This window comes from Musca vetustissima, unplaced genomic scaffold, assembly GCF_032173495.1.
Source record: "Musca vetustissima isolate MV318-11 ecotype Yass unplaced genomic scaffold, APGP_CSIRO_Mvet_v1 utg1185, whole genome shotgun sequence".
Lineage (NCBI taxonomy): Eukaryota > Metazoa > Arthropoda > Insecta > Diptera > Muscidae > Musca > Musca vetustissima.
In genome coordinates, this window is record NW_026875695.1 from 3,720 (window position 1) to 147,898 (window position 144,179).

Here is a 144,179-nt window from a genome sequence, read left to right on the forward strand (position 1 = left end):
TTATTCTTTGGCCCGATCCCCTTCTCCATGCAAAAATTCGCGGTGTTTGGGCCATAATTGCGACTTCTGGAGCGACAGAAAAACCGACAAAAATAAAGTTTTTGGTTTTCATCCCCTAAATATTAACCGATCTTTCCAAAAACAATAGGGGTGTTCATTGGCCGGAAACCATGCTACATGCAAAATTTCCTGAAGATTGGTCCATAACTGTGGCCTGTATCGTGTTTACAAATTATAGTGGACAGACGGACGGACGGACACACATGTCTAGATCGACTCAGCTAGTCGAGATATTACGATCGGTATACTTAAGTGGGTCTAGGACCAATATTTCGCGGCGTTACAAACTTTTGGGGCTGCACAAAGCTATAATACCCTGACAACACAGTTGTGTAGGGTATAAAAATTCGTACTTATTAGAAATACTTACTAAATCTAGTACAATTTGATTTTTTAGTACACATTAGAACGAATTTTGGAAATTATGTACTTCAAGAGTACAAATGGTAATAAATAGTACCAAAGTTTGATTTGGGTGAACCGATAAAATTGGAATCTTGAAATTTGGAATTAAGATTACTATTGGAGTATGTTGGACGCTTTGGAAATTCGTACTAATATTTTCTAAATGGTACAAAATTTGGTGCAATTAAATTTGGGTGAAGCGATCTGGCTGGAATCCTAAATTAGAAAATATGATTTCTATTGGATTTATATTAATGTGTAATATATTGGATTATAGAGCTCGAATCATGAAATTTGGAATTAGTTTTGAAAATAAGTACTAAAAGAGCACGAATGGTAATAAATAGTACCAATATTAGTATGGAGATAGATTTCTGTCACTTGTAAGCAATGAAACGCAATGATATACGATTTTGCTGGTGTAAAGCTCAAAATTTCAGATTTGAAATACTAAATAAGGACTTTTCCTCTAAACCTGAAATAGACTCTTTGTCTAAAAATTGGATTCCTTGCCCATAGTGCATCGGTAAAAATCTTCAAAAACTGACAAAAGGGCTTTACCCTTATATGTGCGCTATGTCAAATCTTGACATAGCGCACATATAAGGTGCATCCAATTCGGTTAATCCCAAAAATGCCGAATAACGAGACAATAATTCCCAAAAATACCGAAAATTCGGAGGTGAAAAAATTTGGAAAATATGGAAAAATTTACCAAAAGTCTACAAAATACCGAGTAGTTGAAGATACTCTTATATGGGGTCTATACTAATACGTAGGAGTAATATCAATATGTGGCCAAATTTTAAAAGCTCTATCTTAAACATTGGGATATTTATCGTGACTTTTTTATTTTTTATCGTAGTTCAATTTTTTTTTAATTATCTCAACTCAATCAATCATATTTATTATTTTCCATAATGTATCCTTTTCCATAATGTATCCTTTTTCCATTCTTACCACTTTTATAATATCTAAGATACTTATTATTAAAAACCTTATGAGCATGTGATTATATTTATAATCCTGTACTGCCACTTATAAGACTTTTGTCTTGTTGTACAGGAAAAACATTATTTAACTTAATAAATAATAAATAAAAATTAACAGATGCATAAGTCGACCCTTTATGTCGTCTCCCTTAATTTTGACGTGTTGCAAACGGAATACTTACCTACTTAGCTGGCTTATGACAGAAGGTTGTTCCATAAGCCGAGCTTAAAAAAGATTACTAAGCGCGTCCATCTTTTGCGTATCTCATCCAATTCGAAAGACCACTTTCCGAGATGTTGTCTTCCACTTGATCTTTCCACAGGAATTTTGAGCTGGGGCATCCTCATCAATTCTCAGAACATGACCTAGCTAACGTAGCGGCCGCAGATCGATACGTTTGACTAAGTCGATGTCAGAGAATAGATTGTAAAGCTCATGGTTCATTCGTCGGCGATATTCCCAGTCGACGCATATCGGCCCGTAGATCTTTCGGATAATTTTCTCTCAAACACTCCAAGAGCTGTATCTTATGCTTGCGCAAGTACCCATGCTTCAGCTCCATACAACAGCACGGGTAATATCTGCGTCTTGAAGAGTGTGAGTTTGGTCTGGCGAGAGATGGTCCGGCTTTTGAGTTGCTTACTCAGACCATATTATTATTTGTTGGCCAACACTATTCTCCTACGGATTTCAAAGCTGATGTTATTAGTTCTGTTTATGATGGTCCGAGGTATATAAATTCGTTCACTACCTCGAAGCTGTATTTTTCAAGTTCCACAGTTGGTCCAAGTCTTGCGCGTTGATACCATCAGCCTGGTCTTTTTGTCATTTACTGTCAGTCCTACTTTGGCAGTTCAAAGGTGGGTGTTATCGATCAAATGTATGATCCATTATGCCGATGTTATCGGCCTAGGTAAGTAACATATGCTGTTTGGTGTATAGAGTGCCATTTCTGTTCACATTTGCATCTCGTATGACCCTTTCGAGCAGGGTGCTAAATAGTTCACACGAAAAATTTCTGTTCCTTTAGATTTTAACTACTGACCCTGTGCAGGGAATGTTATCCTGCATAGCCCTATCAATTTTGCAGGAATTCCAAACGCAGACATAACTGTAAACACATCCGGAATCGAATGCTGCTTTATAGTCAAAGAATAGGTGGAAGGTGTCGATGTGTTTTTCGCGGGTTATTTTCAGCATCTGGCGCAGAGTGAAAATCTGATCAATGGTGGATTTGCCAGGCCGGAAGCCGCATTGGTATGGTCCAATAATTTCATTGTCCATTGGCTTCAGTCGTTCATACAGCACACTGGATAGCTCCTTATATACGGTGGGATGGAGACTTATTCCTCTATATTTGGCATATTTTGTGCACGGAATACAGGATGCTAAGGTTCCAATCATTGGGAATGCATTCCCCTAGCCAAATTGTACTAATCATCTGGTGCATGTTCCTTACCAGCATTTGACCAGTTACCAGTTTTCTTTCTGTATGTCTATAGGAGGATTTGCCTGCACCAAAGCCTTCGGTTTGGTGGTTTATTCGTTGGTAAATTTTCCGGACTTCATTCTGACTCCTGTAGCTCTTGATTTGCTCACGTTTTTCTTGTTCTTTCTTCTTTTTCCTGAAAATACGTTTCTCATATCTCCATTTCTTGCGATAATTTTCTATGACATTACGTTTTGCTACTGTCTGCAGTGTTGCCCTATACGCAGCGTTTTTCGCCTCATTAGCATTACGACACACCTGATAGTACCACGGGTTTCTTGATGGCAAACGGAATGAGAAATTTAGCTTATGGTACACAATTTATATTCGATTCTATTGACAAACGTGACCATAATTCCCAGATACCGTACATTGGGGGTGCAGTTTCATGGGGGTATAACAAAACGTGGAGCGATATATCCCATTTGCATTACCACCATTTCAGAGCTATATCTTAAAAATTGCGATCTCTATCGTGAATTCTAGGATATACATACTTTATGGGGGTTCGGACGTTTAATTTTATTTCAAATCTACATTAAATTTATTTATCTGAAAAAATAAACAACATTTAATATTCATGTTATTCATTGGAATCTGTTAAATTTAGTAATACTGCAAGACATGAGGCTGATGGTCTCATCAGGCAGTTAGTTTGCGGTGAATACGAACGTTTTTTCCAGGAAAGTTCAGATACAACACATAGTTGGGTAGATGATACTTTCCATTGTTGTTTTATCTATAAAGTAAAAAAAAAATCCAGAAAGAAAACTGTAGCAGAGCAGAGGTAAAAGTTTTTCTCGACATATCCTGTTAAAAAACATGTTGTTAATTAGGGATTAATGAAGCGATAATGAGAATGCCAAAGTGTGTGCGTGTGTTTTTGTGTGTGAAAATTTGAGAGACTTGTTAAAGAATTTTTTTCGTTGTGGCCTAATTTCGATATAGACAAAGATAAAAACGGTAAAAATTTAATATGGATTTTTTTTATAGGAATATAAGTTGAAGACTAATGACGTATATCTGGGGCAACAGTAATTCTGTTTTATTAAGGAAGTTGTTGTATAGAGGTTTGATATTTTTATGTTGATACTTTTTATAGCCTCCACCATATTATGGAGGGTATATTAACTCGTTTTTCGTTTCGTCATTTCAGACCCTATAAAGTATATATATTCTTGATCTATGACGATTTAAGCATGTCCATCCGTCTGTCTGTTGTAATCACTTCAGCGTCTAAACGAATTGAGATAGATCGCCAAAATTTTGCATAGGGTCGTCTTTTGTCTGCAGGCAGGTCAAGTTCGAAAATGGGCTATATCGGTCCACATTTAGTCTCCCATATAAAGGTACCCCTCAAAATTTTTGGTATTTTGGGGTTTTGAGCGCGTTTTTCAACCGAATTCGCTGAAAATTGGTACATTATATTTTTATTGGTTAGTAAATCTCTCCTTAAAATAGTATAAATATAGGACCATTTTTTCTGCTAGCCCCCAAATTTTCGGTATTTTGGGTTCTTAACACAAGAAAGACTGAAGTTTTTATACCCTTCACCATACTGTGGTACAGGCTATTATGTCTTTGTGCATATGTTTGTAACAGGCAAAAGGAAACGAGATAGACACATGGTTCCTTTTGAGAATATGCATAGAATCACTTTCTGAGTCGATTTACGCACGTCCGTCTGTCCATGTTAAGTTGTAAACAAATACAGATCGCATTTATGATCCGAATTGGATGCAATTTGCCATAGGTCACTTATTTGGCCCAAGGACGCACCCTATTGCAAGAAATTTGACACAACGTACTGAATTAGGTCTAGAATGATGTGTGTTAAGTTTCCTGAAAATCGGTTCAGATTTAGATATAGCTCATATTTTCGTCCGATTTAATGTAAATGGTGTACCAAAGACCCTATATATATTTCAATTTGCTCGAAATTTGGTGTGTGTTGAGTTTCCTGAATATCGGTCCGGATTTAGATATAGCTCCCATATATATTTTCGTCCGATTTAACGTAAATGGTGTATCAAAGTCCCTATATATATATTTCGATTTGCATGAAATTTGGCATAGAGTAATGATTTAGATTTAGATATAGCTCCCATATATATTTTATGTAAATGGTGCACCAAATTCCCAATATTGATCTGAATGAACCAAGATTTTGTATTGCGTACTGAATTAACTGAATTAATTAACTGAACCAGGTTGATGTCCGTTGTTGAAATCGGTTCAGATTTACATATAGCTCCCATACATAGTTTTGCTGTATTTCATACAAATGTTACACAAAAAGATAACATAGATTTCAGAATGGTATATATAGTTTTTTAATTGGTTCAAATATTTATGTGGATCACACATTTTTTCGTCCGATTCCATTTCAATGGTCTTCTAAAGATGCTTTATATCTTTTATCTACAGGATATTCTACACATTATCATCTCTTGTATGTACTTAAAGAGGTGGAAAGTGTCATATAGTCGGCTCCGTTCGAATTTTCCTTACTTGTTTGGTATGTCAGGGATGTCATATCATCAGTTTTTTCCTGCGAGTGGCCATTTATTTAAAACATTTTTAAATGTCAACCTAATGGTGTAGGATATAAAAAATTTGGTCCGGCCGAACCTAACATCGTTTTTATACCCTCCACCATAGTATGGAGGGTATATTAATTTAGTCATTCCGTTTGTAACTCATCGAAATATTCATTTCCGAGTATATATATTCGATATATTCTTGATCAGAGTAAAATTCTAAAACGATCTAGCCATGTCCGTCCGTCTGTCCGATTTCGGTATTTTGGGGTTCTTGAGCGCGTTTTTTAACCGAATACCCTGAAAATTGGTACATTGAGTTCTTATTGGGTACTTAATGTCTCCACAAAAAATTATAAATATAGGACCACTTTTTCTGGTGGCTCCCATATAACGGTACCTCCTAATTTTCAGTATTTTGGAGGTTTTGATTGTATTTTTCCACCGAATTGGCTGTAATTTAGTATTTTGAGTTCTTAATAGGTACCAAATCTCTCCATAAAAAATTATGAATATAGGTCCATCTTTTCGGATAGCCCCCATATAAGGGTACACCCCAATTTTCGGTATTTTGGGGTTCTTGAGCGCGTTTTTCTACCGAATTTGGTATTTTGTAGTCGTATATGGTAGCAAATCTCCTCATCAAAAAATATTAATATTTGCCCCCTTTTTGGGGTAGTCCCCATATAACCCGCTTTTTATATTAAAATAGATATCTAATTTGTTCCGCTTTTAGGGTTTGGTTCTAAGACTCTGTTGTAATCATTTCACCTGCGGAGGATATCGAGATAAAAAACTAGAAAATAGGGTTCGATAATGAACTATGTGTGAACTATAACACGCATTTAGGCCTAGCCCCTGTGTGGGAGTTACCAGAAGGAGTGGACCGATATTCTCCATCTTCGAACTTGAAATAAGTTTGGAAGAAATAATAATATGTGCAAAGTTTGGACGATACCAAATTTTTCTGAAACAAATTGGTCCAAAGAAACAAGGGGTCTAGAACCAATATTTCGATGAGGCACATTTTCAGAGTGAAGGTTTAATTATCCATCAAAAATTTCTGAAATTTATGTTATGGTTTCATTATGGTTTACATAATCCGTTTTTAGAAATGTTGGTATAGGTCCAATTCTTGGTATGTTCCCTATATTTTCATTTCTAGTACCTATCAGAATATCTATGGTGGAGAGTATCCAAAGTTCAGCCCGGCCGAACTTAATGCTTTTTCACTTGTTCTAGACTTAATTCAGTACGCTATGCCAAATTTCGTGCAAATCGATGGATATAAAGGGACGTTGATGCATCATTTACATAAAATCGGACGAACATATATATAGGAGCTTTATCGAAATCTTGACCGATTTTCCAGAAACTCACCACTCATCATTCTAGACTCAATTTAGTACGCTAAACGAAATTTTGTGCAAATCGAAGCATATAAAAGGACTTTGGTGCACTATTTACCTCGAAGTATATATAGAGACTTTGGTACATCATTTACCTTAAATCGGAGGAAAATATATATGGGAGCTATATCCAAATCTGAATCGATTTTCAGGAAACTTGGCACCAAATTTATTAGGCTGTGCCAAATTTCGTTCAAATCGAAAGATATATAGGGACTTTGGTGCACCATTTACCTTAAATCGGACGAAATTTTATATATCTAAATCTGAACCGATTTTTTCCCAATAGGTTTCGTCCTTGGGCCAAATAAATGAGCTGTGCAAAATTTCATCCAATTCGGATTATAAATGCGACCTGTACTTTGTTTACAATTTAACATGGACAGACGGACATGCATAAATCGACTCAGAAAGTGATTCTATGCATATTCTCAAAAGAAACTATGTGTCTATCTCACAAAGACATAATACCCTGTACCACAGAGTGGTGAAGGGTATAAAAACGGTAAAAATTTAATATAGATTTTTTTTCAATTCTGTTTTATCAAGGAAGTTGTTGTCAGATTTAGGTTTGGTATTTTTAGGTTAATAATTTTAAATTCTGATTTAGGAGAATACATTGAAACCTTTAAAATAGGCTTACAGTCTCGTTGAAGTGTTCTATACTTTCGATACATCCATATTTGAACATAGTTAGGCCCTACCTGATTAAAATAGAACTACAATGTTCTGATGAACGGAGGTGGCCTTAAAATATTACACAGATCAAAAATATATCATTTATTGTGTCTTATATAAATAAATACAACGGATCTGATTGGCTTTAACATGGCAAAGCTCAGGCTTATATTGGCCCCGCTTTTATCTCACTGACCTGGACACTGACCTCCCCGCAGAATCACCTGGGGTGGCTACATTCATCATTCGTTGAAGTAGTGAGCTCATATGTGCCGCGATTTCATCCATAAGAACTATTAAAAATGGTTTGAGGCGTTGGGTTAGTTGCCCACAGACGGAAAACACCTCCTACTATGAAAAAGCAACGAGAAAGACAACCAAACCCACCCAATGTTGACGCCCCGAAAACGTGTACAGACGCTGGTACTACCCGTGTATGGATCTCCAGAAGATCTATGGGCCGACCTGCATCGAACGAACCATGAGCTATACCATATATTCTCCGACATCGCCATAGTCAGACGGATCGAGCTGCAGCAACTACGTTGGCTCGGCCATGTTGTGAGAATGTATGAAGATGGTCCAGCCCAAAAGACATATAAAAGCGAGCCAAGTGATGATTCACGTGTATGCCATGAATCCGATGAAAATATCAAGTAGAAGGTAGATGGCTCCTGGACGTCTTTTTTAAACTCGTCTTATGAAACAACCGTTCTCTCTCTCATAAGTGGCTGAAATTGGGCTCTTCTGGCTCTCTGAGAATAAATGAATTCATTTATGGTAAATGTATATAACGTTGAAAATTCTTCATCCTTACACTTTCCAAAATTTATTTTTTCTGAAGTTTTAATTTAGATGGTTAATTTTTACATTTTTATTTAATGTTCAATTCAAAAATGTCATTAAATCTCAAAGAATTTATCATGGCCTCAATTCAGTAATAAATACATGCTATGATGAACCAATTACTAATCAACAATTATAGTTCCAACATCAAATTAGAATATTAATGACTAGAAAACATATCTCCCAAAAAACCTCTAATTTCCAAAAACAAAAAAAAATCAAAATCAAAATAGTTCCATTTTGAAATTTGTGTTTAATAATTGGCAGCTTAATTTCAACTCTGGGCAATAAATCAATTTGTGGCGATAGCAATCAAGTGTTGTAACTCGATACTACAAAACATCAGTTCAGTTATAAAATTTTGTTTTACTACAACCAATGCCGCATAAAAATGGTAGCTGGTTATTCCATAACTGCTGATTAAAAAATAAAATTTGAATATCTATTGTTAGCTGTCCATAAAAAGTGAGTGTGTGTGTACGTTGCCAGCAGGAGCTGTTTGTTTGACAGTGACACAACTCTAAATTCTGTTGTGTCATTCGATATGTTTTGTGTTGGAAAAAGGCATAAAAAATTTTGACATATTTTAATAACTCCTCCTGGCAATGTTTTCCACTCTACTGCTAGTTTGGTGCTGGTTACTGCAGGTTTCTGATGTCGAGAGGACAAGCACCGCTTGCCTGATTAAGTTGTTTATTGAAAATCAATCTCGATTGTCGCAGTTGTCTACAACAGGTGCCATCCCCGTCAAAATCATCATCATCATCCGTGAAATATTTAAAAAACAAAACAGCCACACCAGCTGTGCCAGACTTTGATGAAATTTGATACTTTTTCTACGTTAATGTCTCCTCAGTTCGTTTGGCATGAATTGTTGGCTGGCTGATGATTTTTCTAACAGAATTTCGTTCCAAATGTAAATGACAGTTAGTACCAACAGCAACAACAAAAAATGCGCAAAAAATCACAACTAACCAGTATTTGAATATTCTGTGGCAAGGCAATCGCTGCGGAATTCTATATTTTTTGCAACCGGTCATACTCCATGTTGGGTTGCGTAAATTGCACTAAAACATGCCTGTCACAACCGCAAAATTATGTGACAATTGTCATTTCATACAACTGTTGTAAACATTACGTGCTGTTTATGATAAGCATAACATTACATTTATGGCGTATAACAACATCAACAACAGCAAATAACAACAAGAAATTTATTGCATATAAAGTGTCGGCAAATAATGTTGGCGTTTAAATGAAAATATTATTTGGAGTAATAAATGAAATGTCTCGTTTTATGATTAATTTTTTTTGTAAGTAATATACCACTGAGTATACTACCAGGGAGTTGTACATAAAAAAGTGGGATTTTTATACCCTACACCACACAATGGTGCGAGGTATTATGTCCATGTGCATTTCTTTGTAAACTTCTAAAGAAAGCACGTGAGACACATAATAACCTTTGACGACATGGTACGAATCGTATTCTGAGTCCGCTTTTTATGGTACCTCCCATTAAAAGTGAACTCAGAAGCTCTTTGTCAAATGGTGTACCAAATTCCCTATATATCTTTTGATTTGCCCGAAATTTGGCATAGCGAAATGAATTAGGTCTAAAATGATGTGTGTTAAGTTTCATGAAAATCGGTTCAGATTTAGATATAGCTCCCATATATATTTTAGACCGATTTAATGTAAATGGTGTACCAAAGTCCCTATTTAACTTTCGATTTGAACGAAATTTGGCATAGCGTACTTAATTAAAATCAGTTTAGATTTATATATAGCACCTATATATTGTTTCTTCCGATTTTATGTAAATTGTGCACTAAAGACCCAAAGTTTGTCCGATTGCCACACAATTTTGTACAATAAACGGTGGTTAATATAAGTTAACCTCTGCCATTCTCATTGAAATCGGTTCAGATTTTGATATAGCTTCTACATATATATTTTCATCCGATTTTACACAAATTTTGCACAACGAACTAAAGTTTTGAAATGTGGAAAGCTTTAAAATCGGTTCAGATTTGTATAGAGCTTCTATATAGATTTTCGCCCGATTTTAGGTAATTTTGTCCCATTGTGAGAAGCAACCCTATATCTGAACAAATTAAAGATTTAGTATAGGTTGCAGAATTCGACGTCTGTTAGCATTCATATGTTGAATATACCCAAAGTGGTGAAGGGTATCATATAGTCGGCCCCGCCCGACTTTACTACTTTCCTTACTGGTTTTCTAACGGAATTGGCTGTAACATGGAACTCTAGGTTGTTGGTGATAGACATGATTTTGAATATTATAAAAAAGAATATTCCACATTACCGAATTTTCCATTCAGATCGGATTTTCCAATCAGACCGAAATTCCCAATCAATCTCAATAATGGATTCGACTGATTATACCCTCAAAACCCTGGGTTGGTACAGGATATTATGTTTTTGTCCATATGTTCGTAATAGGCAAAAGGAAACAAGATAGACACATGGTTTCTTTTGAGAATATGCACTGAATCACTTTCTGAGTCGATTTATGCATGTCCGTCCGTCTGTCCATGTTACATTGTAAACAAAGTACAGGTCGCATTTATGATCCGAATAAAATGACAATTGAAACGGTTACTTTGGGAAAAATCTGATTTGGGAAAATCGATTCAGTTTTGGATATAGCTTCCATATATATTTTCGTCCGATTTATTTTATTTATTTAATGTAAATGGTGTCCCCAAGAATCTACATATCTTTCGATTTGCACGAAATTTAATGTAGCATACTGAATTGAGTCTAGAACGATGTGTGCAAAGTTTCGTGAAAATCGGTACATATTTATCGCATCGCTCCCATAAATATTTTCGTCCGATTTTATGTAAATGGTGCACCAAAGTCCCTATATATCTGTCGATTAAGTCTAGATTAAGTCTAGATTAAGTCTAGAATTATGTGCGCTAAGTTATGTGAAAATCGATTAAGATTTAGATATAGCTGCTACAAATATCTTCGTCCGATTTTATGTAGTGTACGAAAGCCCCTACATTTCTTTCGATTTGCGCGAAATAGGGTATGCATGTTTCGTTCAGATTTAAATATAAAAAATATTCGATTAAATATATTCGATTACAATAAGTTTGTCCGCCAACGACTCTAAATCTGCACAAAAGAAATTAAATTAAGCATCGGTTTCAAAATGGCATATGGGAAATTACAAAAATCTTTTAAATTCCTTGAAACTGAGGTTTGCAAGGTTATAACTCGCGAAATATGAACATGTTGCATATAATTTAAATTCATTTCAATAAAATGAAGTGTTCTTGTCAAAATCTTAAAATAGTGGTAATAAATAATAAGTTGCGTGGAAGCTGTAATGGTGGTAATGTAAAAAAATGGGTGAAAATGTGTTGAAGCCAACGAGTTTTTTTGTGTTCGTTCCGATTTGTGGCTAAACTACACAACGAACGCACATGTGATGTGGTTCTAATGTATGATTTTTTGATATAATCACTGCATCCACCCAAAACGGATGCTAACATTTTGAAGCCGGATTTTCGGTGTTTTTTTTGAATTTTTCTTATAATTATGACGCGCATCCAGATAATGGACTAAACTAATTATAGGATTGTAGAACTCGTGATTTTGCTTCGTTTGATGTATGTCTCATGAATGTGCTCACCGTAATTTCTTTGCAAATGGATTCCAAAGACGAAAATTTGGTGGGTAAATTTTTAGTTTTTTTACGTGCCGGATCTAATGAGCCCATCCATGTTCAATTCCGGCAATAAAACGGCGGATATAGGTACATTGAATGTGGGAAAAACGGCAAAAAACTTATTTTGACAAATTCGCGTATATAATCGCGTTTTTTTTCGAATTGATTTCACATACATTCGTTCTTGTGTTATCATATTCGCGAATCTGTGTGCAAATAGGTCAAAAATATATCGATACGCGAATAATATGCGTATTTTATCCAAAATCGATTGTGGAGGCATATCCGCGGTTCTTAACCGATCCTTTTAAAATAGGTGTCCTTTTGTGTATTTTCGTAGGAGATTACTGAAACCTGATGCGCATAAAAATCTTATGCACTTTGCGCCATTTATAGTCATTTTTAGGGTTTTTGCATAGTCAAGTGCATCGAGCGGCACACTTTGCCCGCGAAATGAAACATCGAAAAATGCATAATTATTGGAAGAGATTGATTCGGTTTATACGAAAACCTCATGCGCATCAACTGATTTCAAGGAATACGCGAACTGCATGCTTTCTAATGTTGATCATTTTCATATACTGTAACTGTAATATATTTGGTCATTTTTTAAGTCGAAACTCTTATCAGATAAATATACCGATATTTAACAATCACCTAAAGAAATTTGAAGAAGAAATCGTGGCAGATTTTAGAAGATTAAAGCAAGAAATTATTCCCTTAACCATACTAAAGTCAAAAATTCAACAAACGTTTTGTTTTAATTAAAAAAATAATTTATTTTATTTTCAGATATGTTCATGCTTTTGTTTGTTTTTTCGCGACTATTAAACCGTATTTCAATGTAATTTGATTAGTATACAAAGAAAACAAATGTGTTTAACCATTTGTGAAGAAATTCGCGAATTACAACAAATAGAAATTCATTTAATTTATATTAGAAATACAAGATTTAAAACCGCTATAACTTTTGTGCGCAGCATCCGAATTTGTGAACGCGTGCATATTTCGAATCAGCATATTTTTCTTAACCTATGTACCAAAAATCATAAATGTGCTCGCAAAAAAATGCTTCAAATTTTTTTTTAATGAAATTTTAAAAGAATTTTGTAATTTCCCATATGTACGAATGGCCTTTACATATGTAGAATATACCCAAAGTGGTGAAGGGTATCATATAGTCGGCCTAGTCCGACTTTCCTTACTGGTTTGTTTATATTAATGCCTGCCTCCACGAACTTTTTATTCTAAATTAAACCCGCATTGGTGGAAAAATGCAGTCGAAAATACCGAAAATGGGGTGGTACCGTTTCACACACCAAGAGAACCTGAAAAAAATATATATTAGACCCAATTCAGTTAAGAAGCCACAAAATATCAAATTATATCTAATTAGAAACGTGCTCGAGGTTTTTTTTATAGAAACATGAAGCAAGTCGAGAATGCTTAAAGAAAGAAAGTATTTAAAGAGACTTATCAAGAAATTGTTAAATTAGTTTAGGAATATTTTTATAGATACGTGAAGATAGTCGACGATTTTGTGAGGAACCATCATCAAAGTCAAGAATTTTTAAGAAAATTTTTTCAGGAACCCATAAATTTGTGTATTGGACTAAGTTATCACTCTATGAAGATTTCAAAGTGAATAACAGCGATTTTGTCGAAATTGAGTAATTTTAGTACAAAAATCCGCAACGAATAAAATCGTATTCTATCTGTAAAAAATATGTTTGAACTTGTTAGCGTACCTAATCTAAAATCGAACAAATGTCACGTGTTTCTTATCTTTTCAAATACAAAATTTCAAACATTTTCAAAAACTGTACCACAATTCCCAGACAAGTCTCTCCTTGAAAGTGTAACATATTTCCTTTATCCGGGCATTTGTTAATTAAAATATATAAAACTTGTTAGCAAATCCTTAAAACTAATGAAGTAACGACCCTCAGACAAAACAAAACGGAAGTATGTTTCAATTATTGACACTTATTTAGAGTCTCGAATAGCCAATCTTTTTTGGTTTCTTTGCCACCATAAAATACAATTACACAAAAAATACAATTTTCTACTAAAAAAGGAACGTAAAATATAACAAATCCGAAAAGCAAAAAATGTCTCAATTACAACGTCCAGTTCCAATTTGTGAAATAAGAAGAAAAATCGTAACATATGCGTGATTTGTTTTCACGCTCATTACATGAAATGCCATTGTTCAGCTAAAGTGAAGTGGATTGCACAGAAATGGATGTGGGATGGACAAACATGTCGCTGTGGATGAATTGTGTGGATAGATGGTTGGAGGGCTTTAGTCCTTCTTAATCTTTTGCATGGCAATTCATTACATTCGAACACAGTCGATGAGGAATAAAAAAAGGAATAAAAAAAGCGAAGACTAATTTGTTTGCAACCCCCCTTCAAACAAACATGAAAAAAACTGGAAATTGAAAAAAAAATAAATGATTACTCAGTCCGTGCTACATTTGCGGCAACTGAAGGCGACACTTACAACGAGTGTTGCCAGTTTTGTTTGAAAAACCCGCATATTTGCGTAACTTCGCATAATCACAAGAGGCAAATCTTTCTATACAGATGCTGCTGCTCTTTTCATGCTACTGCGGTGGCCTGAATGGAATGACCATTTTTTACCCTTATGGCAAACAAACTGAATGACTGAATAGATGACGGAGGTAAGGGTAGTCTAAGGTGTATAACGGTCATAAAAGAAACGAGGGTTGGTTTTCGTTTATTGTTGCTGCTTCTCTTTGATTTTACTTGGCCTCCAACCCAAAACCAAACATTAGATAATTGTATGTGAGTTTGAGAAAGCAAAGCTGAAAAAACGCCGAGTTTACTTAATGCTGAAAAGCTTTATTGTGTTCTCTAATTTTTCATTCACGTTTTTGTGTCTGTTCGTACTGGAAGATAGACTTTTCATAATATTTACGAATATTTTTTTTTTGTGGTTTACATTATTTCTTCTCTTTCCTTTCAGTTTTCAATAGAAATATATTTTATTTGAAAATGTTTTGAAATGACCTCCACCACGAGGAAACATTAATTAGTCGAATAGTCTAATGCATTATTGGCAATTGTCAGCATGTTGTTTATGCAAGTCTTACTTATATTTAATACCAAATAACAGACAATTTAAGCACTCTGGCTAAATTCCTAGTATACATAAAATCAGGCTATATATATAAACCTGGGCCATATTCTGTGTTAAAAGGACAGGCCAAAGAAGTTTTTTATTCGCCAGGAATTCGGAAAATCATTCTGGTAAATTTTTATCCATAAGGAATATAAAAACCAGCAATAAAAGTTCAAAAGTCTGACGGGCCGACTATATGATACCCTTCACCACTTTGGGTACATACACGCGATGCTAACACTATCGAGTACGCTTATAACGAAAGCCGGTTATAACGAACATTTCTTATAGCGAACACACTTCTTGGTCCCGAAGTTTTAAGATATATTTTTCATACAAATCTTTACATTTATAGCGAACTATCGTATACATCAATCTGGAACTAATTCAGTAGGCTGTGCAAAATTTTGACTCAATCGGACAAATATTGGAAATTTGGTGCATCATTAACCTAAAATCGGACGAAACTATATATGGAAGCTTTATTTAAATCTGAACCTATTTTCTCCAATTTCAATAGGGTTCGTTCTTAGAAAAAGTAATGACCGCGACAATTTTTATCCAATTCAGATCATAAATTCAACCTGTACTTTGTTTACAGTTTAACATGGACAGACAGTCGGACGGACATGCATAAATCGACTCAGAAAGTGATTCTATGCTTATTCTCAAAAGGCACCATGTGTTTATCTTATTTACTTTTGCCTCGTGAAGGGTCATCGTATGACCATAACGCTCCGAAATGACAGCCGTTCCATCGTCGTTCTCGAAGACGTAAGATAATGTCCTTTTTCTTCAATTACTTGAGGATCGTCAAACCCCAAATACGACAATTTTTGCTTTGACGGATGTCGAGTTCCAGTCCCTTACTTCTGAAACCCCGAAATGGATAACTCTTTACAGTTGGACCCGTCCGATTTTGAACTTGGTTTAAATGTTTTGGTTTAAATGTTTTAGCTTTATAAACTGTGCCCTTCATATGGGTCCGTTGTCTTATATTGGAGAGGACATATATTTCCCCTTTTCATTACCAAACGTCGTACGTGTACGTGCAATTTGTGGAAGACTAAAGGGATCGATTTCCTGAAAATCGGTTCAGATTTAATGCAAAAGGTGTGGCAAATTCCCTATATATCTTTCGATTTGCACGAGATTTAGCATATCGTAATGAAATAGGTCTACAATGATGTGTGTCAAGTTTCGTTAAAATCGGTTCATTTAGATAGGAGCTATATCTTTATATATTTTTTTCTTCCGATTTTATTTAAAATTTGCACTGAAGACCCAAATTTTGTCCGATTAGCACACAATTTTGTGCAATGAACTATAGTTAATATAAATTAATCTCTGGCATCTCCCGTTGAAATCGGTTCAGATTTTCGTCCGATTTTACACAAAATTGTCAGAAATTTTGCACAACGTTCTGAAGTTAGTATAACCTAGAAGTTGGATATAAATGCTAATGCTTTGCACAACGTACTGAAGTTACTATAAAATAACGTGTTGCAAGGTTTGTAGGAATCGGTTCAGATTTAGATATAGCTCCCCTATATAGTTTCGTCCGATTTTAAGTAATTGGTTCACCAAAGACCCAAAGTTATGCCGATTGACACAAAATTTTGCACATCGTACTTAGGTTAATATAACCCAGCGTGTGGAAAATTTTGAAATCGGTTCAGATTTGGATAGAGCTCTTATATATTTTCTCCAGATATCTCAAAATGTGGCCGATATGCACAAAACATACTGAAATTAGCATAACTTAACCTGTGACAAGTTTTATATATATTTTCGACCGATTGTTAGTAAATGGTGCACCAAACTACTCATGTTTATACAATCGGACACCTGGATTGATATTTGCTTTAAATTGATTTACATAATTTTGTCCCATTGTAAGAAGCAAGTCTATATCTGACCAAATAAAAAATTTAGGTTTATGGATCCATTTTCTTGTTAATGGCCCTTCAAAAATGCGACGTATGTTAGGATTCATCTGTTGAATATACCCAAAATGGTGAAGACTATCATATAGTCGGCCCCGTCCGACTTTACTTCTTTCCTTACTGGGTTGATTTAATTCGAATCTACACTAACTCAAGTGTCCCTATAACTTTTCAAGTAACAATCTCAACAACTCTTGAAAATATAGCCGATTTATTGTTCCACCATCAAGCGATGACAGAAGAGATTCTCAAACTTTAAACGCGTTTTTCTCAAAACAGTGTTTTTACAACTGGCGGCACACGATTACTCAAAAACTACTTATCCAATCGCTTCCAAATCCAATCATTGAAGATCTTCCTTAGTTATACCCTACACAACTATATTGTCAGGGTATTAGAGCTTTGTGCAGTCCCAAAAGTTTGTAACGCCGCGAAATATTGGTCCTAGACCCACCTTTAAGTATACCGATCGTCATATCCCGACTAGCTGAGTCGATCTAGACATGTGTGTCCGTCCGTCCGTCTGTCCACTATAATTTGTAAACACGATACAGGCCACAGTTATGGACCAATCTTCACGGAATTTTGCATGTGGGATGGGTTCTGGCCAATGAAGACCCCTATTGTTTTTGGGAAAGATCGATTAATATTTAGGGGATGAAATGGACCAAATACTAAATTTTTGTCGATTTTTCTGGTCGCTCCAGAGGCTGCAATAATGGCTCGAACTTCGTGAAATTTTGCATGGAGAAGGGGATCGGGCCAAAGAAAAAGCATGCCTGTTTTGATAAAGATTGGTCAATATTTAGCGGGTCAAATGGACCCCGACTTTTGTGTGAAAAATACAACATTTTTATATAATGGCGTATATATTTGATCCTGAAGGACATAGACCCGAGAAGTTAATATTATATCCAAGAGGAGTGGTTGACCTTTAAATTGATACCAATTATATGGTCGTATGTACTCGGATGTGGGAGTTACACGTACATATTTACAGGTGCTTACGTATTCAGATATTATTTAGTAACCCATTACCACACTGGAGGGCGTAAATATAGCGCTGATCGCATTGAAATTTTCCATGAGGATCAAGGTATGGTCAAGGACAACGCCTATAATTTTCGATGATAATCAGATAATAATTTTGGGATGAAGTGGACCGAAAACTTAATTTTTTGTGTTTTTCAAGTCGATCTTTAGCCACAATTGAAAGCTGAACGTCAAAAAAACAACCCACTGTGAAGGGAATCTGCACAAATAATTAGAAGGGCTGTACAGAATATTAGTAATATTTGTTGACCTCTAGACGGTCAGAAGATTTTCAAATTTAAATATTTCTCAGAATATAGAACCACAGAATGTTATATTTTCGTTTAAGTTGTCTAGGGTATCATATGGTCGGTACCGTCCGTCTATACTGCTCCGCTCACTGGTTTTTAACTTAGTTTGTGTCCGCCATTTGTCAGCGAAGAGTTATCATACCCGCCGTCCCTTCGATCCAGTCTAATTACTAGTTTTTACTGTTTCATTAATACAAGGCAAAATGAATTATCATTCTGTCGTTGCAAAAATAATGCTGGCTATATTTCAGTAATACATATATCCTTTTAATTTTTATTGTATTTCAATTATTTATCTAGGCCATAACACATAGGAGTAATTTAACAAACTCGATTTCTTTATTTTTTGTATTAATTGGCAAAGCTTTCCATTTATTTGATGACCAAATAGACCTTTTTCGAGAAGATTATTTGCACAACTTCGAATGCCATCGTCATTTTTTTTTCAATTTCCACTTTTCCGGTATCTAAAAGAACAAATAGAAGAAAAACGAACACAAAATGTCTGACATCCACATCAGCCACCAGCTGAGGTCCGTTGGTCGCTTTTGTTACAGAATTCCCCAAATACAATTTGGGAAATCAGGTCAAATTCTCTGACATGAATTAAACATTTTTTCTCGATTCAACGTGCATTCCGACTTTGTTTCGTTACAAAGGTATAATAATAATGGCTTAATGTTTAAAGTAACCACTTTTTACACTATTCAAAGAAGCGGCTAACATCCCCACAAATATCCTGGTTTGTTTTGTACAATAAAAAATGAAAATAAAATAAATGCCTGAATATTTGTGGATTGGATGAATGAATGAGGGGTGTTTTCTTTTGGTTTCGTTTTTTTCCCGACACCCATTGCAGTCTTCAGAAGGAAGAAAAAAACAGCCGTGTTGGGTGGTAAAGTAGACCCTTATGTTTGTTTAAGGTTTTTTATTTGGGTTATGTATGTGTGTGTGTGTGCTTTATTGAAAAATCTTTTGTGCACTTTTGTTAACATCTTCATTAGGGTTTTTTTTTTTGGTTTTCATTTCTCTGCTGTTCTGCCTTTGCTGCTACTAAGCAAATGTTTAAGTTTGGCATGTAAGAATGTTTGAATGTAATTTTATTCTATTCTGTACTTTTTCCACAAAATATCCTTCTCACAGGTTGCTGGTATTTGACTCATTGTAACAGTGTGTGTGTGTCAGTGTTCGTTGTGTTTATTTGTGCGCCTTAACATCTAAATCCCAACGCTTTTCCACTTTACCCATGGGATCATGTCCTTAACATCTGTGATGATTTTTCTGTCTCTTACTTCCTAGGAAAAGTAGCAATAGTCGAAAGGATATTTGGTATGCGTTTACTTTCTTCTAAGCATTTTGACCTGCAGGCTTTATGCTAGTCGGAAATTACATTTAGATTTGATGGTATAGAATTTTTATTACCGAGTATTTATTGAATTTGTGACAAATACGAAAATAATTTTCAATTAATTAGTTCGGATAATAATGGGTATCTAAGCTATGTAAAGCTAAGCTATGACAATAATGGTAGACATGTTTTAAGGGTATGAAACTTAAATGGATTTGAGACATTTAGCCTTAGGGAATTTATGGAGAAAACTTTTCAATTTGATGAACAACTTCATCAGGAAAACAGAATTCAAAAACTTTAAATAGAATACCATGAGATAAGGTATATATTTCTCCTAAAGGCTAAAATGTCTTGTAAAAGTAAGCACTAGGAAGCTTAGCATTATCGAAAATTTTTAGTAAATTAAAATATCTTGCATCCCATTAAATTCTGCACAGAATAGACTAAAGTCTGACAGACTATATATAACCCTAGAACTCTTTCATCCTAGACTTTTTTTCTATAACATATACGTAGATTACTATTAAATCCTTTAATTAATTCAAACTTATGTTATGAAATTGTTGTAGCTACAATTCGTTATCGGACAATTTTTGTTTATTAGAGCTCTGAAACAATATAACCATATGGTTTGTTACTGTAGATACATATTTAAAAATTTATGAAATCTCCGAATTATTTGTTTGCTATTCAATTTAAGTATACTTCATTAACAATATTGCATTCGTATGCTGCGACGTATGTAATATTATGGGATGCACCGGTCAACGTATTCAGTGCAATAAGTCCTTATTTTGGCATTGCCTCGCTCATTTTCAGTATTTTCAAATATTTAGGAGCAAAATAATCCCTTACGGGTTCTTGTGCTCACACCTATGCAGAAACTATTCAATATAGATCAAGTTTTGACATAGGCCTCAAATAATAAGTTCACACTTTTTCGGTATTTTCAAGGCGTTAACTTCGTTGTAGAATAGATGTGGCTGTAATGTGGTACGAGCTCTGTGAAGGAGGAATATTTTTCGGAAATATTCTATACAGATCAGAACCCGATCATTTTTGATAACTTGAAGGATTTCCCAAAGTTTAAATGTAATGTAGCATTCTGGATTTATTGTAAATAATCTATTTTTTCGGAAATTTCTAACATGGGTCCCATACATGTATGTAAAATGGCATTAACTATTTTTTCAACCTGAGTGTTTAAAACATGGTATATAGATTTCCAAGAGTAAAAACCAGTATGGAAAGTAATAAAGTCGGACGGGGCCGACTATATGATACCCTTCACCACTTTGGGTATATTCAACAGATGAATCCTAACATTGTAAATCAATTTAAAGCAAATATCAATCGGACACCCGTTGATTATTTAGACAAATATCAGATAAAAATGAGAAGTTTGTTGCACCATTTACTTAAAATCGGACGAATATATATATAAAAGCTATATCGAAATATTAATTGATTTGATCAAAACTTGTCACAGATTAGGTTATACAAATTTCAGTATGTTTTGTGCATATCGGCCACATTTCGAGTTTTTGCTGCATCATTTACTTAAAATCGGGTGAAAATAAATGCTAGGTTTTGGTGCATTTAACTAAAATCGGACGAAACTATATATGGGAGCTATATCTAAATCGGAAACGATTCCTACAAAATTTTGCAAACGTTAGGCTATATAAATTTCAGAACGTTGTGCAAAATTTTGTAGCAAACGGCCTTACTTTGGGTCATTGTGCACATTTTACTAAAAATCGGATGAAACTATATCTAGGAGCTATATCTAAATCTGAACCGATTTCAATAAAACTTGCCACACGTTATGTTATAGTATCTTCAGTACGTTGTGCAAAATTTTGTGCGAATCGGACGAACCTGGGGAGTTTGGTGTAGAATTTACATCTATCTTCTATGTTATACTCACATCAGTACGTTCTGCAAAATTTTGTGTAAAATCTGACGAAAATATATATGTACAAGCTTTATCTAAATCTGAACCGATTTCAACGAAACTTGCCAGAGATTAATTTGTATTAACTACAGTTCATTGTACAAAATTGTGTGGCAATCTGACAAACTTTGGGTCTTTATTGCACAATTTACATAAAATCGGAAGAAAATATATATGGGAGCTATATCTATATCTGAACTGATTTCACAAAACAAAACGCAAATCCTTCTAAACGTTATTCAGTACGCTATGCCAAATTTGGTGTAAATAGCAATGTATATGTGGATTTTGGTGCAGCATTTACATTAAATCGGACAAAAAATATATAGGAGCTATATCCAAATCTGAACCGATTGAACTTAACACACATCATTCTAGATTCTAACATTATAATTCATTACACCATGCAAAATTTCGTGCAAATCGAAAGATATCTAGGGACTTGGTATACCATTTACATTAAATCGGACGAAAATATATATGGGAACTATATCTAAATCTAAACCGATTTCCACGAAGACTTTATTCAGTACGCTATGCCAAATTTCGTGCAGATCGAAAGATATATAGGGGCTTTGATGCACCATTTACATTAAAACGGACACAAATATATATGGGAGCTATATCCAAATCTGAACCGATCTTCAAGAAACTTGACACACATCATACTAGACCTAATTCAGTACTCTATGTCAAATTTCTTGCAAATTGAAAGATATATAGGGACATTGGTGCACCATTTACCTTAAATCGGACGAAAATATATATGGGAGCTATATGTAAATCTGAACCGATTTTCAGGAAACTTAACACACATTATTCTAGCTGTACCAAATTTCGTGCAAATATATATATATATATATATATGGGACCTATATCTAAATCTGAGCCGATTTTTCCCAATTTCAATAGGGTTCGTCCTTGGGCCGAGTTTTCCAAATTTCATCCAATTCGGATAATAAATGCGACCTGTACTTTGTTAACAATTTAACATGAACAGACGGACTGACGGACATGTATAAATCGACTTAGAATGTGATTCTATGCATATTCTCAAAAGGAACTATGGGTCTATTTGGATTATTTTTGCCTGTTACAAACATATGCACAAAGACATAATACCCTGTACCACAGTTTGGTGAAGGGTATAAAAAGTAGATCGATGTTTGGGTGCCACGCCAATTAACAGAAGAAAGAGGATAGCTCGAATTTCCATCTCCGAAGCTTTGGCCAAACGGAATGAGATAGACCCATTTCTTAAACGGATGGTGACTGGAGATGAGAAATGGATCACATACGATAACCCTGTACGAAAACGATCGTGTTCACAGAGCGGTGAAGCACCTCAAACGCTGGCCAAACCAGGAAGGTTTTTCTATGCATTTGGAAGGCGATAATTAATTGTGAGTTGCTTCCATATGGCCAAACGCTAAGTTCTGATCTTACTGTAAACAACTGGACCGTTGGAAGTTAGCAATTGACGGCCAGAATTGGCTAGGGAGGATTGTGAAAATCGTCTACTATAGTTCTTTGTAAATAGAGAGCAGGACTTCTATGAGATACATTAAGAAGTTGAGTTTAAAATAGAAACAAATCATACAACAAAACAGTGCCTATTTGGCCATTCGGACATTCCGAGGCATGTTAAATAAAGTCCTATTGTTCATATAAAAATAATGGATTTCTATTTCCCCAACCTTATATTTAAATTCTTAAATTTTGACTTATTCGATTATCTGATTAAGTATATTTAAAAAGATGTAAGATCTAAGCTTGAAAGAGCCAATGCACCAATATTTGATCATTTATTTGGTATGGCAATCTTCAAATTTACTATTCTACTACTTTATTTTATTCAAAACTTATTAAAAGCTACAATCTTTATCTGAGATTTGTCTAAAAATTAAAATGTGTACATTTATTAATTTTAATTCAAAATTTTAAATTCAGAAGAAATCTACACAGGTGGCCCTTTTTAAAATTTATGAGAACATAAATTTCAAAATGCCGAAATTATTTGACATATCTATAACGGAAATAAAAATATTAAACTACCGGTAATTTCTTATCTCCATTATCTTTTATGTTTTGTTAATTGAAAATTCAAATTTCATGTAAAATTAAAATTAATTTTTTGGAAGTGATCACTTCTGGAAATTGTTGTTTAGTTTAATCCCATTATTTACAGCTGTAATTTTCGACCGGACAAGATTTACATACGCAGCAGGTTAAAATGATCGATTTCAAGAGATTAAAGTTAATTGGTTAATTTTATGTAAATATATACGGGTGTATAGTTATATTGTTTCATTTGTAACACAATCGCAGGTTCCCATTTCAGCGATGAACACCAAAAAAGTCACTAAAGCAGAAAATATGTTTCTTGTTTATTATTTGACAAAAAATTATGAATTGGTTGGTAGGTTGTTTGGTAAGTTTGGAGTTTTGTTTTTTTTTTAGCGAATACCTTTTCCAAGTCTCGACATGCCAAGTGTATAAGAAATGACAACGTTTGTTACAACGCCCCTGTGTGCCAATGATAAATACAAACATTCAAAATTCTAATTTCAAAACAAGCATAACGCAAAAGCCACCAAATATTTATGCTAAGTTGATGTTAGGCTACCCAAAGGGGAACGCACAGCGAAAAAATCTACAGATTAGAGATAAACCAAAATCCATTAATCATTTACATGGGGGGCCTCAAACCAAAAAATTGTTGAAGAGTTCCAAATAAAAACAAATCTACCTGCCACACATGTCTGACGAGCCTTATGTTAAATGTTATGCATTAATTTTTGTTTATTTCTAACTAAATAACAAAAAAGAGAGAAATATGCGGGTATTTTCCCCCCAATCAACATCTCCAGCTAGTGACAGGTATAACCAATAGCCATGCTTCTTCGATGGACATCAAAAACACCAAAACGGCACTCCACAAAAAGGCAAATATCCCCATCTGAAAACATATTGTTACTAATCACGATAGACCATTCATTACAAATTGACCACTCCAGGCACTAGCAGCACCATAACCACCATGGTCATCAGTTGCCCGCAATGTTGTCGCAACCCAACACTGTAATTATCGGCACCAACCCCCAAAAAAGAAACGAAAGGGAAATCATTCTTGGCTTGGCTAGTAGTAACATCAAATATGCATTAATGAAAATAATTAGTGAGATTCCAAAATAAATATTTTCAAATTATGATTTAGTGATAAACCAAACCAAAATGGGAAAAATAGGCCAGTGATTTAATGGCTGAATTTGTGGAAAGTCTATGTATTTCTATGGTGAATTTTTAGATTTATAATGGAATTCACATATTTACCATAATTATAAATGGGAATGGGATGGGAATATAAGTGCTTTACAAAATACGCCCATACACAATGCGTGACTACTGTTTGTCATGAAATGAAATTTAATATCACATTAAAATGTAAATATTTGAATTAGTCAGCAAAAACTTATTACGAAAGAAAAATTAATCAATTGTTGAGTTCAAAGGAATGTTTACGGTTGCTAAAGAGAGTAATTTGGGGGCATAGAAATTATAACTCAATATGTTATATAAACTTTACAAATGGGTCCCCATTTCGTCATGGAACATTGAAAATACCAAAATGTTGACGTGCCACTGCAGCCAGAGATCCCATTGCTTGGCCATAATTAGATCATGTATGAAATGTAATTAGTTGATCAAATATTCTCTTTTCGGGGATACTCATTACGATTCTGCAAACATTTTAAAATTTCAAATGGTGGTAAATATTTTTTTAATTCAATCAATTAATTATGGTCACTTATTACAGATATAAATTTGGATTTCGAAAGGTAAATAAAATAAACATAGAATAAATATATCGGTTTATTTAGTACGGACATATCCCATGCTTATATAGCTGGTACTAGACATAACGTTAGATCCATAAGCGAAGCATAAAACCAGTAAGGAAGGTAGTAAAGTCGGACGGGGCCGACTATATGATACCCTTCACAACTATGGGTATATTACATTATGTGATATTTATCTAAATGTGAATCGGACTCGATCTATCCATAAACATGTCATTCGTTTGGGACAAAAGTATGAAAATCGACTTCTAGAAAACGTAACTACGTTATTCTAGGCTTAATTTTTAACGTTTTGCAAAATTTGATGTCAATCTGACAAACATGAGGAGTTTGATGTACAATTTACTTAAAATCGGACGAAAATATATATGGAAACTATACCCAAATATGAAACGATTTCAACGAAACTTGTCACAGGTTAAGTTATACTAATTTCGGTACGTTTAGTTCCTATCAGTCATATATTGATTTCTTGGTGCATCAATTACTTCATATCAGCTATATCTAAATCTCAACCGATTTTTACGAAACTTGGCACACAAAAAAATAAGAACGTTGGCACATTATTTAAATTAAATCCGACGAAAAAATATATATCTAGATCTGAACCGATTTTCACGAAACTTGGCAGTTATCGCTCTAGGCTCAATTCAATACGTCATGCCAAATTTCGTGCAAATGGGAAGATATATAGGGACTTTGGTGCACCATTTACATGAAATCGGACGAAACTATATATGGGAGCTATATCTAAATCTGGGCCGATTTTCATGAAACTTGGCAGACACCATTCTAGGCTCAATTCAGTACGTTATGCCAAATTTCGTACAAATCCAAAGATATATAGGGACTTTGGTGGACCATTTACCTTAAATCGGACGAAACTATATATGGGAGCTATATCTAAATCTGGACCGAAACTTGGCACACATCATTCGGGACCTAATTCAGTACGCTATGCCAAAACTTGTACAAATCGAAAAATTTTCAGGGACTTTGGTGCACCATTTACCAAAAATTGGGCGAAATTATATATGGGAGCTATATAGAAATCTGAACCGATTTTCTCGAAACTTGGCACACATCATTCTGGACATAATTTAGTACGCTATGCCAAAATTCGTGCAAATCAAAAGATTTTCAGGGTCTTTGGTGCATCAATAGAGTTCGTCCTTGGGCCAAATAAATGAGCCGTACCAAATTTCAGCCAAATCGGAATAAAAATACGACCTGTACTTTGTTTACAATTTAACATCAACAGACAGACAGACGGACGGACGGACATGTATAAATCGACTTAGAAAGTGATTCTATGCATATTCTCTAAAGGAACCATGTGTCTATCTCGTTTATTTTTGCCTGTTACAAACATATGCACAAAGACATAATACCCTTTACCACAGTGTGGTAAAGGGTATACAAATTTCCAAGCACGTCGGTCTTATGTGCAGCTTTACCAATTCGAATTCGTGGACTTCCCTTTCTGCGTGAACCATTAGTTGGGTCGCTAAAAAAATGTCCAAGCGCGTCGGTCTTCTGTGCAGCTTTACCAATTCGAATTCGTGAACTTTCCTTTCAGCGTGAACCATTGTTGGGTCGCTTTAATGTGATCTAGTCACCGTAGTCGCTGCAGCTCGTTGGCCAACATTATCTTTCTCTGCATCTCATAACCGATATTATTTGTTTTGTTTATGGCGCTACCGAGGTAAATGCAATATTTTACTACATTAAATCTGTAGTTTTCAAGTTCTACAGTTGATCCGAGTCTAATGGACGTCTTGCGCGTCAGCTTGGTCTTCTCGTCATTTACTACCAGTCCCACTTTGACAGGCTCCTTCTAAATCCGTTCAAATGTGGATGTTACCGCTCGCAATGTTCGACTCATTATGTCGAGGAAATTGGTTAGTTATATGTGCTGTTTGGTGCAGAGAGTGCCATTTCTGTTCAGCTTCTCGATCTTTTCCAGCAGGATGTAAAAAAGGTCACCCAACAAGTGCCATCTAGTCTAAATCCTCATTCGGAATTGAAGGGCTCCGAGAGGCCCTTCCCGACTTTGACTGTTGATCTTGTTCCAGTTAAAGTTATCCTGCAAAGCCGTATTAATTTTGTAGGACAGCCGAAGGGGCTCCGAACGCAAACTGGCTTTAAAGACGTCTGAGCGGATTGGGCTGTGGACGAATAGGTGGACTGTGTCGATGTGTTTTTCGTGGGTCTTCTCTAGGATTTGGTGCAGTGTGAAAATCTGGTCTATGGTGGATTTGCCAGCATTGGTATGAAGCCGCATTGGTATGGTCCAATTATATCATTGACCATTGTCTTCCATTGTTCACACAGCAGGCTGGATAGCATTTTATATGTGATGGCAAGGAGGGCAATTTTTCTTTAGTTACAAATATCGTATTGTCTCCTTATTTATGCCCAGCACATGACACAGGATGCTGTGGTTCCAATCATTGGGCTAATCATTTCTCTAGCCAAATTGTACTAATCAGTTGGTGCCATCAGGGTTCCTTCTTCAAATCTACCGGGGGATGCACCTGAACTAAAGCCTTCGATTCTATGTTTAATTCAATGTAAAATTTCCGGACTTCTGTATATCTCGATTTGCTCACGTTTTTCTTCTTTTCTGATAATACGATTCTCCTCCCTCCCTTTTTTCGATAATTCCCCATCGCATTACGTGTTGCTACACTCTGATTGCCCTATACTATGGGTTTTTCACAGCAGTCGCATTACGACACTCCTGATCGTACCATGGGTTACTTGATGGTGGTTTTTGGTACCCAAGTGTTACTTTTGATGAAGTTTGTAGGGAGTGGGCAATTCTTTGCATTGTGCAGGTGGGTAAGTTGTGCGGAGTAGGCTTCTGCTATCTGTAGCGTTTGCAGCTTTTCGACCTCGAGTTTCCGTGTTGTATTAGATCGCACATTTGCATTAAGACCAGTGCGAACCTTGGCAGCCACAAGGTAATAGGCCGAATCGATATTCGCTCCTCGGATATATACAACGTCTAACACACTGGATGATTTGATTTCTCGTTGCTTGATCAGGAGAAATCCTGGTGACATTGCGTATATCGAGATGCTTGAATCTGGTGTTGCACTACCATGTTTTGCTGCCGCGAAGTCAATCAACTTCATGCCGTTGTCGGATGTTTCTTCATGGAGGCTGAATTTTCCGACGGTGGGGCCAAATATATTTTCCCTTCCGATTTTTGTATCAAAATGTTAATGTCATGGCTAGGGCAGCGGGCATATGCTGTTTCTAGGCGCTCTTAAAATATATCTTTGGTCTAGAGCTTGGGCCCGGCGAGTTTGAGCAACTAACCCGACGCCTCCACCCAGTTTCTATAGTTTTATGGGTGATCTCGCGCCACATATCAGCTCACTATTTCAACGGGTGAAGAAAATAGCTACCCCTGGTGACACCGCGGGGAGGTCAATGTCCACAATTGAGATGAAAGAGGGACCAAGATAAGCCTGGGCTTTGCCACGTTAAAGCCAATCAGAACCGTTGCTATCATCCCCTTCGCCATCCTCACTTTTTGTTATAGCCCCATAAAAGTCTGACGCCTCATTTTGGGTATTTGTATGTGGATTAAAAATCTTCCGTGTATACAATTTGCAGTATAGGTCCATAATTTAACATAATCCACCCATGACATCCTTAAAATATCATCCATTATATCAAAAGGGTATTATGTTGGAACAGCAGTTTCAAACTCCTTATATTTGTTTACTATCACTTTGATACAAATTTTAGTTCCATACATGCGAAAACTATATCGCAAATCCATTAATCAATATAAAATGCTTTCAATTTATCCCCAAATCGAAATGACACTTTCCATCAGAATTGCTGACAATACATTCAGTCAGCCAGTCAGACTTCACTTCAAAGCTCTTAAATTAAATGGATATTGATAAAAATCACTCTGTCGCATATAAGTCCGCTCACATATCGATTAAATTTGTTATTGTTGTCGTGGTTGTTGTTCGCTGTTGTTCGAATGCAAATACAAGTATGCATATTGATTGAGCCGGGGGGTGAATGGAGACAAGGATACTTTGAAGCTTACTATTTCGTTGTGAACAAATTGTTGTTATTTGCATATGTCCGAAATCAGATAAAACTATGATTAACGATATTGGAGCACCATTGCTATACCAATGATATCCCCTCATACCAAACAGTCCATTGGCCAAAGCAAATGTTGGACGGACAGACACTCTGAGAATAAACTAATGAAACTTTAACTATTTTTTGGTGTTATTGGAGTTGTCGTTTTTTTAGAGACAGCCAGAGAGAGAGGAAACAACTGAAATGTGTGTTGTGACATTTGTTGTCAGTTGGGGCTCTGTTTTGGGGGGAACGAGCATATTAATGCAGCATTGCATAGCCATCACTTGTGGGCCAATTGGATTGTATTGCATTGCATTTACGATTGTAGCAAGTGCATGTTGTTGTGATTCACTTGTCCGTTACCCGCTTCGACACTACCCAAAAGCGAATTGCATTCTGCATTCGTTTGTTGGTCAGTTTTTGTATTTGCGCTGATACTTTCGCTGCCGCTCCTGTCTTAACTGCATTTTTGTGAATTTTTAATCAAACAGAAACACAAAACCGAAATTCTATACCCCGTTCTCACTCCCGTTCCCGTTGCTGCAACAATGTTGCCATACATTTCAATTTCTAGGACAAAAGTGTCGTCGCATTGCTAGTGTTGTCGCAATTGCGACAGTTGTTTTTACTATTTTGTTGCTGTTGTTGCAGCTCCTGCTTGCGATGATGCCGTTGTTTGCAGAACATAAAAACGAGAGCAGCAACTACAACTGACAACGGATGTTATCATGATAGTGGTCATTTAATTTTTGTCCAAACTCGTTCCAATTGTTTTGTTATGTATGCTGATTTTTTAAAGATGGGGGATGATACCCTACACAGTTTAGTTCAAAATGTTTGGCATTATGGAATAAAGGTTGAACAAAAGTATGCGAAAAAATATAAGGATTTAAAGCTTGTAGGTCTAGGATTAACAGCTATAAGTATTAAAAGCTTATAGGTCAAGTTTTTGAATAAAGATTTTTACTGGTCACAGTATAAGTCATGCAAAAATCTGTTAAGATTAAAATATAGCTCCCATATATACTTTCATCCGATTCTATGTAAATGGTGCACCTTAGATCCTGTTAAATTTGCATAATATTTCGTTTGGCATATTGATATTTCGTTTGGCATATTAGATATAGCTCCCACATGTTTTTCCGCCTGATTTTATGCAAATGGTGCATCGATGAGGCTATGTTTGTTTGCCTAACATGAAATAGTGCATAGCGTATTGAATTGTATTCGGTTTAGATGCAACTTCTATATATATTTTCATCCGATTTCATCTAAATGGTGTACCTAATATCTAAAGTTTGTACGATTGGGATGAATTTGTGCATTGAACCTAGAATAATGTTTATTGGAATTTACAAAATATATTCAGATGTAGATTTGGCTGCTCCATATTTTCGTCTGAGTGCATGCAATTTGTGCGCCAAATAATAAACATTTCTCCGATCGAGATAAATTATGGGCAGCGTACTGTGCCGCAGTATACCAAATGGTAGATCATACGGTTGCTCAAATACGTCCAGATTAACATATAGCTTGCTAATATAATATTGCTCGATTTCATACAAGTGGTAGACCATAGAACCCAACTGACATACAATTTTCAATATATTTCAGAATGGTATGGTTTTTTTAATTAGTTCTGTGTAGTGTACAAATTTAATTTGGTCCCATTCCGATTCAATGATCCTAAAACATGCTATGTTTGTTCTATATACAGGATATTGTACTTATGAGCATCTATGTATGTACCGAAATTGGTGAATGGTATCATATAGTCGGCTCGTCCGACTTTTGAACTTTCCTTACTGGTTTATACGTGTTATAGGTCGAGAATCTGTATAATATGTCACAAAAATTTATGTTTTCTCTACCCACAGTTGTCAACATTGGACGCCACTATTCTGAAGCAGGGGCGTGGAAACATTTACCTGGCATCAGTATATATCCCGTTGGACTCGGCGATACCACCACTAAGGGCGGAGCTGCAGCGACTAGTGAAGAAAGCACAGGAAACAGGTAACGAAGTACTAATTGGTAGTGATGCTAACCAGTGTTGCCAAAAGTTTGTTGATAAAAATGCTAGATTTTGTGTAAAAAAATGCTGGAAATTTTCAAAAAGTGCCAGATAAAATGCTAAAAATGTATAGACGGAAATTTGATTATAGTTATTATGAGATCTGTATTTCTTAAAAATTCATTCTACAAAAGGTGGAGTGAGTGTATATTCAACCGAGACCCCATTTATTCTTTATCAGAATATATAAATTTTATGTCGATTTACTCATCCTAATTTGTTGGTATTGGAAATGGAACATATCTGTCCTTTTAGGGTGGCCCCATAGAAAATTTAGTATTTTAGGTTCCTCTCTGTGCAGAAATTGTCAATATTAGTCAACTTTTAAGTCCAGTTAAGTTTTACAACTTCTAACTATATATAATATTTTAGATTCTCGTAAATTTATCAAAAATGTTTCCGAATAACTCCCATAGAGCGGTACCTCCATTATTCGGTGTTATGGCGACTTTAGACCCGTTTTTCAACCGAAGTGGCTTTGAATTCTCATTGGACAAAAAATAGCTCTACGACGAGTTTTTATTATTGGTTTTTACTCGGTGTAGCTCCCCACATTTATTCAACACTTTGGGAACGTCAGAATTGACTATAATTTGATACTTTAGATTTTAATGGATTAATGCCGGTAGCTACCTTATAACAATTTTGAAGGTTATGACCACATTTTCCCACCAAAGTGGGGATGTGGAGGCTGGCATATATGCAGATAATTATCAAACTTGGTCAAGGTTTGCATATAAAAGTACCGCCAAATTTTCTGTATTTTGAAGGTTTTAGCGGCATGCTCTAGGTTATTTTAGGGTAGGTCCTATGCACACAATTTCCTACGTAGGTTATGTCTGGACATACGTCATATATAAAATTTAGTCCTATTTATGTACTTTTGAGGTTTTAAAATCAGACAATACCACAGACACCATATGAAACACCTGACAATTTTTTAAGAAAATGTTGATGCACACCACAAGGTGCAGGGTATAAAATGTTTGACCGGTCACATCGTGAAACATTTAGACATTTGGGATTAAATATATATTTCCCCCCTCTAGTGTGGTAATGGGTTACTAAATAATATACAAATACGTAAGCACCTGCAAATATTAAGTGTAACTCCCACATCCGAGTACATTCGACAATATAATTGGTATCAATTTAAAGGTCACCCACTCCTCTTCGATACACTATCAACTTCTCGGGTCTATATCCTTCAGGAGTAAATATATACGCCATACAATAAAAATTTTGTAATTTTTCACACAAAAGTCAGGGTCCATTTGACCCGCTAAATATTAACCGATTTTTATCAAAACAGGTATGCTTATTCTTTGGCCCAATCCCCTTCTCCATGCAAAACAATTCGCAGTGCTTGGGCCATAATTGCGGCCTCTGGAGCGACCAGAAAAACAGACAAAAATAAAGTTTTTGGTCCATTTCATTCCCTAAATATTAACCGACCGAACTCACATCATATTGCGTGGGGTAGTGCAAATACTAATAAAAGGGGTTTCAAAAATCTAGAAGTTTCTATCCAAGACCCACACCCAACTCGAAACTATGGTAGACGGCGAGGGTAACAGGATAGAAACAATCGAGGAAACACTAAGGTTCCTAATGAATGCTCACTTCCCATCGAACACATCGACAATGGACGATGTCATGGCAGATAGGGAAGAAGGATCAGAGACACCTATAATTGACAAGTCCATGATTTTAGACGCCTCAAAAAGCTTCTCACCATTGAAAGCGGCAGGACCGGATAACGTTTTCCCCGCGTTACTACAAAAAGAGACGGTATTTTTATCACCATACCTAGCCGCACTCTTTAATGCATGCTTAAGGTTGAAGTACACACCGAAAGCCTGGCAGGAAGCCTGGGTAGTCTTCATACCTATGCCTGACAAGGCAAATTACGCCACACCAAAATCATATCGGCCAATAAGCCTACCTTCATTCCTACTCAAAACCATGTAACGTACAATCGACACCATTAAAAAGAGCAGTATACCAAATAATACGCTAAAATATAAACAACATGCGTATGTAAAGGGGAGATCAGTGGTAACCGCTTTACATGAGGTTGTACACTATATTGAGGGCACCTTCGCTAAGAAGATGTATACCTTAGCGGTATGCATTGACATTGAAGGAACCTTTGGATTATGAGGATTAGCTGTAGCATATAGGACATAACAATCAGAGACAAAGATATTTTATGTTCAAAAGTTATAGCGGAACAAAATTATTGCAAGGGATTTTGTCATCGCTCCTGTGGGTTACTACCGTAAATGGATTCTTAAGAAACTTAACCAATTAAGGATTTGAAACAGTCTGTTATGCAGATGACGTTATAATACTTCTTAGGGGAAAGTTCCCATTCTGACCAGGAGTTACATTAAATAATTATATTCACGAATTTTGTACAGTTGCAGCATGTCTGATTTGATGGGATCGTAGCAGATCAAGTGAACCAACAGATATTTTATGTTCAAATGTTATAGCGTTAATTCAAAATTATTGCAATTTTGGGTTCCTTGTGATTCTTTGTACTTCGGTGTCGGTAAAGGCCCATTTTTACTGTTCAAATAATTGTAAGAGGTTTTCCAAAAATACCAATTTTTGAAGTTATTTTTTGACATCTAACAAGCCATAAATCGATATATAATGTTATTCTGATCAAGAAAATATATATTTTGTCTCCCGTAAATATTTCGATGTCTTGCAAACGGTATGTCAATTTTAATATACACTTCACCTTATGGTGGAGGGAGGGTATATTAAATTTATGGTGGGGTCTTCCTACCAAAATTATCAATGTCAGTTTCGGTTTGGTATAGTCCCATTAAACGCTACCATCCCATTTTCGGGATTTTATTCTTCACATCACCAACAAACCTAAACAGATGGATTGTGGTCCGGCAATATTTAAATTGGTGGAAAAAATCCATCTTTTTAGGTTTGTTAGTGATGTGAAGAATAAAATCCACAAACATCCTCGAAATCGAAATAGGACGAGGAAACCCCCACCATAAGCTGAAGTGTATATTAAAATTTTCATACCGTTTGCAACACATCGAAATATTTACGGGAGACAAAATATATATTTTCTCGATCAGAATAACATTATATGTCGATTTATGGCTGTCTGTCCGTCTGAATTGTCAGTATTTGTCCACTTTTAGGTAGGTATCCACTTTTCAACAGAATCAGCTGTAATTTGGTATTTTGGATTCACTTTGGTTATCAAATCTGCCTACGAAAAATTATCAATATTGGCTTATTTTTCGGGGACGCCTCTCTATAACGGTGCCCCCAATATTCGGTATTTTGATGGCTTTAGGTATATGTTTCTACTTAATTGGTTGTAATTTGTTATTGGTTATGGTAGTTAATTTTGCTACTAAAAATTATTAATATTGGTTCAACTTTAAAGCAAGCCCCCATACAATCCAACACCATAGTCATATTTTCCACCGAAGTCTCTCAAATTTGATTAATCTAATTCTTGTGGAGTGTCAAATCTTCCAACCAAAATGATCAATGTCAGTATACGGTTTGGTATAGCTCCCATTGAATGGTACCATCCCATTTTCGGTACTTTGGAGTCATTAGCCGCATTTTCCAACCGATGGAGCTGTAATTTGGTATAAAGGGTTCTGGAAGGCTAACTTAAAAGTTTCTGCTGAGCTCTATATTTCTGCCGATCTATATTCCGAGACTGGAAAATATTTCTTAAGCGGCATCTGTTCCGAATAATGTTTTCCCGCAGTAAAAATTTACTCTATAAGAAGCACATTTTGTTATTATAAACAAAAAAACGTTGGTTCATTTGACCGTTTATTATCGATACAGCCGAATTAGGTGGTCAGAAACCAAATAACGTTTTCGGGCCATATCATCCCCGAAATATTATCTAACTATCATAGAAAATTAAAGGGTTCGAAATTGACATATGTCGGTCATTAATTGGGTATAGCCCTCATATAGTTATAACCCTTAATATTCGCTAAGGTGATATTTAAAATTGAGATTTAAAAATTTAAACAGACATTATTATATTTGAAATTCCGAGTTCCTGGTGAATAATAAACGTCTGTGCAGAAAATATTTAATACAAAGATTTCGCTTAATTTCCTGTATAATAAAGTTTCTTAATATCAGATAATTTACATAGATCGATTTAAGTCCTCATAATAAATTATTAATATCCGCCCCTGTCAGATGTTATGTTTTATATCATATCATTACAATATTTTTGTGGCACTTGTACACATACATGGACATACATGTGGTAACTTCTTAGATCACTTCCTCTTTAATAAATGTCATGTAGGGTAATGGATTAATCATTGTCAACCTACAACCTACTTGAGTTGGATTTATTTTATTCCCACACCATCCGCATTGAATTGGACTGGATATGACTGCCAACAGCAGCAGCAACAACAACAACGACACCAGTAATGCTCTTCGCATAACAGCAAACTACTAAAAGTTTTATTGTTAAACATTTATTTAAAAAAATGTTATATTTTTGATTGTTGATGTTCTGCGTTGTTGTTTTTGTTGCTATTTTATGACAGTTGTCCGGCTGTTGTTACCATTGTTGGACACCATGGGTGGTTGGTCGGTCGTTTGGTTGGTTGTATGGTGCTGCTGCTGATGTTCTCAGTGTCCATCGAAAAAATGCCATCTATGGCTTATCTCTCTTTCTCGTCTGCATTATTGATTGCATTTCTTGTTTCGTTTCCCTTGTTGTCATTTTGTTGATATTATGTTTTGACTTTTTTCGTTGGTTAGTTGGTTGGTTAGTGAAACGACTTCACTGGCCTGGCCCCATTGGTATCTTCTTTACCACAGTGAAAATATATATCTCTTTGTTCCGAGATGCGGCGGATGATGGTGGTATGGCGGGGTGTCCGTAATGTTTGTTGTCCGATGTCTTTTATGGATTTCATAATGTGACATGTTATGATAGAAATTTAATTTATTGTTTTTACTAATTTATTTTAACTCTTATATTTTTCAACCATCAATAAATATACCAAGAAGGGGGGAAGTGATAACAATAAAGCTCATTTAGTTTTGTGGTTATTTGTATTGTTTATTATTAATATTGTGGGGAATTGAATGGCTGAGCAGTGATTTCTTTTTTTGAAGTTGGACATTTATGAAGATGACACAATTAAATTGATTGAATATTAAAATAATAAAACCAAGATGAGGCCCATATGAGTGTATGGGCTCGATGAAGTAATCTAAAACAAAATGGTTGTGCTTTATATGGAAATTAAACGGATGTTAATATCCGTTGTTTTGTTCTTCTTAAATTGGATAACTTTCGGTTATTTTAAAAGATTTCATAATTAAAATGTTTCCAAACACCAATGGAATTGTAAGCTGTATAGCTGAAGTTGATAATTTCGGTAAATGTCCACAATTCGTTGATGGTACACACACCAAACTGATACAAGGACGTACCTTCGCTGTAGCAGTCCTTATGCCGTCCCACCTGGCGATTTTCTACTTCTAACCCGGCAGATACTGTCCACAACTTCTATACGATCTAAACCCACTTCATCAATAAACGGAGGAAATGATGGAGTCTCCGAATCCGGAAAGAATGTTCACAACAAAAACCCTATGCTCTCCCCCACCGCGAGGTGGTTGCGGCAGAGCTGCTACGCAACACCTTTAGGTCAACCTGTATCTTAGACCTACCATACCGGCACACACGGTATACTATACCCCATGGATTATTTCCATTGTCCCGTACAAATCTCCTCTAATTGTCTTCTCGTCTTTGTACGTACTAAGAACAGCAAGGAACTCGGATTTACGCTGCGCTAAATCTTCCGCATTGGCACGCCTGGCTCTTTGGAAGCGCTGCCTAAGACGCCTGACTTGCCGCCGCATAGTAGTTAGCTCGCGGGTCCACCATTTGACCTTACTCGGTTTAGCCTGACGCCCTTAAAATCCACCGAGGAGTACGTTATTGACGCCGCTCATCCACTCGTCCAACAAGCTGACCTGGTCATTTATGGTCCGTGCTTTATGTCCACTAGTGGCAAAGCCAACTCCCTGACACTGTACGCATAATGGTCCCAGTTCACATCTCGTTCCTTCCAACCCCTGAAACGCTCAATTCCATGCGTACGTCCCCTCGGAGTGGCCAGAATCTCAATGAGGTTAGGGTCACTCACACCCCAGTCTTCGCCAAATACTCCAACTAAACTGGTAAGCTGTCATTGCTGCCCCATTTGCAGCCGTCACGTCTATGTCACTCACCCCGGGGGACCATCAAAGGTATACAGATCCGAGGGCTCAATTAAGATATCGATGCCCCTCGCTAACACCCACTAAGCGCTTCTCCTCGGATGCGGCTCCGATGACCAGATGTTGACCTGGTCATATTGGAGAACCACAGCGAGGAGGTTGCGTTCGCGTCTAGCCCTAGGATTAGCGGACAACTACTCTCGAGGAGTAGTACCGTATCCATATACCTTAAATATGGCTCCAGAGCTGAATTGGCAGTAGATGCTAGCCAGCAACATCTTCCCTCCCGCCCATTCAACGGACACACACACCCCCTCAGGATGGCTACTTCTAACTGTACAGTCGACGTCACTGTCAACAACTATTATAGCAGAGCCACGCCCCTCATCCACAGGAGCAGAAGCTAAAACGGACACAGCAGGCCCCGTAGCAGGGCGACCAGGAACCCCTGCACCCAACATGCACTCATACGCCTCCAATTTCCTTTTCAGCTTCTCATTCTCATCAGCAACTCCTCATACCGATTGGACAGCGAGATCACCTCTCTTGTAGTCTCCGAGGTGCAGTGACTCTCACTAAGCAAGTCAAGGAGACAATCAGTCACACTCTTAAGCTCACTCACGGTTACCCCGCCAACCGACTTAAGCGGCGATCTCTTCGGCCTAGGCCGACACTCTCTCTGCACATCTCTTGCAGTCTCACCACTAGAATCTGCGACGAAACATCAGCCACTCTCAGCACCATGGATTCAGTAACCAGAGGCCTCTCTCTCAGCCCAACAGGCACAACCGGCACTTTTTTCGGCGACTTCTTCTTCTCTGGAGTCTCTAATTTCACTCTCTCCGTCCGACTCCTTCTTCCTTGCCACTTTTGGAGGCATAACAACTCAAAATAAATGGAAAGTACCACTTACCTTAAACTCGTAGTCCAAATGAAGATCCGCATCAGAAACTAAGGAAACCACAATCTAATCACAACCAGAATCCAAAAGAAAAGCCAAAGACGTACCGAAATCACTATTGTCCAAATCACTCAACGGAATGGGTATGATGGATGCCAAGACACCTCTGGATTACCCCAAAGGATTCCCCAACAACACTATATCGTGACCGACAGAGTCAGAAAATTTGTATTTTCGCACAGAAAGAGACAAAAAATGTTGTATTTGTTTCACCGAATATTGTTCAACAATATTTACGCTAGGTTACTTTAAATACGTGTTGTCCGTTCAGCACTCAAACTCCGAATAAGACAGACCGACCAGAGGTAAGGAGCCACTTGTCCAGGATTCCCTGCTAGAAAACTTTACTCTGCTCCGGTAAGTTGAATCGACGGTGATCGCTGAACGCTGCTCATTTTAGCCAACAGTGTACACTTGTTGACCCCTTGCCACCATACAAGGCAACCATATGGGGAATACAACGAATGTATGATCTCGGATTTTAGCCCCAACTTTTACATAAGAGTTCTTGCAAGAGTAGAGTGCTATTAGACCTTTATTGGTGCGTTCCCCAACATTTCTTTTCCACGTTAGCCTGTGTCCAACGACTGTATGAAGGTATTTTGCTTCTAAGAAAAGGGTTAAGGTGACTCCACACAAAGATTGCAAATAGAAGTTTGCGACCTTTCGCTTTCTAGTGAAAGGTGTAATTTCATTCTTCGCGGTGTTTCCTCCAAGGCCATTGACCTGGGCCAAGTTTGACAAAGTTAATAAGGCACCCTGCTGATATCAGAATTAGTCGGCAGAAATTTCCCGTTGACTAGCAAGCCTACATCATCGACATAGGCTACAACATTTATCCTTAGATGATCGAATTTCCACAGTATCTCATATATCACCAGAAACCATAGTGGAGGTAGTACTCCTTCCTGTGATGTTCCTCTGTTGGCAGATTTCTTCACGGAACTAACCCCATTTGACGAATTTATAATTCTTCTATATACATCACAAACTTAATTTTGTCCGATTTCATGTCAGGGACCACAAAAATTTCCAACGTTTATTCTATTGATAGGTCATTGTATATGTACGACGAAAATTATTAGAGATGGACGTATGTTGTACTCGGAATATATAACGATAAGAAAATTAGGAACATCTATTGTATAAACCCAAAGTGCTGAAGGGTATCATATAGTGACAACGTATGTGCCCATTGTGTAGACTGATGTGTTCATATTTTCTCTGGGTATACTTATTGTGGTGTAGGATATATCGTCTGGCCTGGTGTATGAAGATCGCGCCTAATATGAAATAGTTTGAATTTCTCATGTAGAAAAAAAACTTCATCTTAGATTTTCAGAGGATACGTGGTATATTGACCAAAAATGTCCATGTTTCGATGTAGCCCGATTTTAGGTATTTTAATATTAACTCCACCCTATTATGAAGTTGGGAATAAAAACTGCAACGGAAACAAATTTGACTATGTACGAGATCATCATAGAGTTATTGCATACCCCTTAATTAAGGGGACCCCCCCCCATTCTCGGGGTCAAAAATTTTGTTGATATAATTCCAATCTACACTAATTAATGAATGTTCCTACAAAATTTCAAGTGAAAATCTCAAGAACTCTTGAAGATATAGCCCATTTATTGTGTCAGCATCAAGTGACGGCTGAAGGGCTTCTCAAACTTTAAACGCGTTTTTCTCTAAACATTTTTTTTGCGAATGGCGGGCACGATAACTCAAAAACTAATAACCCAATCGATTTCAAATTTTCACACGTTTCTCTGTGAGTGTATAGCTATCGTATGAACTAGGATAAAGCCAATCGGTGAAGATCTTCCTTATTTTTTAACTTGGTTTTTAGTAAAAAATCGGCGATTTTCCAAAAATATTTTTTCAAAGGTCCACCATTTTGTTAATTTTAGAGCGAATCCTAGTTCATACGAGAGCCAGACATGTATTTTTTCTAACACCGTTGGAATTTTCGGATTCCGATGTTCCAGTGAGGAGTTATCGTGCCCGCCATCAAAAATAAGGACTTTTCTTTAATTACAAAAAACAACAACAAAACAATAACAAAATTTTTTTGTAAATTATTTTTCTTCTCTTTTAAATCTTCAAATATATATGTGCAAAGTTACAAATCTTTACAAGCATTGGTATTGATTTACCAGCCCATTGACAATCTTGAAAAATTAAAATCGAGAATGGGTGGGGTTCCCTTAAATTTAAATTGTGAGACATGTCCATTCATAGAATATTTCCGAGAAATATTGGCAAAATTTGTGATTAGGTTTTGCTTTTTAAATTCTTGAATATTAAAGATATATTGTGGAGGGAACATTACAAAATGTTCAATTGTGAATTGTTTTAACGCTACCAGTTTAAAGCTGTCCACCTTAGGGTTGATATACATCAAAGAATCACCCTTCTACACATTAAAGTTATAAATAATATTTATTCGATTTTAAACCAGAACTTTATTAAAAACAATTGCATACCTATAAATATCAGCATTGCAGGTCAGAGATTAAGTGAAATATCATCAATTTCAATATCAACTAAAAATCTCCTTCGTCAACATCTCCATATTCTTCAATATTCTTCCGATTTATGGTTAAACACATAAACAGTTCGTATCTTTATTATTGCATAAAATTAATACACAAGACCATAACAATTATTAATCTAAAATTGAATTGTGCTTTGTCAAGAGTTAACAAACATCGCAGAGAGTAAATTGTGTCCAACTTGACCTAATTTTCATAGAACGTTTATTGCGAATTGCTGCTTGCACACACACACACGCAATCATATCAATCAAACACAATGTGGGTATGGGTGTATAAGTACACAATACACCATAATATCTTATCCTCAGATTCTCTTGATAGCATTTGCTTATTTTCCTCTGTCGCTATATGTATGTATTATATACATTCTAATTAAATTCTTATTTATATTTGTTCAGATAAAACAATCATATTTTGTCTTAAATAAATTATAGCAGATGAACTTCTACATACGTACATAAATAGTTCTTCGCATGTGCGACATTGAGCAACATAAACATCATACACACACACTCACACAAATATGTGTGTGTGTTTATAATTCACAAAGATCCCTGTAGGGAAATGAACCCATTTAAAACTAACTTAAAACTAATTTTAAAATAGTCACTACTAGTCCATTTATCGATTATTTTTCTTTGGGCCAACTGACTATTTTTACATGGCGATGATCGCGGTAGTAGTCAGTAACTTTTCAACTGGTTACAAACTAGTTATTTTTGACGCATTTATAGTTAGATTAAAAAAATGTAGATAGTCATCGGTCTAAAAGAGATTAATTTGTATGTAGAATTTTCGAAATGACTATTAGTTGGTATATGTTAAGATAACTATTTACTAACTTAACTTGGCTAATTTGTAATAATACCAATATTGCAGAGTTTGAATCTATGAAATAACGTTAGATGATATATATTTTCAGTTTAGAATTCAATATATTTTATTATACACAGTTGAAAAATTATATACATAGGTGGAACAACATAACATATGTTAAAAAAATAAAAAAAAAAAAAAATAATTAATCACAGAAAATTAATATAAATGACTGACTTATAGTTGTTTTTTATGCATATGTCGTGGAATTGGCGTTTTTTTTAATAATATGCAATGCTGTTCGGAGCTCTTTCTCTGGATCCACTGGAAGTGATCGCAGGGCGTCCATAAGACACTCGAAAACATTTTGGAAATCTTTTAGGCGTTTTTTCCATGGGTTCCATCCACGTTAAAATAAATTATTATTTCTATTGCAAATATTTTCATCAGCGTCTTTTCTAATTTGACTTTAATTAACCTCTTCATTGAATTTACCTGTAAATAAATTACAAATGAATTGAATTAAAAATTAATAAAAATAACAACGTTTAAAAAGGGGAAATTAATACTTACGTATGTAGTCGATTGTCTTCATCTATAAAGTTATTGAGGGCAGATAAATCTTCAACCGTTTTGACGGGGAAATATTTCCTTACATTTTTGTTCTCCGCATCTTGCCTAATTAAGTTTTCGGTCACGACATTTCAATTATATTATTAAAACACACACTTAAAGAGCACAATTACACTTAGTTACGATTTACACGTCTTCACTCTCCGAAGTTTCAAACAGAATGATTTTTCTTCATCTTTGCATTCGTTGTTGTTGTGTGGAATGCAATTCTAACGGTTTCTTGTTTTGCGTTTGTTATGTTTTTGATGACATGAACATATTTTTGATTTCAATGTGGTTGAGTCTTAGATGACTTTCTAGCTAATTTATAATCAGTTGATTAATAATTTCTTTATAACTAAACATTTTGTAAACTAGTTGATGAAAGTCCTACAGGGATATTTGACTCGCAATAAACTACAAATCTAAGTGCTGAGTGATGTGACATGGACATGTTTGGACAATAGACATTTATATTTCTCTATTTGCCAGTTTCAATAGGAAGTTTATTAGTTACGAGGATGGAAAGGAATTTAGTTGGCATTGTTGTTATTCGAATCATGGATGTATTCAACCAAGCCACATATTTTATTTTCCAATATTAGATTAGAGAGGTATTCAATCCCTCCAAAAACCATAACGAGAATTTACAATTATTTTTCTTATAAAATCATACTACATCGTACGTACTTTTCTGTTTTATGAGGCGCTGTCAAAAAATGGACCTACTCTAAATATTTTTCTCGCAGAAAAATAAATACCGATATTTTTTAGGAGGCTGGAAATTTATATGGGACCTATATTTATACCCTACACAACTATGTTGTCAGGATATTATAGCTTTGTGCAGCCCCAAAAGTTTGTAACGCCGCGAAATATTGGTCCTAGACCCACCTTTAAGTATACCGATCGTCCTATTTGTAAACACCCTACAGGCCACAGTTATGGACCAATCTTCACGAAATTTTGCGTGTAGGATGGGTTCTGGCCAATGAAGACCCCTATTGTTTTTGGAAAAGATCGGTTAATATTTAGGGGATGAAATGGACCAAAAACTTTATTTTTGTCGGTTTTTCTGGTCGCTCCAGAGGCCGCAATTATGGCCCAAACACCGCGAATTTTTGCATGGAGAAGGGGATCGGGCCAACGAATAAGCATGCCTGTTTTGATAAGGATCGGTCAATATTTAGCGGGTCAAATGGACCCTGACTTTTGTGTGAAAAATTACAAAATTTGTATTCAATAGCGTATTAATTTACTCCTGAAGGACATAGGCGCGAGGAGTTGATAGTATATCCAAGAGGAGTTGTTGACCTTTAAATTGATACCAATTATATTGCCGTATGTACTGAGATGTGGGAGTTACACGTAAATATTTACAGGTGCTTACTTATTCAGATATTATTTAGTAACTCATTTCCACACTGGAGGGCGCAAATATAGCGCTGAGGTTCCAGTTATGGTCAAGGTCAACGCCTATAATTTTCGGCGATGATCAGATAATAATTTTGGGATGAAGCGGACCGAAAACTTAATTTTTTGTGTGTTTTTATCTAGTCGATCAATTGTCAAAAGTCGAACATCACAACACAACCCACTGTGAAGGGAATCTGGATAAGTAATTAGAAGGGCTGTACTGAATATTGGAAATATTCGAAAAATATGTCAGTGTAAGGAAGAAATGCTGTTGACCTCTAATCGGGCAAGAGAGTGCAACTATCACGAAATATTACCCAGGCTCGGAATAAAACTACGCAGAAAGTTAGAGTTACGTGGTAGTTGTGTAGGGTATCGTATGGTCGGCCCCGTCCGACTATACTGCTCCGCTCACTGGTTATAACTTTTGGTAGGAAGATCTGCTAACAAATGATAACTCAAAGTATGAAAATTGAGATATTGGCAATTGCTGCCAGAAAGATATGATACCCACTGAAAACCAAAAATACAAAATTACAACCAATTCGCCCAAAGGGGGTTGCACTAAACATGGAACAATATTCATATTTTTTTTTAAGATTTTCTGTCTAATAAGAAAACAAAATGTAAGAAATGAAAAGGGGGTTAAGTGCGGCCGGGCCGAACTTTTGATACCCTCCACCATAGGTTAATGAAGATTTCAATACCACGAGGTAATATATTACAGCGTATGAGGTTGAAAAGCGTCCCTAACACCCCCGATGTAAGTAAAAACTGACGGTATCTTTATATATACAACTAAGTGTTTTCCAATATCAATCTTGGAAACAACTGATGAAGAAATATTGATGAAGTTTCTCACCCCACGAAAATGTCATAACCCCAAAAATGGACTGATATTGATAATGCATAATAGGGTAAACCAAGGGTCTAACATACTCAAAATACTTCAATTTAGAGGTATATGAGGCTATATCTAAAGGGGGACCAATATTGATTATTATGAAGGGGCTATGCCTAAAAGTGGAGAGATATATAGGGACAACCTCAACACGCGAAAGCAATAACCATGTGAATGACATTCTCCTAGGAGAAAAGTCATGTTATTATACGACCTTGAATATACCAAAAATTAGATGAGAGAAAATGATTACCTAAAAGAGGGGAGGGGTGTTTCATTTTATGGGGCTATACGAATACGGGGATTTATATTCATCATTTTGGGTAGTGACATTTGACAGCCAATAAGAATACAAATTACGGCTGATTCGGTTGAAAAAATGTCAAAAATTCTTAAAATACCGACTTTGATTAATATTAATAATTTAAGTACAGAGACGTAGGGGGCTGCACACAATATTAACATTTTTTAGCACGGGGATGTGCTATGAGAATCCAAAATACCAAATTGTATCGGTTGGAAAACCTGTCCATTTCTGGTACGGAGATGTGCTATATAATGGGAATCCATAACATTAAATAAAAGCAAATTGGGTTGGAAAACGTGTTGAAAATCCCCAAAATACCGAAAACTGGTGGGTACTGTTATATGGGGGACCCTTAAACATGGGTTAATATTAATAATTATACCCTACACAACTATGTTGCCAGGGTATTATAGCCCCAAAAGCTTGTAACGCCGCGAAATATTGGTGCTAGACCCATCTTTAAGTATACCGATCGTCATATCTCGACTAGCTGAGCAGATCTAGACATGTGTGTCCGGCCGTCCGTCTGTCCATTATAATTTGTAAACACTATACAGGCCACAGTTATGGGCCAATCTTCACCATTTTTACTCGGCCAAATTTCTCGAGTAAAAAGTTTACAAAGAGAACGCCATTTTCTTGTGTGCTCTCTTAAATTTGATTCAATGTTTTACCAGTTTTGTGGATTGAGAAATGGTTTTCGAGTAAAAAGTTGCAAAACATATAAAATGAGTAGATTCTTTTAGGTTCTGGAACGGAACTATTAATAATTTTTGATATGGATATGTAATATTTAAGGAGAATTTGGCTGGAAAACGTGTCCGAAATCCCAAAAATACCGAAAACTGGGGGTATCATTATATGGGACTAACCAAAAAGCTGGATTGATATGTCACTGATATATCACGATTGCAATACTGAACAGTAATAGCAATGACTGTGCAAAAGTTCAGAGCTCTATATTAAATACTGCGATCTCTATCGTGATTTCAACAGACGGACATGCGTAAATCGACATAGATTTTATTCTGATCAAGAATATGTATATACTTTGTGGGGTCTCCGGTGAATACTTCGAGGTGTTGCAAACGGAATGACAAATTGAATATACACTCCAATTTTTGGTGGATAGTATAAAAATAGGTTATATGCGGACTAATAATAGTAATTTTTCTTAAAACACCAAATTACATAGAAGTCGGTTGAAAACCATATTCAAACACCATAGTATGTGTCAACCTCAAAAATTTATAATTTCGGTGGGAGGATTTGGTACTACATAAGAATTCAACGTACCAAATTGCAGGCAATTCAATCGAAAAACTAATTAAAAATCTTCAAGATCAAGATATTTGGAAGTATTTTTTATGGGGGCTGCCACAAAAAAATTAACCAATATTGATAATTTTTAGTAGGCAGATTTTGTACTTGATGGGTATTCAAAATACCAAATTGCAACTATTTCCAAGCTCCCCAAAATACAGAAGTTCATGTGGTATCGTTATATGAAATAGTAGACCTAATTCGGTTAAAATATGTGTCCAGAATCCCATCTATACCGCAATTTTGGAGGTTCCGCCATATGACAGCTACACCAATAATCGGAACGATATAACCATGAACTTTTAATATATAATATATAATTTCAGTATAAATCTAGTTAAATGGATATCGTATTATTTGCGAAATAGAGAACAGGTAGTTTTGTTTGATGATTATCTCTCCAATGTTATTTCCAATACAAGTAAATTTAACATACAGCTATTCAAAAAATTATCAATATGGGTCAACGTTTTGACTTGGTAGTTGGGCATCATGGTTCTTGGATCGTAAAAAATTCTTTGCCAAAATTTTCAATATATAGAAAATTTACTTATTTTAGAAATTTTTAGAATTTATGGCTATATATTATTACATTTTCTATAAAGATGTACCACCTAATATTAAGGACAAGAAACCAAATCCGATATTATTTTCAATAGTTCCCGAAATTTCACATTTTATCCTCGTTCATACGTTAATCTGAGATGTTTTTTCCTTATTTCAAATAGGCTTACATACATATCTATTTCTAGTGCATGTCATATAAATTAATTTCCTACCACTTCAAATGTAACACATTTACATCATAAATACAATCCCCCACTTGGATTGTCTATCTGATTTTTCATATTTTCAGGCAAGTTGTGAATGAATATTCCTACTCACCCTCACTCTACTTGCTGGTATAAAATGTGTATTACAACAACATCGCAGTATTTTCTGTTCCTGTATCATCTTTTTGCATTAATAAATTGCGTCAAATCTACAACAACAAGCGGATGTCAGTATTTATCTGTCAAATGTCCTCGTATCCTCATATCATAGCATAAAATATTTGAAATTTTATTATTTTGTTTGGAAAAATATTTCACACAGCGAGGGCACTTCCGGATAGCATACAGTGTCAAGGATGATGATGAATCATCAAACTAAATTGATTTCAAATAAAAATCTTGTTAAGTTTAAAAGGACCAAACTTTTTACACCCTCCACTATGCTTTGACTCCAAAATATCAATTCAATAAATCGATCGGACCCATATATGGGAGCTATGTCAAAACAAGAACCTACATTTTAATTTTTTCTAAAATATTATTTTTTTTAGTTCCTAAAAATACAGACTAGAAATTTGTCTAGAACCATAAAAATAACTTAAAGCGGGTCAACGTTCACATAAGGGCTATAAAAAAACTCGGATCTATCTTGAAAATGTGGTAATAATACGTTGCAATGCACTTTAATTGAGGCGGTACCTTTATATGGGAACTTTATCAAAATATGAACCTCCATCCATTCGTCATGAGTCTCGTTGATTGGACATTGGAAATCTTAACAATTATTTCAATATCTAAGTCCACTTGCGTGAACACTGTGACTAAGATTGTGACTTTGACATGACACTGTGGTGTTGCGTTGCTATCCCTCTATAAATACGCTTGAATGACAAAGTGACAGTGATAGACGCTGGCATATGTGAATTGTTTGTTATATTTTTGTGCCATGGTATTTACTTAAATATATGAGATGAGAAAATATGTCTTATATGTACCTTCATATATATGTATATATATCTGCATGTGTTCAAGCGTGTGATTGTTGCAAACAATGCCAATTTTTCATTATTTATTAGTATGATATTAAATATTTTATTTTGCCACATACCAAGTGAACAAATTGTTTATGTCTTCATTCAATTTTTTACATATTTTGAGAAATGTATCTTTGTTGTTAACGTAAAGAGAAGATCTTTAAGTAATTCAAGTTATTAGGAGCAAATCGTATCGTATTAGGTTTAAAATTAAGTGCGTTACGTTTTGTTCAAATCTGTTCTGATTTAGATTTTGCTCCCGCTACTTTTCGAGACTATTTAGATAGGGTGCTGTTTGTAGATGGTCTATATGGATTCCATATAACGGTACAGCAAAATGTACAGTATTTTTAAGATTTTGGAGAGTTTTAACTGAATTTGCATTGACTACTCACCACGATAACGCATCAATTCACACCGATGAAAGGGCCGATGAAAACCGAAACAGGAGCAGCTAGCTATACTAAAAAGCGCATTTCAGAAGTGTTTCGAGGATTAGAATACACGCTGACATAAGTGTTTTATATCTGACGGGATTACTTTAAAGGGGTCAACTAAAAACGTCGTTAAGATACCTACTTTTTATATCCTACCTCCGCAATTACAGTTATTTTGGTGAAAAAGTATGCCAAGAGTGGAGGCATCACATAGGAGATCTATACCTAAAAATGGGCCAGTATAAAAATTTGTGGAACCGAATTCACTGTAATATCAAATTAACGATTTCAATTTCGGTTGAAAAACGAGCCCAAAGTCCCTAAAAACGGAATGTGGTGTACCGCTACGCCAAAACATGGACCAATATTGATACCATTTGCAAGGGAATAATTCTACCCAACGAAAATCCGAAATTAAAAATTGGAACTAATTTGGTTGAAAACCTATCCACGTTTTGGGTAGATTTTATACACTTAACCACACTGTGGTACAAGGTATTATGTCTTTGTGCAAATGTTTGTAACAGGCAAAAGTAAACGAGATGGACGAATGGTTCCATTCGAGAAAATGTATAGGATCACTTTCTGAGTCGATTTATGCCATGGTTCCCCAAATACGTCCAGATTAACATATAGCTCTCAAACAAACATAATTTTGCTCGATTTTATACAAATGGCACACCATAGGTTGTCATGCCCGGTCGATGTCCACATGGCTATTATAATATCTTAAGCCTCTTAACGAATTTCCCAAAATTTTACATAGAATTTTGGTTTGGTAAGTTTCCTAAACGGGTACCAAATATGTCATCAAAAAATTATAAATATCCGTCCACTTTTTCTGGTAGCCCCATATAATGGTATGTACCCCCAATTTACGGTACTTTGGGTGTTTTAAGCGCGTTTTTAAAACGAATTATAAGGGTACCCGCAAATTTTTGATATTTTGGGGTTATTGACGATAATGAAATATATCGGCCAGCATTTAGGCATCTCCGCTATATAATTATACCTCCTGAATAAAAGAAGTGAGATACAAATAAAAATATTGGGTTCGAAACCGACATATATCTGTCATTAATTAGACATAACCATCATATAACCATAACCCCAAACATTTGATAATTCCTGCACTATGTAATGGATATTGGTCCCTCTTTTGTCATAGCTTCATATAACTTCATAATCTAAATTACAGTAGTTTGAGGATTTTATACTCTACTCTACAGTATCGGTCCACGTTTTTGGTATGTTTCCTATATTTTAATTGCATGTATATGTCTGTATACCTATGAGGGATGGTATACGAAGTTCGCCCCGGCAGAACTTAACACTTTTTTCATACGTTTAACCTAATTGCGGATAATTTGATATATTGATTTGACATTGGGCGACGTATTTTTTCAACAACAGTAACAACCGATTTTTGTGTTTTGACGTTGACTAACTGAAGTAACAGTCATTTTATATTTAATTGGTCGATTGGTGGAAAATCTACCTACGAAATTTTTATTTGGCGGTCCAACTAACCCCCTTATTATCGATTATTTGAGGAAATGTTGGTCCACTTTTTGTTATCCCCCCTATATAAAGTTTCGGTATATTAGGGATCTTGGACACGACCTTGAACCGAATTAGTTGTAATTTTGTACTTAGGATTCTCACCAGATGGAAACCCATCCCTTTTAATCTTGTTGGCTGTAATTCTGAATTTGGTTTCTATTTGGGTCTTCTTTCAGTATTTTATGGATTTTGAACAAATTTTCAACCGAGATGATTACAATTCGATATTTTTCAGTAATCATAAAAAATCCATATCATTAAATGTCAATATTGGTACATAGTACGATATAGAGTTCAGATAAATAGGTGTTTTTGAAATTGTTGGAAATTTTGTCCCCGAAAATGACTGAAAGATAGTTCGAGGATTTGTTCAATTAGTCTAAAATATATCCAATAAAAATTGTTAACTGATATTCATATTGCGCTTTGGGGATACAATACCTTTTTGAAATATGCTGTCCACTTGTCTATAACTATCTCGCCTATGATTCATTACACCGAAAGTTACGACCCCACCTCTATTTTGGAAATTTTAAGAAATTTGCCATCAATAGTGGTTTCAATTTAGTATTTCCGGTTCCCCGTGAATTAAATGATATCCTTCGAAAAACATTGGTCTACTTATTTTCTATAACCTCTAGATAAAAAATTCCGTCCGTTCGAATTACATGTTTTCTTCAGCTCAACCGAACTTAAGGTCTTTTCCACTTGTTTAGTCTTAGTTGATTACTCCACAATGTGTTATTTTTTGGTTTAACCTAATTACTAATACCAAATTAGTTTAATGTTCTTGTAACGGTCGATTGTTCTAAAACGCCGTTTTAAATAATTTTTTTTAAGAACATCTTACTACAACATTTAATTTAAATAACATACGATTTTCATTCTTTTATAATTCTAAATTAAATCATTCCATGTTACTTCCTTGCTTTATGTGTGTGTGTGTCGAACAAACTGTTACAAATTCCTATTGCCAGTCAAGTAAGTCGACCATAAAAACAGTTACAAATTTCCCCACATATTCTCACAATTTAAATAACAAAATGGAAGGGCTAGTCAAGAACCCAGCATGAATTAGGGATTCTTATGATGACATTAACTAATTAATGAATAGAAACATGAATAATCATGAATACGGTGTTCAGGTGTATGAATATGTAAATGTCCATTTGGTATGACATGATACAAACGGGACTTTGGAGTATTGTTTGTTCCTGTGTCTGTCCAAGCAACCCAGCCAGCCAACCAACCATTCGTCCATCCATCTGTCCAATAAGCATTGCCGGCTTAGTAACCTCAATAACCATCCACAAAAATTAACACAAGGCACGCACAAGTGTTTGTATACTCCCCTTAACGTCTTTAGGGTTAGAGAAATTCATTGGAAATTATCGAATGACTGACTGTGGCCACTGGGCCAGTGTGTGTGTTTGTGAGTGAGTGAGTGTGTGAATGGGTTAAGCCGTTCACTTTCACTGTTTGCTTTGTTACCTTTTTGATGAAGGATGATGGCATGTACCTGCTAGCCAACTGGTGTGTTGGTCAGCGTAAACGTAAGGCATTAGAATATCCAAAAAAAAGTTGTGGAGCTTATATAATATTTAAATGTAAATATTTGTAGTTATAACTGACCGTTTGTATTTTGGATTTAGGTTTTGAAAATCCATTCACAAATGATCTGATCATACGATAAAGTGTCAATCATTTTCTGGGGCGTTTCTTGAGGGATGTTCTCCCCAAACAGTAGCATGAGATATTAGGAAATCTTAAATGCCTGCATTTTAATAACCGTACATGACAAGTGCCTATTTGTCGAAATGATTAGTCGAACATTGTTATTAATAACATTGTTATTAAACGAAAAAAGGTCAGACACTTTCACTTTTTTCTAAATTGAATGAACATCAAATCGAATGTAGGTATCATTTATGAATGGAATGTTTACTCCTTTTATGTACCTGTTTAAGGTAGCTCGTTTGGAACAGTTCATAGAAAAAGTTTTTAAAAGAAAATGTGAATGAATTAGTGTATTCATAATGTAATAATTGAAAATATTGCTGTCATTTTTGGCAATTTAAGGAAAGTGGTAAAGTCGGATTGGGTCAACTATATGATACCCCTTACCACTTTGGGTATATTCTACATATGTATCCTAACAGACATCGCCTTTTCGAAGGAACATTGTCATGAAATTGAACGAATTAAATATGTGATATTTATCTAATGTAATCCGACTTACATCAATCCATACATATGCCAAATTTTAGTTCATTTGGGCAGATTTAGAGTCGTTTGCGTAAATTTATTTATATCGATTTAAAGCTATTCGGTATGCCACACTGTTCAAAATTTAATCTTCATCAGACACTCATTCGAAATATAGATGGAATAATAAAAAAAACAGTAAGGAAAGATCAATAGTCGGAGGTGGCCTACTATTTGACACCCTTCACAACTTTAGATACAAACAAAAGATGATAATGTGTATAATATGCTGTAAACCATTGAAATGGAATCTGGCGGAATAAAATTTGTGATCTATTTGTGACCATTCTGAAATATATGAAAAATTTCATGTCAATCGGGAAGACTTGGATTTGATGGTGTAACATTTATTATAAATGCTGCAAAATTATGTATTGGAGTTATATGTTACATTAAATAGGACGAATATATGTTTGGGAGCTATATGTAAATCGGAATCGATTTTCACGAAACTTAACACTTCAGTACACTATGCCAAATTTTGTCCAAATCAAAAGATATATATTGACTTTGGTACACCATTTGCATTAAATCGGACGAAAATATATATGGGAGTTATATCTAAATCTGAACCGATTTTCACGAAATTTAACGCACATCATTCTAGACTCCATTTAGTAGCCTATGCCAAATTCCGTGCAAATTGAAAGATGTATAGGGGCACTGATGCACCATTTTCATTACTTCGTGCGAAAATATATATGGGAGCTATATCATAATCTGAACCGATTTTCAGGAAACTAAACACACAACGTTCTAGACTAAATTTAGTTCGCTGTGCCAGATTCCATACAAATCGAAAGATATGTAGGGACATTGTGTGCACCTTAAATGCACATTAAATCGGACAAAAACATATATGGGAGCTATATATAAATCTGAGCCGATTTAGTACCATTTACTACTTTTCATACTCATAAGTAAGTATTTCTAAAACTACATCAATCCTTCACTCCAACAGTAATCTAAAATCCACCAAAATCCAAATTGTACCAAATTTAATACTTTTCGTATTCATAAGTACGAATTTGCAAAGGTACCTCAGTAATGCTTTCAAATAGTACCCATATTCCAAACCTATATCAATCATACACTCCCACAGTAATCTAGTAATCTGCAACTTGTAGGATTCGAATTCTACCAGTTCACCAAGGTCCAAATTGTACCAAATTATGTCCTTTTCGTACCCATAAAGTACGAATTTCCAAACCTACTTCATTCATGCACTCCAATAATAACCTCAAGTCCACATTTAAAGATTCCAGCTCTATGCGTTCACCAACATCCAAATTGTATCAAATTTAGTACCATTTATTAGTTTTCGTGGATGTAAGCACGAGTTTCAGTTCCACAACCCACAACAATAGTTTAATCATAAATTTCAGGATCTCAGACCTATCCGTTCACAAAGATCCAAATTATACCATATTTAGTACGATTTAGTACTTTTCGTACTTATGAGTTTGAATTTCCAACAATGTCTCAATCCTGTACTTTAACAGTAATTTTATTTTCAAATATAAGTTTTCCATCCCTATCCTTCAACTAAAATTGTACTAAACTTAGTACCATTTAGTACGCGTAATTACGTATTTTCAAAACTACATCTATGTCTCAATCCTACACTCCAACTTTAATTTTAATTCCAAATTTTAGAATTCCCGTTCACACAAAGCAATTTGTAAACTATTTGGTACCATGTAATACTTTTTGTTTCTGTAATTAAAAATTTCCTAAACTATCTCAATCACACACTCCAACAGTAAGTTAAATTCCGAAATTGTGGAGTCCAGCTCTATCCGTTCACACATAATCAAGTTTGGTACAGTACTATGCTTTCATATCTCACTTCTATATTTCAACAGCAACCATTATTCCAAGTTTTAGGATTCCAGCTCTCTCCTTCACCCAAATTGTACCAAACCTAGTGCCGTTTAGCACTTTTCGTACACATAAATACGAATTTCCAAAGATGTCTCAATCTTCAACAGTAACCTTAATTCCAAATTTCAAGTTTTAAGCCCTATCTTTTCAAGTAAAATCCAAATTGTACTAAATTTAGTACTTTTCATAACAATAAGTACGAATTTCGTAAACTATCTCAATCCTATACTCCAACAGTAATTTTAATTCTCAATTTGAAGACTCCAGCTCTATCTATCACGTAAATTCAACTTGTACCAAATTTAGTACAAATTAGTACTTTTCGTACACATAAGTACCACTTCCAAACCGATACTCCATATAAAATTTCAAGATTCTAGCTACATAAGTTCAATATATATACAATTAGAACTAAATTTAGTAAAGTTTAGTACTTTTTGTACACTTATAGGTCGAATTTTCGAAACCGCTTTTGTACATCTTTCTATTTTTCTGTCAGTGACCCACATTCCAAATTTCAGAATTCTAGCTCTTCCCGTTCGCCTAATATAAAGGGTACCATATTTGCTATATTTTGGTACCCTTCTAGTTCGAATTTCCAAAACCCAGCCTTATCTCACGCCTACACACCAACAACAACACACACTCAAAATTTCAAGCTTCTAGCTTCAGTGGTATCGTCTGGGCGATGATCTGTCAGTCACTCACTCAATTAACACAAAGCCCTTTTATATATTAAGATATGGGGACTTTGGTGCACCATCTACATCTAAATGCACCATCTATCTAAATCTGAGCCGATTTTCACAAAAATTAAGACACATCATTCTAGCCTTTATTTAGTACGCTATGCCAAATTTCGTGCAAATCGAATGGAATGTTGGGGCTTTGTTGCACTATTTACATAAAATCGGAAGAAAATATATATGGGAGCTTTATCTAAATCTGCACTGATTTTTCCCAATTTCAATAGAATTCGACCTTGGGCCAAAAAAATAAGCTGTTCCAAATTTCATCCAAATCGGATGCTAAAAGCGGACTGCACTTTGTCTACAATTTAACAAAAACAGGCGGACGGAAGGACATGCATAAATCGAAAAATGAAAATGATTCTATGCATATTCTCCAAAGGAACCATATGCACAAAGACATAATACCCTGTACACAGTGTGGTGAAGGGTATAAGGACGTTAAGTTCGGCCGGGCTTGACATTAAAGCTCCAACCCCACGTGGCAAAAACCTCCGATGTCGTCAAAACTGGGTGGGATCTTTAGATAGGGAACATTTAATATAAGTGAATCAATGCAATCAATGTTTTCATAGACTCTATTGGAGACCAGAAATGCTAAATTTCAGCAATTTTTTATGGCAAATTTCGTAAAGTTTACACCCTATTTCACTGGAATTTATATTTTATAGGAATTTATTAGCAATGAAGTTTTTTGGGGTTGGGAATCCCAAAAAACTTCATTTCCAGCCATTTCCTAAAATTTCAAATTTAGCTATAGAAAAAAAATTTCCCGATTTTACTGCTTGGTTTAATGATTAATTTAAACATTCCTTAAAAGAATCCTGCGCCAAATAAACGTTTTCATTACAATTTAAATACCCAAAAATGTGTAATGGTCACATCCTCTAAACGCTGGGGATTCCAGTGGCCACAGATGAATTGTTTGACACCTGTTCCCATTAGTCAACCAGAAACCTTCTTTAGAATCGGGAAAACAAACAAAAAAATGTAACACCAAAAGAGAATTATTTTCTCCCTCCTCAATTTCACACTCATTATATGGCTAACCCTACAATTTGTTTTCACAATGTTTATAATTATGACTTGTACTTACGGTAAACGGCCCCCCGCCTACATATGTTTGCTTGGACTCCCTTGACAGGCACACACACACCCAAAGGTATTTCCATTCAAAACCAGTGAAATATTTAACCCGTTTAGAATATTTATGAACATAATTTGGTTAAAGCTGAAAAAAGGTCAACTGTGAAACTGAGAATCAGCCTAAAAAAATGTTTACAAAAACTGAAGCCCAGAAGAAAACAAAAGCAAAAAATTACCCAAAAAATATATTCTCTGTTGTTAGAACACAGGTGGAAGTTGATTTTCTCAGAACGATGCATAATTAAGATATTAAAGTAATTATTCAAATTAGCGTTAAACACGAAATGTTTGTACATTTTTTTGGGGGAATTATGAAAACAATTTTAATGGACAATCGTAAACATAAGCCCAAATAAACATATGTAATGAAGAAGCCCAACTGTGAAATCTAAAACACAGTTCTTTAAAATATTTTAATAAAATCATTTTAATAAAATATTTATACAATTTAAAACTGCAACAATTGGGCAAACAATGGGGCAGATTAGACCCACTTTAGTTGAAATACATGCATTAACCCCCTAAATGGTAATTTATATGCGGCTACCAGGAAGTCTGGACCAATATTGCCGAGAGGGATTTTTCTACTGAATGGGAGCCCAAAATATTAAATTACAGTCAATTGGTTAAAAAACAATAATGTACCGAAAAATTGTGGTGTGGTTATATGGGAGTCAATTGAAATCAGTGTGGAAAAACAAAATGCTGGGAAAAAAGGAAATATAAGACGGATACGCCATAACATTTGATCATGGTCGGAATGAAAACATATGTCGATGTCTAGCATCTATCTCTTAAAATGAAAAATTGTGGTATGGAATATATATAAAGATATAGTCAATTGAAATCAGCGAAGTGGGTGGAAAAACAAAATGTATCAGTAGCAGTGGACCAAGTTGTCCGATCTTCGGACTTCATCTACGCTTGGTAAAGATAATAGGTTTTACAAAGTTTGGTTCACATAAGACATTCCATTCGCCTGATATTGGATTTATAAATATTGACAATTTTGACCATTTATTAGAGAGGTACCAGAAGGAGTGGACCAATGGATCCCATCTATAGACTTGATCGAGGCTTGGTAAAACTAATTGGTTGTACAATGTTTGGTTCAACTCGCATTATTTTTGGCACAATTTTTAAAATTACAAAGTTTGGATGAAATCGTTTACTCCATTCAAGAGTTATCTTACGCACCAGCCGGCCTGACAGACGGACGAACTTGCGTAAATCGACTTCAAATTGTCTGAAACGGGTTTGGTCCAAAGAAACATGGGGGAGAAGAATGCTAAAGTATCTTCAAAACAGTCGATTTCTTCTGATATGCATCCTCCTAATCCTCATATAAATGGATCTGTCAGTTCATCGGATGAATGCGACACCTGGACCCTCTGGCTCGTCGCTGGTGTCAACTATAGAGGAATAAGTCTCCCTCCCATCGCATATAAAGTGCTATCCAGCGTGCTGTGTGAACGACTGAAGCCAATGGTCAATGACATTATTGGACCATACTAATGCGGCTTCAGACCTGGTAAGTCCACTATTGACCAGATTTTCACTCTGCGCCAAATCCTGGAAAACCCCCAAGAAAAACATATCTACACATTCCACCTATTCGTCGACTATAAAGCCGCATTCGATAGTCCTATCCGTTATATGTCTGCGTTCAGCATTCCTGCAAAATAAATACGGCTATGCAGAATAACTTTACCTGGCAGAAGGTCAGCAGTTAATGGAACGAGGATTCAGACAAGGTGACAGTTTTTCGTGTGGCATCCTGCTTGAAGAAGTTATACGAGTGGCAAAGGTGAACAGAAATGGCACGCTGTATACCAAACAACACATGTTAATTCGCCTACACCGATGACATCGATATAATTGGTCAAACATTGCGAGCGGCAACAGTCAACAAATTCAGAAGGAGTCTATCAAAGTGGGTCGGCATGAACGCGGAAGGCGTCCAATAGACTCGGACTAACTGTGGAACATGAAAAGTACAGCTTCAAGGTAGTCAAAGATTTTATATACCTTGGTACCGCCATAAATAAAACTAATGACATCAGTTTTGATTGTAGAAGGCCAACATATACTACTATGGTATAAGTATGCAGTTTAAAAGCAATGCCTCCTACCGCCAGACCAAACTCATACTTTACAAGACGCTAATACTACGCGTGCTGTTATATGGATCTGAAGGTTACACAAGCAGATGAGGCACCTCTTGGAGTGTTTGAGAGAAAAATTCTCCGAAAGATCTATGGGCCGATCTGCGTTGACGTTGAATATCACCGTCGAATGAACCATGAGTTGTACCATCTATTATCGGACATCGGCATTGACAGAAGTATCAACATGATTTAGCCCTGTGGTGAGTACGGATGAAGATGCCCCAGCTCACGCAGAAGGGGAATACCCATAATTAAATGAAAATATCAAAAGATCAAATGGAAGACAACATTCAAATTGGAAAAATGCGTAAAATAACGACGCGCCTGGAAATCTTTTTTAAGAGTTCTGTCACAAGTAAGTAAATAAGTAAGACAATTTGCTAACCAATAATAACTTAAAATAAAACCAGTGAGCGGAGCAGCACGCGATATTTGCGCTCTCTTGGCCGATTAAATTTCAGAAGCTTCTTTCCGGCATCATTAGACCCGCTAAATATTGATCTTCATTAGCAACCATTTACCTAGACTTATAGTTGTGGCGTCTAGAGAGAAAAAAGTTTTCAATTTATTTCGTCTCCGAAATATCATCTGATCATCATCTAAAATTATAGGCGTCGTCTTTGACCATAACCTGATCTCCATGCAAAATTTCATAGGCATCAGCGCTACAGTAGAGGGTCAGCCCTCTACTGTGGTCATGGTAATATTAAATAATGTAAGAATTAGACCCCGGTTAACGGATACGTACATCAAAACAAATCTAACTTTCTGTGGTACTATATTCTGGGCGTGTGCAATATCGATATTTGCACTCTCTTGACCGACTAGAGGTCAACAAATGTTACTTAACACAAAAAAAAAGTTTTCTGTCCCTTTCATACCAATATTTTTATCTGATCATCACTGAAAATTATAGGCGTTGTCCTTAAAAATACCTGGATCCTCATGGAAAATTTCAAAGCGATCAGAGCTATACATTTCCGCCTTCTAGTATGGTAATGGGTTACTAAATAATATATGAACGCGTAAGCACCTGTAAATATGTCCTTCATGGGTAAATTTTGTCATTTTTCACACAAAAGTCAGGGTCCATTTGGCCAGCTAAATATTCTCTGATATTTATCAAAACAGGCATGCCTATTCCTTGGCCAATCCCCTTCTCCATGTTTGGACCATAATTGCGACCTCTGGAGCTACCAGAAAAACCGACAAAAATTAAATATTTTGTCCATTCCATCCCCCAAATAGTAACCGATCTTGGAATTCATATAGGGTCAAAGTCATCAATTCCCCCCTTTCCTTTAAATAACTACATTACAATTTCCCCTTTATATACAAAAAATTCTCCCCTACCTCCAAAATTTGTATGTCTTTAATAGGCAGAACAATTTGTACAAGGTTACATTACATTTCATAATTTATAATTTACTGTGGCCACTACCGACGCCACCGCATTTAATAAAAAACCAATTTATATCCGAATGCACAAATGCTTGAGGATGCCACAACGCAAATTGTTTGTATTGCTGTATGCAAGCTGGGCAATTTCAATTCGGTTTTATGAAATGCCCCAAAACACCGATAAACCATTAAAATGTTCATTTGTTGTTCATGGCAGAGGGATAGATGTACGACATCGTCCCATTCGTATCCGAACATATGTTTTAACATTAACTGGCTTGGCCATACCAAAACTCAAACAGAAAACATTTATACTGACACACATCGGGATATAGGTGGTAGCGTAGTGTGTATGTTGTTAAAGGTACCAACATATGTGTATTTATGTTGCATGGCTGCTATGAAACATGTACAAAGTATTTTGCACCTGCCTGTTTGCCTACATTGCCACATTGTTAACGCTATTTAACCCACCAATCAAGTTCATATATATTTTGTTCTCCTTTGCAATCGAATAACATACATCCCGTCAAATGGGTGATACAGGCATACATATGTAAGTCGTTTACAGTGGAAGATTAATCGTACTTGATTTTATCGGTAACAGAGGTAAATTAAACCTGTAAGGCCCAGAGACCCTACGTATTAATACAAGTAATTACAGTTTCAATATTGCAATGGTCTACATGCTGAAGTAATTTCAGATTTCGGAATTGATTTGTGGTTAGCAGCTTTGTAGTTATTGCTTCTATTGAATGTAGTCATTGGCTCTGTTAGTTGCCGGCAGCTAAATTATGATCTTGTACAAAAGGAAGTGTGAAGAAGTGTGCAACTTTCTGAAGTTTTGCTTTGGTTTGATATGTAGGGAAATTTGAACTAGGGACCAACTTAGAGGTTGCTATGTGCATGCAACTTTGTGTAATTTATCTCCCACTGTTCGACAAATCGTACATATATTTTTGATTGGATTCGATGCATTCGTTATACAGACACACACCTTTTCGATATCGTAGTCCATTAATGAAAAAACTGTAATTTTTCTCCTTCATCTTCTCGTTGTTGTTGTATTTCGACCGCCACATTTTAACAAAATGTGGAATTGTAAGTCATTAATGTATACCGACATACATCCGTCCATTAAACGCATCGTCTGGATGTCCATATGTACACAGCATTCCCATACGATCAATAAAATAACAAACCCGCAAATAACAACAACAACGACAAGAGAGAAAAAAATCATAATCGTAATTCTGACAATATCCGTTATGGTTCATAATCAGGCGAAGGTTTAATCGTTACCAATAAATTCAATTGACCACCGAGAGTAAACGGTCATACCTGTGAATGTATGTTAACTGGTTTAACCGACATTATTACTGCAACCACATACATTTACAAACAATCAGTCACGAAGATGTGAATTTGAAAAAAAAAAACTCAAATTTGTTAAATCTATACATTTAGTTGGGAGTTAATTGAAATTGAATAATTGTTGCATTGAAATGAATTGTGATTTCAGATAATGACGTAGTTATGTTTTAATAATTTAACAGTTTGTTGTAAAAAGTAAACTCAGACTTCGACTCAAACAGGGACTAAATGGTTCTTATCATATACTGTGATAGGCTGGTGTAAAATACACCTGAACGCCGCAAATCCTACACACTCTCATAATTCGACACCATTTATGGAATTTATCTTTTTTTTTAATTTATTGAAAAAAAAAATGTAAAAATGCCCAATTTCAGCAACGTGGATACCGATTATATTGTACCAAAACGAAGTCAGTTTTGGTCAAGGAAATCGACATATTATTTTATACTGATCAATAATATTTATACTTTATAGGGTGTCCGACAAATATTTTTTAAAACACTATATTAATATCCTACACCACTATGAATATGTATGTAACCTGAAACAATATATACCACAAATATAACATCAGGGTATAATTAGAATCCCTTGCAGAATCGAGCTATGCATCTCCGTCCATTTTGATAGGTCTTTGCGCATGTGTTTGTAACATGCAAAAAGAAACTAGATCGATCCATAGTTAATTTTGACGATATGCATATGATATCTCTCCGAGTCGATTTATGCATTAAAGGTACCTAAAAATTTCAATATGTTGATCCTATATTTCAATATTTCTGTTTAAGTTTTCTTATTTCAGTTTAAGTTTAGGCATAGCCCCCATATAAGGGTACCACCCAATTTTCGATATTTTGGGTTCTTGGGCGTACTTTTAGACAGAATTCGCTGAAATTGGGTTCTTATTGGGTACCAAATATCTCCATCAAAAATTATAAATATCTGTCCACTTTTTCTGCTAGCCCCCATATAACGGTACCCCCAATTTACGGTATTTTGTGGTTCTTAAGCGCCTTTTTTAATAGAATTCACTTTAATTTGGTATTTTGCATTCACATATGGTAACAAATCTCCCTAAAAAATATTAATATTCGCCACCTTTTAGGGGTAGTTCCCATATAACCCCCTTTTTATACCCTTTAACATATCGAGCCATATTCGCCGAAAAAACGTAACCCTCAATTTTAAATTTTACAGGAGAAGGTTTTGTTTTAATAAATTCAGATTCAGATTATAGTTTAAAACAAAACTAGTTTGTAACAGAACTATAGTTCTATATTTCAAAATAATAGCTTCATTACTTCGTCACTTGATGCTGACACAATAAGTCGGCTATATCTTCAAGAGTTCTTAAGATTTTTGATTCGAATTAAATCAAAAAACTAAATTTATTTTGTTTATTTAATTCGAATCTACACTAAGTCAAGAATGTCCCTACAAATCTTCTAAATGTAAATTGTGCACTAAAGACCCAAAGTTTGGCCGATTGGTACACAATGTTGTACAATGTTCTTAAGTTCGTTTAACTTTACGTACGTCAGGTATTTTTGAAATGGATTCAGAGTTACATATAGCTCATGTATATATTTTCGTATAATTTTACGTAAAAGATGCACTAAAGACCCACAGCTAAGCCGATTGACACAACGTACTGAAATTAATTTCCATATATAATTTCTAAACATTAATGTTAATTGTACAGCAAATAATCAAAGGATGTCTGATTGAGATTACATTTTAAACATTTCAGCACACCGAACAGCGTCTATTAAGTTTGCTTTAAGTCGATTTATAAAATTTAGCATAGGAGACAGAATGGAATGTATAGGGATTGATGTTAGTTGGATTGCATATAGATTAAGATCCCATATTAATGTTCTTTCAATTTCTTGTCAATGTTCCTTTGAAAAGGCGACGTCTATTAGGATGCATATGTAGAACATACCCAAAGTGATGAAGGGTATAGTCGGCCCAGTCCGACTTTACTACTTTTTATACCCTTCACCACACTGTGCTACATGGTATCATTTATTTGTACATATGTCTGTAACAGACAAAAATAATCGAGATAGACCAATGGTTCCTTTTGAGAATATGCATAGAATCACTTTCTGAGTCAATTTATGCATGTCCGTCTGTCCGTCCGTCCATGTATTTTTGTTAGCAAAGGTCGCATTTATGATCCGATTTGGATGAAATTTGGCACAGGTCACTTAATTGGCCCAAGGACGAACCCTATTGAAATTGGGAAAAATCGGTTCAGATTTAGATATAGCTCCCATATATATCTTCCTCCGATTTAAGTTAAAAGGTGTACCAAAGTCCCTATATATCATTTGATTTGCCGGAAATTTGGCATAAGGAAATTGATTAGGTCTAGAATGATGTGTGTTAAGTTTCCTGAAAATCGGTTCAGATTTAGATATAGCTCCCATATATATTTTCGTCCGATTTAAGGTAAATGGTGTACCAAAGTCCCTATATATATCTTTCGATTTGCACAAACTTTGGCATAGCCTAACGAATTAGGTCTAGAATGATGTGTGTTAAGTTTCCTGAAAATCGGTTCAGATTTAGATATAGCCCCATATATATCTTCGTCCGATTTAAGGTAAATGGTGTACCAAAGTCCCTATATATCTTTTGACTTGCCCGAAATTTGGCATAGCGAAATGAATTACGTCTAGAATGAAAATCAGTTCAGATTTAGATATAGCTCCCATATATATCTTCGTCCGATTTAAGGTAAATGATGTACCAAAGTCCCTATATATATTTTGATTTGCCCGAAATTTGGCATAGCGAAATGGATTATGTCTAGAATGATGTGTTTTCAGTTTCCTGAAAATCGATTCAGATTTAAATATAGCACCCATATATATTTTCGTCCAATTTAAGGTAAATGGTGTACAAAAGTCCCTATATATCTTTCGATTTGCACGAAATTTGGCATATCGTACTTAATTAAGTCTAGAATAGTGCACGTTAAGTTTCGTAAAAATCGATTTGGATTTACATATAGTTCATATATAAACGTTCGTCCAATTTAATGTAAATGGTGTACCAAAGTCCCTACACATATTTCGATTTGCACAAAATTTGGCATAGGGTGCTGAAATGAGTCTGGAGTGATGTGTGTAAAGTTTCCTGAAAATCGGTTCAGATTTATATATAGCTCCTATATATTTTTCTTCCGATTTTATGTAAATTGTGCACTAAAGACCCAAAGTTTGTCCGATTGCCACAAACGATTGTACAATAAAATGTAGTTAATATAAGTTAATCTCTGCCATTCTCATTGAAATCGGTTCAGATTTTGATATAGCTTCTACTTATATATTCGTCCGATTTTACACAAAATTAACACAAATTTTGCACAACATACAAAAGTTTTGAAATCGGTTCAGATTTGGATTTTAGGTAATTTTGTCCCATTGTAAGAAGCAACCCTATATCTGAACAAATGAAAAATTTAGTATAATCATATAGTCGGCCACGCCCGACTATGTATAAAGGACGCTTACTAATTGATCATATCCACATTTTAATTTGATAACTTCAGTAGGGGCAGCGAAGCGCCACGGGTTCCGCTAGTTTTTATATATATAGAAGATATATATATATATCTGAATTTCGAATTGCTATTACTGGTTTTATTACTTTTTGGCACATTGAAAACTATGGGAAGAAGATTTCCGACTTGAGTGTATGTAATTAGGCCTTTAATATAAACAACCCTCTAGCAGACGTCATTCTTTTACATAGCCTCAATATAATAGTCCTAATATTTTATTTGTTTTAAAGTCAAAGATTATCATGATTCAATTGTATTGTGAAGGTGACTGGGGTTCGTAAAATATCCAGCAATTGTGTGCTTGAACTTTATGAATTAAGAAAGTCTGAATTCAAATTAAATCAAATATATCTTTTGTAATTAATTTCGAATATAAATGCAAGTAATCAATGCGCAAAAACGCCATAACACACTAATTGCCCATTCATCATTCTCAGCTTTAAAAAATATGCATTCCTTTTTAACGATTTTACTGCTCATTATTAACGCGTTAAAACTTATGTTGTTTGTTTGTTGTTTTACGAACATGGTTTTTAATTATTAAAACAGAATAACAAAATAAACATCATACTGTAATAAATTTGTTGTGTAGTCCATCTGTCTACAGAGTTGATTATCTTCAAATTTATGGCGCATTAATTAATTATTCAAATTAATTTCGATGAGTTTTAAGGCTATAGCAGTCGCGTAGTTATGTGATTCATGGGATCAGAACTGGGCGTACATATTTAATAAATATTTGATCATCGTCTTGACCGACAAGCTTACCACCGAAACGACAAACATTCGATTAGGTGTATCGAAATATTTAATTAAAAGATTTGATAATTAGTCGAACAAGAAAATTCCGAAATGTCATGGATATGAGAAAATATATGTTATATGTTGCATAATATTAAACCACAAACGCAAAGTGTGGGGTAGGAAATATGTGATTTGATTTTGATCTGAAATTTCCGAAGGTAAAGTGTATCGATATGACTCACTATGCTCTGAATTCGAAGATTAAATTTGTCATCAGCATCTAATGAGTAGGGTTAATGCAAATCTCTACTCAGGGGTTTCAGAGAATTTTGTATTTAGACAAGGTAAACTACCGACATGTGTATAATGGAAACAAAATTATAGTGCGGAAAGTTATGATATGAATAATCGAAGAGCATATAATTAAACAAGTGTATAGCTACTCCTCTGTGATGTCAGGGCATGAGCTAGTTGTAAAAACCATACTCAAACATTTTATAGGAAACAGGAGTAAAGCAAAACAAATAAGAATGTCCGGCATGGCCGAATTTTATACACCTAGGATCTTCGGATTCAAAATATAGACCTTAATTTAAATTGTCTACAGGAAGTTTTCTATTCTCTGAGAAACCGAAATACTATATCATATACGCATATATTGTAAAATTCGGTTAAAACTTTGAATGTGCCAAAGAAGCAGGAATTCCAAGTAAGATCCAGTTAATAACCAAACCCAAAGGTATTAAAATATCTAGTGTGGGCAGCAAAGTATGGGCAAATTTCCACAGCTCTATCTTAAGTATTGATTTTAATTTGGATCAAAGCAACGATAGTAACGATATTATCTTCGCCAGGTTTCAAGAGAATATGGCACTACATGATAACCTACACTACTTTCGGTATAATGAAGAGGTGGTGTCAGAATATATTATATTGCAAAGTATGTAAATGAAACGTTGCTATAGTGAAAATTATCATAACGGAACTGGGGTACACAAAATAAAAATCATCAATGGAAGACCAAAAACATTTTTAATACATTTTTGGTTGTTGTTCCGATTGATATAGAGCTCATATAACTTTGCCTTTCATTTTTGTATTTTGATGTTTTATTCGTACATTTAATCGATACATCCACATTGGGGCATATCAATACTAAATCTACAATATCATACTTATATCTGACAGGACCTAATCGAAGCCAATATTTCCATATAATGAATCCAATATGATTATTATTGAATATTATTCAACATTTGAAGCAATCACAGGCAAATATTTTGCCAAATACCCATCAAGCACCATGAGGAGTGTCTTCAAAATTTCATAAATTATTCCGATCCTTTATATGTATTAAATACACTCCGACTATAAACTTTAATATATAGGGAAATCAGCGGATCCTTTTTGTGTAAAAGCATTGACCTATGTGAACATTTTTCTGCGAAGATGTTTCTTACCCTCCAAAAGCCCATAATACGTTCATAGCTAATTTGTTGGGGAAATGCGACAAATGTGTTTATAAGTATGGACCTCTCCAAAAATGTTTCTCCGAAAGTGTTTTTCGCGCTCCACGAACCCGAAATGTTAAATAAAAAGTATTATGTAGAAAAATGCGGCTAAAACCTTTAAATACCGAAACACCGATGGTTACACCAGAACATTTGACACTCACAAAGATCTCCAATTATCAAATTATAGAAAATTTAGTTGAACAGTTTGAACAATGTATTTTTTGGAAGAGAATGAGGATCATAGATTGACCAGTATGAGTCTATAGAACACAGCTAAGATTTGACGGATTTACTCTGGTTGCTTAAATGTGTGGAAACCAGATTATATGATCCCAAAATTATGTTTTTTTTTATCCTTCACCGCACTGTGGTACAGGGTATTATGTCTTTGGGAATATACTTGTAACAGGCAAAAGGAAACGAGATAGACACATAGTTCCATTTGAGATTATGAATAGAATCACTTTTTAAGTCGACCTATGCATGTCCGCCAGTCCGTCTGTGCATGTTAAATTGTTGCATCTATAATCCGAATTGGATTATATCGGTTTAGATTAAGATATAGCTCCCCTATATATTTTCGTCTGATTTTATGTAAATGGTGCACAAACTCCCAAACTTTGTCCGATTTAGACGAGATAGTAAATACCCTGTTGAACTGATTTTAGAATAACATTATAGTTCACATCTCTCTAAAACTTCCATACTTCACGTCCATTGTGTGCCATGGTGTGTGTCATATATTCTTAAAATCGGTCCAGATATATATATATATATATATATATAGGGAAGAGGGGGCACCTTTGAACACTATTTGCTTTCAAGCCTTATAAATTTTTTTTTAGTTTCTTATAAATTTTAACTAATATGTACATATGTAACCTTCAAAATGAATATACATATGACCAGGGACGTACGCAGGTGGGCTTTGAACAGGGGTTGACATTTTTGAACGACATGGTTTTTTACGGTGTTTATGTTTAAATATGTATTTATTTTATTAATACATATCAGAAATGCATTACTTCATTAAAAAAAAATATAAAAAATGTTCAAAATTTAAAAAATTTAGATCAAAAGTTATTAAAACATAAAATGACATAAAAACAAAAATTAATATGGTGAAAAATACAGTTAATTTCGTAGTCTTATTATCCCATTTGAAATTTTGAGAAATCGAAGCCAAAAGTTAAAAACTCCAATTTTTACTCGAATTTAATGGGCATGTTCAAAGGTGCCCCACCCATGGCATTTTACGGAAATTTAAAATAACTTTTTTTGTAATAAATATATATGAAAGAAATTACATTAGTTATGTTTGAAATGATTGTTGGAATGCAAAAAATTTGTTTGATGAAAGAAAACTATCACAGAATTCTTCCTGCGCCCTTACAACCAAATGAATAAAAGTTTACAATGACACTGAGAAAACATGGTCACCCATGCACAATTTTTCGACAACTGAAAAAGCAAGCCAAAGTGGTTTACGCATATAGATAACAAGATTGCCATATACAAAAATGTGGTTGCGGGTCGGAAAAATATTAAACCAAGATTTTATGAGCTGTTCAAAGGTGCCCCACGTTCAAAGGTGCTCCCCTATATATATATATATAGCTCTCATAAATAATTTTGTTCGATTTTATACAAATGGTACACCAACGATACTTATTATGCCCGGAATATGAAGATAGACACCGGAATGACATATGTGTGTTAGGATTGATTGAAATCGGATTATATATCTTTAATGATCACATAATTAATGTCGTCCGAGTTCATGTCAATGGTCCTCCAAAGGTACTACGTCTGTTCTATCGAAGTAAACATGCAAAAAAATCATTTGTGATGACATTTGTTTTGCTAAATTTGTATACAGCCCAATTGGTTAGATAAAAAGTTGACCGTGTAATCGATTTTGGCCTATCGAAAAGAAACCCTTTACATTTCGGTCCAATATTAAACCAGTAAGGAAAGTAGAAAAGTCGGGCGGGGCCGACTATATGATACCCTTCACCACTTTGGGTATATTCAACAGATGAATGCTAATAGACGTCGAATTCTGCAACCTATACTAAATTTTTCATTTGTTCAGATATACGGTTGCTTCTTACAATGGGACAAAATTACCAAAACTCGGCAGAAAATATATATAGAAGCTCTATCAAAATCTGAACCGATTTCTACACTTTCCAAATTTCAAAACTTTAGTACGTTGTGCAAAATTTGTGTCAATTTTGTGTAAAATTGGACGAAAATATATATGTAGAAGCTATATCAAAATCTGAACCGATTTCAATGAGAATGGCAGAGATTATCTTATATTAACTTCTGTATTGTACATAATTGTGTGGCAATCGGACAAACTTTGGGTCTTTAGTGCACAATTTACATAAAATCGGAAGCAAAAATATATAGGAGCTATATATAAATCTCATTTCACTTAAATCTCCAGACTCATTTTAGTACACTATGCCAAATTTTGTGCAAATCGAAATATGTATAGGGACTTCGGTACACTATTTACATTAAATCGGACGAAAATTTATATAGGAGCTATATTTAAATCCAAACCGATTTTCGAGAAACTTAACGTGCACTATTCTAGACTTAATTAAGTACGATATGCCAAATTTCGTGCAAATCGAAGGATATATAGGGACTTTGGTACACCATTTACCTTAAATCGGACGAAAATATATATGGGAGCTATATCTAAATCTGAACCGATTTTCAGCAAACTTAACACACATAAATCTAGACCTAATCCATTTCGCTATGCCAAATTTCGAGCAAATCGAAGGATATATAGGGACTTTGGGGCACCATTTACATCAAATCGGACGAAACTATATATGGAGCTATATCTAAATCTGAACCGATTTTCTCGAAACTTAGCACACATCATTCTAGGCTTAATTTAATACGTTATGCCAAATTTCGTGCAAATCGAAAGATATATAGGGACTTTGGGGCACCATTTACATGAAATCGGACGAAACTATATATGGGAGCTATATCTAAATCTGAACCGATTTTCTCGAAACTTGGCAGACATCACTCTAGGCTTAATTTAATACGTTATGCCAATTTTCGTGCAAATCGAAATATATATAGGGACTTTGGGGCACCATTTACATGAAATCGGACGAAACTATATATGGGAGCTATATCTAAATCTGGACCGATTTTCACGAAACTTGGCAGACATCATTCTAGACTTAAATGATTACGCTGTACCAAATTTCGTGCAAATCGAAAGATATATAGGGACCGTTTACATTAAATCGGTTAAATATATATATGGGAGATATATCTAAATCTGAACCGATTTTTCCCAATTTCAATAGGGTTCGTCCTTGGGCCGAATAAGTGACCTATGCCAAATTTCATCCAATTCGGATCATAAATGCGACCTGTACTTTGTTTACAATTTAACATGGACAGACAGACAGACGGACGGACAGACGGACGGACGGACGGACGGACATGCTTAAATCGACTTAGAAAGTGATTCTATGCATATTCTCAAAAGGAACCATGTGTCTATCTCGTTTCCTTTTGCCTGTTACAAACATATGCACAAAGACATAATACCCTGTACCACAGTGTGGTGAAGGGTATAAAAAAATTGATTTTAATACCACACTGGGGTACATGGTATTATGTCTTTGTACATATGCTTGTAACAGGCAAAAGGAATCGAGGTAGACGCATGGTTCGTTTTGCATATTCGCCCGTCCGACTGTCTGTCCATGTTAAATTGTAAACAAAGTACAGGTCGCATTTATGATCCGAATTGGATGATATTTGGGAAAGCTCATTTATTTAGCCCAAGGGCGAAATTGGGAAAAATCGGTTCAGTTTTAGATATAGCACCTATATACATTTTCGTCCTATTTAATGTAAATGGTGTACCAACGTCCCTATATATCCCTATTTGCACGAAAATTGGCATATGATACTAAATTAAGTCAAGAATGATGTGTATTAAGTTTCGTGAAAATCGGTTCATATCTCGATATAACTCTCATCAGCAACGTAGACAGGATTTCATTTCGGGGGGGCCCGGTAGTACAAAATGAAAAAATTCGCTGTTGCAAATATAAATTTACTGTGAAAAAATTCATTTCGGGGGCCCGGGCCCCCAGGGCCGCCCCCTGCGTACGTCCCTGACTCTCATATATATTTTCGTCCGATTTAATGTAATTTGTGCACAAGGACCTAAAGAATGTCCCATTAGCACACCATTTTGTACAGTGTAGTGAAGTTAATATAAATTAATCTTTGGTAAGTCTCGTTCAGATTTAGATATAGCACCCACATATATAGCTTCCATATATATTTCGAACGGGTTGAGATTAAATTTTGAACAGTGCGTAATACCGAATGGGGTGTATCGAGTTTGCTATAAATCGAGTTATACAAATTTGTATGCATTTGTCTTCAAATGCCTTGTTAACCACGAAGTCAGGTACCAATATAACTTTAATCCAAACTTATTTTTGAAAATTTAAAGTCCAAGAGCTTCGCTGTACCAAAAAGATAACAAAACTTTCACACTATGGAAATGAATAAGTTTCGGATATTTTGTACCCCAGAACCTTGTTTAAGTAGCCATTAAGGTGAAAATATGGCTTATCAGTCACTTTGATTTTTGGTTAAATACCGGATCATTTTCATGACGAAGCCTTAGTTAACTCCAATTCTATATTCTGTTCAGCCATTAAATAATATTATATTAGATTGGGGAAAAAGAAATCCATCAAAAACTCCTGAACGGAACCTACGAAACCAAAATTGCACATAATTGGCTGCTATAATGGATTTCTTTTTCTTGTTATTCTATAAAACTTCTAATTTTCGATAATTAATATGGTATTTAACAAATTCATTCAGCAAATATTTTATTCAATTTTATTCTATCGATGGAAGCGGTTGATAACAGCGAAACAAAGGAAACAATTAAATAGATTACCTCGTATATTTCATTTAACAGTTTTCTTCGAACAATTATTTTTTATACTATTCTTCACGCTTAACACTCAGAAGAACTTGACAAATCCGTGTTGTCAATCGCATCAGGATTATCGAATTGATCTTTATTAATATGCCATGCCGTGAAATGTGAACAATCATTAATAAATGTTTTTAATCATTGCCCTGTATCGTTCTTTTCGTTGTACGATTACGATGGCAATCTCATTCCAACCAAACATTCAAACCAAGCCGCGTCATCAAGAATACCAAAAGAACGGGCGAATGACGACGTCGATGATGATTCCTTGTTTTTGATTTCCCACTCGAATGCCATCAATTCGAAGAAAATGTGACGATAACAAAGTAATCAGCAATCAAAAAGAGTCAAAGCCAAGTCCGACTTACCAAAGTTCTGGACAAGATTTTTTGCCTCGTTTTTACATTCTTTATGGTCTTGGTTTGAGTGCACACTGGACTGTCTGAATAGTTTTTTTTTTGTCCGTACGTCCGTCCGTCTGTCTGGGCAATATTTCAACGGCTGATTGTAGACGAAAACCAAATAAAATTAAGGTAGAAATCCAGTGACAGTTGAAAGAGTGAAAAGCATACGACACATCAATAATGACACACACACTCACACATTCATGCATCTACTATTGTTGCTGTTGAAGGCGAAAGCAATAACAAACGACACAAACTACACGCAAAAGAAAATAAACACAACAACAACAGCAAGAACAATAACAAAATTTGTGAGCCTCTTTAATGTGAATCCATCAATCTTTGTCCGTGTTCGCCTGTCAAACACGCCGACCATCATCAACATTAAGAGCCCATAAAAGGATTGTGATGTCTGTAACAACCGGAGTGAAAGAAAGGGCGAACGAACGAACAAAAAAAAAATGCACCTAAAATAAAGTTCAATTTTTAATGCTCCGGAATAGCTGTATTCCGGACATATATTCCTTAAGAATGTGTTTTTGTCGTTTTGATCTGGTTTGGAGTTGCTTTGTTGGGAAAAGGAGTTGGCCAAGATATTAAGGGTTACCAGAAATAATATTTTAGGACAAAACAGTCACCAGGAATATTAATATTTTTAGGAAATCCAAGAATGTTTAAATTCAAGCAGCTATTATGTCCTCAAGAAAAATTAAACCTGTAAAGAAAGGACCAACGTCGAAATGTGCCAGAAAACAGTCGCTCCACTCCAAGACCTACTAAAAGACATAGTAGAGAATGGAACCTAAAAAATAAAGCGTAGAGGAAAAGGTGGAGGTTAGAGTTGGTAGTTCAACCATCAGTAATTTTTTGCAAAGCTCGTAGGTTAATGTGTCCATATGGGGTGGAGTCGATACTCAATCGTATTCGTCCTCACATAGACGGCAGCATTCCACCTCATTAATTTCTCGTATTAAACCAAAAGGGACCTGCTTCTAATGCCTACAGTGATTTTTAAAACATGCGGGTCTTACCATAGTAGCTGATAAGAAGAGATTTGACAGTAGCATTAATTGCTATATTATTTAATGTCATAATATTAACCAATAATAACGTTGCACAGAATATAAAAATGCTTTGGCAACCCTAATACAATACACCATGTTATTATTTTTTTTTATGAAAAATGAAACAAAAAATGCACCGATGAATAAGTGTATTGTAAATACAAATTCTTTATTTTTTATTTGAAGAATATTTTTTAAAGAAATTGTTATCAATTCTTATTGAACCGTGGGCCAATTGACACTAAATGTGAGTAGACAATTCAAAGCTAGGCCAGATAACTTCATCACTGTTTTAATCCAATTTTTAACGAAATGTTCTGTACCGTACCAAGTATGGTTAAGTAGCAAACGTTAAGGTATCATACCGGTACAAACCCCAAAAGATATTTCAGTGTCACTGTATAGTAGCACCACCACAATCGTATTATACCTTATAGTGGTGGACTAAAAACATTACGTTCTTCAGTCAAAGTAGAGGAGATATGAGCAGCTTCGGCAATGGAGTTTTCGATATGCAGCTCCCATGGTACATGACTAGTTATGATCCATAAGAATCGAATATCAACATAAAGTTTGACAAAGTTTGAAATCTTTAGCTAAGCTTATATATTATTATATATAAGCTTCACGACACACAGGTGGGACAGCGTACATGGAATATAACTTTGTGCATATTTCTGTAACAAGCAAAAGTAAACGAGATAGACACATGATTCCTTTTGAGAATACGCATAGAATCACTTTCTGAGTCGATTTATGCATGTCCGTCTGTCCGTCCGCACGTCTATGTATTTTTGTGAACAAAGCACAGGTCGCATTTATGCCTGTTACAAACATATGCACAAAGACATAATACCCTGTACCACAGTGTGGTGAAGGGTATACATATAATAATATGTGATCAGTATATGAACCTTGTCATTCTGGAATCAATATCAAGTTTCATGTCATTTGTGCTGCCATTTGTTTGAAATCGAACAAAATTAAAGTTATTATTTTTACGATCGTTCCCACGCCACTCATACCCGCCCCTGCCGACCGAGGGGGCCTCCTCCCCATAACGTAGGGAGAACGTATGTAGTGGAAAATATACATCATTATGCTGCAGTACAGTGTCATGGGAGATATATCTGAAATATATAGGAGCTATATCTGAATCTGAACCGATTTAAAGCAAATTTTACACATGTTATTCCAGATATATTTCGGTACGCTATGCAATCCATAGGGGTAATAGGGGCATAGTTAAAAAATATATATATACTCTCGCTTTGCTAACTGACATTTAATACACCGCATAGTATGATCACGAAGCCACCGCAAACTGACATTGCTATCGAAAGATGTTTAGTTACATGGTGCACCATTTTTATCTAAATCTAAATATGAACTAATTTTAATAACACTTACCACACCTCATTTTTTACTCAATACAGTACGGTATTTCATATTTCGTCTTAATCGTACAAAAATGCTAGTTTGTGCACGATTTACAAAAAATCAGATGAATATATATATATATAAAGAAACTTAGCGCTCATCATTTCTTTATTAAAAAAACAACATTCCACCAAAAATTATAATCGCAATCCTGACCATAACCGGAACTACATTTAAAACTTCAAAGCGATCAACGATAATTGGTATCAATTTGAAGATCACCCTCTACTCTTGGATATACTGTCAATTTTCCGGACTATATCCTTCAGGACTAAAGATATACGGCAAAGACTGCAAATTTTGCCATTTTTAATACAAAAGTGTCGATCCATTTGACACGCTAAACTTTTATCGATCATCATAAAAACGTCCATAGTTATTCTTTGGCCAGATCCCCTTCTTCTAGGAAATAATGGTCAGACGGACTGACATATATGAATAAATAGATCGACTCAGCTAGTCGAAATATATTTTGCTGCGTTGAAAAACTTTGGGTGTTATCATTGGGTGGCAGAAATGATCAGTTGTGAACCACTTTTTATGGTAGCCCCATATAATGATACCATCCAAATCTCGGTATTTTGATTTAAAAATCTGATTTTACATTTGTAATCATTGACTATAGGTCTACAAATCATGTTAAAAAAATAGAATGATTAAATTGTTTAAACAAATTTCGATCCGACATATTGAATTTTACTTTTTTTACTTTTTCATAAACCCACTCTTCTATTTGTGACCCAGAATGGAATCTCTGACTCCTCAAATCTTTTATGGTTCCAGCACCATTCATGTTTTATCCACATTTACTGTATAGAGGTCACATACAATTGGTATGTTTATATATTTTGCCCCACTGTTCATACAACATCACCACAGCTTTAATAATCTCTTAAATTCCCCAAAAAAATTAAAAATTCCCTGCAAAAACCATGAAATTATTTAAAAAGGACAAAATGTCAAAAAAGCGTGACGATAAGTCGAAAAGTTTCATCAATATCCATCATAGCAAACAATGGTAGTCATCAACGGCAGCCAATGGACAAAGGAACAAAAACGCTAAAGGAAACATCGGTCACACCACCATCAGCAGCAGACGACATCATACATAAAATTAGAGCCTACCGAAAGCAGAGCAAAAAACATTACAAAATTTCAAAGAAATATTTATCCAAATGGTAGTCTTACAAAAAATATTTCCTTAAAAAAAACCAACATTAAACGAGCAAAAAAACGAAATGCCAAACAAAAAGCTTCCCTCATTAAAGATTTGATTCACATTAAAACGCACTAAAGAATGGAGAGAAAAAAAATCGGAATAATAAAAAACAACAAACAACGATGAAAAGAAAACAAGCCACAAAAAGAGCCAGCCGACAAAAAAACACCAAAAACATTCATCCTCAATCCTTTTTTTCCGCATGCTTTATGACCAGACTTTATGTTTTTACTCAACGGTTTGGGTTTTGGGTCTTACCGCTTATTATTATTTTGTTGTGCCTTTGCCTCCAATGTTATCCAAGGAAGATAATTCATAGATATGGTCTTTGGGGATAAAAGCAGTCTGAGAAGAACGCAACCTTTTTTTTTTTGAACGCAGAAGAAAAAACATTTTCAAAAAATATGTTTAACTTACCATCAATGTTTTTGCCAAACAGAAAGATCTCTCTCTCTCCCTTTCGTTCGTCAAATTAGTCATTTCGTTTGAGCTGTGTTCTTGCTTTCATTCACGTGAAATGAAATGAAACCAAATGAAATAACATGAAATTAAGTGTAATAAAAGAACTTAGAGAGTAATCATATAATTTGCTTTTATGATCAAATAAATACCTTTATTGGCCTTTTTCGGGCTGTTCTTCTTATCAATGAAGGAGAAAAAGGTAGGATAGCCGCAAAAAATCAACATCAATAATGCCTATCGAACTACTAGAATGAGACCACTTTTGATGGAATATTACCGAAACAGAAACGTTTTATGCCAAAGAATTAAATGGCCTGTAAGATGTTTTTTAAAAAAGGTTTGATTTTATAATATTTTCTTTAGATCAAAAGAATAAAAACTTTATTGCCTTTTTATAATTGCCTAATATTTGGAGGAAAAATAGAAAATAAATATATATATTTTTTAATTTTTTAATTTTTTTATTAATCCATAGAAATGTTTTCATTGCATGGGTTTGTAAGACCTTTTACAATGTAATGTCCAGTGAATAGCATTTGCAATTAAATGAAAACATTATGAAAATACTTTCACCAACTCAATGAAGTTCATCCCACACAAAACAAATGTTCAATTTGTGAAAATATCAAGTAAAATATTCGTAAGGTTCGATATGACCGATTTTTTAAGCCCCTACGAGAAGATCTTTTTAAGCCCCTACCAGAAGATTCAAAATACCTAAAATTGATGAGAAGTTTTATATGGGCGCTATGCCAGTAGATAATGGATCTACAGGCACAAAGGTTGGCTTATCCGGACTTATAATGAAAATGTTCGCCGAAGAAGTTGCTTACTCACCAAGACAAAAATATTCTAAATTATTGCTTGGAAGATTTATTATATATCAGATTAGAACCAACTAAGTTCTTATATCGCGATTTCAACAGATCAATAAACATGTTTACATATCGCTTATTTGCGCTTTAAATAAACCAGTAAGAAAAGCTCAAAAGTCTGACGGGGCCGACTATATGATACCCTTCACCACTTTGGGTACATACAAGAGATCCTAATATATACAATATCCTGTGGGTAGAACAGTCATATTGTCTTTAGAAGACCTTTTAAATATAATTGGGCGAAATTTTCTTAGATATTTGAACCCCATACACATAGCATTCTGAAATCTATGAAAAATTCCATGGATTCTTTGGTGTACCATACACATAGCATTCTGAAATCTATGAAAAATTCCATGGATTCTTTGGTGTACCATTTGTATGAAATTGAGCAAGATTATGTTTGTATGTAAATTTGGGCCTCGTTTAGCAACAGTGGCATATACGAATTGATATGCTGCAGCACAGTGCACTGTTCACAATTTATCTCGTGTATATGGAACAGACGTTGGCTCCTCCGTGCACCATTTACATAAAATTAGACAAAAATATATATGTGGGAGATATATGTAAATCTATAGCGAGTTTTGCAACTTTTATTCGCATCACTCTAAACTCACCTCTGCCAAATTTCGTGTAAACCGAAGAAACATAGGCTCTTCGGTGAACAATTTACATTTCTATAAAACTTCACGGACATTAAACTGGACATAAGTCAGTACTCTGTGCAAAACTGGGTCTCAATCGAAAAATATATGGGGTACACAATTTCCATAATATCGGACAAAACTATATATGGAAGTTATATCTAAATCTGACCAAATTTCCACAAAACTTCGCATACACCAATATATGGACCTATTTCAATACGGTATGCAAAATGTTGTAACAATCGGACAATCCTTGGGAGTTTCGTGCACCATTTAGATAAAATCGGACGAAACTATATATGGGAGCTATATCTAAATCTGAACCGATTTCAACATAACTCCACAGACATCAAACCGGACCTAATAAGAACGCTGTTCAAAATTGTGTCTCAATCGGAAATATGTATGGGGTTTGGTGACCATTTCCATAAAATCGAACGAAACTATATAGTTATATCTAAATCTAAACCGATTTTCACAATTCTTCACGGACTTCAAATTGGACTTAAGTCAATACGCTGTGTTTGAATCGGACAAATATTGGGAGTTTGGTGCATCATTTGCCAAAAAATCGGACGAAACTATATATGAGAGTAATATCTAAATCTGAACCGATTTCACAACATACATCAATATGGACAACACATACATCAATATGGACCTATTTTAATACGCTGTGCAATATGTTGTATCAATCGGACAATCTTTGGGAGTTTGGTGCGAAACTATATATGGGAGCTATATCTAAATCTGAACCGATTTCAATAAAACATCGTATACATAAATATGGACTTATTTCAACACGCTATCCAAGATTTGAATCGGACAAATCGGTGCATCATTTACCAAAAATCGGACGAAACTATATATGGGGGCTTTATCTAAATGTGAACCGATGTCCACAAAAATGTGTATTGTTGTTTCAATCGGTGTGTCAATCTCGTTTCAATTTGCCTGTTACAAACATATGCACAAAGACATAATACCCTGTACCACAGTGTGATGAAGGGTATACAAATTGTTGAATTGCGTAATGTTTGGGAAGATATCGCTCTGTGGTCAGGGTGTACTCAGGAAAAAATTCTCACCGGGGACTGGCTACGAAAAGTATCGTTGTCTACTTTTCAAAATTCTTAAAATATGAAATACGAATGTTCCGATGAAACAGACCCATATTGATAAAAGAGACATCAAATAAACACATATACGAATCGATGACTGTGTCATGGTAAAATACCTGTAGGTAAGTAGTTAATGCGGGAAAATGAAAAACCAAAATACACTTACGTTGGAAAACTTGGCTAGGAACATCAACGTACCGATAATAAGAAGGGACCGTTGTATATTGAAAGCGTTTTGTAAAGAAGTTTTTTTCACAAGAGACCGAGAAAAGCGTTAATTACAGTCAATTCATAATATGAAAAAGGACTCCGCCCCTTTTTTATAGGGATTATTTCAAAAGATGGTCACCGAAAATGTTCGGCAAACAATTTTTTTTGTGGGAACAATATCCAAATTTTATCCTGAATATATACTTTTCTGCATATATCAATGTATGTCAGCCTTCAAAATGCCGCAATGCGAAATTATAGTTACATGGGTTGTAAAATGCGGTTAAGGCCTGTATAAGTTTGATAAGCTGTGGCACAACTTCCCTAGCTGAATCAATCAGATATGCTGATTGACATTACTGGCATCTCCTCTACACATTCCCTCTTTGGAAACTGTAGTGTGCAGATGGCCTACGAGCTCTCCTTCTTACGTTCTTAAATTGGAATAGGTATATTTATTAATAGAAATAAACAAACGATCCTCTGCAAACCCAAACCCCTCGCTTAAACAAGACATTGAAAATGCCAAAAATGGGATGGTACAGTCATATGGGAGCTATACCCTAATCTGGGCCGGTATTAATAATACTAAATACATAATAGTAAATTTTGCGTATCAATTCGGTTGAAAAACTTGCTTAAAGTTATCAAAATTCCGAAATTTTGGGTGTTACCGAAACAAGGGAGTATTCGAAAAAATAGCCTAATATTGATAACTTTTGTCTGGGGGCTATCCTAAAAAGTAGAGTCGATTTAAGCTTAACTCTCCTTCCATCCGTCCGTCTGTCAATGTAAAATTGTAAACAAAATACATTTTGAATTTATAATTCGAATGTGATGAAAATTGGCACAGCTCCGTTGTTATGTCTATGGACAAATTCTACTGAAATTGGATACAGCTCAAATATATAGGCTTGTCCGATTCATAATAGGACACTCAAGATACAGTATTTGTCCAATTGAGACAAAACGTTGACGTGTGTTAAGTTACGTTGAAATCGGTTCAGGTTTAGATATAGCTCCCATATATGTTTTCCTCCGATTTTATGTAAATGGTGCACCAATCACCTATTATTAGTTCGATTAAAAATTAATTTTGCGAGGCGTATTAAATGGAGTCTAGTGTAGCGTGTTCTACGTTTTGTTGAAATCGATTCAGATATAGACATAGCTCCCAAATATATTTACCTACGATTCTTGTAATTGGTGTACCAAATAACCAACTTGGCTCCCATTAGGAGTGTTCTGTTGCATTATACCGAATGTCGCGTGCCAGGTTTGCTTTATATCGGTACATGTTTACATATAGCTCTACACACATAATTTCGGTAGGTTACAATACGAATCTAAAGGGGAATCTTTTGTATCCAAAGAGGTGAAGGGTATTATAGAGTCGGGCCCTTCCGACTATTGGACTTTCCTTACTGGTTATTTCTATTACTTTTCCATGTTCTCTGTCCGTCCTATATTTATACCCTATACAACTATGTTGTCAGGGTATTATAGCTTTGTGCAGCCCCAAGAGTTTGTAACGCCGCGATCCACCTTTAAGTATACCAATCGTCATATCTCGACTAGCTGAGTCCATCTAGCCATGTGTGTCCGTCCGTCCGTCCATCCGTCTGTCCATTATAATTTGTAAACGCGATACCGGCCACAGTTGTGGACCAATCTTCACGAAATTTTGCATGTAGGAATGGTTTGGCCCAGTGAAGACCCCTATTGTTTTTGGTAAAGGTTGGTTGATATTTAAGGTATGAAATGGACCAAATACTTAATTATTGTCGGTTCTTCTGGTCGCGCCAGAGGCCGCAGTTATGGTCCGAACATCGTGAAATTTTACATGGAAAAGGATCGGACCAAAGAATAAGCATACCTGTTTTTATAAAGATCGGTCAATATTTTACGGGTCAAATGGACCCTGACTTTTGTGTGAAAAATTACAACATTTTTATTCTGGGGCGTATATACTTGCTCCTGAAGAACATATACCAGAGAAGTTGATAGTATATCCAATAGGAGTTGTTGACCTTCAAATTGATGCCAATTATATGGCTGTATGCACTCTGATGTGGGAGTTGTACGTAATTAGGTAAAGGTGACTATGTCCATAGTATTACTATTACTCCATTAGAGCACGGAAATGTCGCGCTGATCGTTTTGAAATTGTACATGAAGTTCTGATTATGGTCAAGGGCAACGCCTATAGTTTTCAATGAAGTTGAGATCTCATTCAGGGGGTGCAATAAACGGAAAAGTTTAATCTTGTCACATTTTCTAGACGCTCTAGAGGCACTTATTATATGCAGAACATCACATATTTTACAAGGTAAAGGGGATCTGACCAAATACTTAGAGCGGCTGTTTAGATGATGATCGGTCAATATTCCGAGGGCCAAATCAACCAAAACCTAAAGTGACCAATTTTTATACCCTTCACCACTCTGTGGCACAGGGTAGTATGTCTTTGTGCATATGTTTGTAACAGGCAAAAGGAAACGAGATAGACACATGGTTTCTTTTGAAAATATGCATAGAATCACTTTCTGAGTTATGCATGTCCGTCCGTATATATCTTTGGATTTGCATGAAATTTGGCACAGCGTAATGAATTAGGTCTAGAATGATGTGTGTTAAGTTTCGTGAAAATCAGTGCAGGTTTGGATATAGCTCTCATATATATTTTCGTCCGATTTGAGGTAAATGGTGTACCAAAGTCTCTATAACTACTTCGATTTGCACGAAATTTGGCATAGCGTACTGAATTAAGCCTAGAACGATGTGTGTCAGGTTTCCTAAAAATCGGTTCAGATTTGGATATAGCTCCCATATATATATTTTCGTCCGATTTAAAGTAAATTGTGTACCAAAGTCCCTATATATCTTTCGATGTACACGAAATTTTGCAAAGCGTAATGAATAAGCTCTAGCATGGTGTGTGTTAAGTTTCGTGAAAATCGGTTCAGATTTGGATATAGCTCCCATATATATTTTCGTCCGATTTAAGGTAAATGGTGTACCAAAGTCTCTATATATACTTCGATTTGCACGAAATTTGGCATAGCGTACTGACTTAAGTCTAGAACGATGTGTGTTAAATTTTGTGAAAATCTGTTCAGAGTTAGATATAGCTCTCATATATATTTTCGTCCGATTTTAGGTAAATAGTGCACCAAAGTCCCTTTATATCCTTCGATTCGCACGAAATTTGGCATAACGTACTGAATTGAGTCTGGAATGATGAGTGGTGAGTTTCAGGAAAATCGGCTTAGATTTCGACATATCTCCCATATATATTTTCGTCCGATTCTATGTAAATGGTGCACCAAGGTTCCTATATATATCCTTCGATTTGCACAAAATTTGGCATAGCGTACTGAATTAAGTCTAGAGAGATGTGTGTTAATTTTCGTGCAAATCGGTTAAGATTTAGATGTAGCTCCCACATATAGATTATATTTTTAACAACGCGGTGTACCGAATAGTGTGTATTAATTTTGCTATAAATCGTTGTCCATAAATTATCCCCATGTTACGCAGGCGGCTCTTAATCTGCTCGATTGAAATTAAAGTTGGGATAGGGTGGAGAAAGAGGGAACATAGACATGCAATTGTTAGAATACATATGTACAATATACCCAAAGTGGTGAAGGGTATCATATAGTCGGCCCAGTCCGACTTTACTACTTTCCTTACTGGTTTATTTTATGGCGTAAAAATTCACGTCAAAAAAAAAATTGGAAAATATGCCAGGGCTGATCTATAAATATCACGAAATATTGCCCAGTCCCAGAATATAGAATCGCAGAAAGTTTGCTTTTCGTGGTAGTTGTGTAGGTTATCATATTGTCGGCCCCGTCCGACTATACTGCTCCGCTCACTGGTTTATTATTCGGTTTTGCGAAAAATCGATTTATTTTTACATTTTTGAAAACGTTTTATAAAAATGTTACTACGTTCTCGTATAATGTCTGCGTCAAATAACTTCATGTGAACATTTTGCTTGATTTTCAAATATTCCCACAGTATTTTGTCACATTGTCTTCGCGTTATTAATCATTCACGGTACGAAGGAATTTAATGAAAAAGCATTTCACACTCTTTCGCGTATTATGGATTACAAATATTAAAATATTTGTCAGTTCCAATAACAGGCTAGACATAATTAATAATTCGTTCAATGGTTCTCGGAAAGAAGGTGAGTAGATAATAACTTCCATAATTTTGGATGATATATTTCTTGAGGGAAATAATCCATTTCCTGGTGTTTTGATAACGTTGAAAACTTTCCGAAGATTAATTGAAAAGTTTAAACTAGTGACAAGAGACATTTTTGTCAGGCAGTCGCCTACACCGCCGAAGACGACGACAATGATGCTCATCATAGCTTTATTCTTTTTAACAAAAATTGTTTTTTTTTAATGAAAATATTTTCACTCTTTGGCAGGCGAATGTAAAAACATTAATCATAAAAGTTGTTCTCATTCCTATTGTCGTTGTTCTTGGTGTTGTTGTGTTTGTTGTAACTGTGGTTGTTATTGTAAATTTAGTTTTAGTATTCTCAGACATGCAAAATGCAAAAAACTTTGCTTAGCACGCAAAATTCTTTGGCTTTGAAACTTCGTAGTTCCCTTTTCATAGGTATGAACAAAGATAGGTAGCTTAGTAGGTGCTGCAAGGAAGGTAGGTAGTTAGGTGTTTGTTGTTTTTTACTGTTATTTGTTGTATTTACGACAAACTATTTAATTTTGAAATCTAATTATTTGCTCAAAGTAACTTCTTCGTTGTTCGCATTCCATTTTTATTATAGATTTAGAGGAGTGTTTACAGGACTTGAATGCCACCAGCAACACTGCCACTCACTCAGCTATGTCAGGAAGGAATTTATTTTTCTTTTTCTGTTGTTGTTGTTTTCGCTGGTAGCAAAACTTGTAGAAAGTTTTGTGCTCGTGAATGTTGGTAGCAAATAATTACAGCACCATTGTGTGTATAAATATATTATCAAAAGGAGTTCCCAGGACATAATTGGATACATAAATGGGAAATGTTAGAAATTCCAATGAATATTAAAGAGCATAAATCATGAGTATGAAAAAAAACTATGAAAAGTAATAACAACAACAGCAAAGTAATTATGGTTACACCTAACTAACGGCAGGGGTAATATGGAAAATTAACGTTTATGGAATTTGATTATTTAATTTAGATATTGAATATGAAGACATTTTAATGTGGGAGTGTTACAAAGTAATATTCGTCATTATATTCTTCAATTAGCCTCAAATATTTCTGGAATTTTTTTTTTTGGTTTGAGGATGTATAGCTACCCCACTTAGATACCTATTGGAACATTATGGTGACTAATTTTTTTGCAAAGAAAAATTATTAAAAGAATTAATTAAAGAATTAATTGGTCAAAAACATAACTAAGAAAAGAATTTCAAATACAGGAAAAATTTTGACATATTGCTAAAAATACTTTTCTCTGCTAAGATGTTTTTACGCTACACTATGGGTCAGAGATCCCATTTTTTAGGTCTTTAAACAGACCTAAGGTCTCTCACCAGACCTGTGGTATCTATACTCTTTCAATTGGGCAGTTTACATACAAATTGGTCTGTGGTCTCTATACATACCAATTCAACTATATAAACACCTGTGTTATATATACAGACTAATTGGTCTTTATACACACCTATGACTTCTAGACTGACCTGTGGTGTCTCTTCAGCCCACTTTCAATCGGCCTCTATTATGACCAATTGGTATTTATATAGAGCCGTGGTCTCTCTACGGATCTATATGAATTTATAAATTCAACTGTAAGGGCGAGTGTCTTTATAAATCCCACTCAATTTCAGACGATGAATTTGATTTTCCAATGTTTAACCAGTGAGCGGAGCAGTATAATTGGACGGGGCCATGCACATGATACCTAGCAACAACCACTGGACATAAATTTTCTGCGAAACTAATCACCTCCTGGTGTGATAATAATACAACTAAACAATATCAGAATTGCCAAATCCTGTGAACACTTTAGTATAATTCCTATATCCGTGTATAAAAATCAATATAATTTAAACCAGTAAGGAAAGTAGTAAAGTCGGATGGGGCCGACTATATGATACCCTTCACCACTATGGGTATATTAAACAGGACCATTAGCAAGAAATTGGATGAAATAAAATATGTGATATTTATTTAAATGTGAATCTACCTAGATCTGCAAATCGAAGGATATATAGGGACTTTGGTGCACCATTTACATGAAATCCGACGAAACTATATATGGGAGCTATATCTAAAGCTGGACCGACTTTCTCCAAAGTTGGCAGACATCATTCTAGGCTCAATTCAGTACGTTATGCCAAATTTCGTGCAAATCGAAAGATATATAGGGACTTTGGGTCACCATTTACATGAAATCGGACGAAACTATATATGGGAGCTATATCTAAATCTCGACCGATTTTCTCCAAACTTTGCAGACATCACTCTAGGCTTAATTCAGTACGTTATGCCAAATTTCGTGCAAATCAAAAGATATATAGGGACTTTGGGGCACCATTTACATGAAATCGGACGAAACTATGTATGGGAGATATATCCAAATCAGGACCGATTTTCTCGAAAGTTGGCAGACATCATTCTATTCTCAATTCAGTACGTTATGCCAAATTTGGTGCAAATCGAAATCGATATATAGGGACTTTGGTGCACCATTTCCATGAAATCGGACGAAACTATATATGGGAGCTATATCTAAATCTGGACCGATTTTTTCGAAACTTGGCAGACATCACTCTAGGCTCAATTCAGTACGTTATGCTAAATTTCGTGCAAGTCGAAAGATATATAGCGACTTTTGGCACCATTTACATGAAATCGGACGAAACTATATATGGGAGCTATATCTAAATCTGGACAGATTTTCTCGAAACTTGGTAGACATCACTCTAGGCTTAATTTAGTACTATATGCCACATTTCGTGCAAATCGAAAGATAAATAGGGACTTTGGGCACCATTTACATAAAATCGGACGAAACTATATATGGGAGCTATATCTAAATCTGGACAGACTTTCACGAAACTTGGCAGACATCATTCTAGACCTAAATGATTAGGCTGTGCCAAATTTCGTGCAAATCGAAAGATATATAGGGACCGTTTACATTAAATCGGTTAAATATATATATGGGAGCTATATCTAAATCTGAACCGATTTTTCCCAATTTTAATAGGGTTCGTCCTTGGGCCGAATAGGTGACATATGCCAAATTTTATAAATGCGACCTGTACTTTGTTTACAGTTTAACATGGACAGACGGACGGACGGACATGCATAAATCGCCTTAGAAAGTGTTTCTATGCATATTCTCAAAAGGAACCATGTGACTATCTCGTTTTCGTTTGCCTGTTACAAAGATATGCACATTCCGGTTAAAAAAAGGAAAGTTCAAAAGTCGGACGGGGCCGACTATATGATACCTTTATCCACTTTGGATACATACAAGAGATGTTAATATATACAATATCCTGTAGATAGAAAAGACAGTTACCAAAATCGCAAGAAACTATATATGGGAGTCCTATCTAAATCTGAACCGATTTTCACTAAACGTCGTATACTTTAATAAGGACCTATCTCAATATATTGTGAAAAAATTTGTATCAATCGGACAAAACTTGGTAGTTTGTTGGACCATTTACCAAAAAATCTGTATAGGGGAGATATATCCAAATCTGATCCGATTTTTACAATACTCCTTATACATCATATATATAAATATATATGAGAGCTATGTCTAAATCTGAGCCAATTTCAACAAAACTTCATATATATCAAACAGGACCTAATTCAGTAGGCTGTGCAAATATTGGGAGTTTGGTGCACAATTTGCATAAAATCGGATAAACTATATATGGAAGAAATATATTTAAAACTGATCCGAACCGAACCAAAACTTCACGTACATCAAACTGCACCTAATTTAGTACGCTGTGCATAATTTGGTCTCTACCAGACAAAAATAACGAGTTTGGTGCACAATTTACCTAAAATCGGACGAAACTTTATATGGGAGCTATATTTAAATCTGAACCGATTTTCACAAAACTTAGCACACATCAAACTGGACTTAATCTAGTACGCTGTGAAAAATTTTGCCTAAAATCGGACGAAACTATATCTAAATCTGTACCGATTTCCACAAAACTTCGCACACATCAATCTGGACCAAATCTAATAGGCTGTGCAAAATTTTGTTTCAATCGGACAAATTTTGCGAGTTTGGTGCACAATTTACGTAAAATCTAAACCGATTTCAACAAAACTTCGCACACATCAATCAGGACCTAATTCAGTACGTTGTGCTAAATTTTTTCAATCGGAAAAATATTGGAAGTTTGGTGCATCATTTACCTAAATTCGGACGAAACTATATATGGGAGCTATATTCAAATCTGACCCGATTTTCTCCAATTTCAATAGGGTTCGTCCTTGGGCAAATTAAGTGACCTCTGCCAAATTTCGTCCAAATCGGATCATAAATGCAACCTGTACTTTGTTAACAAAAATACATGAACGGACGGACAGACGGACTGACATGCATGAATCGACTCAGAAAGTGATTCTATGCATATTCTCAAAAGGAACCATGGGTCTATCTCGATTCTTTTTGCCTGTTACAAACATATGCACAATGACATAAGACCCTGTACCACTGTCATGGTTCACCAAAAACTATCGATGTTGCACATCATCATAACCGCAACTTAATGGAAAATTGCAAAGCTATCCGCGCCATTTCCACCTTCCGGTGTAGTAATGGTAATAAAAAACAATATTAGAATATGTAGACCCCTGTAAATATTTGTATATAGCTCCGACATCCTTCCTCTGTCCTTCCTCAATATGTTTATTCTTTAGCGTTTCTGCCGTGTAAAATGTTGTGACCTCTAGAGCAACCAGAAAAACAAATGGTTCACAACCAATTTTTTTCCAAAAAAATTCAAGATTTCGTGACGACTGCTTCACAACTGTGAACATTACTTTGTTTACACATATCTAGATCGGCTCAGCTAGTCATCATTTGACGGCCCGTATACCAAAAGATGGATTTAGGACCAACATTTTCTGATGTGACGCTGTTAATTTACCAATCTTTGACAATTTTCGGTTTATGTTTGAGGTTATTGTCAAGCTGGAACAAGGGGTATATTTTCTCTACAGATGGGAACATTTTTAACACATTTGTATAAACAGTCTGATCCATTGCTTCATAAATTTCGTAAAAAGATCGGACTCCATAAAAAGAAAAACAGCCCAATACCATTATTGACAGTCCTCCACGTTTCTCAGTACCCCTTGCTATTCTGTGGGTTGAGCTGTCTTTCTCGCGGTAAATTTTTGTGAATGAACCTTTTATATTAAACTTTAATCCATCCGAGAACATAATAGTTCTCCACTGAGGTGAATTACAATTAATATGAGCTTTTGCAAAAGTCAATCTGGCTTTCCGTTTCATTTCAGAAATAAAAGGGCTCTCTTGATGATTTTCGGGCATGGCGACCAGCTACCATAGCTCGCCCACGCTATGTTCTTGAGGTTATATCAAAAGATATCCAAAGATTTTTACCGCTATAACAGTTTGTGGATCAGTACGAACTGCTGCTGTTTTGCAGCCTTCCTTCGTGATGAACGTTCTCTACTGACTTAGTTGCATAATACCGAATTATAATTCGAAAAATCACGGATTTATTTTTGGAATATATATCCAAAATAACTGTGTAAGGATCCATTTAAAAATGATCTATAAGATTCGGGATATGTGTTGAAACCAAAACATAGTAATTATAGCGACAAAAGTAACTAATATTTTAGAGCTCATGTGTTTGTAATTATACCCTACACAACTATGTTGTCAGGGTATTATAGCTTTGTGCAGCCCCAAAAGTTTGTAACGCTGCGAAATATTGGTCCTAGACCCACCTTTAAGTATACCGATATATATCATATCATCATATGTCGACTAGCTGAGTCGATCTAGACATGTGTGTCCGTCCGTCCGTCCGTCCGTCCGTCCGTCTGTCCATTATAATTTGTAAACACGATACAGGCCACAGTTATGGACCAATCTTCACGAAATTTTGCATATAGGATGGGTTCTGGCCAATGAAGACCCCTATTGTTTTTGGGAAAGATCGGTTAATATTTAGGGGATGAAATGGACCAAATACTAAATTAATGTCGGTTTTTCTGGTCGCTCCAGAGGCCGCAATAATGGCCCGAACATCGTGAAATTTTGCATGGAGAAGGGGATCGGGTCAAAGAATAAGCATTCCTTTTTTGATAAAGATTGGTCAATATTTAGCGGGTCAAATGGACCCTGACTTTTGTGTGAAAAATGACAAAATTTGTATTCTATAGCGTATATATTTACCCCTGAATGACATAGACCCGAGAAGTTGATATTATGACCTTTAAATTAATACCAATTATATTGTTGTATGTGCTCGGATGTGGGAGTTACACCTAAACATTTACAGGTGCTTATGTATTCAGATGTTATTTAGTAACCCTTTACCATACTAGAGGGCAGAAATATAGCGCTGATCGCTTTAAAATGTTCCATGAAGTTCCAGTTATGGTCAAGGATAACGCCTAAAATTTTCGGTGACGATCGGTGACGATGATGAAGTGAACCACAAAACTTAATTTTTTGTGTTTTTTCGAGTCGATCTATAGGCTCCAATGGGAATAAGAACATCGAAACACAAGGGAAGGGAATCTGGAAAAGTAATTAGAAGGGCTGTACTGAACATTAGTAATAATTGTTGGCCTCTAGTTGGTTCAGATAGTTCAAATATCGCGAAATATTGCCCAAGCTCAGAATATAGATCCACAGAAAGTTAGTTTTTCGTGGAAGTTGTGTAGGGTATCATATGGTCGGCCCCGTCCGACTATACTGCTCCGCTCACTGGTTTGTAATAAAAATTATGAATTTTGCATTATAACAACAAGATATATTCATTTTTGAACAAGTTATGTGACATTTATTAACTTTGCAGTTTTAGTTGCTTTAGTTTTGGCCACCAGTAATGTACAATCAAACCGATTTCAAAGAAACATAACACACAACATTCTAAATCCTACTCAATGTCCTATACAAAATTTTGCCTCAATCGAACCAAACATTGGAAGTTTGGTGCACCATTTATATAAAATGGAACGAAACTATATATCGGAGCTGTATCTAATTCTGAATCTATTTCAACAAAACTTCGCATATGTACGTATATTTGCACTTAAACCAGTAGGTTGAGAAAATTTTGTCTCAATCGGACAAAACTTTGGGAGTTTGGATCACCAATTAACTAAAATCGGGCACAATAATATATGGGAGCTATATATAAACCTCAACAATTAACCCTTTGGGACCCACCGAAAATGACAATTTACAATTTATCTTCACGCACATGGTTTGTTCGGTGGTACGAGTATCCACAAAATCCAATATATGTAAATATATGGATTTATTTAAATTCAACATGCAGTTCCACACATGATGAATTTACATCAATGTTCCATGAGTGTTGTCCAATTGTATACAATAATCGCACTTAAAATTACAAACTAACTGCAAGAGAAGTACTTTCGTATTTCACTTCAGCCTTGGAACTTTTTTGCTCGCAATAAAGAAACCAACAAACCCATTGGTCGGACGGTCGGTTTTTTAAAAAAACATTTGTTATTAAGACCAGTAAATAACCAGCACATTCTGTCGGCCGTAAATAGCAAAAACCCAAGTAAGAGAATGAGGCCTTTAATTGTTGTTCTACGACTAAAGGCTCTGAACAATGTTTTTACTTTGGTATTTTACCTTTCTCTCTCGCGCACAAACTAACTAAAACCTCTAACTAGACTCATTCGATGGCAATGAGTCTGTACTAAAGTCTAACCGTTGTTGGGTGATAACGAATGAAAAAGCAAAAAATTCCGAGGCGATAATAAGTCTGTGGAATAATCGGACAATAGTAGAAAAAAGGAATGATGGAATAAAAACACCACACAATGTGCTACGGTGGTGTTGGTAGAGGTGCTCCTTGTTAATTGTGTGAGAAAAATATATGCTTGGCGGTTGGTTATTTTCATAGCATTATGCATTGCGATGTGTCTGTAGTGATAGATATGCCATTTAGCCGACTTTAAAGTAGACTACAAAAAACATCAAGAATTTAACATTTCAAATTTGTTAAAGAATAAACGTAAGTGCACCCCACATTATCGATTTCAAAAAATTTAATTTTGGTTTTATATTTAATTCGGACAATAAAGGCCACAGTTATGGACCAACCGTCTCGAAATTTTGCATGTTGGTATTAAATCTTAAAATTTAGGTAATTAAATGGACCAAAGCTTTATTTTTGTCCGATTTTATTGACCTCTAAAGCAACAATTAGTACCTGAACAAGATCGATTAAGATCGGTCAATATTTAGCTACTATTAAAACATGACATGCCGACAATTGGAAAAAAGTGCCGACTACTGACAAATAATCACTATTCTATCTAATTGTCAATTTGCTCGACATTAATACAAACCAGTAAGGAAATGAGTAATGTCGGACTGGGCCGACTACATGATACCCTTCATCACTTTGGGTATATTCTACATATGTATCCTAACAGACGACGGGTTTTTGTTATATATCTATATCTGAACCGATTTCAGAGAAAATTGCCAGAGACTAATTTATATTACTTCAGTACGTTGTGTCAATCGGCCTAGCTATGGATCTTTTCACGAAGCTTAGCAACATCATTCTAGACTTAATTCAGTACCTAATACTAAAATTAGTGCAAATCGAAATATATATAGGGACATTGGTGCACCAATTACATAAAATCGGACAAAAATATATATGGAAGCTATATCTAAATCTGAACCGATTTTCACAAAACCTAGCACACATTATTATAGACGCAAATCAGTACGCTATGCCAAATTTCGTGCAAATCGAAAGATATATAGGGACTTTGGTACACCATTTACATGAAATCGGACGGAAATATATATGGGAACTATATCTAAATCTGAACCGATTTTCCCAATTTCAATAGGGTTTTGTTTACAATTTAACATGGACAGAAAGACGGACGGACATGTATAAATCGACCTAGAAAGTGATTCTATGCATATTCTCAAGGGGAACCATGGGTCTATCTCGATTATTTTTGCTTGTTACAAACATATGCACAAAGACATAATATCCTGTACCACAGTGTGGTGAAGGGTATAAAAATTCAACAAATTTTTATTGGATCGGGGAGTAAACCAAATATCGAAACAGAGGAACCTAAAAGCAATATAGTGGAAAAAATGCACTCGGGATGGTAAAACGTTTAAAATTCGAATATCCTTAAAGTGCCGACCACTGAGAGTTATGTGTATTATGATATGTACCCTAATATTTTCATACCCTAGCTGGCTAATGAGGGTATATACAATTTGATACGGTGAAAATGTGCTTCACCGAAATATAAGTTTTAGACTCCATGTTTCTCTGGACTAAAACCGTTTCAGTTTTCCGTCTGTCCGTCCGGCAGGTGCGCACGATAATTCTTGAAAGGAGTAACAGATTTCGTTCAAGCTTTACACATCGTAATATTTCTTACAAACTTAGTTTAAGTTCGAAGATGGGGAGTATCGGTCCACTACTTCTTTTACCTCCCAAACAAAATGATAAAAATGGTGCTAAAAATTAATTTTATAATATCATTCGAATGGACCATATAATCTGAACCAAACATTGTACAACCTATTGCTTTTACCAAACCTAGATCAAGTCCGAAGATGGGACCCATTGGTCACTCCTTTCGATACCTTTCTCAATATTTTATAAACTTATACATTTATTTTGCAGCGAATTGAATAGCCGATTTAATCAACATTAAATCCGAAACCTACTTTATAACCAGTGAGCGGAGCAGTATAGTCGGACGAACAACTTCCACCAAAATCTAACATTCTGTTCCACTACATTCTGAGCTTAGACAATATTTCGCGATAATTGCACCCTTTTGACCGACTAGAGGTCAACGAATATTACTAATATTCAGGTCAGCTTATCGTACCGTGGGTTGTAATGTTCGGCTTTCAATTGTGGCCTTTACATCGACTTGAAAAAACACACTTCATCCCAAAATTATTATCTGATCATCATCAAAAATGTTTGGCGTTGGTGTGACCGTAACTGGAACCTCATGGAACATTTCAAAACGATTGGTGCTATATTTTCGCCCTCCATTGTGGTAATGGGTTACTATATAATATCTAAATACGTAAGCACCTGTAAATATTTAAGTGTAACTCACACATCCGAGTACATAGAACCATATAATTGGTATCAATTTCAACCACTCCTCTTGGATATACTGTTAACTTCTCGGGTCTATGCCCTTCAGGGGTAAATATATACGCTATAGAATACAAATTTTTATAATTTTTCACACAAAAGTCAGGGTCCATTTGACCCGCTAAATATAGGCCGATGTTTTATCAAAATATGCATGCTTATTGTTTGGCCCGATCCCCTTCTCCATGCAAAAATTCGCGATGTTTGGGCCATAATTGCGGCTTCTGGAGCGACCAGAAAAACCGACAAAAATAAAGTTTTTGGTCCATTTCATCCCCTAAATATTAACCGATCTTTTCCAAAAACAATAGGGGTCTTCATTGGCCAGAACCCATTCTACATGCAAAATTTCGTGAAGATTGGTCCATAACTGTGGCCTGTATCGTGTTTACAAATTATAATGAACAGACGGACAGACGGACGGCACACATGTCTAGATCGACTCAGCTATTCGACTCTTGGGGCTGCACAAATCTATAATACCCTGACAACATAGTTGTATAGGGTATAAAAACATATATCTTATATAAAGCTAATAATAAAATCTGTAATTCCGAAGACCTCCGCAAAACCATAGACTGAGGGTATATATCTGTCGGCAACACCGACTGACACTTTACTTTTTTAGTAGTACCATCACCGCCTTAGAAGGCATACATTTAGAGCTGATGGCTAGAAAATTTTGCATGAAGTTATGGTAAAGGATAACTTTCGATGATGATCCGATGATATTTTGGGGATTAAATGGACCGAAAACTTTATTTCTGTCTGATTTCTTAGTCGCTCTAGACCTCTGAATTATAAGTCAAACACCACACATTTATATGCGAGAGATGGTCTGATCAACTAATTTGAATTGAAGGTCAATATTTAGGGAAGATTAAGAAAGCCAAACTTTTTTGTATAAAATAACAAAATTTACTTCCGGAAAACATGATTCGAAAGAACTAAGCGATGTTCCTACTTTTTACAGCAGTAATTTGGCATTCGGGACTGTTAGGCAAGAAAGAAACTGACGAGATAAAATTGTCAATATTGGTTCATGTTTTGACATAGCCTTATGCAAAAGTTAACTCCCCCCAAGTTTGTTCATAGTGAAGTCCTTCAGACTTTTTCATTCAAACCCCTTAGATCGGTTAGTTCGTGTGTTGTGTCATTTCCCAAGAATTGCGTGCGAAGGCTTGCAGTGACATATGATCTGTTCTTGTGTTTCACTGTCTCTCCATACGCTGTAAACATGCTGATTTCCCCGCACCCAATCTTATATAAATGTGCCTGCAGACTGAGATGTCCTGTGAGAGTACCTGTCAGTCTGCTGATTTTTTTGAGAGTAAATAAAATAATACGTTTGTGTTTACTCCAGTCCCCTCGTGTTCCAAAAATGTTTGTGGAATTTCATACATTCTCATTTCTAGACGTATTGTGCTAAAATGTTTGGCATTATTAACTTCTATAATGGGGAGGACAGTAATACTTCTGGCGAATAGATTGGCTATCCCATTGCCTTTTATTCCACTAATCATATGATTCGTACAAGATGTATCTCGAGAAAGTTGTATATATCGGTTCTTGTCCTTACTAAAAATTACTGAGGCCAATCTGAGTGTCTGCAATTTAGTAGTACGTGTTCTCCTAAAACACCCGATGTTTTACGTATTTTGAACTTATCGACGTGTTTACTTGTCAAAACCTGGTCATTCGTCAATGCTTAAAAACTTCCCACTTGTTATTTTAGATGGTGGAAGGCAGTTGAAATTGTACAACATCATCGAATGTCATTGAATAACCTACCATCTTTGTGTAGGGTATTCTTCTTAATGGAAGAAAAGAGTTAGCATTTTTTATTCTCCATAGAATTTCCAGTAAATATAGGGTGTTTTTCTAAACTAATGAAAAACCACTTTAAATACCATTTTATAATTATGACCAAAGAAATGTTAAAGTTTAGTTGGTTTTGTTTGTGTAGTTCTATCCACGGCGTAGTATTTTCTGCATTATAAAAACTATGTAAAGGAAAAGAGTTGAAAAAAAACAAAAACAAAAACACCATAATAATTCAACATATTGTTGTTGCTGGTCTTGTTGATATTTCAACAGACGGCGATTGCAAAGTCGGCGATATACGACGACAAAGCATCACAAATGTGGCTGGCAAATTAAAGAAAAAAGTGGAAGTTGAGAAAAACTCTTCGTCGTCAGGGTGAAAAACAGCAAAAACAACAAACTGAAAATATTGCACCAAACTAGAGTTGTCGACAGTCGTAGTCGTCATGCTGCAATAATCATTGTTTAGCAACAATTTTTTTGTTTCTATTTCAAATCAACAACTACAACAAAAAAAAAATACCTACTAATACAGGATAAAACAATAAGCTTAATATTGTATTTTTTTTTGTTGTTGGCATATTTTAAAGGGTGTTTTGTGTTTAACATTTTTCTATGGGTTGTTGCTGTTGTCGTTTTGTTTTAATTCCAAAGAATTGCAGTTAAGCCAATGGGAAATTATAATAATTATTTAACAATAAGTTTTTAATTGATTTCTTAAGAAGAAAAACGCCGAACAAATTGAAAGACATAGGCATGTTTTAATGCAGGCGACGGCACGAAATATGCCGCCGTTTGTTAAATGTGCTCAAGGTATTACGTGGGAATATAAATTTTGTTAATGCACAGGAAATAGTTTCCCAGGATATTAATAACAAAAATTTAACTCTTCATTATGCCATCATGACTTCTTTATATATTGACTTAACTATTGTATTCAATGAAAATATTAAAGACATTCTGTTGCATATTATTTTATAAAACAATTTATATCGAACCTATGTTCCACCGGCCGAACTTTTTATACTCTCCACCATAAGGTCGGCATTTAAAAGAAAAGATTTTTGGGGGTGAAAATTCTATTCGAAGGTGAAAGACCTTGGTGGGTATATTAAGAGGACAAAATCGTTATAGGTCACGGTATGGACTGATTTTGGTTTGTAACTGTAAAATTTATAAAGAACATGCTTTATTATATCATTACTAGCAGACCCGACAAACGTTGTTTTGCCTTATCAGAATTGCATCAATATAGGGTTTGTAAAATGTAACGAATTCTTGGAAAATATGTTTCAGAAACTATATACCATTAAATTTATTAAATTTTCGCAATAAAAAACCAGTAAGGAAATTTTAAAAGCCGGACCGGGCCGACTATATGACACCATTCACCACTATGGGTATATAAATATATATTTTCGTCCGATTTTATGTAAATGGTGCACCAAAGTCCCTATATATCCTTCGATTTCCACAAAATTCGGCACAGGGCACTTAATTGGGTGTAGAATAATGTGTGCTAAGTGTCGTGAAAATAGGTTTAGGTTTAGATATAGCTTCCACAAATATTTTCGTCCGATTTTATGTAAATGGTACACCAAAGTTCATATATATATCATTTGATATTCACGGAATTTTACACATCGTACTGAATTTAGTCTAGAATGATGTGTGTTATGTTTCGTGAAAATCGGTTCAGATTTAGATATAGCTCGCATATATATTTTCGCCCGATTTAATGCAAATGGTGCACCAAAGTCCCCATGAATTTTACGATTGGCACGAAATGTGACAAAACGTTCTGAATTAAGTCTGGAATGATGTGTATTAAGTTTTGGAAAAATTTTGTATATACCCATAGTGGTGAAGGGTATCATATAGTCGGCCCGTCCGACTTTCGAACTTTCCTTACTGGTTTTTTATTGCGAAAATTTAATAAATTTAATGGTAAATAGTTTCTGAAATATATTTTTCATGAATTCGTTAATTTTTACAAACCCTATATTGATGCAATTCTGATAAGGCAAAACAACATTTGCCGGGTCTGCTAGTACTCTATAAATTGCCTATAATTTAATGTAGGGTAAGGAACTTCTGGGCAAAAGTAGCGGTATCTGTAAAGTATCGGTATCTGTAAAGTATCGGTATCCGTAAGGTATCGGTATAGTATATATGCCACATAATGGCAGGCAAATCGGTCCAGCCGTTCCTTTATAATATATCTTTCAAAATTTTCGCACATTTTTCTCAAAATTTACTTTTTTTAAAATATTCCCACTTTAGTTTGAAGCACCTAATCGGGTAAAATACAAAGGAGCTATATAGCGTGCCATGTGTCGGACGAACGCCCCATAGTGCATATACATAAAGTTTGATCAAAATCGGTGCAGTAGTTCTTGAGTTACGGTGCAAAACGCAAACAAATAAATATTGCGCCATCTGTCGGATGAACTTCAAACTACACAGAAACACTGCTCACGCCCCATAGTGCCCGTACATACAATTTGGTCCAAATCGGTGCAGTAATTTTTGAGTTTAGCGATCACGAACATACACGTAATTTATATATATATAGATATGCGCTTATTGCAGGTTATGTTTGAAATTAAGGAAACAGATTTTAGGGTGACAGTCGTTCCATTGTCGTTTTCGAAGAAGTGAGTTCCAATCACACCATCGGATTAAAGAGTGCACCAAACAGTGACGTTTTTGGATGTAATGGCATCTCTTCCTGAGAACGACAAGGAATTCGCAGATTTGGGTCTTTGGTAACACTGATACGTTTCCTCATCACCATTTCTGTGGCAGGATCACAATTTTTATATCCTCAGTCTTATGGCTAATAAAGGTACATACACGACAAAAATGTGCGTCTTCGAAATATTGGTTTTAGACTCAATGTTTCTTTGGACCAAATGCGTTTTAGACAATTTGGATTAAATTTTAAAATGTCCGTCGTTTCGTCCCTCTGGCTGGCTTGGAAGGGAGTAACCGATTTCATCCACACTTTTGAGAACGACTGAAGATGGGACTAATCTGTCCACTACTTCTGGAACCAAAATTCTCAAAATACAGACTTGGGTCAATATTAATAATTATACCCTGTGGAATAGGGTATTATGTCTTTGTGCATATGTTTGTATTAGGCAAAAGGAAACGAGATAGATATGTGGTTCCTTTTGAGAATATGCATAGAATTACTTTCTGAGTCCGTCCGTCCGTTTCTCTGTCTTTCCGTCCATCCATGTATTTTTGTAAACAAAGTACAGCTCGAATTTATCGTCCGATTTGAATGAAATTTGGCACATGTCACTTATTTGGTTCAAGGACGAACCCTATTGGAGAAAATCGGTTCAGATTTAGATATAGCTCCCATATATAGTTTCGCCAAATATTATGTAAATGGTGCACCAAACTCCCAATAATGGCCCGATTAGGACCTAAATAGATATATGCCAAGTTTTATTGAAATCGATCCAGATTTAGGTATAGCTCCTATATATAGTTTCGTCCGATTTAATTTATATGGTGCGACATACTGTCAATGTTTGTCCGATTGAAACAAAATGATACATAGCGTATTGAAGTTACCGCATTGAAATTAATGCTGTGTATTGGATTTTGTGTCGAGATAAATTTTGGATAGCGCACTGTTTTGCTAAAATACGTACATTTACATATATATCTTATCCATATTTTGCTCGATGATTGACATTAAAATTTTCATAAATTTTAGATTGGTATGTGTATGGGTTGTTTTAATTAGTTATCTATATCAATGTAATTCTCGCAATGAATGTCGTCCGATTCCATTTCAATGGTCCTACAAAGATGCTATGTCTATTCTATCTGAAGGATATTGTACATATGAGCATCTCTTGTACGTACCCAAAGTGGTAAAGGGTATCACATAGTCGGCCCCGTCTGACTTTTGAACTTTCCTTACGGGGTTTTAGTGCGGAAATGTGGTGAAACAGTTATGAGAACCAAAATACGAATTTATAGACAATTCAATTGAAAAACGTGCCCAAAATGTCCATATTGAGGGGAAACGTAATATGGAGGCTACCCTTAAACGTGGTTTAATATTTACAATTTTAAGTACGAATTTTTTTGTAACTTTTTCTTTTGTTGCGTTATAGGGGAGACTAGGGCACATTCGGCACTTTTTTAGAGCTCTATATCTCAGTACTAAATCAACAGATATAAAAACGTTAAGTCTGGTTATTGTCGTCTGATACTTTATTTTAAAAACTGGTACCTATCAAAAACATATAATAAATTAGTATTAGTTACAAAATTGTACAGTTTTTTAAAAAAAGTCAAATTCGTCCGGGGAATGGGGACTCCTCAAAAACAGGCCGATTATTAATAATTTTTGGTAGGGAGATTTTATATATTATTTTCTCCTAATTTCACTACCCAACATCCGCTGCACAAAATTTAACGTAACGTTCTAGGTCTAACATTTAGTGTACCAAATTTGATTTAAATTGGTATAGATTTATAATGCCTTATAGTAAGTTTCTTAGAGATTTTCTTGTACATATTCATAGGGTCTCATAGGACGATGGTCCTCTCCTTACTTAAATTAGTAAATATTCATGACTACCTCCTATTTATATTTTAAAATATAAATATGCCAGTTTTTATCATGTGTACATCATGTTTTATAAGTTTATGTACTTTTACCGTAACACGAATTTGCATTTAAATAAACAAATTTGTAAAATTTTTTACCTTTATTTGTGGAAATATTTTCTTGTGTCATATTAAATTGTTAACCAGAGGCAAAAGAAAACCATTTTGTAAGAATAGTAGACAAAGAGAAAGCACGCTTAGTTAGAACGATTTTACCGTTTACTTGGTTTTGGACATTTGATAATAAATTTTATAGTTATTTCCATTGTGGTGATTTTTATCAACGTAAACAACATAAAAAGGTGACATCTAGCAAAAACACTAAATGGACGAAAATTGTTTGAAACAGATTTTGTGTATAACCATTGTAGACAGTAAGAATATGGAAACTATAACTAAAGTAAAGTAAGTAAATTAGAGGGATTATAACATCCAGACTTATGAAACGTATGGAAATACCTTGAGTTGGGAAAATAAAATGCTTTCAAATACTTATATTTAAATTTAAGACCAATTCGACCGATATCCTGTCAAAGATGCTAAAGCAGGGACGGGGCCGACTATATGATTCCCCTTACCACTTTGGCTATATTCAAGAGATGTATTCTAACAGACCTCGCATTATTGAAGACATGAACTAAATTTGTGGACTAAAATAAAATATGTGAGCTGTGTGATAATTAACCGGGTACATTTGTATATTTTTATACCATACACCATAGTATGGAGGGTATATTAAGTTTGTTTTCCCTTTTATAACTCAACCAGTGAGCGGAGTAGTATAGTCGGACGGGGCCGATCCTACACAACTACCACGGAAATCAAACTTTCTGCGGATGTTTATTCCGAGCCTGGACAATATTTCGTGATATTTGCACCCTCTTGCCCGATTAGAGGTAAACAGCACCTCTTCCTTACACTGACATATTTTCCGAATATTTCGAGTATTCAGTACAGCTATTGTCCAGATTCCTTTCACCGTGGGTTGTGTTGTGATGTTCGGCTTTCATTTGTCGTCTATAGATCGACTCGAAAATAACACAAAAAATTAAGTTTTCGGTCCACTTCACTCCAAAATTGTTATCTGATCATCACTGAAAATTATAGGCATTGTCCTTGACCATAACTGGAACCTCATGGAACATTTCAAAGCAATCAGCGCTATAGTTCCGCTCTCTAGAGTGATAATGGGTTACTAAATAATATACGAATACGAAGATACCTTCAAATATTTGGGTGTAACTCTCACATCCGAGCACATACAACAATATAATTGGTATTAGTTTAACGGTCAACCACTCCTCTTGGATATAATATCAACTTCTCGGGTCTATGTCCTTCAGGGGTAAATATATACGCTATAGAAAACAAATTTTGTCATTTTTCACACAAAAGTCAGGGTCCATTTGACCCGCTAAATATTGACCGATCTTTATCAAAACAGGCATGCTTATTCTTTGGTCCGATCCCCTTCTCCATGCAAAATTTCACGATGTTCGGGCTATTATTGCGGCCTCTGGAGCAACCAGAAAAACCGACAAAAATTTAGTATTTGGTCCATTTCATCCCCTAAATATTAGCCGATCTTTCCCAAAAGCCATAGGGGTCTTCATTGGCCAGAACCCATCCTACATGCAAAATTTCGTGAAGATTGGTCCATAACTGTGGCCTGTATCGTGTTTACAAATTATAATGGACAGACGGACAGACGGACGGACGGACACGCATGTCTAGATCGACTCAGCTAGTCGAGATATGACGATCGGTATACTTAAAGGTGGGTCTAGGACCAATATTTTGCGGCGTTACAAACTTTTGGGGCTGCACAAAGCTATAATACCCTGACAACATAGTTGTGTATGGTATAAAAATATATTTAATCTTGATTAGCATATTTATCAATCCGTCTGCCTGTTGTAATCACTCTAGCCTCTAAACAAATTGAGATAAATCACCAAAATTTTGCAAGGAGTTTTTTTTTTTTTTTGTTTTCAGGCAGATCAAGTGCGGAGATGAGTTATATCGGTCCACGTTTCGGTATAGCCCCCATATAAGGGCAGAGTTAGAGTATCTTAATCTTAATTAGACACCAGTTCATTATTTGGTACATAAGTAACATAAAGTAAGTATTATTTTATATAGTTAGGAGCAATATTTGCATTTGAACCAATTTATACAAAACGCAATATTCTAGGCTCAATTAACGTTATCTTAACACATGTTAGGCTATACTAACTTTAGAACGTTGTGCAAAATTTGATGTCAATCGGACAAACGTGAAAAGTTTGGTGCACCAATCAAATAAAATCGGACTAAAATATATATGGGAGCATATCTACAATTGAACCAATTGCATCATCATTTCATGCAACTATCACGATTAATTGCCCGAAATATTGGCTTGGAATAAAAATCCGCAGAAAGTTAGAGTTCCGTGGTAGTTGTGTAGGGTTTCGTATGTTCGGCTCCGCCCGACTATACTGCTCCGCTCGCTGGTTTTGTACAGTATTTAGCCGCATTTTTCAACTGAAATATGCCGTTTATTGTTCTATGTGGGTGAAAAATATATTTGCAAACAAATTTCAATATTGACATAGTCCCAAGATAATTTTTGGTATTTGGTAGATTTTAGCCTTAAAAAATTGTTTTACCATAGACCATATAGAAGTTTCGCCCATTTTCGGTATTTTGAAGGGACTGTAACATAACATTCCGAGTTCTTGCACTATACGTCCATTTTTTATCTTATCTTAAATTTCATTTTTATCCCACTGCATCGGCCTAATTGAAGATACATTCATTTCAAATTACAGGTGGCTGGTAACCTTTTTCCTCGAAAATGTTTAATATAGGTCCTTGTTCCCATGTAAAAATTCCGCTTGCAAATGATTTTCGTAGCCTCCAATCCAATTGAGAAAACGCTCATCAATTTAATTCTTCAATGAATCGAAAGTGTACGGTGTGGTTTTGTATACCATTATATTGACACCACATGTCGTGTCGTCAAGGCCCATATCATAAATACATACATGTGTGCTTTAAACATTAAACTCTAAAATACACCATTGCAAAAAGTAACGACACCAAATAAATGTCATCAAAGTTAGCGATTGAATTGTCAATTGAAAACAGCAGGATATTTTGTAGCCATGAATTCATTGTGACAAAAAAAAAATTGTAACCTGTGAAATATTTCGCCACAGATCGGTAATAAAGAAACTGAACAGATTGTGTCATGTTTCTTTTAGTTCGATTTTTTTGCATGTTACGGGTGCAATATTTTTTATTGCAACCCGTTTTATGTTCAGTATTTTGCAGTAGTCGATTTTTTGTTCGTTTTTAATTTACGTCCAATACCCCACAGAGAATTGAAAATGAACAGAAAATGAAGTTACGCTTATCAGGCATGGTTATTTTTTTTTTGTGTATTATTCCTTCTAACGTTTTGTCTACGCTTTCCCATTCATAAATTTCTATATTGTGATATAAAAAAGGGGTGTAAAAAAGACATAAAGCAAAAAACGAAAACCAAAAACAATGCCCAAATATTTAACAAATAGCAGAGTTGGGGCCAATGGCTATAGGGTTATGTGGTGTATAATAAAAGGGTATTTACAAAAAGGAAGATAACAAATTTGAAAACCAAATTTCTGGCCGCATTTAAATATCCGCGGCCGTTTTCGGTCGGTTTAAGGGCACGCAATGCACTTCCCAGTTGATTTTGGGTACTTGAATGTCGATTTCATTGTGGATAGTATAAAATGTTCGGCTAGGTCAAACATAACGTCTTTTTTACTTGTTGTTGCATTCATTTTCTTTCCTAAACGAGATCGCCTTATCGGTATGTGACCCATATATCAGTATTTACATACATAAAACCTGATATATACATTGCTACAGTTTGTAGAAATCCGTCTTAATTGAATTTAACAATAATCACTGTGAGAATATTGAAAAATAAAATTGTGAATCAAATAAAATTTTGAATCCTGTGAACAAAAATTCCACTGAAGTACTTAATGATTTTATTTTTCATGCTCTCTCCAGAGGATTAATTTTTCCAAACAATTGTTGTAAATAAAGTATGGTTTTTCAAATCTTTTTGTCTCAAAATTGCCATCGCTCTTATTTACAACCCTTACTCAGCAATTCCACACAACCCGTAATAGAATATTTTCCCTCGCACACAAAAACAACAAAATAATAAACACAATATAACCAGGAGTTAAAAAAATGAAATTAATCTGTTATAGAAAAAATAACCAAATTCTTTTTTGCAACCCTTTGCAAAAATTGCCGAAAATAGACCCCCGGAACACAAGTTGGGAAAATTATAACACAAACCACCGTAGAAGACTATTATCAAACCGAAAAAATCACAACAATTACTATTATTAATACACACACACACACACACAAACATAGACATAAGTGAATATGAGGGGTGTTACCCCTGCTGTTAGACAAATGCTGTGTGTAGGGTAAACGAAGGCACGCTGGAAAAATAAAACACCTTTTAATTTAAGCCTTTATGGCACAGTGGAAGATTTTGAAGTTTAGTAACAAAAATAACAAAAATAGTGAAAGGAAAGAAAATAGGGAAAGGTTAACAAATATTCCGTCACTAAGTACTGATTTTTTAGCCTCCACAGTAGGATGGAAGGTACATTAATTTTCTCATTTGGTGAGAAATTTTAACTTTTGGCCATGTATTCACAATTCCCTCAAATGCGAGATATATAATTAAATTTTCCTTAACAAGTATAAGAAAATCCCAATACGCCTACATCAAAGGCAAATCTGTGGATACTGCCTTACATAAGGCTTACATATGAAAAGAATATGAAGATGTCCGGTTACACATTGGCTGCGTTCCTCGATATCGAAGGCGCCTTCAACAATAAGAAGCTGGAAGCTATCATTCTGCTATCGAACGTTCAGATGCCTCTTCTCTCATAATGTGCTGAATTGGTAGAATGCTCGAAAGCAGAATTATCAATTAATCTATAGGAGAGAGTTCCGTGAGGAAATCTGTCTATAGAAGATCGCCGCTAGGAAGAGTCACTTATTCTATAGGAACGATTTTGTGAGGAAATCTGTCAACAGAGGAACACCGCAGAGTGGAGTACTATCACCTCTACTGTTTCTTCTGCTGATAAATGAGATACTGATGAAATTCGATGATCTTAAGATAAAGCTTATATCCCATGCCAATGATGTAATCTTGGTAGTTAGCGGGGTTCTTTATCAAATCTGTCCAACTGGGCAGAGGCCAATGGTCTTTGAGTAAACCCCTCGAAGACATAAATGGTACTCTTCATTAGGAAACGTAGCAATCCAAACTACTGCCCCTTCCTTAGAGGCAAACAACCTAGGTATAGTCTTTGACCAAACGCTTTAATATCAAGAACTTTATAGGTAAAAATTGGGGACTAAACCCCAAGATCATTCACTGGTTGTATGTAACGGTTGTACTACCCATATGGAGTGCATTGCTGGTAGCGTACATCGATCTGAGTCGATCCTGATTACCGGTACACCACAAGCGGCGCTGAATGTAATGTTGAGTCTCCAAACACTGGATATTTCAGTTAAGTTCCAAGGAATTAACTTATATAAACTTAACGATCTCTGTAGTGTTTTCCAGGCAATCACGAAGGCGCTGAAATAGTCAAAAAACACTTTCTGCTGACAACGTAGGGTTGATAGCTATATATGGCGATAGTCAGGCGGCACTTAAGTCATGTACTATAAACTTAAAAGCGGTTCATGATTGTAAAGATGCTCTGCATCATATACGAAAGAAAGTTAATTTATGTTGGATTCCAGGACATAGTAACATAGACGGGAATGAGATAACTGACAAACTTGCTCAAGTGGGTTCCCAGTCCAATCTACCAATTGAGGGATCTGTGCCTCATACTGGATATTTCAATATTCGACTTAATCCTTTATTAAGTCATATGCCCCCATGCAAAGGCCTCTCCTTAAATTATTTAAGGTTGTAGGTTGAAGTATGTTGAAGGTTGTTTCTGCGTTTTCCAGGACCTTGAAGAGTAAGCAACGTCTGTGCTGAAAATATTTAATGTATGCCCATTTATCTCGTGATCTTCATATAAAGGCCCCCTATTGGCAATACTATTGCTTCCCAGTATATAAAAAGCTTCTTCCCAGAAAATTAGAAATAAAGCTCAAAGGTTAGTCAAATAGGTTAGCTTAATTTTCCCTCCGAATTGGGTGGATTGATTTGAGTGTTTGGCGCCACACCAAAAAGTTTTAGAAGATGTAATCAAGATTAGTTCACAGTTATATGTGGCTACACCTATACATATCACGGTGACCATCCACATCCCGGGTTTTTAAGCATTTGAGGTTCTTATTGCACCCTACAAACCCTTATATAGATTCACGTTTGAGGTTTTGAGATTTTAGGAAGAATTCATATTAATATTTGATAAATATTACTTGGATGTTGTGGATAACAAAATCCGCTTGGAAAAATGTTATGTATAGGTCCATATTTTGTATATTCCCTATTATTACCCGGAACATTATTCATTACATCGGATAATGTTGGAAACTACATTGCAAACAAATGTCAATACCTTATAATGGACAATTTTGTGAAAAATTTCGTATTTCTGGTATCCGTGATAATATTTGAAAAAAACTATTTGTATAGGTTCACGTATGTGTAATAACCTATACATAAAAAATTCTCCTATTTATGATAACATCGGAGGTTTAGGCCACACCTCCTAAGCTCATTCCCTACAGTAAAGTTCCACGTGTTGATTATTTCAAGTTACTGTCAGTATACCTATGGTGGAGGGTATCCAAAGTTCGGTCCAACCGAACTTAACGCTTTTTTCATTGACTTAATATAGCCTCAAACTAAGGTCTCACTATATGTTCCGTATTTGGAAGTCCCTAGCCCAGTTTGCCAATCAATTAATTTCAAAGTATATGGAACCTATGCAGACATAGTCCCCATATAGAGGTCTAAATTTTTTAAAGTATTTTCAATACACGCAATATTCGGTTTAAACTATACCTTCTATAAACCAGTAAGGAAAGAAGTAAAGTCGGACGGGGCTGACTTTATGATACCCTTCACCACTTTAGGTATGTTCAACAGATGAATCCTAACAGGCGTCGCATTTTAAAGGACCAGTAAAATTAAATTGGATCCATAAACATGTCATTCTGCAGCCAGATATAGAAGCTATACCTAAATCTGAACCGATTCTCAGGAAACTTAACACGCATCATTTTAGGCCTAATTCTTTACACTGTGCCAAATTTGCAGATATATAGGGACTTTGGTGCACCATTTACATTAAATCGGACGAAAATATATATTGGAAAATATATCTAAATCTGAACCGATTTTCAGGAAACTTTACACACACTATTCTAGACCTAATTCATTACGCTGTGCCAAAATTTCGTGCAAATCGACAGATATATAGGGACTTTGGTGCACCATTTACATAAAATCGGACGAAAATATATATGGGAGCTATATCTAAATCTGGACCGATTTTCACGAAATTTGGCAGACATCATCCTAGACTTAATTCAGTACTCTGTGCCAAATTTCATGCAAAATCGAAAGATATAGAGGGACTTTGATGCCCCAATTACCGTAAATCGGACGAAACTGTATATGGGAGCTATATCTAAATCTGAACCAATTTTCTCGAAACTTGGCACACATCATTCTGGACCTAATTCAGTACTCTGTGCCAAATTTCATGCAAATCGAAAGATATAGAGGGACTTTGGTGCCCCATTTACCTTAAATCGGACGATAATATATATGGGAGCTATATCTAAATCTGAACCGATTTTTCCCAATTTCAATAGGGTTCGTCCTTGGGCCAAATAAGTGACCTATGCCATATTTCATCCAATTCGGATTATAAATGCGACCTGTACTTTGTTTACAATTTAACATGGATAGACAGACGGACAGACGGACATTCATAAATCGACTTAAAAAGTGATTCTACGCATATTCTCAAAAGGAACCATGTGTCCATCTCGTTTCCTTTTGACTGTTACAAACATATGCACAAAGACATAATACCCTGTACCACAGAGTGGTGAAGGGTATACAAAGTAGTTCATAAATTTAATTTGAAGCGAATCTTTCATTAAAAAATACATACGTTATAGAAATCAAATACTAAAAGCTGTATGTAATTCGGAAGTCCTCCGCAAACCATAAACTGATGGTATATATCTGTCGGCAGCCCTGACTGACACTATAGATATTATATATGTCCTACAATTTACAAACTAGACGTATTTTTACTATTTTGGATATACATAGAATTACATTTGAGTATTGCTGTACACAAGGTCCAGGTTGTATTAATGATATTGAAGTGCAGGTTCTATTAAAATGTTGATGACAATTGGTTAAGATGTAAATATAGCTCCTATATATATTGTGTTGGTAGCTGCACCAAAAATACACAATTTGTCTGTTTAATTTTGACCAGACTCTAGTTGTGTTGAAATTGGATGCGATATAGGTATAGCTCCTTTAATCCAAATCAAATCCAAACCTTTAAATGTCCCAATATAAAAAGAAGTGGACTTAACCACTTTCAAAATAAAGCACTGGTTTGAACTTTGCTTACTAGGTTTCTATTAAAAAAATCCTAATCACTGGGGACATATATTTTATTTATAGAACAAAATTCCTTGGTTCAATGAGGACTAATTTTATTACAGACAGCATATTCATTCACGGGAGACAGATGACTCATTTCTTTTCTTGTATAATTTTTCCACTAAGTATTGGTTTGTCCTGTGGAAGAAAATTCTCTGTTACTAAATGTTTTTCTGTTTGTCCAAAAATTCCCCCACTGTCCCTACATACCCAATAATAAGCAAACGTAAAAAATATAAATGTATGTACTTCCACCATAGACTACATAAGCGACAATTATAGCACCCTTTCATTTCCGTTTTCTTTTTCGCATAAATATTTTTGGCGTTTCGGTTTTTTCTAATTCACCATTCGCAAAGGATGTGTGTGTGTATGTATGTGTCGGTTTCTGTTGTTGTAACGAACGAAATTCTAAAATACGATTTAAATACCCTTTTTTGGCATAACTCGACAATGGCATTTTGCTGTGTGCCGCAAATTATTAAACGCGGTGTATATGTGTGTTATTATGTGTATGGGTCTGTGCGTGCGACTGGAAGTCTGCCTATTTCCGTTGTTTTTTTTTTTTTTTTTGCAAACTGGTGGTGGGAGACGACACCTCCTTTTTTCGGTTAAGCCGAGTTCATGCCATCGTCTATGCCCTAAAGAGAATGATTGTTGCAAATGGCAAATGATAATATTGTTCTTGTTGTTGTTGCTGCTGTTATTGTCGTTGTTGTAGTTTACGGTTTGTCGTGGTTATATTTGCTTGGTTACGGTTTCGTTATGTCAAAATAATCTGACAGCTTAATTATAAACGTTTGCCAAAATGAAAATTATATTATAGTTCATTTTGAGTTTTGTTGTTGTTGTTTTTGCTGTTCATTCACCCATTGTCATTATTGGTGATAGAGGCGGTATTGTTGTTGCTGTTAATTTGTGCATTGTCAGTGAGTGTGTGTGTGCGAGTGGGTATTCTCTGGTATTTTCATTATTATTATAGTATTTCTTTCGGTTATTATTGTTATTATAAATGTTGTTGTTGATATTTTTATAGGTATTTTTTCTGTTATGCTAAAGTTGTTCCTATGAGTCTTCACAATTAAACGGAGAACAGTCGGGGTTAAGAAAATAGTATTCGATTATTAAGGGGAACATTTGGAAATATTTGAAAGAAACAAAGGCTACCACCAGGAATGACTACTTTATACGGTAGTATTATTGAGTATTGCGATGAGCTACTTACGGAATTACAAAAATAATATACTCTCCATACTTATGGGGGAATTTAATATATACTCGATCTTCTTACGAAGGATATTCAAATCGGGAGTGCCGCACGTTGGGATGAAACGACTTAATCTAGCCTAAATATATATATATATATATAGAATAGAATCATTTTTTGAGTCGATTTACGTATGTCCGTCCGTCCATGTATAGAATGATGTCTGTCAAGTTTCGTGAAAATCGGTCAAGATTTAGATATAGCTCCCATATACACTCTAAACTATTTTTGCTGAAAATCACAATGATAATGATAGGCAACAAGATGCCGCACAAAAAGTAGTAATTTTCAACAGCTTTGTTGTTGTAAGATTTTACGCAGAAAGTGTTTAAAACGTTACACATTTTTGGTTGCGATTTTCAACAACATTCAACAAAAGTAAGCACATTTATGAGTAATTTGTAGTTGTCTTAAATGAAATGATTTTTTGATAAAATAAGAAAAATATTTTATTAAAATAAAAAAATTCATATTTCATTTACATTTCATACATTTTTAATTCTATAAATTAATGCTATTAAAATTGGCACTGTTATTATATGTTAATGTCATCTAGTTTTTTTATGAGACTTATAATTTTCTTTAAGTTATTTATATTCTTTTTTTGGCCTCTTACGTGACACGGGTAAAATTTAAAAAGGTATCTCATAAAAAATTCACAACTTTGAGATATATCTTTAGGATATTCTATGTTAAATATATAATAATAGCAAAGTAATTGCAATATTAAAGAGATTAAATTACTATTAGTTTCTATGCTTGTAATTTCGCCCTCTAGCCAGATGTATGCAATGTGTTGTTCATCATCTCCAGTGGGGGATGTACCTACAATTGTTTAAGTTAGTTACAATCTTTTTAATAGTGTATATAGATATAACTTACAAATTATGGAAACCCATGGAGTGGCCGATTCGTTTTCACGTTTTATATCATCCATCGTTGCTCCAAACTAAAACAAAAAGTGTGATCGTTAGTATGACAAGTAAATGAGTGCTTAGATTATAGTATTACCTTAAATTCTTTATATAGCAGTGTAGTTCTTTCCTTAAAATAATTACATATGGCCTCTACAATGCCGTTGGCGCCTTGAGTGTGTTCAATGTTAAAACAAGTATTAAATTTGCTTTTTGATATTTCAAAATTTTCGTTAAATATTTTTATATTTAAATCCATCAGTTTTTGGAAATGGTCAAATAGACAATCTTTGTGAAATATCATTGGCCAGTTATTTAAAATATCTTTAACGGAAGGGATATTTTCGGCATCGTTGAAGAATGCTCTCTGTGTGGCAAAACAGCTGGACATCAATGTCTTTGCCGTCTCTAGCTCTGATTGATGTAAAGTTTTTTTGTGGTACATGGATATTAATATCTGTTTTTTATAATCCACATCATTACATTTTTCCGCAGAAATGTCAGGTTGCCAATGGGCACAGCTTCTAGACAAGGCGCTTAAATGCTTTCTTTTCTTAATTGGTATATCTATTATACTCTTCTTTGCCTTTGAACTATAATTTAAAAAATTGTTACGATTTCTCATTGTTGTAACAAGTGAAATTGGTGTGTACGACATAATGCGCCCTTCTCCATCTTTTTCAACAAATGAATCAGGGTATTTAGTAGCGGCAATATGAGCAATATTTCTATATACATTCATTGGTATGAAATTAGTTTTTTGTCGTATTTCGTCGACTATTACGTTACAAAAAGAATTAATTAATTTTCCAATTTTTTCTTTCTTATTTAGGACCTTTAAAACTTCGTGAGGCATTTTACTCCAAGGTATTTCAAAATTTTGGAAACTATCGCAATCTGGACGATTTTTGTTATCTGTCGGAGTTTGTTGGAATGTTGTGTTTAGTTTATCACTCGGACTGAACATTGTAATAAACTCTTCATCCGATGTTATTGTAATTGTGTCTGCGGAGACAGATTGCGGTGTTACCACAAAATTTTGGCCAATATTTTCCGGTTCCGAAAGCGCAATAAAAATACTTTCGTCAGTTGATCCTGGGGTTGTGCATGGCATATTGAGAAATGTTTGTGTAGGTACTGCTGTTCTGTTATCTAAAGCACTGCTTGAATTTTCAATGTTGGTCATTGAATGATGGGGTACGGGATCTGAAACGACGTTACCGGGACTCCAGGTTTCTGCGCTGTTTAAAATTATTAAAACTTGTTTTTCTTCTAAAATGCATTGCAGCGTTTCATCGTCTTCTATATCCGTTCCGTCACTTTCAATAACCAATCTGTTTCCATCGATAGAGTACCCTTTTGCTAAAATTAAATTAATATATCATTGAGATCAAATTTCATTAATTAAATGATATACCCTTTTGAATGATCAGATCTATAGATGCTTCGCACATGAATGCCTTTTTCTTCGATCTATCCTTATTCCATATCTTGCATAGAAACTTCGCCATTTTTACTTATATTATATTATTGTATCTTAAATCTAATTAGTAAATATATTAATATTATTTATGTTATATATCTCCAAATGTACAAAGTGGTGCATAATAATATTTGTGATCTAATTTGAAAATATGTATAGGTTGAGGCAAAACAAATTGGTTACTTTTTATAATAGAAAATTCTTTTTCGCGTATTTTCTCAAATGATTCATACAAATTTATAACGTTGTTGTACCACATTTTTTTAATTTCTCCATAACAAATAAAATCGGTATATTCTTTATTAATGAATATTGCCTTTATTAGTAGGACATATATGTTACTTAGTGTATCTACAGAGGATAATATAACATCATTTTCCTTATATATAGTGCCAAGGAAAGTTATTTTTTTGGTAACGTATATATAATTATCTGGTATTTGTATATTGAACATATTATTTTCTAATGTTTTTATATTTTTACATAAAATATTTATTTCTAAGCGGTCACCATGAAGACTTGCTTGAAAACATTGATGTTTTTTAGCCATTGTCAACGTAATATTTTTAAAATTTCTGCAGGACTTTGCAATTTTCTTAAAATATTGGTGCTTGTGTTCAAAATGCATTGTCCAAAGATTTTTTAGTGGGCCAAATTGTTTAATAAAGTCCGGATAGTGTCGTAAGAAATGATGCTTTGGTCTTAGGTTATTATTTGGGAGAAATTCATTTCTAATATCAAAGTAATTGCCAATAAAATGATGTAATAATTCTCTTTGAGATTCTGTAATTTTATCTGCGCAAATTATGCGACACATATTTATCATAACAGAGAGAAGAAGATACATTGGATCTTCGAAATTTGTAATAACTGACATCAATACAATCGGCATCAAAAATAACATATGTCTAATTTCGTCTGCTTTTCCAGGAAGTTTTTTCATTTTTATATTAATTTTTGGAAAAGACAACCGTAAAAAAAACGTATGTTGAAGTGACTGTAAAAATGAATTTATATAGTCAAAGGAAAATTTGTACGTCGCACTCAAAGACTGTAAAATTGCCATTAAGTCGAATGGAATTATTCCCTCAAACAAGTCATGAGCTATGCAGGGCGGTAGACCTGGGTTACAAACGTGAAAATATTTTAGACTGTTTAAAGCTGAATTTCTTACCACACCTTTATTAATATTTTGTGAAGAAATGAGCTCATTATAGTTGCTAATGTTTCGAGGAGTGCTTGTACTGGTATCTTTTTCAGATAAGGATTTTCTCTCAAAAAAACAATAACGGCAAACATATTGTGAGAAACTAAAATTCTCATTAAAACCTCCAATTTGATGGGATCCTAGATTATCGCCAATAACGTAAACAACAGTTCCAAATAATTTTGTTTCGATTCCTCTTTTTTTATCAAAAAAACTCAATCCTTCCGTTTCCAACTTTTTTATATCAGACAATAGTGGCTGCAAAACAACATCGAAGCCAAATGTTTTTATATAACGTTCTTTGCACAATAACAGTAATTGTATATTTTTTACTACAGCCCTATACTTGATATCAAGATTACCTAGTATGAAATAAAAACCAACTATTTTATGTTTCTTTTTTGCAGAACCTAGAGGATTACATGCTTCAAATGCATCTTGGAATATAAGTAACTCAATTCGCTTTTCATCTGAATTGAAAAACTCTTGGTTTTTATAAACGATACCATCATTGTAATCAAAATATGAATTACTTTCACATTTCTTCTTCTTGGAAAAAATAGCAAAATACATTTCATCTCTAAATAATGCCTTTAATGTTTCTAATAATGGCACGTAGTGAAAAACACATTCTTGATGACAGTTATCAACACCAAGAAAAATTTCTTGTGGTTCAACAAAACTTTGTTTTTCTGAAAAGAATTTCTGTATTTTGTGCTTTGAAGAAATATTTTGAAGGGCCCTTAACACGCTTGAGTTCTTCAAACAATTTAAAATTTCGTTTTCTTTATCAGCTACATTACAATTACCAATTATTTCTTGTATTTTTAAAATATTCAAATCAATGTCTCTATTAAATATATTCTTCAATTCCGTAAATAGAAAACTAAGACAGTATTCTGATACATTAAATTTGCACTTTAATTTTGTTAAAATATTTGTTATAGCCGATTCTTCCAAGTGTGGACTAATGTCTCTAATTGTCGTAAAACATAGACTAGTTCCAATATTATCTGATTTGGATATTACATTAACATCATTAACTAATTGTTCCAGAGGCATGGTTTGTTCGTTTTGTCCAACAAATGCATGCTTCCTAAAGAAGTGTGATCGAAATGTTGCCTGAGACATAAAGTTTTTTCGGCATGGAATTAGTGGACATTTAATTTTTTTATTGTATGGGAAATGTTGCAAGGCATGTCGATATATATCTTTTGAATTCCCACTAACATATTTACACGCACTAACTGAACAAATATATATGCCTTCTGATTTGTTACTTTGCAATCTTTTTGACACTTTGTGGCAACGTTTGTAATGTGATTTATATGAATTATAATTGTTGTATACTTTATTGCATTTTGGCAACAAGCACCGAAATACACAATTGGCTTGGCTTTTATGAATATCAAATGCAAATTATATTCATCAATATTTTCAAACATTTTTTCACAAACATTACAAACATACATTTTTATTTGTTTTTTTTTTTTTTTTTTATTTCTTTAATTGGTTAAAATACACAAACTTCTCACTTGACTATTTACCACCGCTTAATCGAAAACAACGCAACCAACTAAGCGTCACCACGTGTTCATTGCAATTTGTTGTTCTTCTTCTTCTTCTTCAAATTACACACATTTTGTTGTGAAAAAGTGGCATTGCCACATTATGTGTTTAATTTCAAACACATATTGTTGTAATTACTAGTTTTGCAATTCTTTCTGTTTGAAATTAAGCATTTCTACAAAATTAAACAATAATTTGCTTATTATTAAACACCTCCAAATAAATAAACAAAAAATCACTGTGATTTTAATTGGAATTTTCAACAAATAGTTTAGAGTGCTGATAGTACCATGGGTTTCTCGATGGTGGGTACCAATTGTTGTTTTTGCTGCAGTCTGTAAGGAGTAGGCAATTCTTTGCCATTGTTCTTCTATGTTATTATCGGGACAAGCAGTGATTTCGTCAAGCAGGTGGGTGAGTTGAGATGAGTAGGCTTCTGCTACTCTGTTGTGTTTGCAGCTTTTCGACGTAAAGTTTCCTTGTTACATTAGATCGTACCATTGCTGCTACATTAACGCTTGGTTGCCACAAGGTAATGATCCGAATCGATTATTCGCTCCTCGTATCGATCGTTTGGTTTTCTTTTTCATAGTCGGAAGGGGTTTCCGACAACTCAACCCATTTTTATACCCTTCACCACACTGTGGTACAGTGGTATTATGTCTTTGTGCATATGTTTGTAACAGGCAAAAGGAAACGAGATAGACACATGGTTCCTTTTGAGAATATGCATAGAATCACTTTCTGAGTCGATTTACGCAAGTCCGCCCGTCCGTCTGTCTGTCCATTTTAAAATGTAAACAAAGTACAGGTCACATTTATGATCCGAATTGGATGAAATTTGGCACAGCTAGTCTATTTGGCCCAAATTCAGTTTTAGATATAGCTCCCATTAATATTTTCGTCCGATTTCATGTAATTGGTGTACCCTATATATCTTCCGATTTGCACGAAATTTGGCGTAGAGTACTGAATTAGGTCCAGAATGATGTGTGCTAAGTTTCGTGAAAATCGGTTCCGATTTATATATAGCTCCCATATATATGTTCGTCCGATTTCCTGTAAATGGTATACCAAAGTCCCTATATATCTTCCGATTTGCACGAAATTTGGTATAGCGTACTGAATTGAGTCTAGAATGATGTGTGTAAAATTTCTTGAAAATCGGTTCAGATTTAGATATAGCTCTCATATATATGTTCGACCGATTTAATGTAAATGGTGTACCAAAGTCCCTATATATATTCCGATTTCCACGAAATTTGGCATAGTGTACTGAATCGAGACTAGAATGATGTGTATACATTTTTTTTTTGAAAATCGGTTCAGATTTCGATATAGCTCCCATATATATTTTCGACCGATTTAATGTAAATGGTTCATCAAAGTCCGTATATATCTTTTGATTTCCACGAAATTTGGCATAGTGTACTGACATGAGTATTGAATGATGAGTGTTAAGTTTCGTGAAAATCGATTCAGATGTAGATATATCTCTCATATATATTTTCCCCGATTGGTGCACCAAAGTCCCTATATATCTTTCGATTTGGTCGAAATTTGGCATGGCGTACCCAAGGGACCCAAAATATGTTCATTAGGAACAAAACCTGCATAAATTAGTCTAACTTAGTCTATAGCTTCCATATATATTTTCATCCTATTTTAAGTAAATGGTGCACCAAACCCTTTATGTTTTTTTTTCAGAATAGAATGACGCAATTGCGTGTTACTTGGGCTCTAAATATTCAACGGGTGCGCGATTGATATTTGCTTTATATCGGTTTACAGAAGTTGGTCCCATTGTAACAAACGAATGACATGTTAATGGATTGATCTAAGTCGCTTCACATTTAGATAAAGGTCGTATATTTTACTTCCTCCAATTTCATGTTAATGACCTTTTTAATATACCCATAGTGGTGAAGGGTATCATATAGTCGGCTCCGTCCGACTTTACTACTTTCCTTACTGGTTTATAGTTATTATAGGTGAACTCGCGGCACATATCAGCTCATTATTTCATTGGATGGTGAAGGTAGCTAACCCAGGTGACATAGCGGGGAGGTCAGTATCCACAAATAAGGTGAAAGAGGGACCAAGATAAGTCTGGGCGTTGTCATTTTAAAGCCAACCAGAGCCGTATGCTTCAACATGACGTCACCCCACTTATATGGGCGCTACCCGAAAAAATTGACATAATAGCATTTTAAAACCTCAGAATACCGAAAATAAGGGGTACCCTTATAAGTGGGCTTTGCCTAAACTTGGCACAATATAGTCCATAACATTTGACCAATTCTGAAAAAAATAATAATATAGATTTTCCCGAAAACAGGTGTTATTATGAAATATCTGAAATCGCGTATTCTCCAAAATTTGGCACGGGAACGAATGCTTATCTAAAAAAATACATTTTTATTTGAATATCCAAATAACACATCTCATTAGAAATCCCCTTTACTGGTCTCCGTGTGCATTCCATGTTTTCATTCAATTCTCTATTATTTAAGTAATTTTAATTACTTTCGGAATATAAAAACTATGTCAACAATACAATTGTTGTTGTTGCTGATGTTGCCTTAATTGCTCACAATTTACACTTGATTCTATTCAATTTTATCGCGAATCTCTTTTTTATAATTTGACACTATAACACAAAGGTTTGATTGTGAAATATTTCATCAAATTGTTTTTGAAGCAAAAATTTAGTAATTAATGAAGCATTAAAGTGTCGTACATTATAAGCAGCATTGTTATTGTTTTTATATATTTATACGAGGCTGAATGTTTGCACGAAGTTGCAGTGATTTATATGCGGATGCCGAGACACTAATAGAAATCATTTAGCACTTTCACTAATGTGGAAACAATTATTTGTTTGGAAGAACAACAGTGCAAAATTAGTTTATAGGACTCTATGAGGGTCTTCAAAATAATTAAAAAGTTGGACCAACTGTTAAATAATTCTATGTGACAGGTTTACCAAAAATAATTTGATAAGATATTTTAAATTCTTGGAAATTTGAAAAATCTGTAAAAATCTGAAAAATCTCTGTAAAAAATGTGAAAAACAATCCTTCATTTTTACTTCGGACCAATAGAAGAATCTAAAAAATTCAAAATCATAATTTTTGTGTAGGCTTTGTTTTTTAAAATTCACCCATAATTATGTTTTTTTTATAAATTAGTCATACCTCAACATGATCATCATAATCACAGTGATCATAATGATCATCATAAAAAGTGATCGTCATTATGATCAAAGTGAATGGTAAATAAATAAATTGGTTAAACGTTTTAGTTTTTTTGTTATAAACAAATAACAAAACAACAAAATTTCAGAGAAATTATGAAATATGCTTAGCTGAGAAAAAAGCGGTTTGTTATGAAATAAAGCACAACAAAAAGAGAAAGTAAAAGCAAAAATATCAAAAGAAGAAAACAAATCACCGACTTTAGCAAATTGGCAGTTAGTTGATGATGGACTTCTTTGATGATTTATTAATAAAAAATAGTAATAAAATTAGGTTATGGGAAATTCGACGGAAAAAAAATAAATACGACCGTTTATAGACAGCAGTCCACAACCACAATTTTAATTAGAGTTGGGGAGTCGGACTATTTTCCAAGCTGGACTTCGAATTCAAGCTACGGTAGATGGATTTACCAAATAAAAGAAATGTAACCGATTGAAATGGAATACGAGATATATAAACAAGGTTGGATTCTAGGGGAAAAAGGAAATTTGCTCAAGAAACAATTTTAATGTAGCGGCCAAGAAATCGCAAAATATTCTAATAACAAAACATCAGGAACTAACCAGTAAGGAAAGGAGTAAAGTCGGGCGGGGCCGACTATATGATACCCTTCACCACTTTGGGTATGTTCAACAGATGTATCCTAACAGACGTCGCATTTTTGAAGGACCATTAACCTATACTAATTTTTCACGTGCTTCTAACAATGGGACAAAATTATGAAAATCAATTTAAGGCAAATATAAATCGGACACCCGTTGATTATTGGATGAATATTTGATAAGCATGTAGATTTTGGTGAACCTTTTACATAAAATCGGACGAAAATATATATAAAATATATATCGACATCTAAACCAATTTCATCGAACCTTGTCACAGGTTAGGTTATACCAACTTCAGGTTATATTAACCTCTGTATGTTGTGCAAAATGTTGTGTCAATCGGCCTAACGTTGGGTCTTTTGTGTACCATTTAACTAAAATCTGACGTAACTATATATGGGGGCTATATATAAATCGTAACCGATTACTAAAAAATTTGGCAATCGAAATTTAACACACATCATTCTAGCCCTAATTCATTACGCTGTACCAAATTTTGTGCTAATCGAAAGATATATAAGGAATTTGGTACACAATTTACCTTAAATCGGACGAAAATATATATGTGAGCTATATCTAAATGTGAACCAATTTCAATAGGGTTCGTCTATATCTAAATCTGAACCAATTTCAACGAAACTTGCCATAGAATATTTTTTATTAAATTCAGTGCATTGCATAAAATTGTTCGCAAATCGGACAAACTTTGGTTCTTTAGAGCACATAAAAGAAAATATATATGGGAGCTACATCTAAATCTGATATATGATATATTTCCATTAAGATTAAATCGAAAATATATATGGGACCTATATCTAAACATTAACCGATTTTCACTTAAGACTTGTTATTCTTTACTTAATTCAGTACGCTATGCCAAATTTCGTGCAAATCGAAAGATAAACAAGGACTTTGTTGCACCATTTACATTAACTCGGGCGAAAATATATCGAAGCTATATCTAAATCTAAACCGATTTTCACGAAAATTGCCTCACATAATTCTAGACTGAATTCAGTACGCTTGAGAATTTCATCCTTCAAGAACTCCGAATGCCAAACTACGTCCTTTACAGAATCTCCGCCGTATATTTTTTCAAACGGAATGGCAAATTTAATATACCCTCCACCTGTATCTATTTAAACATAACCTAACCTAACTTTGAAAATATATCATCTCAATATAATTTCAATTACTGACATTTATTACTGGACCTTTCATCTAAATCAAATAAAAACGTTAGCCAAACGACCTTTGGGTGTGTCAGCCAACAACCTTGCGATAATAAATGAGGAGCGTTTTCATGAAAACCTATCCACATGGAATATCAATTCACCGAATGGGCTAGTTTAGCACGTAAAAATTGCTGCTGTTGTGTCAAGAGAAAAAAACAAATTGGTGGTGCATTGTTGTAGACATTCAGTTAGGAAAAATTGTTTGGAAACAGGCGAACACCACTACCAGGTGTAGTAAAAAATAAAAATCTACAAATTTTGCAATTTTCATCATTATTACTATATCCACTATAAAACTATTATAAAAACTTAAAATAGTTTATCTGTTATATCAATGCTCCACTGTGCTATAAATATTTAGTAATACATTTTTTTTGCAGATGTAAAATAATGAGTGACTGACTGACAGACACCAGTCTATGAGATGAGTCTCTGTCTATTCAATTGTTGTTGTTGCTGTTATTACTGCTGGTGCTGCTATTGCTATTGTTGTTATTGTCAACGAAGTAAACAAATAAATTGTCATTACATTTATTGATGGCTCTTCAATAAACAGCAGGTCCATTAGTTTAAGTTAAAAGTCAGTCTGGACTGTTTTGTAAGGGGAGATCTGGTGGAGGGTGTGTCAGCCAGACTTCGTAACAAATTCAAAGCTCTACTAATGTTTTGATATGCAAATTTTCTTTTCTTTACTTTGTGTTTTTTGTTTTTTTTTTTATTTCTTTTTCGTTTTTATTTTTGTTTACTGCTCCCATAACATATCGTATTTATTCATGACAATTGTTGTGCTGTGTAGTTGAAATATTTGTTTTATTTTGGAATGGCGGATAGGGAAACGTGCGCTGCTAGAGGGCGTAAATTTACAAATTTAGTTTTGAGATAGAAGATCAAATATAATTCTATTCTATTCACCAAAAACTTAAAAATTGTACTATTTTCACCAATCTTTTGTGGTACCTTTCCATTTTCGGAAAATTAAAAATCTCACATTAAACGAATTGAGTATTGGATTGGATTTGTTAAAAACTGTACAAATTTTCCTACAACAACCGGGGTAAATCTGTACAACATATGTGATAGACTGAGATATATACAGGGTGAGATAAAAAAACTGCAACAAAGTCAAAAAAATCGGAAATAGCATCAAATTTTAGAATAAATATAGATTTGTTCGAATTGGCACGAATTATGGCCTTCAAACGGCCAATGAAACCGTCACACGCTCTGCGGTATATTGACCCATTCCCGGCGAAGCGCTTGGTTGAAGTGATCGACACTTTGGTATTTTTTAGTGTCAATCTTGCTTGCCAAAATAGAAAATAATACCCTGTACCACAGTATGGTGAAGGGTATAATGAAGCGAGTAACCTCATTTGGTAAGCATTCTTGAGTGGCGCGAAGGTGCTGAGTCCTGTTGGAATGTTTAAGGTCTGCGGGCAAAATGATTGCGTGCCCAAGGATTTGCTACGCGGATTTCGATAAAGTCGCTTCTTTACTTTTCGAACCATTTCTGCTGATGTTGCTGTTTTCTTCCGTCCACTTCCTTGAAGTCGGGCTACGCTACCAATATCACGGTAACGAGCGATGGCACGAGACACAAAAGATATATTCACATTTAAATGCTGGAGTGCTCTACCTATAGCCACTTGTGATTTTCCAACAAAATATCACACTATGATGCTTGAATTCCATCACGAATTACTTTTTTTCTGGAAAATTCTCACGAAAATGCTTTTGTACGCTTGTAAACAATATAATGAGCTGTCACTGGAATAATGTTAACGGCTGTCGGACAAGTGGCTTAGAAATAACAGCTGTCTGAAGTTAGATGCAGTTTTTTTCATCTCAGCCTGTAGACTTATCGGCAACATCGAATACTTTCTAAATTTGAACCGATTTTCACGAAACTTACCCAACTTCATTCTAGACTCATGTCAATACGCTATGCCAGATTTCATGTAAATCAAAAGAAATATACGGAATTTGGTGCACCTTTTACATTAAATCGGACGAAAATATATGTGGGAGCTATATCTAAATCTAATCTGATTTTCACAAAACTTAGCACACATCATTCCAGACCCAATTCAGTACGCCATGCGAAATTTCGTGCAAATCGAAAGAAATTTAGGGGCGTTGGTGCACCATTTGCATAAAATATACATATGTGGGAGCTATATTTAAATCTGAACTGATTTTCACGAAACTTAGATCACATCATTCTGGACTCAATTTATAAGGCTTTTCCAAATACTGTGCAAATCTGTGCCAATCGAAAGAAATAGAGAGCTATGGTGCACTATTTACATAAAATCGGACGAATTTATATATATATATATATATATATGTATATGGGAGCTATACCTAAATCTGAACCGATTTTTACGAAACTTAACACACATCATTCTGGAGTTAATTCAGAATGCCATGCCAAATTTCGTGCAAATCGACGTATATATCCTTCTTTGGTGAACTATTTACCTAAAATCGGAAGAAAATATATATGGGAGCTATATATAAATCTGAACCAATTATCAGGAAACTTAACACACATCATTCTAGAAAGAAATATAGGGACTTTGGTGCATCATTTACATAAAATCGGACGAAAATATATATGGGAGCTATATCAAATTCGAAACCGATTTTCACGAACTTAGGACACATCATATCAGACCCAATTCGGTACGTTATGGAAAGTTATTATATGCATATTCTCAAAAGGAGCCAAGGGTCTACCTATTTTCTTTTGCCTATTACAAACATATGCACAAAGTACCACAGTGTGGTGAAGGGTATAAAAAGAGGGTTATATGGGGAATACCCTAAAAGGAGGCGAATATTAAATATTTTTGGGAGGGAGATTATTTACCATACCCGACTACAAAATACCAAATAACGGCGAATTCTGTTGAAAAACGGGCTCAAAACCGTCGAAATACTGAACATTTGGGGGTACCGTAATATGTGGCTACAGCAAAATTTACCTATATAATATAAAATTTACCTATTTTATATACCTATAAAAACCCAGTATACCAAATTTCATCGAATCCCAAAATATCGAAAATTGGGGGTACCTTCATATGGGGGCTATGCCTAAATGGGGACCGATATAGCTCATCTTCGAACTTGACCTGCCTGCAGACAACAGACAACTCTATGCAGAATTTGGGCGATCTATCTCAATTCGTTTAGAGGCGACAGTGATTAAAACAGACGGATATGCTTAGATCGTCATAGAATTTTACGCTGATTATATAAATACAAAACTTCAGTGGAATAAGATTTTTGTGAACATATCCATATATAAGTCCAAAAATTGACAATGTTTCAATAAAAATGTCGACCTCTGTATTTCAATTTGTCATTAAAAATATTCTTTAAATATTCTTCATTGGTATTCTGTTGAAATAAAAGTTTCTTATTTTAATATTGGTGTTGTAGTTGTTGTTATAATTTTTTATTATTGAACAGAAATATTCTTTATTGTTTTTGGAATATAAGAAATCGCTAGGCAAACGATGATGACTTTAGTCATTGGTTTATAATTGTAAATTTACGCATCTTTCATTGGAAACAGTAAATGTTTAAAATGTGATTTGATATTATTTCATTAAAATGTTGAGGTTGTGTGTATTTTTATATATTTGTCATAATTTTGAATATACAAATAGTAGTAATTAGGGATGTCGATTTTGACATATATTTAATGGGATTTCCTATTTCAAAAAATATTAAATTTTTTGTGAAAAACTCAATTTAGTGCCCTGAATTAAGAAGTTTTAGGAGAAACTAGGTTTATGTTTTGTTTTGGATTGAATTCTAAATCCGGAAAAAAATTATATTTTCCGCATTTCAAAAAATAATTTTATTTGGCAACCCTAACATTCTCGATCTTCTTTTTTGCATTTCTTTATGTTTTTTGTCTTTTGCTTATATTTGTCCTCTATTTAACAAAATTTAAATACCTTTTTGAAAAATGAAATTATGGAATTTATTTCCGTTTAATTGTTGTGTGCTGTGTGTGTCATAATGCAGAGAACGGAAATTTGCATAGTTTTTTTTGTTTTTTGTGAATATTTTATTTTTTGAGTATTTTTTCCATGGAAAATTTCTTATTGAAAAAAAAAACACAATTGAAAGAGAAATGATGATGTTGATGGATATTATGGCGAAAAAAAAATTCACATTTTAATGCCAACAAAAATTGCATTTATAGTACTAAATGTGATGACAAATAAAATCTATGATAATTATGATATGAAATCTTCAGTTTAGGTCAAGGTAAATTTGGCCGAGTATTTTATTTATTCAAAAAACAAAAAAATATAATAATGAATTCCAAAATAATGTTTATCACAATTTCCACATTAAAGTAAAATAATAACAATGACAAGAAAGTAATATATATTTCCATTGGAATTATTTATATACGTATGTATGTAGAATATACGTCACTAGTAGGCAAGTATTTATATTTATCGATAAGATAAGAAAGAGACAGCGATTATTTCAAGTACTGTAGCCTATTAGGGAATTTTAATGGGGTGAAAAATATGAAATATTGGTAAACGAAAAAACAAGGAGATAGTTTTATAATTTGGTAACAATTGTTGGCGTCTGACATAAATTATACAAAATGTGAGGACCTTCATATTTCGATATGATTTTCCTTAATAGGTACCCTTTTGGTGTATAATGCATAGAAACAACATGGGATGATTTATATTTTTAGAAAAATATCAAACAGTGGGATTAAGGATTTATTAAGTCTTTAAATATTTTATGCGTATCATTAATATATTTATCATACGCAACTAGGCTCTCAAATTAATAAAAATTACATGGTGTTTTGTATGCGAATAAAAATTTGTATTTTTGTTTTTTATTAAGTTACAAAATAAACACATTTTTCACGAAAATTAGGTTCAGTTTTTATTTCATGTTTGAGTTATAATAAGTGTATATAAATAAATATTTAAATATTAATTAATATTTAATTAATTTTATATTTTCATATTTTTTCAGATAATAATTTTGTAATAAGGTAAGGCGAATCTTAATTAATTATTCTGTAAAATTAGTAAAAAGTGAATCAGATAAGAGTGAATATGATTTACCTGATTAAAATTCAATACGGGCTTCGTAACCTTTAAGGTATAATGTTTTATATTCCGAACTATCCCTGACGCAACTCCAAAAAGGCGTTATTGTAACTCCAATATTATATGTTGTGCAGAAATTCGTTCTAATCGAAAAAAAACTTTAGTTATTTGGTACACCAATTAGATGAAATCAGATGTAAATATGTATGGAAGCTATATCTAAACCTGAACCGATTTCAACAAGTTTCAATTATACTCTCTGCAATATTTCATGTTACGCCACCAAACGTATGCTCCTCGGTGCACCACTTGCATGAAATTGGGCGAAAATAGTATGTCTCAATCGAAAAAACCTTGGGAGCATGGAGCACCATTTACATAAAATCGGGCGAACACGCTCTATCAAATTTTGTCTCAATCGGAAAAAAATTGGGAGTTTGGTGCACCATTTATATAAAATCGGACGAAGCTATATGTAGGTGCTATATATAAATCTGAACCGATTTTAATGAAACTTAACCAACTCAAATCTAGTTTAAATTCCATACGTTATGCCAAATTTCGTCAAAATTGGACAAAAATTGGGAACAATATCTATATCTGAGCCGATTTCAATGAAAGTTAACACACTTTATCCACACTAAGCCAAATTTTGTCTCAATCTAATAAAAATTGCGAGTTTGGGGCACCATTTACATAAAATCGGACGAAGCTATATATTGAAACTATATCTTAATCTGAACCGAGTTTTACAAAACTTCACAAACATCAAACTTAATTCAGTACGCAGTGCAAAATTTTTTTCATTCGGACAAATATTGGGAGTTTAGCGCACCATTTAGGTGAAATCGGAGAAAAATATATATGGGAGCTATATCTAAATCTGAATCGATTTTCTCCAATTTCAAAAGGGTTCGTCCTTGGGCCAAACAAATTGGCTGTGCCAAATTTCATCCAATTCGGATCATAAATGCGACCTGTACTTTGCTCACAAAAATACATGGACGGACGGACAGACGGACATGCATAAATCGATCAGAAAGTGATTCTATGCAGGGAACCATGTGTCTATCTCGTTTCCTTTTGCCTGTTACAAACATATGCACAAAGACGTAATACCCTGTGCCACAGTGTGTGATAGGTATAAAAATCTTCAATATGTAGGAATTATAGAATTTTCAATATCTACGTCCATATTTTCCCATATCGCTCCTACATATAGGAACTACATTAACTACATTTGAGACACTAGGAAGGCTATAGCCGTGTTTTTCAATCAATTAACCGTATCTTTATACCATAAGGCGGTGTGTATTTTAAATTTGGTATTCCATATGCAACACCCGAAAGATTCTTTGGAGACCCCATAATGCATATATATTCTTGATCAGAATAAAGGTCCATATCTGTCCGTCTGTCTGTTGAAATCACAACTTTCTTACTTTGCTGGCTTGTGAAAAAACTTTCATTCCATAAACCGGGCTTAAAAAATCCAGGCGCATCGGTCTTTTGCGCAGTTCTTCCAATTTGAAAGACCATGTTCGGCAATGTTGTCTTTCCCTTGATCTATCCATCTAATTCATGGCCTTCCCCTTCTACGTGATCCATCATTTGGCTCGCTTTTATATGCCTTTTTAGATGGGATATCCTCATCCATTCTCACAACATGAGTTAGCCAACGTGTTTGCTACATTTCGATGCGTCTGACTATATCAATGTTCGAGAATAGATTCACCGTCGACGCAGATCGGCCCATAGATCTTTCGGAGACATTGTTTCTCAAATACTCCAAGAGCTGCCTCATTTGCTTGTGCAAGTACCCATTCTTCTGACCCATACAACAGCAAGGGTAGTATCAGCGTCTTGTGGAGTGTGAGTTAGGTGTAGCGGGAGGTGGCCTTGTTTCTGAATTGCTTACTTAGACCGTAGTAGAATCTGTTGGCCAACACTATTCTCTCAAAATTGATTTCGTATGTTTTGTTTATGGCGGTACCGAGGTAAATGAAATCTTTGACTACCTCAAAGCTGTAATTTTTAAATTACACAGTTGATTCGGACTTTTTGCGAGTTCATGCTTGGTTTTTTCGATATTTACTGCCAGACCTAATTTTACAGACTTCTTTTCAATTTGTTCAAAGGTGGCTGTTACCGCTCGCAATGTTCGACCGATTATGTCGATATTATTGGCGTAGGCGAGTAACAGTGTGGTTTGTTGTACAGAGGTCCATTTCTGTTCAACTTTGCTTCTCGTATGATCTTTTCCAGCAGGATGTTAAAAAGATCACACGACAATCTCCGAGAGGTCCTTTCCGACTTTAACTACTGCCACTTAACGTTATCCTGCATAGCCGTATTATATTTTGTAGGAATGTCGAACGCAGACATGGCTTTAAGTGCCTCTGAGCGGATAGGGCTGTCGAATGCGGCTTTAAAGTCGACGAATAGGTGGAAAGTGTCTACGAGTTTTTCGAGGGTTTTTTAGGATCTGGCGCAAAGTGAAAATCTGGACAATGTTGGAATAGCCAGGCCTAAAGCCGCATTGGTATGGTCCAGTAATGTCATTGACCATTGGCTTCAGTCGTTCACACAGCACGTTGGATAGCACTTTATATGCGATGGGAAGGAGACTTATTCATCTAAAGTTGGCACATATCGTCTTGTCTCCTTTTTTGTGCACGGAACACAGAATGCAGAGGTTCCAATCATTGGGCATGCATTCTTCTAGCCAAATTGTACTAATCAGCTGGTGCATGCTCCTTACCAACATCTGACCACCGGTCTTGAATAGTTCTGCTGGTAATCCATCGGCACCTGCTGCTTTATGGTTCTAAAGTCGATTAATTGCTACTCTGACAGCATCTTGGATCTAGCCAAGATATACCGTCATCTCTTATTGGTTTCTACAGTGAATAGTGCTGCTGGTAATCCATCGGCAACTGCTGCTTTATGGTTCTAAAGCCGATTGATTGCTACTCTGACAGCATCTTGGCTAGGTCGTATACAATATATACCGTCATCTCTTATTGGTTTCTATCTGTCACTGTTTAACTCTTAGAATATTTTGTATCTACGCTCTACATACGCTCATAACATACCCATGTTTATGGGTATGTTAGTCCTTGAAAATATTAAAAATATTTTAAAAGTATTTTTATTATAAAAAATGTTTTATTAAAGAATTCCATGCTTACCACCCAAGTCATTGATCGTGGCTTTCATCTGGTTTATTAATCAAAATAAACAGTGAAAAAAAAACAAACAACAAAGAACTCAACAATATGTCATTGTCTGGTCAGTGTCAGTTATTATACGCTTAATTGCCGAACATATGGTGGTCAGTACTTAAAATATTTTATTAAAAACAACAATTCTAAAATGGAAAAATAAAGGCAATGACATCCTCCCGCCTTTAATCTTCTTCGACATATTTATTTTGCATTTAATCATCATCTTTTTAAAAAATTTCAATGTCATCGATGCTTTATTTTGTTTTATTTTTTCATTCGATTTGCAGTTACTGACGCACTGCAACAATATCTACACAAAAAGCACAAATGTGGAAGCTAATCTTCAAAGGAGGCAGAAGGCAGAATTGCAAACATTTTCAAAAATTGACAGCTAATAAAGCAAAGAACAAAATCCCCAAACGCCTTTAATGCGTTTGCTGATGCTGCTGGCATAATTAATTTAAATGCTGATATAGTTGCCTCATCCACCAAAGCAGCTGCTATAATTTTATTTTGTTTTCCTTTTTTGTTTTTGTTTGTTGAAAATAATTGAAATGAAAAAATAATTAATAAAAATACTTGAAGTGATTTATAGGATCAAATGTCATTGGGTGTAGTTCCTCATTTGTTGAAGGATGGTGAGGTGAAAAGAGATTTATCCTGGCTTTTGACATGAGGAAGTTATTTATGAAATTAATTGTAGTTAAAAAAATTAAGTTGCACATATCCACACACACACAACAACAAGGAAGTAAATTATTTAAATTAATGACCAGTTGTTTTTTAATTGAGAGAGACATAAAAAATCGCAATAAGTTTTGGAAGTAGATGAATGTAGCTCACGTGGGTGATGGGTGTAATTTACTTTAATAAAGGATTTTTAAATAATATTTTTATATAATTACAGTAATATTCGTGTGTGGATCCTTAAAAAAATATTTTTAAAAAATTCATGCCTGCCGACTATATGATACCCTTCACCACTTTGGTTAATACAAGAGAAGTTAATATCTACAATAGCCTGTAGATATCTTTGGAGGACCATTGAGATGGAATCGGGAGCTATATCTAAATCTGAACCGATTTTAACAACACTTCGCAGGGATCAGTCCATACCAAATTCAATACTCTGTGCAAAATGTTGTCTCAATCGGGCAAATATTGGGAGTTTGGTGGATCATTCACAAAAAATCGAACGAAACTATATATGGGAGCAATATGTAAATCTGGACCGATTTTAACAAAACTTCGCAGACATCAATCTGGACCTAATTCTGTACTCTGTGCAATATTTTGTCCCAATCGGTCAAATATTGGGAGTTTGGTGTATCATTCACAAACAAATCGGACGAAACTATATATGGAAGCTATATCTAAATCTGAACCGACTTTACCAAAACTACGCAGACATCAGTCTGGACTTAATTCAGTACTCTATGCACAATTTTATCCCAATCGAAAAAATATTGGGTGTTTGATGCATCATTTACATAACATCGGACGAAACTATATATGTGAACTATATCTAAATCTACACCGATTCCAACAAAACATCGCATACATAAGTATGGACCTGATTCAGTGCGCTGTGCAAAATCATGTCCCAATCGGACAAATATTGGTAGTTTGGTGTATCATTTACATAAAATCGGACGAAAATATATATGGGAGCTATATCTAAATCTGAACCGATTTTTACGAAACTTAGCACACATTATTCTAGGCTCCATTATGTGCGTTGTGCCAAATTTGGTGCAAATCGAAAGATATATAGGGACTTTGGTGCACTATTTATTTATAATCGGACGAAAATATATATGGGAGCTATATCTAATTCGGAACCGATTTTCACGAAACTTAGCACACATCATTCTAGACTGACTTAAGTGCTCGGAGCTAAATTTCGTGCAAATCGAAAGATATATAGGAACTTTGGTGCACCATTTGCATAAAATCGGACGAAAATATATATGGGGGCTATATCTAAAGCTGGACCGATTTTCAGAAAAATTAACACACATCATTCTAGAGCTAATTCATTACGCTATACCAAATTTCGTGCTAATCAAAAGATATATAGGGACTTTGGTACACCATTTACATAAAATCGGACGAAAATATATATATGGGAGCTATATCTAAATCTGTACCGATTTTTCCCAATTTCAATAGGGTTCGTCTATTCTCAAAAGGAACCATGTGTCTATCTCGTTTCCTTTTGCCTGTTACAAACATATGCACAAAGACATAATACCCTGTACCACAGAGCGGTGAAGGGTATAAAAATTTACGCTTGGGATTTCATTAAAAAAAATTTTTAAAAAGACCAAGTTTTTTGTGGATCCTTTTAAAATTTTATTTAAAAAAATCCCTACAAAATTTAAAAGTCAAGTTTGAGTGGTTCCTTAAATATTCATAAATCTGCGGGTTTTTAAGATATGTTTATGATTTATAAGTTCTTGAGTATACATCATTCGTCACATGGTCCTCTAATTAATATAATTAAATTATACGTCACATATAAATAATATAATATAAATAATTATACGTCACATATATCCTCAAAGATGTATGGATATATCCTCTTCAAAATTATATTACAATTATTTCCTTATACTAAATCAATTTCCATAAAAATAAATATTTTTTATTTCACAAAAATTAAAAAAATAGTAATACTCTGTGTAAATAATTCAAAACGATGTGGGTGGTTGTCATTTCTCTCGGCCGGTTGTCGTTGATTGCCATCTCGCTGTGACCATGTCTATTTGACATTGTACAACATGTATTTATTTAAAAATGCGTAAAAATAATATTTAAAACAAAAATATGTCCGGCGCTGATGACAGACAAATATCATCAGGAGAAATGTATAAAAAAACACACGAAACGATTTAAGCGATTTAAACGAAATTCTCATAATTTTCTTTTCGTGGAGAACGTTGCACGTCGTGTTATCTGTCATATAGAAATTTTATTATTTTTTTATTTATGTATTTCACTGCCAACGGAAAAAATAGTCCGCAAGGACATATACAATTGTATTTAATGTCAAATGCGATAATAAACTTGAATTGGATAAAAAACGAAAAATATGCAGGTAGGGGTAATATTTGTTGATATAAGACCAATTAGACCAATTGCCACCCATAGCGACTCTCATAGAAACAAATTGTCTTTAAAAAATCCACCCAAATTGAAAAATATTCAATAAAAATCCAATTAGAATATCTAATGGATTACAAAATGGATTAAAAATTAGTATATTATGGCGTATATGTTCACTACGGGAAGACATGATCCGGAAACGTTGTCATGTGACGTGTGACTGCTCTTTTATTGAATATATGATGATAAAAGTGGTTGGTGGGTATGGAAGGCTTAGGTTTATGTATAGGGATGGTGGGGTTAATGGGAAAGGGTTTTACAGTAGTATAACGTTTAGGTTGGGGACGGTAAAAATCGATCCCGGAATTCTCCATTGATGATGATGACTGACCATCTGACCGAAACTGCGTTAAAATTGTTCTGGGGATTCTCAGCTTTGGCGACTGCTGGTGGTTGACAATTAAGAACAAGATTTGGCTCATGCTGGTTAAAAGTTTGCTTGACTGTCGGATTGTGACCAATTCTCAGTGATGTAGCCTGTGACAATTGGTCGATGTCAGACGGAATGACTTCCTAATGTCGTTACTATATCGCCTGATATCCTTCCGGATGTGTCAAGGGGATGGATTCTGAACCAATATATGAGAGTTGGGTTGTGTGGCCGATTTCATGTAAATGGTGTGACCGATTTCATGTAAATGGTGCACCAAAAAGCTAAAGTTTCTAGATTTGAGATGAAAATATGCATATCGAAGCGACTTAAATCAAGAATGACTTAAATCAGTCAAAATTTAGATAGACCTTTCTTATATAATTCCCATGATTTCCAAATATCCAACTTCTGTTCGATTGGTACTTTTGAGGGTTTTAGTCGCATTTTCCAAAAAAGAAATGGCCGCCATATTTATATGTTCCCCACCGAATGGTAAATTTTGGCATTACTGTTGAATAAGATGTTCCATGCTGGTTCATCTTTGTTAATAGCCCCATACAAAGATCTCGCAAATTTCCGATATTTTTATATCCTCCGCCGTAGTATGGAAGCCATATTAAATCTGGTTTTCCATTTGTAACTCATCGTATTTATATTCTTGATCAGCGTAAAATTCAATGATATCTGTTTTTAAGACGATCTATGCATGTCCGTCCGTCCGTCTGTCTGTCCATGTTAAATTATGAACAAAGTACAGGTCGCATTTATGATCCGAATTGGATGATATTTGGCACAGCTCATTTGTTTGGCCCAAGGACGAACCCTATTGAAATTGGGAAAAATCGGTTCAGATTTAGATATAGCTCTCATATATATTTTCGTCCGATTTAATGTAAATGGTGCACCAACGTCCCTATATATCTTTCGATTTGCACGAAATTTGGCATAGCGTAATGAATTACCTCTAGAATGATGTGGGCAAAGTTTCATGAAAATCGGTTCAGATTTAGATATAGCTCCCATATATATTTTCGCCCGATTTTAGGTAAATAGCACACTAAAGTCCCTGGAAATCTTTCGATTTGCACAAATTTTGGCACTGCGTACTGAATTAAGTCTAGAATGATGTGGGCAAAGTTTTATGAAAATCGGTTCAGATTTAGATTTAGCTCCCATATATATATTCGCCCGATTTTATGTAATTGGTGCTCCAAAGTCCTTATATATCTTTCGATTTGCACGAATTTTGTTTTAGGGTACTGAATTAAGTCTAGAATGATGTTGCTAAGCTTCGTGAAAAGATCCATAGCTAGGCCGACTGACACAACGTACTGAAGTAATATAAATTAGTCTCTGGCAAGATTCCCTGAAATCGGTTCAGATATAGATATATAACAAAAACGCGACATCTGTTAGGATACATATGTAGAATATACCCAAAGTGGTGAAGGGTACCAGTCCGACTTTACAACTTTCCTTACTGGTTTGTGATCACTCTAGCCTCCAAACGAATTGAGAGAGATAGCCAGAATTTTGCATAGAATTTTTTATTAGCCCCCGGTTCCCCTAAATTTTCGGTATTTTTATCAATATCGGTCCATTTTTTTCCATATGATGGTACCACCAAAATATTCGGTATTTATACCCTACACAACTATGTTGTCAGGGTATTATAGCTTTGTGCAGCCCCAAATGTTTGTAACGCCGCGAAATATTGGTCCTAGACCCACCTTTAAGTATACCGATCGTCATATCTCGACTAGCTGAGTCGATCTAGACATGTGTGTCCGTCCGTCCGTCCGTCTGTCCATTATAAATTGTAAACACGATACAGGCCACAGTTATGGACCAATCTTCACGAAATTTTGCATGTAGAATGGGTTCAGGCCAATGAAGACCCCTATTGTTTTTGGAAAAGATCGGTTAATATTTAGGGGATGAAATGGACCAAAAACATTATTTTTGTCGGTTTTTCTGGTCGCTCCAGAGGCCGCAATTATGGCCCAAACACCGCGAATTTTTGCATGGAGAAGGGGATCGGGCTAGAGAATAAGCATGCATGTTTTGATAAAGATCGGTCAATATTTAGCGGGTCAAATGGACCCTGACTTTTGTGTGAAAAATGACAACATTTGTATTCTATGGCATATATATTTACTCCTGGAGGATGTAGACCCGAGGAGTTGATAGCATATCCAAGAGGAGTGGTTGGCCTTTAAATTGATACCAAATATAGTGATGTATCTACTCAGATGTGGAAGTTACAGTCAAATATTTACAGGTGCTTACGTTTTCAGATATTATTTAGTAACCCATTACCACATTAGAGGGGGAAATATCGTGCTGATGGCTTTAAAATTTTTCATGAAGTTCCAGTTATGGTCGAGAACAACGCCTACAATTTTCGGTGATGATCAGATTAAAATTTTGGGATGAAATGGACCGAAAACTTAATTTTTTGTGTGTTTTCGAGTCGAGTATAATCCGAAAATCACAACACAACCCACCGTGAAGGTAATCTGGACAAGTAATTAGAAGGACTGTACGGAACATTCGAAAAAGTAAGGAAGAGGTGTTGTTGACCTCTAATCGGACAAGAGGGGGCAAATATCAGGAAATATTACTCAGACTCGAAATAAACATCTTCAGAAAATTAGAGTTCGTGGTAGTTGTGTAGGGTATCGTATGGTCGGCCCCGTCCGACTATACTGCTCCGCTCACTGGTTTTTATCCGAATTTGCTGTAATTCGGCACTTTGTATTTTTATTGGGTAACAAATCTCCACACAAACATATCAATATGTCTTTTGTTTCGGGTGTGAACTACCCTAAAAATATCCACATCTTGAGGATGATGGACAATCGAATTGACTGTAATTTGGTATGTTTGCTTCTAATTAGGTGGCAAATCCTCCTGCCATAAATAACGACATTGGTCGAATTTTGGGTAACTTCAATATATGCTACAATTTTTGGTGCTATCGGGTTTTTGGAGTGCGTTTTCAAACATATTCCCTGTAATTACGGTTTTTTCGAACCGAATTGGATGATGTTTTTGTATTTTGGGTTCTAATTGTATAGCACATCTCCGTACCAAAAATTATTAATATAGATCCATGATCCATGTAACACCCTATATAACGTTACTCCCCAACACTTGGTATTTTGGGGATTTTGACACATTTTTCAATCAATTCTGGTTATCATCACGGTTTCACCACATTTACGCACTCATCATTATTAATATTGGCCCATGTCGATATTTTGAGAATTTTGGACACGTTTTTCAACCCCTTTTCCCTTATTTCTGGAACTATTTAATGCCGTTTACCATAAGATACGATTTTGTTAAATTTTAATATTTTACATAAATTTTAATCCGAAGATTCTACATAGGTTCCATTGCAACGTTCAGGTGGGGTCACCATCAAAAATATATTCAAATTTTAGACCTATAGGAATTTAGATTTTCATTGGCAAAATATAAATTAACCTATCCATAAAACCTATTTTGTTGCATATTGAAATTTTGTTTATCTAAAATTCCGAAACATTGATAATTCTTCTGAAACATCGTCAATTAATAATGACCCAGATCTCTTGATCAAAAATAGATTTTTCACATAGGAGATTAACGCGAGAATAAACACTGGCGCTTATTTATTAATCATCGTTGATAATTTATTGTGAATTTCTTCGAAAATTATCGAAATTTCCCGACTATAAACAAAGGAGAAGAAGATAAATTAATTTGGAATAGTGAAAGAAAGAAGAAGAAAAATCTATGCCCTGCAGAAGTTTGGCCTTTCAAAATGGTAGCAGACACAGAAGTTTTTTTTCGGTTTTTTGTTTAATCATTTCAAAATGTGGGAATGACTCAATTGTTTATTTTTCTTTCTTTCAGCGATAGTTTAGTCGTAGTTTACTAATTTGTTTGTCTGAGTGTGTATATTAGGGGGGAGGTGAGGCAAAAAGAGGTAAATGTGAGTAGAGAGATTATTTGACTTTGTAAAATTATTTTCCGTTTAGAAAACATTCAGACTCGATGGAATTATCCTCGCCTATATTCCCATTTAAAACTTGAAGGGAATTATCCTCATCAAAATTCAAATTATTGAACCATAAAGGTGAATTTACTATGGATCGACAATAATTTTTGTCCCGGATTACCAAAAGTTTTCTGAACAAAATTCTTACTCTTGGATATGTAAAAATATTCAGATGTAAAAATATGCAAAATAAAAAAAAAACAAAAAATTTTGTAATAAACATTAAAAAATGACTTCCATTCCACCCTAATGTATTCGGATACTCAACAAAACATATATCACATATAGTAGTGACTGTAAATTATTTATTTAGTTTAAAGAAAGAAATCATCACTTTTTCACACCAATGTATGGTCAGTCAACATACCAACACCAAAATGTTTACATAAATACACACCAATACACCCACATACACACACGGTATCTTAACATCGCATTTAAATACAAGACTATGGAATAGACAGACCTTAACCCATAACTGTCAGTTAAAAATAAACTTGACAATGGACAATGCTGCTCATTTTTTGTTGCTTGTTTTTCATTTAAATTTTCATGCTCTTTATCCACCTACTGAGAAGGATGGGTGGATGGATGGTGGATGGCCAAGAACAACATAGATGCTATCATTGCCACCATAATCAACAACAGCAGCCACATGCCCCTTTGATGTTGATAACGATGATGATGATGGTGTTTTCAAATTAATTGCTTGGCTAATTTTCGAGAATATTAATAAGTGAAAAAATAGCGCAAAGAAAAAATAACAACAACAAAATATAAAAACCAAAGAAAGCGAAAAATGTGTTTTATATCGCATCAAGTTTTTTGTTGTTGTTAATTTTTGGAGAGGCCCAAAATAATAGACCCTGTGATGCGTTACATGATATTTTTTTGAATGTGTAAGGCCACACAATTTTCCATAACATCGTTCGCGTGTTTTTATTGGGTCATTTAAAAACCTCGAAAACAAATCTGTGTCATGATTAACATCGGTTGTTAACCTCAATTTTTGTTTGAAATGATCAAAAATTATGTTAAGAAGGGTAGACTGTAAGGGTGTACTATTTTATTTTTGTTTATATCATAACGTGTTCATTAAAATTAACAGCTAATTAGAAAGGGATGCAAAATAATTTTGAATTTTTTTCCGGACAGTTGTTAAAGAGGTAACATGTAATTTTTGATATTTAAAGTGCTATTTTTATCCTTTGAAAATTAGACAATTTTGTTTTAAAAAGTACCGAACAATTTCTAACGTGTCCGAAATCTTCAAAATACTGAAAATTGTAACATATCGTAGAATATATCATAAACTGGAGATATTCAGAAAATTTATGCAAATACGTTTTCCGTCCTGTAAGAACTAAAAATTCGGAAGTACATTAGTGTTGGATTTACCTAACTTTTATATATATATATATATATATATACATATACTAGCATATACCGGCTACTTCATTAGGGAATGTGGAATATATTTAAACATGTATTAACATATTATTTTATTTTCACAGAAAACTGCATATGTCAGAAAAACTAAGCTATCCACACATTAATATCGACCATAAAATTTGAGTACCATTTACGACCAAATTTCATGATTCACCCAAATTCAAATTGTACCAAATTTAGCACACGTTATTTCCTCAACTATCCAAAAAACTTCCTACATACCCCAAACTTTACCCCCACAGTGATCCTAAATCCAAGTTCCAGGATTCCAACTCTATCTGTCCACCCACAATTCAAATTGTACCAAATTTAGTACACAGTACTACCAATTTCCAAAATTTCCTACATACCTAGATCCTACATCCCCACAGTGATTCTAAATCCAAGTTCTACGATTCCAACTCTATCAGTTCATCCACAAGTCAAATTGTACCATATTTAGTACACAGTAGTACCAATTTCCACAAATTGTCTATATACACCAATCCTACACTCCCACAGTGATCATAAACCCAAGTTTCAGGATTCCGACTCTATCGGTTCACTCACAATTCAAATTGTACCATTCTTACACCTCAACAGTGATCCTAACTCCAAATTTAATGATTCTAGCTTTATTGGTTCACCTAAATTTCAAATTGTACCAAATGTAATACCATTTAATACCTATAAGTATTAATTTCATAAATGGAATTCTGACCACAATCCCACACCCCTACAGTGATCCTGACTCCAAATTTCATTGTTCCCGCTCTATCGGTTCACCCAAATCCAAACTGTACCGATTATAGTACAGTGATCCTGACTCCAAATTCCATTGTTCCCGCTCTATCGGTTCACCCAAATCCAAACTGTACCGATTATAGTACGATTTAGTACTTTTCGAACATATAAGTAACAAATTTCCAAAACTACGTTCATATCCCAATACAACACTTCTACTTTAATGTTATTTTCAGATTCCAGCTCGATTTGTATTTCCAAATTAAATTTGTACCAAATATAGTACCATATAGTACTTTTCGTAGACATGAGTACACGCTTTCAAACCCATCTCCTTAAATAGAACCATCAACCATCTCAACCCTTATTCGCATTGTAAATTTCAAGTTTTTAGCTCAATCCATTCACATGCTACGAATTTGTACCAAATTTAGTACATATTAGTACATATTCGGCATACTTATAGTTCGAATGTCCAAAAACCCTTTGATATATCTATTCTACACTCCATCAGTGACCCTCATTTAAAATTTAAGGGTTCTAGCTCCACCGGTTCGCCAAATACAAATGGTATCACATTTAGTACTTTGTAGTAATTTTCGTACCGTTCTAGTACGAATTTCCAAAAAGCCCAGCCTTATCTGCTGGGCTTTTTGGAAATTCATAGTGTTCTGTACCGTACCAAGGTGGATAGGTACACTAAAATAACGTACTGTACCGGTACACAAACACTAAAAATATTTTTAGCGTTACTGTTCCGGAGCACAACGAAAATCTTAGCGTACCTGCTGCGGTACACTAAAAAATCGTAGTGTACCGACAGCGGTACACTAAAAATCGTAGTGTACCGACTGCGGTACATTAAAAATCATTGTGTTCCACTGGTCGGAACACTAAAAATGTTAGTGTTCCGCTGGTCGGAACACTAAAAATCTTAGTGTTCCACTGGTCGGAACAATAAAAATCGTAGCGTTCCACTTACTTGAACTGTACTGGTAGTGTATCATACACGTCTGTTTTTTTTTGTAGGTAAAATGAGATAAAATAATAATAAAATAAAACTGAATATAACTTTATTTGCAATTACAAAAGTGAAAATGTCCATCAGAAATAGGTATTTTGACCAGTTTTTGTGACAAAATTATTCAGCTTTGGATAAAATGTTCATTGATTTACACAACGAACATTAGTTTTCCCATAATATTGGGAGATCTCCTTGTAAAATGTTAGTACGAAAACATTATTTCTTAAAACAATTATACCTGCATCCATCTATGATTCATACTTTTAGGAAATTTTAGCAAAAATATTCAAAATTTGGTGATTGTCACACAATCAACATAATAATTACCTGTTTATTCATTAAAAGAAGTGTACAAATTACGCGGATATGGAAAACATATTTTTATGATTTTGGGATAAATATTACAAAACCACACACAGGTACCATATCAACAACGAATTTCATATACATATTCATTATTGGAATATTCTTCCTTTTTATGATTTTTGCACAGGTAGTCTTATGCAATACATTTTTCCGATCAGCACAATCGATTATGGAATTTTCAGTTGCGAGTTGGCATCTGATTGAATTTTCACTAGACGACCTTTTTTAGTTATAAAATATTTATTATGTTAAACGGTTGATGCTAATAAAATATTACTAATTTTTAATAAAATATATAAAAAAATTTAAAAAGTTTTATATTTATTAAATCTATTGGAAAACAATAAAAATATAAATTTTATTCATAAAAAAATAAAATATAACAAATACATCTTTTTGTGTTCCGATAAATGGAACACTACGATTTTAAGTGTTCCGTCAAATGGAATACTACGATTTTTAGTGTTCCGCCAAATGGAACACTACGATTTTTAGTGTTCCGGCCAGTGGAACACTACGATTTTTAGTGTTCCGACCGCGGTACACTACGATTTTTAGTGCTCCGACCGCGGTACACTACGATTTTTAGTGCTCCGACAGCGGTACACTACGAATTTCGTTGTGCTCCGGAACAGTAACACTAAAATATTTTTTAATGATTGTGTACCGGAACACAAACGCTAAATTTTTTTTAGTGTTTGTGTTCTTGGTACGGTACACTACGATAGTGTACCGTTTTTTTGCGAACACTGCTTATCTGTCACCTTTGGACCAAGAGTGACCCTTACCCAAAATTTCAAGATTCTAGTTTCAGCCGTTTTGTCTGGGCGTTGACGAATCGTTAAAACTGTCAGTCAGTCAATCACTTTACTCTTCCACATATATATATATATATATATATGTATATATATATGTATGTATATATATATATATATATATATATGTATATATGTATATATGTATTAGGCCGGCCAATTTGTATGGAGCCGAGAAATTAGATTAATTCCAGTCCCTAGAATGATTCTATGGACAATTGTAAGCAACTTTGGTGAAGGAACCATAAGTCTATCTTGATTTTTGAGTCTCCCAATTTAAATATATTTTTTCCCTTTTGTTTTTGCAAAATAGTCAGGCTTAATCCCAGTTTGTTGTTTTTTATAAAAAAAACAACTATTTATTAGTGGGGAATGTATGGCATTGTCCGCCGAGGGGTAAGGCAGGGAAGACTATAGTTTCGGATCTCGCCACTGATCCTCATCAGTTCCCTTAGTTTTTTGTTGGGATATTCTCCCCAGAAGCTATTAATAGCTTCTTTACAAAAAACCTTTCAAACCCAAATGTCTCTTGTGACAATTCGAAGTTCTTACGTTACCAGCGATACGACCCCAATGAGAAGTTCGTTTCGTTGGCGCCTGACTTCGTGGCCAAACACTACTGAAGTTGTAGACGAGGCACGGTCATACTGTTTGGTTTATTGCTTTAACTAGCAATACCAACAACAACATTATGTGCATTCGTCACAAAGTGACGACACATAGCAGTGGGAAATGTATTGTAGTTGTCTGTAAATGCCTTGTTGACCACGAAGTCAGGCGCCAACGAAACGAACTTCTCATTGGGGTCGTATCGCTGGTAACGTAAGAACTTCGAATTGTCACAAGAGACATTTGGGTTTAAAAGGTTTTTTGTAAAGAAGCTATTAATAGCTTCTGGGGAGAATATCCCAACAAAAAACTAAGGGAACTGATGAGGATCAGTGGCGAGATCCGAAACTATAGTCTTCACTGCCTTACCCCTCGGCGGACAATGCCATACATTCCCCACTAATAAATAGTTGTTTTTTTTATAAAAAACAACAAACTGGGATAAAGCCTGACTATTTTGCAAAAACAAAATACAAATGGTATCCCAAATAACCCGCCAAACACTACTGAAGTATATTTTTTCCCTATAACATCATTTTGATTCAAAATTCGATTTTTTTATCAATTTTACCGAAAAACTTGTAATTTTTTTTAGAAAATAGACGAAAAATAGTTAAAATATGAAACGCCCTCTGGCGGCGGTCATAGCTAAAAATAAAGACCAGAAATGAATTTCTCGACCCCAAAACCCCCCATATACACATAAAAAAGATAATATAACGATGAATAAAAAATCGAATTTTGAATCAATATGATGTTATAGGGAAAAATCATGTTTTTGAAAAGTGGGAGAATCGAAAATCGAGATAGACATATGGTAGATATATATATATATATACCCTCTCCATAACAGTTTATATTAAATTTTTCGTTCCGTTTGCAAAACTTCAAAAGATCCGTCGGAGATTTTTGATCAGTATAACCTATTTAAGATAGAACTTTGAAATGTTGCCTTGACGTAGTTATTACTTCTGGGATGTTTGGTATTGCAAATGGGGTATGTCGGTCCACAGAAAATGCCAAATATAGGTTAATATTGGTAAATACATACATAGACCCCCTTAAGAATTTGCTATGTTAAAAATTCCCAGCCTAAAGGTCCTGACTTAAAAACAGGATGTATACCATGGTGGAGGGTTCAAAAGCTTTTATCGGGCTGAACGTAACAACGTTTTTACAATCGAAATATCGGTTTTGACCCCATGTTTGTTTGGATCAAATCCGTTTCAGACAATTTGGAGTCGGTTTACAAATGTATGTCCGTCTGTCTGTTCGGTTGCTGCATACGATAACTCTCAAATGAAGTAATCGATTACATCCAAACTTTGCACATCCTTTCTTTTAAACTTAGTTCAAGTTCGAAGAATATCGGTCTACTCCTTCCCCACAAAGTGGTGAAAATTTTGTAAACGGACTATCCTATTTGAAGCAAACTTTGCACAACCTATTATCTTCATCAAGCATAAATCATGTTTGAAGATGGGCCAATTAGTTCACTCCTTTGCTGGTATCTCCCCAACAAATGGTCGAAATTTTCAATATTTATAAAACCAATCATAATCGAATGGAATGTCCGATTTTAACCAAACTTTGCAAAACCCGTTATCTTTACCCAGCCTAGATCAAGCCCTATTGGCCCTTCCTTCTGGTACCTCCCTCACAAAGGGTCAAAAATGTATTAACTTTTACATTTAATTTGAAACGAATTTAATAGACGATTTGATCAACATTAACTGCGAAACCTCTTTGATAAAATATATAACTTATATAAACTTATATAAACCATTGTGTAATTCCGAAGGCCTCCGCAAACCATAGGCTCCGTGTCCTGCGAAAGAGTCTTGTGACCCTATATGAAGCTATTTTGTATATTGGAAAAAATCTGCAAATAATGTATCCGCTGAAATCCCAGAATTCCTACTTGAAGCCATGCTGCTTGAAAAATAAGATTAGAATCATTC